This window comes from Podarcis erhardii, assembly GCF_964252035.2.
Source record: "Podarcis erhardii genome assembly, chromosome: 7".
NCBI lineage: Eukaryota > Metazoa > Chordata > Lepidosauria > Squamata > Lacertidae > Podarcis > Podarcis erhardii.
Genome location: NC_138511.1, coordinates 83,446,331 through 83,571,443, shown reverse-complemented (window position 1 = coordinate 83,571,443; position 125,113 = coordinate 83,446,331). Strand labels below are relative to the sequence as shown.

At 49.0% G+C, this 125,113-nt stretch overlaps 2 protein-coding genes and 1 long non-coding RNA gene across 5 annotated transcripts; 1 reads left to right on the top strand and 2 right to left on the bottom strand.

Annotated features, from left to right (window-relative positions):
• Positions 1 to 3,875: 3,875 nt before the first annotated feature.
• On the bottom strand, positions 3,876 to 18,531 carry TOMM40 (translocase of outer mitochondrial membrane 40). The gene is made up of 10 exons (XM_081869805.1): positions 18,480 to 18,531; positions 15,966 to 16,179; positions 12,566 to 12,633; positions 11,497 to 11,589; positions 10,091 to 10,192; positions 9,331 to 9,436; positions 9,072 to 9,194; positions 6,043 to 6,119; positions 5,819 to 5,921; positions 3,876 to 5,282 (listed from the first exon to the last, which is right to left on the bottom strand). Exons 2-10 carry the CDS (start codon positions 16,168 to 16,170, stop codon positions 5,143 to 5,145), a joined length of 1,017 nt encoding a protein of 338 aa, XP_081725931.1. The 5' UTR covers positions 16,171 to 16,179; positions 18,480 to 18,531; the 3' UTR covers positions 3,876 to 5,142.
• A 340-nt stretch (positions 18,532 to 18,871) lies between these two features.
• On the top strand, positions 18,872 to 19,833 carry LOC309346312. The gene is made up of 2 exons (XR_014158595.1): positions 18,872 to 18,966; positions 19,427 to 19,833. It is a non-coding gene; the product is annotated as an uncharacterized lncRNA (long non-coding RNA).
• NECTIN2 (nectin cell adhesion molecule 2) lies at positions 19,538 to 117,853 on the bottom strand. Of its 3 annotated transcripts, XM_081869185.1 has the most exons (9): positions 117,080 to 117,853; positions 68,536 to 68,889; positions 64,836 to 65,129; positions 63,077 to 63,194; positions 59,944 to 60,092; positions 27,683 to 27,827; positions 26,422 to 26,485; positions 24,714 to 24,818; positions 19,538 to 22,387 (listed from the first exon to the last, which is right to left on the bottom strand). In XM_081869185.1, the coding sequence occupies exons 1-9, from the start codon at positions 117,135 to 117,137 to the stop codon at positions 22,184 to 22,186; spliced, it is 1,491 nt and encodes a 496-aa protein (XP_081725311.1). In that variant the 5' UTR covers positions 117,138 to 117,853; the 3' UTR covers positions 19,538 to 22,183. The 3 variants fall into 3 exon arrangements, with proteins under 3 accessions (XP_081725311.1, XP_081725313.1, XP_081725312.1); XM_081869187.1 differs by lacking the exon at positions 24,714 to 24,818 and having other exon boundaries at positions 117,080 to 117,851; XM_081869186.1 differs by lacking the exons at positions 19,538 to 22,387; positions 24,714 to 24,818; positions 26,422 to 26,485; positions 27,683 to 27,827 and adding an exon at positions 57,088 to 58,794 and having other exon boundaries at positions 117,080 to 117,624.
• Positions 117,854 to 125,113: the final 7,260 nt, after the last annotated feature.

Here is a 125,113-nt window from a genome sequence, read left to right as displayed (position 1 = left end):
ATTCCCGCGCCTCCGGGCAGAGCTGGGAGAGTCCCTTGCCTGAACCCCCGGACAGTTGCCAGCAGTTGGTGCGGACAAGGCCGAACCAGGTGAATGGTATCAGTAGAAGGCAGCTTGCCACATTCGTGTTGTGACCAGATTGAGCATGCAGAGTTTTACCAGAGCAGAAGTAGGCCTAGTCCAGACTCTCTGGTGGTCCTTGTCTTCCCACCTTCGCGCACTGTCTTGCAGGTTTCAAATTTGCAAGATGACACAAGGGAAGGCATTAGGATGGAGCATCACTCCATCAATCTCAGTGTGGCCTCACCTGGTTAAAAGGTAAAGGTACCCCCTGACCATTAGGTCCAGTCGCGGACGACTCTGGGGTTACGGTGCTCATCTCACTTTATTGGCCGAGGGAGCCGGCGTACAGCTTCCGGGTCATGTGGCCAGCATGACGAAGCCGCTTCTGGCGAACCAGAGCAGCGCACGGAAACGCCGTTTACCTTCCCGCCAGAGCGGTACCTATTTATCTACTTGCACTTTGACGTGCTTTCGAACTGCTAAGATGGGCTGGACCCCATCGCGGGGATTTGAACCGCCCACCTTCTGATCAGCAAGCTCTGGGCTCTGTGGTTTAAACCACAGCACCACCTGCATCCCTGGTTACCTCCCTACATAAGCACCAGCCCAGGGCCTGTCGAATTCCTCCTCCTCCATCTCCTTGTTGCCCTTCCTTAGGGAAAAAGGAATTCCAGAAAACATGATTATTCCTTTAACATTTTATCACTGCCACCTTCTCTGAGGCTTCAAAGTATCATGTGGTCTAGCACTTGGCTTGCATCCCATGGCTCACAAAGGTGTTTTTTTAAATATAAAAATGTGATCAGTTGTCAGCCCAGATTTAGACTGCACGCCCCCCCCCCCCTTACCAAACTCTCCACCTGGAGTGGCCTCTGCCAGGAGCACACAAGGTCAGCTGCCTCGCCCACTTTTAACCATCCACGGTTGGCCACCTTTGAGCGGATCAATTCTTGCGTCAGGTGGGAAAGGGGTGCTCAGGCACCTCTGCCGAGCCAGCGGGGAGATGAGTGAGCAAAGGAGAGGGCCCCAAGCAGCCCATATTTTCAGGGGAGGAGGTGAAAGGCAGGAGGGCTGTCTAGACAGAGAGGTCTTGGCTCTCCACAATCAGCTGTTTGGCTGCATCCCTCTTCCAACAGCTACTCCTCTTGCAAATCAGTCTTCATGTGCAAGGAGCGCAAGAGTCAGGCTCACTCTCAGCCACCAGCATCTGGGTCACCCCGAGTGACTTGCTAGCTCAATTACTTTGGAAATGGAGCTTGCCTTTTTAAAAGTTCGTCCCCCACCAAATCGCTGGGGAATCTGCATGTGAGCCTTAGCAAGGCAGCATGCCGGAACCTCAGCGTTCTAATGAAATCTCCATTTGACAGATTTTACAGTTGGGAAGTGCAGGGGTACTTCTATTGGTCATGGAGGTTGGCCCAAATGCCCAGAGTGGCTGGGGCAACCCAGTCTGATGGGCGGGGTAGAAATAATAAAATTATCATTGCTGTATTATGGAAAGACCCAGCACAGTCCTTTGACCCTCCCAAATTCTGCACAATGCATTTTTTGCTGCTTGGGAAGCAGCCTTGCCAAATTGTTAATCATATTCAGCTCCTTGCTTCCAAGGTTTCATTGTGTATTATCCATCTTTCAAAACATCAGAGCTGGAAAATTGCTTATGATTTTTAAATTGGGAGCGCTCTCTCTCTGTATATATAAATGCTGAATTCTCTACTCTGTCCCTGCAGAATATTCTGTCCTGTACAACAGGCAGAGCTTTTTAATAATCTGTCCTTTTTCAAGCTGCCCTTTAAGCGCCATAGTTTTACAGATGAAGCACCAATTCCAAGAATGGAGGAAACTATGAAGCTACTGGACACGCCACTAAGCGTCAATTAAAACTTGTTATATAGTGGCCCTGATTGCTTTCAGGTGAAATGGCTGCATTTCACATACAGGTGAGTCCCAGACCACCTGGGGACGGAGGCTCTGTGCTTTGGATTGCAAAGGTATACTTGCCCTGCAATAAACCACCACAATTTTCATGTTCTGCCTTTCGAGTAATCCAAACTGCTTCACACTGCTCATCTCAGCAGCCTTTCATGAGCTACTTATGAAGGTTGGAATCAAGGCCGTAGTGCAAATAGAAGACCAACACTGGCCTGGGTCTCACATCACTTTAAATCAGGGGTGGGGAACCTGTGACCCTGCAGATGTTGGGGAGCCAAAAACTGGCATCAGCTGAGGACAGCACGTCCAACAGCCTGGGGGCATGCACGTCCAGCAACAGCTGCGGGTCCAGCAACAGCTGGACACTATGTTGGCAATACCTGAATTAAACTTAAAGGGACCCCTGACCATTAGGTCCAGTTGTGGCCGACTTGAGGTTGCGGTGCTCATCTCGCTTTATTGGCCGAGGGAGTTGGCATACAGCTTCCGGGTCATGTGGCCAGCATGACTAAGCCACTTCTGGCGAACCAGAGCAGCACACAGAAACGCCATTTACCTTCCCGCCGGAGCGGTACCTATTTATCTACTTGCACTTTGACATGCTTTCGAACTGCTAGGTTGGCAGGAGCAGGGACCGAGCAACAGGAGCTCACCCCGTTGCGGGGATTCTAACCACCGACCTTCTGATTGGCAAGTCCTAGGCTGTGGTTTAACCCACAGCGCCACCCGCATCCCTTCATTAAACTTAGAATAAACTAAATGAATACACTTTGCTGCTCAGCACACCGGCAAGGAAACAGAGCAGAGACTGGCTTCAGTGATACTTACAAAGCAGCACACATATTCTGTTTTCTCAAAACAAACAACAAGTTTCTTCTTGGCTCCATTGGTTTGGAAGAAACAATCCACCAATGTTAGTTCACATGTATCATGGAATCAGTCTTTGGTTTGTCTCTTCTCTGGTGTGGTGCAGGAAGGAGCAGCAAACTAAACCAAGTTATTTTATATGGTTAAAGAGCGACATGCAAACAAGGCCACAGAAAGGAGCTCGCGGAGTTCCCATCACCTCTTTAGTTTTCGTTCTCATGACCAGCCTGCAAGGTAGGTTGGCTCAGCTTAAGGGCAAGCAGCGAGTTTTGATGGCCGAGTTGGTATGTGTGCCCAAGTCGCCCGGGACAAAGTTTATTTATCTGTCCACTGCACTAACTCTCACCAATTGACTTCCTGGCAGAGATGCACACTGACTGGGGACTTGCTAGAGCCCAGCTCAGGCCGTGGTCACTGGACTCCACCAGTGCCAATTCACAGGACTTATCACACTCCTGGGACCACACCAAGCGTGCACCAAAAGACCTCAGTCGTGGATCTCCAATGGCTCCCTCCTCTATAATAATAATAATTTATTATTTATACCCCGCCCATCTGGCTGGGTTTCCCCAGCCACTCTGGCCGGCTTCCAACAGAACACTAAAATACAATATCCTGCTAAACATTAAAAGCTTCCCTAAACAGGGCTGCCTTCAGATGTCTTCTAAAAGTGTGGTAATAGTTTTTCTCTGACATCTGGTGGGAGGGCGTTCCACAGGGCGGGTGCCACTACCGAGAAGGCCCTCTGCTTGGTTCCCTGTAACTTGGCTTCTCGCGGTGAGGGAACTGCCAGAAGGCCCTTGGCACTGGACCTCAGTGTCAGGGCAGAACGATGGGGGTGGAGACGCTCCTTCAGGTATACTGGACTGAGGCCATTTAGGGCTTTAAAGGTCAGCACCAACACTTTGAATTGTGCTCGGAAACGTACTGGGAGCCAATGTAGGTCTTTCAAGACCAGTGTTATGTGGTCTATGAGATCGGAGGAAAAGGAAGACAAGCAGGAAGAGTGGCTGTTGTTGGTTTTTTTGTTTTAATAGGAACCAGATATTCCCAACTTTGAAGTGGAGGGAGGCAGCTTTTGCCTTGCAGATTCTTCTTCTTCTGTAAAAGATCCTCTCATTCCCATTAACTTATAAACATGATTTACACTCAGTCTCTGGCGGCAGGAGGGGAGGAGGGCATGCAGAGATTTCCCCCGCCACCTCCGCAGGAGGGCAGCAGCGGGAGGCAAGCAGGGCAGGCGTCTTTTTCTCTCTCTTGCTATGGTCCCGTGGAGCTTCTCCGCGCAGAGGAGGCGAGGTTTGGGATGGCGAGGGGCGAGCGGCGCCGTGACATCCAGCAGACGCAGAAGCCATCAGAGGGCATTCTTCTTGCAAAACCCTTGACGACAGGTGGAGAGGTGGAGGTGTAGGGAGGGAGGGAGGGAGGGGAGACTGAATGAAAAGCAGAAGGCAGCAGAACAAAAATGAAATCCTGGACTTTTAGGAGACTCGATTTGGGGGGTGGAATAATGTTAATAATAATAATAAAAAAGGGGGGCAGCTTATGAGTTCCCAAACATTCCCCAGACACACTGCAGAAAGGTTCGAGGGAGTCCTGGCGGTGGGTTTTTAAAAGCCCTGAAGGCTAAAGATTAGGATACACTGACATTTTTTATATATAAAAAAATCTTCAAGTCCTGCCTCTGCTCTTCCAGGCTTGGGGGGGGGGGGGTCAGGAAGTATTCTCGGAATAGAAAGGAAAAGCAGGGAAGGCAAAGGGGGAGAGAACCATCGCAAAGCACCCCGTCCTGGGTGCAGGAATCGTGCACCCCCCCCATGCCAAGCCCAAACCGTTGTGCCCCCCTCTTGCCGCGCCGGCAGCCGCAGATCCCCTTAGAAAGAAGAAGAGGCCTTTCCCCCCATCCCCGAAGCAGCACCCCCCTCTAGTGGCAGCAGGCAGGCAGAGCAGCGATTGCAGCTGCTTATGTCACGGGCGCCTTTGGCTCTTGCAAAAAAACCGTACCTTGGGGGCAGAAGCCCAGAGGGGGAACCAGGAAGTAGCCCCCCAAGCCCCACGCAGACCCCTGCCCCCAAGTTCCCTGAGAACCAGCTAGCTGCACCCTGACGCGTCCTGCTCCATCCCCTCGCGCCCATGCTCCTAGGCCCCCCACGCCCACCCCACGGAGGCGACCCCTAGCCGAAGGAGGATGCAGGTGGTGGGGCAAAGTGGGTGCGAGCTGCACTGAATCGGTGGGGGTTGGAGGAGGAGGAGGAGGAGGAGGAGGAAGGGCTGGCGGGCTTAGCCAATGGTCAGGCCGAAACCACACTGGAATTTGTTCTTGCGGTGGTTGAGGAAGGCGCCCATCGCCAGCGTGAGGGGCAGGGGGAGGAGCTTCTTTTCCAGGGCTGCTCCTACGATCCAGTTGCTGTCGACGGAGCCTAAAGGGAGAAAGCCGTGGTCAGAAGTGGTGGAGGCTGGCCGGCGGAACGAGGCGGGCCTAAACTGTATTTTGTCTGCCTGGAATCGTGTGTCCCTCTCTCTCTGGCATCGTGTTCATACATTAATTTGCATTCAGAGGCCGCCTGGGGTCCTTTCTGCCCAGAGCTGTGCCATAATTAATTATTATTATTATTATTATTATTATTATTATTATTATTATTTATACCCCGCCCATCTGGCTAGTTTTCCCAAGCCACTCTGGGCAGATCCCTACAGAATATGATAAAACGTCAAATATTAAAAACCTCCCTAAACAGGGCTGCCTTCAGAAGTCTTCTAAAAGTCGTATAATTGTTTATCTCCTTGACATCCGATGGGAGGGCGTTCCACACGGCGGGTGCCATCTAGCCAGGAATCAGCATATTCAAAACTGAAGCAAAAAGGGAAACTCTCAAGAGGCAGGTCTCCCCACCACGCCTCATTATCCATGGGTAGAAACATGCGGTCTTAACTGGGATGGAGACGGATGCCGTACCTCTGAAAAGTAGGTTGGCTTTGGGGAGGTCCAGCTGGTAGCCAAACGTCACGCTTGTGTCCTGCATGCGGGTGCTGGCTTCAAACTCCACCCCCACTTGCAACTGGAAGGACACAGAAAGGGAGGAGAGTGAGGAGGTGGTTCAAAGAAGGAACACTTCGCAACAACAGTTATTTCCTTGCTTTACTCTTGGCTCCACAAACCATCTCCAAGCAGCCACTAACCTGATCGCTGGCTTTGTGGTAATATGTGGCGTGTGCTCCGGCCTGCCCTAGCGTCAGAGTCCCAATCCAGTTAGGTGCTGAGGGGGGGAAAGAGAGAAAGAATCGCTGAGAACCCAGGAACCCAGCCTCTCCTTTGGAAAATATTAGGCCTGTTCCTCCATGGATCTGTCACTGGTCCTTAGCAGTTGGAAAAGCAGGAGTGAGGAGTGGCAGGCCTGTGACCTCGTAGGTCATGGGTTGGCAAACTAAGGCCCGCGGGCCAAAACAGGCCCAATTGCCTTCTGGATCTGGCCTGTGGACGGTCTGGGAATTGCCGCATGGATCGCCAGTGCGCGCGTTCTTTCCCTCTCCCTCACACAGCGGCACCGGCGCCTCCTCCCTCCTCCTGGCTTCTCTTTGCCCTGCCTAGAGGAGGAAGGAGGCTGGGCTGTGTTGGTGCCAGCAGCAGCAGCGCTCGAGCAGCCACCATTTTAAGCAACCCCTCTCCAGAACCCTTTCGCGTGCCGCTCATCATCCCGCCGCCGCCAGCCCCTGCTGCTTACAAGACACAGGTTAGCAGCCACCGGGGCTCCTGGTCCTCTTGCATCATATATATTTTTTTTCAAAATATAGTCTGGCCCCACACAAGGTCTGAGGGACAGTGGACCGGCCCCCTGCTGAAAAAGTTTGCTGACCCCTGTTGTAGGTGCTGCTGGGACTCCAACACCAACCGGCCCCCAGCAGCATGGCCAACGGTCAAGAACGGGCATCTGGGTTGTGGTCTAGCAACACCTGAAGGGCCAGAGGTTCCCCACCCCCAAGCTGCAGGGAGCCACCATAGAATTGTAGAGTTAGAGGGGGCCACTAGGTGGCGCATCGGAAGATGGCTGACAATAACATCTCTCCGACCCACACGAGGTAATTTGGAGGTAATGGGGGTAATTGATGGGGGTAATTAGCCTCCTTAACCCCCCCCAGGATTATGGGGGGGACGGCCCTTGCCTGCTGTGCCCTATACCACCCCCGAATTTGTGGGGGTGGGGGCACTAGGCACAAAGCCCTCCTGTGGGATTTTCGGCCGTCCCCGATTCGCGCCGCTGGTTGCAATGATCTTTAAAAGGAACAAATTTGGACGTGATTAATTGCACATACATCAAGGAAAAAGGGGAGTAAATACTGCTGACAGAAGAGATCTCTGATAACAAGACAACAATAAAATACGAGAAGAACGTCAAGATACGGTAATGACTGAGGGGGGAGGGGGGGGAAAACCTGCCTCTACCTTTTTATGTGACCTAACAAGAATCCCCCTCCCCTAATGAGTCAGAAATTAAGGACTTAAGCTGTGGATTTAAGGCTGTGTGGAGATAAACTTTCGATCCAAAGCAATGTTTCAAGATGAAGCTGGAAAGCTAAGAGTTTTGGAGTGACGCAGTCAGGAAAAAATGCCGTTCGCCATTTTGTGAGGCATTGTGGGAGCTCTTGGGTCTGGGAGGAGAAAGAGAGAAATAGAGCTGTTTACATATCGTGAATCAACTCCTCGGTGGGACTTAAGAGCGACAAATGCCAAAATTTACGATGGAAAAAGTGATGTTATCTACGAAGGAGATATATGGAAACCATCTGGACTTAGTGGAGGAATGGGAAATCCACACAGGAATATAACACTTGCTATCGGCTTAAGGAGACTAACAGAAGAGATCGTAAAGGAAAAAGAGAAATTATACGAACAAGATATGATGTGGCAACACCAAGACAAGACTGGATAGAATTATGAACTTTGTTTGGACTGATTGGGACTGATTTGGACATTAACGCAGTAATAAGAAGATGATCTGAATTCCCCTTTGGATCTTGAAGTATGGGTTCCCCCAACAAAATTTAAAAATTTGGCTTTGTAATTCGGAATTTAAATGATGTGATTTAATTTGATGTGATTGGCCAGTTAATAAAAATTATTAAAAAAAAAAATAGAATTGTAGAGTTAGAAGGGACCCCATGGATCTTCTAGTCCACTGCTTCCCAAACTTGGGTCTCCGGCGGCTGTTTTCGGACTACAACTCCCATCATCCCTAGCTAGCAAGACCAGTCGTCAGGGATGATGGGAATTGTAGTCCAAAAAACAGCTAGTGACCCAAGTCTGGGAAACACTGATCTAGTCCAACCCCCCTGCAATGCAGGAATACGCAGCTGTCCCATGCGGGGATTGAACCTGCAAACATTGGCATTATCAGCACCAAACTCTAACCAGAAAATAATGAGAAGCCCTCTTGCCTTTGCACCCTGCTTATGGGCTTCCTGGCAGCGTTTGGTTTGCCACTGTTGGAAATGGGCAAGCAGAGGTCGACTGCCCTGACCCACAGCAAGATTAAAGGCTTTGAGCATTAGGGGCCCAACAAGGCAGAAAGGTGGCATTTCAAATACATGATGCAGCATATATATATATATATATATATTTAAGCAACTGCATCAAGGCCACAGAGAGCACCATTTTCCTGCATTTGACTTCTTGGCATCATTCATGTAATAAGTCCAAGGAAAAGCGTGGTGGACATAGTTTGATTTTTATTTTCTAGTGCCCAGAATGTCAAAGGCTGAGGTCCTATGAGCTTTCCAGGTATAGGGCGGTATATAAATTAGATAAATGAGTAAAATATTTTTTTTTAAAGCTCTACAAAAATCAAACGTGGCTTATCTCTTTAAGTAAACCTCCAAAGGCCTAGGTCTTCAAGCTAGCACTGGTCACACACACCCCACCACATATTGAGAATCAGGCATGTTATCTTTTTTCTTTAAAGGAGTTGAAAATTGCAGCCTAATCCTTCCTGCCTCTGTTTTTGAGAGACAACCCTAATCCCCTATGCCTACATTGGTGCCAAGGAGAGCCAAGCAGTGAGATACGCAGAACACAGTTCAAATCGGCCCTAAATTCTGTATACCATTCCGCATCTGTGCTGCTTTTATGTATGAAACTGTTTTTACTGTGAAATTGCTTCGAGATGCTTTGCGGGAACTGTTTTGTGGGTGGATCTGGCAGGCTGTGTCGGTACCTGTATACTTCCCAGCAAGCGACATGACGGTTCCCTCCTCTCCCGGGCGGCGATGGTAGACCAGCTCCCCACCCAGCGCCAGGCAAGGTGTGATGCTCTGAAGGTAATGCGCTACCAGGATCCCTGTGGGGCCGAGAGGAGAGGGGATTGGTCAGGACCTGACAGGTAGAAATACAGCCATGTAGATCACACCCTCAAGACAGAGGGACCCACGCCAAAGGCCAGTCTAATGAGGAGAGGAGAATGGGAGCTTTCTCACCTGAACCCACTAAGATATCGGGGTTCCCTAGCGTGACGGCTGCAGTGAAGTCTGTGCCCCGGTATTCCCCATCCACCTGCCAGTTCACGAATTTTGATTGCTGCGTCTGGGTTGCCGGAGGAGAGAGAATTTTATTTGGCACAAGGAATTTGACACGCAAGGGCCACACTGAACCACCACGTGCTGGGAGACACATGGGACAAGAAGTCAGCTGCCAGTAGCCACTGTCAAGGCATTAAGAGATCTCAAGTACACAGCCTGGCCTTGCATGCAGATACACCTTCTCCGAGGAGATGCAAAGAGGCTGAATCGCTATCAAGTCATACAACAGGGAATCCCAGGGCCAATCCCTTTCCCCACCCTTGCAAATCCCCAAATCAAAGAGGGACCGTGGAGAGAGCAGACTAAGAGGGGGAAACGCTGCAATTAAAATATAAAAATAAAGTAAGAAAGTCTCCTCAACCAATCCTAAGCAATGGACAGGGATTATTAGTCCATTAGTCAGTTGGTAGTCGTAAATTAAATGGGAATCTAGTTTTGCAGTGCAGGGTACCTCCCTGGTCACCTGAAGGCAATTCTGCTCGCCGTAGGTGATCAGGAAAAGAGGGATATTTACAAGCCTCAATCACAGGCCAGCAACATACCCCGTGACCCAAAGGGCCCAGGGCATACTGCAAGGCCTGGATCTGCAAGATGATGGCAGCAGCAGGAGGACCTGTGGGAAGGGAGAAGAGGAGGAGCTCAGCCAACAACTCAGTACCTGGAAGGCCACCTTGGAGCGAACTTTGTTTGTGAGCTGGTGAATGATCTGTGCATTGAGGCTGCCGCTGTTGTCCATGTCCCCCACCAGAACGGGGAAGGCCTGAGGCAGAGATAGGAACAAAGGCACATTCAAAGGGTAACCAATAAGTAACTTGTTTAGGCAGAGCATTTATGCTCCGTCTTTCCACAATACAGTCGTACCTTGGAAGTCAAATGGAAATCCATTTGACTTCCAAAATGTTCAAAAGCCAAAGCACGGCTTCTGATTGGCTGCAGGAAACTCCGTTGGACGTTTGGCTTCCAAAAATAGTCCGCAAACCAGAAAACTTACTTCCGGGTTTGTGGCGTTCGGGAGCCAAAACGTTAGGAAACTAAGCTGTTTGAATTCTGTTCCAAGGTACGGTCTACAGGGAGGCTATCATAATTACATGAAATACAACTCCGAGAACAAAGTAAAGTAGTAAGAATAAGAATAACAGACACAAATTGCAGGGGGTTGGACAAGATCCCTCCAACAGTTCTATATGATCAAGAACCCTCAAATTATCAGTCAACGAGTACCCAAGTTATACATTTTGTTTGATTTCATTTTGTTTCAACTTTATTTTATTTATTAAAATATTTATAGCCCATGCTGGTGCTGACCTTTAAAGCCCTAAACGGCCTCAAAGGCCCAGTATACCTGAAGGAGCATCTCCACCCCCATCATTCTGCCTGGACGCTGAGGTCCAGCGCCGAGGGCCTTCTGGCGGTTCCCTCATTGCGAGAAGCAAAGCTACAGGGAACCAAGCAGAGGGCCTTCTTGGTAGTGGCGCCCGCCCTGTGGAACGCCCTCCCATCAGATGTCAAAGAGATAACAACTACCTGACATTCAGAAGACATCTTAAGGCAGCCCTGTTCAGGGAAGTTTTAAATGTATGATATTTTAGTGTATTTCGATTTCTATGGAAGCCGCCCAGAGTGGCTGGGGAAACCCAGCCAGATGGGCGGGGTACAAATAATTAATAATAATAATAATAATAATAATAATAATAATAATAATAATTCTCCTCTAACCAAAGATTTCAAGGCAGGGCACATAACTCATTAGAGCAAACTACAAATCAGGCATGGATTAAAAAACAAAGTAATAAATAATCTTAATGTGATCAGTGGCCATGACAAAAGTTATGGCCAGAAGGATCTCAAGATTCGTGTTTCTATGTCGTGTAAAAGTTGTTCGTGCTTTTGCACGCCATCCCAGAACCTTTTGCTGCGGGTGATTAAATGGTATTTTAGATAAATAAAATGGGAGAAAGTGATCCTGACTGACAGAGGCGAGAGAATGACCCAATTATTCAGATGCCCAAGATCCGCAGAAACAGCACCTATTGTTTCTCCCCACCACAATGCGTGCAAACTTACCTCTGTGGGGCTCAGCTGCTTTGTCCCGACATACGTCACCCCAAAGTGGTAATTGGAGTCGCCAACCGTACTGAGAGCCACCGTGTGATTGACCTGAAGAAGGCAACAAATGTGCGAAACAGCAACGTGAAACTAAGATGTAGGAACACAACAAGCCAACGTATACCAAGTAAGTCCATCTAGCCCAACATTGACTACACTGACTGGCAGAAGCTCTCAAGTATTTCAGACTAGGGTCTCTCTCTAGTCGTGTGGGTGCCAAGAAATGAACCTGTGCCCTTCTGCATCCAAAGCAGATACTCTATCACTGAGCCACAGCCCTTGGCAACCGCTTGCCAGATCGCCTGAGGTGAGCGACGACTGCTTCCAGGTGACCACACTTTGAAGCCTTTGTCAGTTCAGAGAGTTTCTCTCTCTCTCTCTCTCTCTTATATTTTAGGCTGATGCACCACAAATACCAAGAACAGATGGGACTGGACAGGCAGTTAAATCAACATTTGCACAGGTTAATGCAAAATATTACTTGCAAAAATTACTAAGGGCTAAAAACAGGCTTGTGTGCTGCAAAGCATGGTTTACTGTTAAGGTAAAGGTAAGGGGACCCCTGACCATTAGGTCCAGTCGTGACCAACTCTGGGGTTGTGGCGCTCATCTCGCTTTATTGGCTGAGGGAGCCGGCGTACAGCTTCCGGGTCATGTGGCCAGCATGACTAAGCCGCTTCTGGCAAACCAGAGCAGCGCACGGAAACGCTGTTTACCTTCCCGCTGGAGCGGTACCTATTTATCTACTTGCACTTTGTCATGCTTTCGAACTGCTAGGTTGGCGGGAGCAGGGACCGAGCAACGGGAGCTCACCCCGTCACGGGGATTCGAACCGCCAACCTTCTGATCGGCAAGTCCTAGGCTCTGTGCTTTAACCCACAGCGCCACCCGCGTCCCTGGTTTACTGTTACAATAGTTTTTATCCAACTCATTCGCTGAGTAATCCCATTGAAATCAAGACTTAGTTAGATGCAACCCAAAATCTCTAGGGTGAGATTGCCTGCAAATTCAAAGGAGTCACCCTTACCTGGAAGTGGTTACTGAGACCTTTGTTCACAGTCAATTTCACGCCCTCCATCTGGATGGGGAATAATTCTGAAACAGTGAGAAAAGAGGGTGTCAGATCATCATGTGGTCACGTTCTGTCCTTTCTGTTACGATATGGATGCAATGCAGCTGCAAAGTGCTAGCTTGAAAAGTAAACATGATGGGAATGTTGGGACTGCCCATGGGAAACAGAGGGACAGTGCGAAGCACCAGAATTAGCTCAGAGTGTAATATGAGCTCTTCCGTTTGTTCCTGTCCAGGAAGTGTTTGTCTCTAGAGTGCTGGAGTCTGAAGAGAGCAGTCATGTTTTTTGTAATGCTGCAAAGACAGAAATAAAGGCATGTAAATACGTTTCTGTCTATCTCTTTCCCCTGCCAGGGGGCAGGAAAGAGGGGTGTGTTCTTCTCACACTGAGAAGGATCGCCTATTGCGACCTAGCCTGGATCTTGCTGGGGAATGCAGCCAGGGAGGTCAACAGGAGATCAAGCCGGGTGCCTGGGAGAGTTGCCAGTTTCTCCTGATATGGGCTTGATTTCCGACACTTTCAAGCTTCCCTTGCTCAAAACAAGAGCTATTAGGGCCTCTCCCAGAGATGCCCAGTGTCTGATTACAGGGAATGTGTTCAAATTCCCACTTGGCTGCACTCTGGGCCTAGCCTACCTCCCATTGCAAGGCTAATGAGAGAGAACCCAGCACCTGCAATCCTGAGCTGCTTGAATGAAAGGCAGGACATGCTACAGGCAATCGAGAGAGAGTGTGGAAGTGTTTTCCATATTGGGTGTCAGCACGAACAAGCAGGTAAAAACAAAAAAAGGGTAAGCAGGCAGAGCCATGAGATCCAACCTTCAGGCTCTGGCAAGAAACCTAAGAGAGCAAACAGCTTTTGGAAAACAGAAGGTCTGATCTGCACCAGCTGAAGTCTGATCTAGTGTACACAGGCAGCTGAATGAATTGGTAGAATAGGATGCTCCACTTCAGCATGTGTGTCTCTGCGGAAACTGCTATTTTTGAATGCTTTCCTTGCATTAAGGTGGGGGGGAAATCTCCTGCAAATTGAATAATGGAATTGTGGTCGCCAATGTGATGACCTCCAGGTGTTATTGGACTGCAACTCCCATCATCCCTGACAACTGGCTATACTGGCTAGGCCTGATGGGAGTTGGAGGATACTACATTGGCTGTCCCTGAACTAAATTATCATGGCAGGGATAAAGGTTCCAAGATAGCCTCACTCCCGGAATGTGCTCGTTTCTCGCTTGCAAGTTTTCCATGCAGGGGTACACACACACAAAGTGATTCCCACCGACCCTCTAGCCCAGTCCGTGTTGATCTAACCACCTTGTCCCACAGCATGGGTGAGACCAGGCCTTAGACTGTTTAAATGAAGAGTTGGCACTTGGCATGGAAGGAAGCAAAGGGGACCATCAACGTTCACACTACATAAATGAATGAAACTAGTCCTGATACATTGTGCCTACTGTTAGCCCTTTTCACATAAGAAACAAGAAATCAAAAGGAAACAGTCTCCCTAACTCTGGACTACAATCATTTTTTTTAAAAGCGCATATGAAGATGGGAAGCGGATTCGGAAAAGTGACAGCCCCTCTGAAACCTTTTGCCTAAGGAATGGAATTTTATGGCCAAACTATCCTTGGCCATATCGCAAGCAATATACATCCTGGGCTAGGGAAGAGGAACCAAAGGTGCAGGGGCCCCTGGAACAGTGATGCCCTCTCAAAATGTGTCTGCAAGGGTTTTGGAATAATTATATAATAGCTATTTCTATAAATACTCTGCACAGCCCGAGGACATGACAAATTACAGGTGGCGGCCATTTAGGCGTGTCCAACTGATGTGCAACTGATGACGCGCTGGTCTTTTTGACCTGGAAGAGGGCAGAACAGGGGCAGGACATGCTTATGCATGCTCCATTGATGCGCACGGGGGCTGGGAACGGAACCCTTGCATGAAACGGTCACTGCCTGTACAGAACCACGCTCCAGTGTCTGGTGTGACACCATAGCATATAGCAGCCTTGCTGCAGCCAAGCCTAGGCCAGGTCAGTGGCTGGATGGGAGATCAGATGGGAAAGACACAGAAAGCCTCTACAATGCTCCATCATGAAAGAAAAGCAAGCAGGAAGTCTAATAAAAAGAATTGAGCATTTAACACAAAATCAAGGATTGTTAAAAAGTGAAAGAGAAGGGCATTATACATTACCTTCACACTTATACGTATGTCACTTTAAGCTGCTCAAGCATAGAGGGTTTCTCTCCCCACGCAATTATATCCTCACAAAGACAATACACGGTAGATTAGGATGGCACTGTAACTAGCCCAAGATCACCCAGCAAGCCTCACAGCTGAGTGGGGATTTGAACCCTGGTCTCCCAGGTCTCAGTCCCACACACTAAACACTCCACTGCACAGATGTAAAACTAAAAACCAGCAAGGAATTTTCAGTTCTTCTTGGTAGTTTACAAATAATGCCAGGGCTGATATCCCCATATTGCACGTCGAAATAAGGCAGGCATGGCTAAGGTCACGTGGTAAGTTCATGGCCAGGAGTCAGCAAACTTTTTCAGCAGGGGGCCGGTCCACTGTCCCTCAGACCTTGTGGGGGGGCCGGACTATATTTGAGGTGGGGGTTAATGAATTCCTATGCCCCACAAATAACCCAGAGATGCATTTTAAATAAAAGGACACATTCTACTCATGTAAAAACATGCTGATTCCCGGACCGCCCACGGGCCGGATTTAGAAGGCGTTTGGGCCGGTTCCAGCACCCGGGCCTTAGTTTGCCTACCCATGTTAATGGCCATGGGGAGATTTGAACTGGCATCTGCCTTGGCAGCTCCCTCTTAGCCACTGAGAAGAGATAACACATCAGGGTCTCTGCCCACCTTCTGGCTAACCAAGTCTTTAGCACACATCGCTGCTAGGTTATCGTGAAAACGTAGCAATGCAGCTTTTGCTTTCAGAAAAAAACTGGGATTCTCACTAATTTCATGGGAGCACTCTCAGAACATGCCTTACTTCCATGCTCCCAGGATCCAATCCGGAGGTGCATGTCTGCTCAGCGCCTGGATGAAACACCATGACCACCTAGGAAACCCCAAAGATGCAGCTTTCAATTTACATGATGGAACATGCAATATGCATGAAATAAATAAAATCCAAGAGAGGATCGCAGAGTCTGTGCACAGACCAGACACACCAGAGACATGCTCTAAACAGGCAATTTGCATGGCAAAATATGAACTCAATAAGCTGGAAATCTGACAACACGGAGAAACATGAGCTTCTTTTGTTTTAGGAGTACAAGAGTCCCGTGAGGTAGATGCTGCCTTCCTTTGCCATGTGCTGGTGGAGCATTTTACCTTTGCATTTGCGGTGACACTCCTCGAAGGTGCCTGGGTTGGGAAGCTGGTCACACTTGTCTTCTGTGGCACGATCTGCTGCTGGGGGAACCAGCCCGCTGACAGGGGGCATGGAGAATCCTGGTGGAACCGATACGAGGCCAGAACCCGGCCCTGGCACGGCAGCAGGGGGAGCTGGGGAGCTGGCAGCCAGGACATTACCCATGGCGAGGAGCTAGGGAGAAGGAAAGAACTGCTCAAGCGGAAGATTTTGTTCAGGGCCTTCAGAAATGGCCATTCTTCAATGTGACAGCCTATGCTTTGCAATGAGCAAAGGTTGGAATATGGCCACCAATTCCTAGTATCAGGTTCAAAGACACAGACCGATGGCCTGGGTCAATCTGCTTCCACTGGTTGCTGACCAGTGGCAGGACTCACCACTGGTTTCATATAGGACCCTGGCTTAATATAGGACAGGGTTGTAGCTCAGTGGTAAGCTACATGCTCTGCATCAAAGAGTCCCCAGCCATCTCCAGAAAGCGGTGGGGGAAAACGCCTGCTTAAAACCCTGGCAGATCTGATGTGTTTAGACCACTCTAAAAGACACACCAACATCACACTCAGAACAAGTCTAGAAACAAGCTTCTCCATGCTTCCCCACTCCAGGCTATGGGGCTGCAGTTCAACATCTAGGAACCTACAGTTGGGGGAAGGGTGGTCTAGGAGTGAATGGAGATAGATCAGCAGAACAGTATAAATCTCTTATAACAGTGGCCTAAAAGCCTGAGACTATTTAGCTCAATACTGTATACACTGACTCACAAAAGCTCTCCAGGGTTTCAGGCAGGGGGCATTGACAGCCCTACCAGGAAATGAAGAGGACTGAAACTGGGACGTCTGCCCTACCACTGAGCCCCCTTCTCCTAAAATGGGAGCACTTCTGAAGTATCAGGGTATACATGCCAAGAACCATCTGGCCTGAGATGCTTATACAGTACAGTAAGAGCAAAAGAAGGGGAAGCTTGCGATATTCAAGACTGCCATCCTATGCAAGTGTCTGAGCTAACATTCCCAGGACTTGCAGTTAGGCTGCAGTCGTAGGAAGCTGCCTTATACCACGTCTGACCACGGGGATCCACCCAGTTCAGTCCAGTTCATACTGGCTGACAGTGGCTCTCCAGGGTTTCAGAAGTGTGTGTGTTTCCCCCCTGCAGTTGCCAGGAGACTGAACCTGTCCCCTTCCACATTCAGAGCAGATACTCTAGCCACTGAGTAATCGCTCACCGGGTCACCTGTGGTGAGTGGTGAGCACTTCCAGGCAACCACGCAATGAAACATTTGTAAATTCAGAGCCCTCCCTTCTATCATATTCCAGGCTGATGCACCACAAAGCTGGCAACAGCTCTCCAAGTTTTCAGCCAGGGAGTGCAGGAATCTCTCCCGGTCCTACCTAGAGTTTCCGGGAGACTGAATCTGTGCCCTTCGCCATCCAAAGCAGATACTCTATTACGTAGTAAGCGCTCGCCAGATCACCATTGGTGCTCAGGGGGCACTTCCAGGTGGCCCTGCAATGAGGCTTTGGCCAATTCAGAATTCTCCCCAGCATCTCCAGGAAGATCTGGCAGATCTGATGTGTGTCTAGCTGTAAAGGGACCCCTGACCATTAGGTCCAGTCGTGGCCGACTCTGGGGTTGCGGCGCTCATCTCGCTTTACTGGCAGCTTCCAGGTCATGTGGCCAGCATGACTAAGCCGCTTCTGGCGAACCAGAGCAGCACATGGAAACGCCGTTTACCTTCCCGCTGGAGCGGTACCTATTTATCTACTTGCACTTTGACGTGCTTTCGAACTGCTAGGTTGGCAGGAGCAGCGACCGAGCAACGGGAGCTCACTCCGTGGCAGGGATTCGAACCGCCGACCTTCTGATCGGCAAGCCCTGCGAGTAGCTGTAGACCACTCTAAAAGACACACCAACATCACACTCAGAACATGTCTAGAAACAAGCTTCTCCATGATTCCCCACTTTAGGCTATGGGGCTACAGGCTGATGCACCACCAGGGGCTGTCCGGAGTTTGAGGCAGGAGTTTTATACCTGGGGGGAGCGGGGGAGGGGATGCTGCAGCTTGAACCCGGGACCTCCTGAGCGGAAGCCACATGCTCTGCCGACGAGCTGCGGCCATTCCCTTGAAAGCGGGAACCGGTGGCTTGGGCCGAGGGAGATCCTCTCGCAGCAGGCAGTGGGGTGCGAGGGATTCCCACCCCCCTGGGCCCACCCCACCCCCACCAGCACCCCTGGGCCCTCCCCTCCCCCACCCTTGGGCCCACCCTCTCCCAGAGCTCCTCCCTCCCACTCCCCTCACTGCAGAGTCCATTTTGGTTCCCCTCCTTCCCCCCCTCGCGTGCCGGCCTCCCTCCCTCCCTGCCTGCCTAGCTGCCCTCCCTGCCCTGCCCTGCTTCTCCGCCCCGCGCGGCCTCCCATCCGCTCCCGCCCCGCCGCCCTCCTGCCCCGGACTCTCCTGCCCCGCTCCCAACTCACGCGGTGGCGGCGGCAGGAAGAACACCAGCAGCAGCAGAGAGAGCCGGAGCCGGGGGACACCCGAACCCGCCTGCCCACAAGCCCCGCCCCCCCGACGCCGCCATTGGCCAGCGCCCGCCCGTGCTCGCCCTCCGCCGCGGCGCGACTGGCTGCTGCTCACGCAAGCCTCGCCCTCTCAGGCAACCCCCCCCCCCTCGTGGCTCGCAGGCATGGCCGTGTCCCGTCGCTTCCGCTCCAAGGAAGGGTTCGCTATTGGTTGGGCTCGCCGTGCCGTCCGCCCCGATTGGGCCGGTTATGGGAATGAATCCGGGCTCCTCTCGGCCATTGGTCTCCCATTCCGCGGGGCCGCCGCGTCCCCATTGGTTGTTTTTCGAAAGGCGCTGGGGATAGGGTTCCCTGCCGCCTTGTCACTGGCTGCTTTTCTTAATGGAGAGGCGGAGCGACCCCCGCTAAGCCAGCAAGGTCAGCTGCGGAGAACAGGAGCAAGGTCAGGTGGCCACCGAGCTGAAGGGGCAAGAGTGGCCCCCAAAAAACCATAGAGTTTGATAGGTGGGAGGAAGTAAAGGGAAAAACCCCACGGGCGGCGCCATCTTTGTGAGCACCGTTGAGTTCCGCGCGCCAAAGGTTTCCATAGTTACCCACATGGGAGGCTTGTAGGATCCTCGTCTTTCCTCAAAGTCACGCCAACGCCCAGAATGTTGATATATTCCATATATATATTCCATATATATAATTTCTATCTCCATATATATATATATATATATATATGGAGATAGAAATTGCTTCTTCCTCCCAATATATATATTCATGGGAACTGTAGTCTACCCTGCGCCGAGCTACAATTCCCAGCACCCTGAGCAAACTGCACTTCCCAAGAGTCTTTGTGAGGAAGCTTCATGCTTTCTATGTATGTTGTGGGTGTGATCCAAGGCTCCTTATTTATCTAGGCGTCAAATCAGTGGACGCCTCCAAACCCTCCCCGGAACACCTAGCCCACTGCAAGATACCAAATCAGATACTGTTCGGGCCCTCCTCACCCACAAAGCACGATGCTGTCATTACGAGGGTTTGAAAAACATTTATTTTTAAGAAACAACATCAGTAAAAAGTTTATTTAAAAAAGAAGAAAGTCCATCTGTGTTCCCACTGAGATCTGTCCATTCAGCGTCAAGCAAAGGCACGAAAAGGGCATTGAGGGGAAAAGGGATCTTGTGTTTCAATCATTCCTTCCCTCAGACCCTGAGATTCATGGCATTAGTGTTAAGATCAGTGAAGTCAAGAGGAACAGGTAGTAAAAAAACAATCGTAATCACAATAAAAAATCCCGCAGCGCCAATCTGTACCTGCGCCCAGGGGAAACAGCAGCAGTGGCAAAAAGGCAACAACTAAAAACAGCAAACCTACAAAACAACCCTTCACATTTTCAGATCAGGAGCCCGGAAACCCGGGCGGTTCCTGAGCTCTTGGGGAACAGATTCACAATTCAAGTAGCAACCGGAGCCTGAGCTATAGGAAAATCATGCCAGTGGGAGTTTGTGGCACCAACCTCCCCACTCAAAAGTGGAAACTCTGAAACATGGAAAGATCTCCGTGTATCCTCTTATGTGAGGCTGGGAGACCAGGGGACCGCCAGGCGTTGCCAGACTACAACTCCCATCACCACCCCTAAGAGCTAGCAATGCTGGTAGAAGCTGCTGGGAGGCCAACAACTAAAGGTCCATAGGTTCCCCACCAAACTTCTGGACAGTGACTAAATCTAGATGGGAGGTTGATTGACTGACTGACTGACTGACTGATTGCCAGATGTGCTGCAGACACCTGAAGGCTTCACAGTGATGTCGTACTGCAACAGTCCCTGCCAGCCTAACTGGTCCTTGTTGGGATAACAGGCGAGATCAGGCATAGCACTCCAAACTTGGGCTTGTGGACGAAAGTGGCCTCTTGCCAGAAACACAGCAACAGTAACCTGCGCCTGGCAGCTTTTATAGGGAGCTGCCACACGACCTACTTTGCCCAACTGATGTAAAGATCCTTCCTTGCTGTTCTCCCTGCAGTCCCCTCCTTTGGCCAGAGCCGAGTGGGGCAGCACAAGCTGCCTTGCCACCCTTCAGGTTCCAGGATTTGGCACGGGGTCGAGTCCTGATGACGTGCCGCAGACCCAACGAGAGATTGTTATGCACAGATACCTGCGCAAGTCCTTCCTGTTCCAACCCCCTTGCTAAAAAGGCTGTCACAGCTCATGTCCCTGGTCCTAGTGCTAAATTGGCATCTTCAACACTGCAGTTGGGAGGCAGTCCAAGCAGGGATGTCCTAGCCCCTTTTTAAAAAGCAGTCATTGCAGAGACCTTCCCAGCCACCCCTTGAATACGGCCACTTGCCCTTGGCTCTCTGCAGGAAGGCGACGAGGCGTATTCTATTGCAGCTGAAACCTCCTGGGGTGTGTGCATATGGTTGCTTGGGGAGGAAAGCTCAGCTTTCAACAGCAAGAGACCCTATCTTTTGCACTCATTCACATGGGGAACCCCCAACTCCCTGGGGCTGGCAGTGTATTAGGGCAAGGAGGAAGCAATACTCTCGGGTGCTTGGTGGGAGACGCCATGCGCAGTCAGGAGCGCATGCCAAGATTGTTTCGAGGACACAATGAGAAGCGGAGTACCCGCGACTAGTTGCCCACCCCGTGGCCAAGGCATCTAGCACGTCAAACCCCAAAGATGGCTAACACTGTGGTGGTGGTGGTTGCCAGGCACCTGGCAGGCATTTCTTGTGCCTTCTGGAAGGAGCCTAAACATTCACCAAGGCGTGATCATGTCATGTGAAGATAGATCCAATCGTATCTCGGAGTCTGGTCTAGAGAGAAAAAGCTCTCGTCTGGTGGTGTTCCGTTCCAGAGTGCAGACGGAACTGCGCAACTGAATCTCCCCCACCCTGACACACATGGAAAACTCTCCACCTGGAGAAAACTAGATGCTGGGGGAGTCTAACCAAGACTTCTTCCCAACATGCCCATTTTCTATGTGTAGGATTCTTTTCCCTTTTGGGGGTGGCGGGGAGCAATCGGGCAAGCTCCATCTGCAATACGAAGTGGCAAAGCCCAGGAGTCGTCGTTTTACCAGGTGCCAGGCATCCTCTAGGCAGGAGAGGTTAATACAGGGGCACCAAGAGAAGGGGGGGTACCTAAGAAGGTATTAAATCCACCTCCCCCCCCAAACTGGCTTTGGCAGGAGTCAATAGCTAGCTCCAAGGGGGGAGAAGCTGCAAGAGGTACTTGGCGCCTGCATCCACGCATGGGAAGTGGTTCTGAGGACTCTGGATTCTACTGTAAACGTAGCATTTGTCTGACAGCCAGATGGCTCAGGGTCAGGGAAATTTGGCTCAGGAAGGCCCACTAGACTTTAGGGGAGGCTGGAGGGTATAAGCCGCCACCAGGCCCATTTCAAAAGACAAAAGATGAAGGCACTACGTATGTTTGGCATGGTGGGACAGCTCTGGCCTGGCTGGAGAAGGAACAGAAGGAATGAGAAGGCCTGCTTGGAGCAGGACGTACTCCTGCCCATCTAAGGCACACGAGAAACCCGGGATTTTCAAGGGAACCGCGCTGGGCATCTAACGGGATATAGCGTCAACAGAAGCAGCATCTCTCCAGGACCAGCGCGAGATACAGCATCCTCATCTCTGGGCCTCGGGTGGAAATCCAGCCTCAGGGCTCAGACATACATAGCCCTGGACATGATAAAGGCCTTGTCGGTGGACATGGGAGCCATGGCGGCCTCTTCCTCCGTGGCTGCGAAGGAGAGCGCGTCATAAATGGGGTTGATCTGGTCCAGATATTCGTCCTCCATGCTGGGGCCAGCGTCTGCCGCCGCCTCTCGCTCCTCCAGTGTCGGCAGCTCGTGGTATCGCGGGGCCTCCTGCAGAGGGAAGGAATGAATTGGTGGTTTGGAGGGAGGGATATTTACTTAACTGCTGTCCCCCCCCCCATATCCCTTGTTGCTGCGTTTACACTGAGGTGGGTGGGAGGCTGTAATGGTGGACCCGGGTTCCTGAATTTGGTTCCCGGAGCTGGAGGCTTAGCTTGGAGACAGGAGCAACCAAATCTGGACTGAAGTGGAGACCAAGCTGCTCTGATGACCAAGCCAGGGCCTGATGACCATGTCATGACTTCCCCCATGGAATTCTGGGAGCTGTAGTTTGCTAAGGGTGCTGAGCATTGCTAGGAGACCCCCTATTCCCCTCCCAGAGCTGCAGTTCCCAGGGTGATTTGGCAATCAATCCCTCTGCAAAGGGAACTCTGGTTAGTGCCTATATGTGACAGGAATAGGTGTCTCCTAACTACTCTCAGGACCCTTAACAAACTACAGCTCCCAGAATTCCATGGGGGAAGCCATGACAGTTTAAAGTGGTATCATAGCTCTTTAAATGTATGGTGTGATGGTGGCCAGGCCAGGCCAATCCAGAGGCATCATCCTGGCCGCCAGTCACAGGGGTCAACATTGCATGCTCTCTCTGTGCTGAGCTCAGCTAACGTGGCCAGGCCCGAGCCCCAGACGAGGAGGGCCCTAGCTAAAGCTGTGGGGGCTGGATAAACACGCCCCCTAAGGAGCCGGGCCACAAGGGACTTGTGTCCCAGACTATGTGGCACCTATTTCTTGTTCTTTCTTGTAATCAGGGCTGGCCCAAGACATTTTGCTGCCTGAGGCAGAGCAACAAATGCTGCCCCTCCCTCACAAGTCAAGGCCTCCAAAGCTCACCAAGATATTTTGGGACTTAATACAATAATAAAATAAATAACAGTTAATGGCCCCTTCAAAGCACCACAATTCAGCTGTCTGAAGTGGACATTTGACATTGCCCAATGGTTGGGCTGGCCCTCGGTGTTGCCTGTTGGTGTGCACAGAATTAGTCTATTGATTCTGAAGGTAAAGTAAAGGTACCCGACCAGTAGGTCCAGTTGCGGATAACTCTGGGGTTGCAGCACTCATCTCACTCTATAGGCCGAGGGAGCCGGCGTTTGTCCGCAGACAGCTTCCTGGTCATGTGGCCAGCATGTCTAAGCCGCTTCTGGCGAACCAGAGCAGCGCACGGAAACGCCGTTTACCTCCCCACCAGAGCGGTACCTAATTATCTACTTGCGCTTGACATGCTTTTGAACTGCTAGGTGGGCAGGAGCTGGGACCAAACAACGGGAGCTCACCCCGTCGCGGGGATTCGAACCTCCGACCTTCTGATCGGCAAGCCCTAGGCTCTGTGGTTTAGATCCCAGCACCACCCACGTCCCTCTTGATTCTGAAGAGTACCTGGCAAACATATCTGCAGCTCGCCCAATTGTGTTGGAAACACAGGTCCCCGTTTGTGGGAGCAGCTAGTTTGAAGGCAGATCTGTTTTGACCAGCACTATGAAGCACCATGCAATCCAAGAGGCAAACGCCAGGATCCTAAGCAATGCTGCTGAGAATCCAGCCTCAGATTATAGGCAGTGTAATGCTTTTGTGTCTGCAAAAGTGTGTAGCAAAGGAGGGGTGCTGAAGCAGCCTCCTGCCCTCTGCTCCCTACTCATCTTGCTTGGTCCCCCTTTCTATATTGTAGAAAACTCACCAAGCCTTGCTCACAAGTTTGCAAATTAATTGCTACGTTTTGCAGCCATAAGGACTAGAAACTTTGAGGACTTTAAAAACAAAAAGGAAGCCATGAGTCTCAGGATTCTCTGATGTGCACTCGACAACCAAATCCCACGCTCTGAGAGGCGCGATCGCAGGTGGACAGGATACATCCTGGGAGTTGTGTGTGTTTGTTATACTGATCTTCCTCATGGGGCCCTGGGGTCAGCATGGGCTATGTTATGTACTGAAGTTCTCACCCTGGGCCAGCAGGGGGATACTGTAGATAGTTATGCAAATAAGGGATCGAAAGTGACATTCAGTGATTGGATAGTTTTAGAAAATTGTTACAGTTACGTTGTACTGGAGCTCTATATAAGCAGGCTGACTGAACCCTTCAGTTCAGTTCTGTTCTGGCCTCTGAATAAACAAGAGCTGTTTGAAGAATCGCTGTGTCGTCTGATATGTTCACCCACAACTTAACAGGCTAGGTTTTCTCTCCAAGGCAAACCCAAGAAGCTGAATCTCAGGGTGTCAGAGCGGATCCAGTTTCAGAGGGCTCAGTCTCCTTGATTGCACCCCTTGTGCTCAACGCGGGCCCTTCCCTAGAGAAAACTCCTTGGCATGGGCTCCCCCTCACCTCCATTGCAGTGGTAGCGACCCCGCCAAAGAGATCGTCTGTGGTGCTGGGTTCATAAAAGGGTGCTTTGAGCGGGATACTCTCAGCCTCACTGGGAGTGGGAACCTGGAATAAACCAGAGATGTGGGATGAAGACGGGAGGGGGCAGCCTGAACTGCCGGAGGAAGCCAAGAGAGAGAAAAAGCTCCCTTCCCAGAGTCAGAATAAATTCCAGGATACTCTCAGCCAGAGAGGGAGAGAGCCGCCAGCACACCCAGAATTGCAGGTAGTTCCTTCCCCATCCATCCCTGGTCGCCTTTGCCTGTCTGAAGGGCTTCTTAAGACTCAGCCAGCCACCTCCTAATCAGCTGCAGGAAGAAACTGCTGCAAGCAACCCTGCCCAAAAGCTTCACCAAAGCCTCCGGCGTCTCTTCGTCCTCAGCCAGCCATGGCAGGGCCATGCGTATCCTGCCATTTCATGCAAGCACCGCACAGATTTCTGCTCTGGGAGCCAACGTTCATTGGAGACTCCCAGCGTTCTGGTTTTTATTTTCTAAAAAGCAAGTTGCTAGGCCTTATGGTTTGCAAAGAGAGCTTTGCCCGAGAGTGGGCAACGCCTGCTGAAATCACAGCCTAAGAAGCCCTGCTGGGTTAGGTCAGAGGCCCACTGAATCCAACATCCTGCTCCCACCGTGGCCAGTCAGGTGGGAAGCCCAGAAGCAGGATCTGAGCACAAGAGCAGCCAGAGGGAGTAAATAAGGCTTGCAGCAACAGAGAGAACATGCATTGCCCCACTGAGCTCTTGGCCTGGCCCCAGGAAGAGCAGAAACAGAAGGGAATAAGCAAAAAGCGACAGATATTGCACACACTTCAACAGTGAACAGGTACATTAAAACCCAGCTTTTCTCACTTCAAGGATTATTATTATTATTCTAACCCAGTCAGATGGGAGATGATGATGATGATGATGATTAACAGCATCCTCTTTCAGCACAGAGTACAAACAGCCCTGGAAATTAGCAGGCCGATGATTGCTAAGCATGCGAGGGACAGGTCTTGCCTGTGCAGGGGTTGCTTGGCCAGCGCCAAGGATGACATTGCCAGGTAGCTGCTGCTGAACCCTGCAAGGTCTGCTCCCTGCATTCTCTGGCCATTTCCCACCACACCTGGGAGGGACGTTGGCCAACTCCAGCTACAAAGGCAGCTTCTGTGGCTCAGGATGCCTAGAGGCCATCGAGGTAGGTAGGACATCGTTTTGGGCAGTCTTCAACAACCGGGCACCCTCCAGAGGTTCTGTGCTGCAATTCCTATCAGTCCCAGGCAGCACACCCCACTTCGCCCTGAAGCTCTTTGGGGGCAGGAGGGGGGCGGTCTATGTTGGACCAGCCAGTGTCTATTAGCCTAAAGTACCTCATGCAGTTGGCAGGTAGGGCCGGGGGTGGAGAAGGACCATTTGTAGATACAGGGAAATGTGAGCCATCATTAACACCAGGGTCAAATAGACAGAGCCTTCCTTGCCCAATGGCACCCAGTGAGTTTTATAGCTGATTTGAATCCATCTCCCTTTGGTACAGGTCCTACCCAAGTCCCGGGCCCCAGCTCTACCCTGGGATCTGCAATTCGCATGGGGACACTGTTATAATTTTGTTCCCCCAAAGTCCAAGAGACTGAAAAAATAACCCCGTGTTTCAGGAGCATATCCTGGCTACTTCAAGCCACAGATACTTACCGGTTCTGTTTCGTCAGACAACTGGCAGGGTGGGGGCGGCTTGTAAGCAGGAGGTCCTTCCTGGCTGCAAAGACGGCAGGAAGGAAGACGGTCAGTTAAGGATGTAAGCTGCCAAACCACTGACTACCAGGGCTGGCTGGCTGGAGATAATGTGCTTTAATGTGCTTTAGGTGGGTCAAGGGAGCCATGGACTCCGAAAGGTTGAATACCACTGCTCTAGGTAGTGGATGTTAATCTGAGTTCAGATTTGCACCCCAATGGGTAAAGAGATGCCAGCGAAAAGGGCCACCTACTCAAAAGATGGCAGGCCAGATTTAAAGGGTTTGTTGACACCCAGCCTCTGGTCCTCCATATGTTGTTGACCTGCATTTCCCAAAAAAGCTCACTCAGTACTGGACAACAGTCAATGGCTGGTGGCAGCTGTGGTCCAACAACATCTGGCAGGCCAGAGAGCCCCTGCGATAGAGAATCAAAACTGTGAGCCTATGATAAAGGAATAGCAAAGGACCTAGGCAAACAATGCAGACGGGAAAAGTGCAGAAATAATTACATCCATCGCCAACCTGGTGGCTTCCAGGTGTTTTGGACCACAAAACATCTGGAAGCCACCAGGTTGGCAAAGGCTGAGCCAATCCCCTAGAAATTTGGATCGCTGTTCCTGCATTGTAGACCCACCATATTGATTCTCTGTTGGGGCCTTCTGGCGGTTCCCTCACTGCGAGAAGCCAAGTTACAGGGAACCAGGCAGAGGGCCTTCTCGGTAGTGGCTCCCACCCTGTGGAACGCCCTCCCACCAGATGTCAAAGAGAACAACAACCACCAGACTTTTAGAAGACATCTGAAGGCAGCCCTCTTTAGGGAAGCTTTTAATGTTTGATGGATTACTGTATTTTAATATTTTGTTGGAAGCTGCCAAGAGTGGTCGGGGAAGCCCAGCCAGATGGGTGGGGTATGAATGAATGAATGAATGAATGAATGAATGAATGAATAAATAAATAAATAAATAAATAAATATTTAGTAGTAGTAGTAGTAGTAGTGAACTAAACCGCTTTCATTTGTTTCAGTTAGACTTTTGTGTGAGCCTGCGTTGTTTGTTGCCAGCGACACTTTACCCACCCAATCTGAACCCAGACCAACCGTGGCAGGAGGATGAGGAGGAGAGGTTATCCCTTTCTTGCCGTGCCCCGTTGCCCATCTCCCAGGCCCCCTGCGCTCTATCTGGATCCTGGCCCTCAGCCCCGAGCAAACTGAGCCACTCACTCGTCCTCCTCGCGATCCATCCGGTTCTTCTGCTGCTGGCGGCAGATCAGGATGCCGGTGGCCACCACGGCCAGGGCCACGATGGCCGCAATGAGGCCACCAATGATCCCCCCTGTGGTGCCTGCCCCTTCCATGTTGGGCTTATCTGGACAAAAGAAAGAAAGAAAGAAAGAAAGAAAGAAAGAAAGAAAGAAAGAAAGAAAGAAAGAAAGAAAGAAAGCAACGCTGTGAATCAGAGGCCCATGTGAACATGTGTTGCGCATCAGGCTGCTTCAGGAGTGGGGGCGCTTCGATCCTGTAGGTGTTGTTGGGTGGCATGGCCAAGATCAGGGGTGATGTCTGGAGCCAGAGTCAGTCGTATGTCAGGAAAAAAAATACCCTGTGTCATTGAAGTTATCTCTTTATTCAAAGAAACCAAAACAGTGCAGGGTCATGTTGTGTGGATGCCTGATGATCCCAAAGCAGCTACTCTACTCCGAACTTAAAAATGGAAAGCATAATGCTGGAGAACAACAAAAGAGGTTTAAAGACTCTCTCAAGGCAAATCTAAAAAAAAGTAGGATAAACACAGACAACTGGGAAACACTGGCCTGCGAGTGCTCCAATTGGAGAACAGCCTTTACCAAAGGTGTCGTGGGTTTTGAAGACGCTCGAACTCAGGACGGAAGGGAGAAACGAGCTAAGGGGAAGGCATGCTTGGCAAATCCACACTGTGATCAAATTCTGCCCGGAAACTTATGTCCCCACTGTGGAAGGACATGTGGATCCAGAATTGGTCTCCATAGTCACTTACGGACTCACTGTTTTAACTGTGTTTATGGAAGACAACCTTACTCGGTTACGAGAGAACACCAAAGAAGAAGAAGAATGATCCCAGCAACTCTTCCCAGTAGGTCTTTCCCCAATGAGGCAGCTGCGAGGACTCAAGGTTCCCACCTTCCCACTCCTCTCCAAGGTTCCTTTCCCTGGTTCCTTCCCCAACAGCCTAAGGCTCCATCGTCTTGTCTCTCTTTGCTCTGCCCTCTTCTTTTCTCTGCATGTTCTGGGAAATCAGGCGGGAGGCGGGCTGGTTGCAGCAGGATGGAGGGACTCCCTGGATTCTCCAGCAGCTGGCCTCAACTCAGTCTCTTAGCCCTCTTCCTCTCCCGCCTCGGATTCTGCACTGCTCTCTGCCCCAGCCTCTTCCTTCTCACAAAACCCTGTTGCCTTTTCAGCTTCGGACAGCTCCTCCTCCCAATCTGCACCCTTTGACCAGACACCGCTGTCCCGCCATCAATAACTGGCTCTGGGCCTTCTTCCCCTGAGGGTTTCTTCCCCTCTGGGCTCTGGGCCTTCTTCCCCTGAGGGTTTCTTTGGGGGTTCCCCAGCTGGTGCCTCCCACCATTCCTTTGCATCCAGCCATGACAGGTGAAGGAAGTTGTAGTTCCGCAAAATGTGGCAGGCTACAAGTTCCCCATCAAGACATCAAAACCCTCCTCAAACATTCAGAAAACCCACCGCTGTGGCACCCAGGAGCAGAGAAGCTGTAGCTCTCCAGATTCCGTCAGGCCACCGGTCTGATCCAGCAGGGATCTTCTCATGTTCTTAGGAATGATGGGAGTTGTAGTCCAACAACATCAAGAGGGCTGCAGCTTCCCCCCTCCTGGGCTCCTTCCCAGGTCAAAGGATAAGTCTGCGTGGAGCTGGCACCAAAACGCAATTTTAAAAGCAGGCCTGAGGGTGATGGCCACACAACTGTCATCTGTACCTGGAGTCACCCAATTCCACCAAGCAGATCTCACAGATGAAAATCATTCTTTAAAAAAAATAAATCCTGCACCAAGGTAATCCAAACTGTGCAACAGATAAAGGTGAATTCAGCTACCTGTATAACTTACGCAAAAAAAACGGAGAGAGAGAGAGCGTTTGCATGGTTTTCTTTTTTTTATTATTCAAAATTAAAACAAGACATATTATCCAAAAACATATCATCTTTGTCCCCCCCCCCATTTTTCCTCCCTCCCCCCTCCCACAGAGAACCCACCCGCCCCCACACCCCCCGACTTCCCTCAGTTCCAGTCTTTGGTTTCTCTGAGACTGCTGTTTTCTGCATGTTACAAAGTTGTATAGATCCTCAAACTATTTAGCCCAGTTTCATTTGTTGCGTCTTCAGATACTTTGTAAAGGGTTCCCATTCATCCTTAAAGTCACAGTTATCCTTGTCCCGTAGCTTGTATGTCAGTTTTGCCAGTTCTGCATAGTCCATCACTTTTTCTTGCCATGATTCTTTAGTTGGAGTTTCTTCAGTCTTCCATCCTTGTGCTACCAGAACTCTCGCGGCCTTTGTCGCATACATGAAGATGTTTTTCAGCTTTTTTGGCAGGTCTTTCCCTACAATCCCCAACAAAAATGCCTCGGGTTTTTAAACAAATGTTAAATGGAACATTTTCTTCAAGCATGGTTTTCTTTCCTTTTCACAATTTCCTACAAACATGGGGATGAGGCAAGGCTTCTGGTTATTGGAAGTCTCTTTCAGCAACTGCTGCTCTGAGATTTCAGCTGGCCAAGTGGGGCTCACCTGTTTTCAAGCCTCCCCTCTGAACAACTGTGGCTAGAAAAGGAACTCTGAGGTTTTCAGAGAGCTGGGTTTGGCAGACACACAGCTCAAGCCTGTTTGGGTGTGAACGGACACAATGGTTTTCTACTTCCACTACAGGGAGCAAATCTACTCAACAAATGCCAGGATGAATGTGTGGTCTCCAATTACTGATGCTGCAAATGGTCACCGTGCTGATTTTGCACAGGTTTTAAGCCATAATTTAGTTCCTGGCCTGTAATTTTTTCATTTAATGGCATTTCATAACCCTCTCATCATTCCTGGCCATGGGCTACGCTAAACTGAGCCTGCGTGGAAGCTGGAGCTCTGCAACATCTGAAAAGCCAGAGGATCCCCACCTCTGCCCATGTGCCTATACAGTGGTACCTCGGGTTACATACGCTTCAGGTTACATACACTTCAGGTTACATACGTTTCAGGTTACAGACTCCGCTAACCCAGAAATAGTACCTTGGGTTAAAAACTTTGCTTCAGGATGAGAACAGAAATCATGCTCCAGCGGGGCGGCGGCAGCAGGAGGCCTCATTAGCTAAAGTGGTGCTTCAGGTTAAGAACAGTTTCAGGTTAAGAACAGGCCTCCAGAACGAAGTTCTTAACCCAAGGTATATATTCCTCTCATCCAAAGATAGCAATTCATGCAATACAGTCATACCTCGGGATGAATACACTTCAGGTTGAGCGTTTTCAAGTTATACTCCGTGGCGACCCAGAAGTAACGGAATGCGTTACTTCTGGGATTCGCTGCTTGCACATGCGCAGACGCTCAAAATGACGTCACGTGCATGCGCAGAAGCGGTGAAACGCAACACGCAGGTGCACAGTTGCGTGTTACGTTCGCTTCAGGATACGAACGGGGCTCCAGAACGGATCCCGTTCGCATCCAGAGGTACCACTGTAGACGATGTGCATTCTAGTCCGCAAAGCACCATGCCCCCAATACATGTCTAAATCTTTAAGGTGCCGCAAGACCCGTTATTGTTTCTGCTGAATTGTGATCGTAGAATTGTAGAGTTGGAAGAAAGCATGAGAGTCATTTGGTCCAACCCTCTGCAGTGCAGGGATCATTCTGGCCAACGTGGGCCTTGAACATGCAGCCCTGAGATTAAGAGTATCATGGCTCTTATAAACACACAGCCCTGCATCTCATAGAGGAGAGGGCTCTCAGTGGCTGCCGGCCACAATGGCTGTGCTCTGCTTCCACAGCCAGAGGAAGCAAAGCTTCCGAATACCAGTGGAAATCGCAGGAGGGAAGCGTCTCTCTTGGGCTCAGGTCAAGCTTGCAGATTTTCCTGGGTGATCCCACGTGAAAATAGGATGCTGGATTATATGGGCTGCAGGCCTGATGCATCAGGCTCTTTTTATGTTTTCGTGTAAACCCAGAACAGGGCTTTAACTGGCCAGGATTCTACATCGTGTTTTTTATTATTATTATTATTTCTCTTACTCTCCAATCTTCAACCACTAGGTGGCACCTTAATTCTACGCTGCAGATTAGCAATTGCAGGGGGTTTGTACTGGCAGATAGGAAGGTTGAATGGACTGTGATTCACACCACAGAGGGAAAGCAAGCAGCCGGGTTTCTGCTCTCCCCTGGTGCCCCCACCGCACCCATCCTGCTGCAGTTTCAGGGAATGGACTTTTGGGGAAGGATGAGGGCAAAGCATTCTTCCAAGTTGGAATTCCTGGCCACGGGAAAAGAGCAGGGAGGGAACAGATAAGAGGCTCCCCCATGACCCAAGTCTAGTTCTAGGGATGGCAATCTATTGATTAGAGAGGGCTCTACTGTTATTTATTATTCTATTACTTATTAGATTTATGCACCGTCCTCACTGCAAGATCTCAGGGTGGCTCACGAGATAAAACACCAAGTAAAAGCACAAACCAAACAACTAAAGCTAAAACGTTCAGACTGACGTCATCCACTGCACAGCTGCCCTGTGCAAAATCAGGCACATCGGGCACCAGGAGAATCTCAGCTATCATAGTTTTCAACAAATATATATCTGCCACTCCCGTCCTGAATTGTCTGCGACGCAACAAATGGCTGCAAGCAATCAATATTTATCCGCCAAGTTTCTAGCCCTGAACACTCGGAAGTGTAGGGGTGAACCGCCACCAAAATCTCGGAAGGTGCAGATCAGGATTCCCGCTAGCCAGGTTGCCTTCCTTTCGCCGCGGTTAGCAAGGAGCGATATAAATTATGCAAAATAGAGATGTATGGAGGCGAATGAGCTCAGCGTGCATAATTCATACGGCCTGTAATGCGCAGCTTTTCTTCGGCACACAATTGATGTTTTAAGCATAAGGGTGAAGGCAGCCCTGAGAGGGGATGAATGCCGTGATTTTGCCTTTCATCTCTCCTCAGCGCTTTGAAGAGAGCGAGGCCTGATGGCTACAGTGTGTGAGTGTGAGTCTCTCTCTCTCTCTCTCTCTCTCTCTCTCTCTCTGTGTGTGTGTGTGTGTGTGTGTGTGCAGAGGTGCATGGGAAGTTTCTGGGTTACAGGCCCCTGTTATGAAAAAAAAATAAAGAATGAGGTCCAGCGGTTAAGCTAAGGTCACTGACCTTTTTGGCCAGTAGGCGCATTTACGATTTCAAGAGAGTGTTCAAACAACCCTTTGAGTTGTTCTCCCGCCCGCCCAACCGCACATGCGTACACAAACACACTTGGCTTTTCTACAGAGTCTGGGTAAAAAGCATACTCTCCAACTTTTCTCTGATGAAAATAGGGGTGTCCATGCCTGTGGTGCTGTGGGTTAAACCACAGAGCCTAGGGCTTGCCAATCAGAAGGTCGGCGGTTCGAATCCCTGCAACTGGGTGAGCTCCCATTGCTCAGTCCCAGCTCCTGCCAACCTAGCAGTTCAAAAGCACCTCAAAGTGCAAGTAGATAAATAGGTACCGCTCCGGCGGGAAGGTAAACGGCGTTTCCGTGCGCTGCTCTGGTTCGCCAGAAGCGGCTTAGTCATGCTGGCCACATGACCTGGAAGCTGTACGCTGGCTCCTTGGCCAATAAAGCGAGATGAGTGCCGCAACCCCAGAGTCGGCCATGACTGGACCTAATGGTCTGGGGTCCCTTTAACTTTACCTTTATGCCTGAAAGCATGGACAGTCACTGCCAGTTAGGGCAGGCAATACTGACTGAGATGGGTAAAAAAAGTAAAGGACCCCTGGACGGTTAAGTCCAGTCAAAGGTGACTATGGGGTTGCGGCGCTCATCTCGCTTTCAGGCCGAGGGAACCGGCGTTTGTCCACAGACAGCATTTCCGGGTCATGTGGCCAGCAGGACTAAATCGCTTCTGGCACAACTAAACACTGTGATGGAATCCAGAGCACACGGAAACGCTGTTCACCTTCCTGCCGCAGTGGTACCTATTTATCTACTTGCACTGGCATGTTTTCAGACTGCTAGGTTGCCAGGAGCTGGGACAGAGCAATGAGAGCTCACCCCATCTTGGAGATTCGAACCACCGACCTTCCAATCATCAAGTCCAAGAGGCTTGGTGGTTTAGACCGCAGCGCCACCCGCGTCTGAAATGGGGCATTGGCCTGACTCACCATAGGTTATGTTCTTATGTGTTGGTCTCTGCGACTGCACCTTTTTACTGGCCTGCCAGGGAGAAATGAAGCAAATGAAGGCATGTGTGTTTGTGTGTGCTTGCCTCACTTTTCCTTGCCCGGCAAAGCGCCCACTGCTCAATTTCCTCCTGCTTAAGAAGGCGACAACCCATGTCGTTCGTCACTGCTGTCAGACGCTCTGGGGCTTTTCATGGCACAGGGCATCCCCACCCTGCCCATCACATGCCAGAAGCTTGCACAAAGCCCATCAGGAAAGGAAGCAAAACACACACACACACACCCTCAACCCACAGAGAAAGTGTGCTCCTGTCCCCTCCCTTGCAGTGGAAACTTCATCAGGACTAGAACCCTTGTCCTGGCTACCTGGGGCTCAATTTTTATGTATGTTTCTCTCCTTCTGGTTCAGACTTCGTGCATTCTCTCACTGGGAAGCCTTGCACAAAATCGGCGTCGGCTCCCTTCTGCATTATGGGGATAATAACTACTACTTCACAGAACTGTTAGAATAATGTACATAGGGATAATGAGGCAACACATGAGGAGCACTTTTAAATGAAATTAGAGTCGACAGCAGGCTTAAAAAAAAAAAAAGCCCTGACCCATCTTGCTGCTGTGCCTTTAATAGCATCCCAAAGTGCAGAAACCTGAAAGCAAAGCTTTTCACGGCAGGGCGATCAGCAGAATCACTTCAAAAGCCAGCAGATCAAGTGGCACTCACAGGCGCAGGAGCAGAGGCAAGGGGGAAAAGTTGGCAATCTTCAGCACTAATTAAAGGAGGGGTGAGGAACCTTAGGTGTATTGGTGAAATATGGCCCTGCAAACCTCTCTGCTTGGCTCTCAAAATACAGTGGTACAGTGGTGCCTCGCAAGACGAAATTAATTCGTTCCGTGAGTTTTTTCGTCTTCGAAGCACGGACTTTGGAAAAGGTTCAAAAATCACCAAAGTCTTCAAAAACCTCAAAAAAGGCTACCACACCGCGTGCTATGAGTTGCTCCTCGAAGTGAATGCACGGTTTTAAGAAAAAGGAAACAAACTTGCAAGACAAAGGAAACAAACTGGCAAGACGTTTTCGTCTTGCAAAGCAAGCCCATAGGGAAATCCGTCTTGCGAAGCAACTCAAAAAACGAAAAACTTTCGTCTTACGAGGCATTCGTCTTGCGAGGTACCACTGTACCTCAGGTTAAGAACGTAATTCGTTCTGGAGGTCCGTTCTTAACATGAAACTGTTCTTAACCTGAGGTACCACTTTAGCTAATGGGGCCTCCTGCTGCTGCCACGCGATTTCTGTTCTCATCCTGAAGCAAAGTTCTTAACCCGAGGTACTATTTCTGGGTTAGCGGAGTCTGTAACCTGAAGCGTCTGTAACCCGAGGTACCACTGTACTCCCTAGGCCAGGCATGTCCAAAGTCCGTTTTGGGGGCCTAATCCGGCCCCTGTGGCAGTATCTGTCCTGGGGTAAAATCCTTAAAAAAAGCACAACAACCTTGGTTGGCCCTCACGCATGTTTACTTCATCAAATCTGGCCCTCTTTGAAAAAAGTTTGGGCATCCCCAGGCCAAACTCCTCAGGGCCCTGCCCCACATTTCCCTCCAGTGCTTTTGTCTGCTTGGGATGTATAGAATCACAGAATCGTAGAATTGTAGAGTTGGAAGGGACCCTGAGGGTCATCTAGTCCAACCCCCTGCAATGCAGGAATTTGCAGCTGTCCCATGTGGGGATCGAACCTGCAGTCTTGGCATTATTAGAGTTATTAGCGCCATGCTCTAACCAACTGAGCTATCCAAGTATCTTTGGATGGCGATAAATACGCTTCATTGCCTGGGTGGAGAGAGGAATGCACTGTTGCATGCAGAAACCTCTTGTCTTCAGGTCAAGACTCTTCTATCTGGCTTCCTTCAGAAGGAAGGGTAGGATATAAATGGACGAAATAGCAATGATAATCTTCTGGAATGTGGCCCCCAGGAGGCTAATGTGGCCCCCAGGCAGAAGAGGCTTCCCCACCCTTGATACTGTATATTATTGTTATTATATATTTATTTCTACCCCGCCATTTTCCCTGCCAGGAACATAAGGCAGCTTGCAGATTTTTTTTAAAAAAAAATCTCATTCCTTCTAGACGTGGGCTGGGGAACCTTTGCCCTTCCAGGCACTGCTGGACTCCAACTCCCATCAGCTCCCACCGACAGCTGAGGCTTATGGGAGTTGTAGTTCCGCAACAGCTGGAGAGTCACAGGCTTCTCTGCCCCCGCCGTCCCCGATCCAGGGCAACTGCGGCCAACTCCTTCCTTCCCAGCCAAGGCCATCTGTCGCCTTCCCTTCGTGTTGGGAGGCAAAAGCACCGGAGGTGCGAGATTGAGAGGTGAAAGGCAGACCTCCGCGTGCCATCTTTTGGCTGCCAGCTTGGCGTGTTCATCCACTAACTGATCCCCTCCTCGGCTCTCCTGGGAGGACCCATAATTACCCACAGCCCCATCCATTATGCATGGGCCAGCTTGGAGCAAGTGGCGGCACGTGGATTTCTCTCGCGGCAGCTCGAAATTACTATTTTCAAGCAGAGGAGCAGGTTTCCAAAGGAATCCTTTCAATGCCGGCCCTGCTGCCAAGGAGCTGGGCGCAGCCAAGGATGCCCAAATCCAGGAGGGGAAGGAGAGAATCTGCAACTTCCTGGCACGAGTACAAAGAAGAGGAAGCGAGGCTGCAAGATTTGGGTTGCCCTCCCTCCCTTGGAGCAGGCTTGGGCAACCTGGCGCCCTGCTGATGTTTTGGAGGGCAGCTTCGAAACATCTGGGGGGCACTGGGTTTGCCAAGGCTGTGTTTTAAGAGCGTGGGGAGGAAGCAAGAAAACGAAGGAGAAGAGAAGACGTGGGAAGATGGTGAAAAGGAGGAAACGTTTTCTCTTACTCGGGGAGGCTTAAAGGATTAGACTGTTCCGAGCTTAGAAATGCCTATGACTGCGGGGGAATATGACAGCCACACATCCGGAATATGAAATCAGAGGATCACAAAAAGCAGGGAGAGAGAGAAGATGCAATTTGATCAAGCCCACTCATCCACTCCCACCCAGCCGAAAGAATCTGGCACAGACGTCTTGGCCACAGCCCGGCTGTGCAGTGATAACAACAACAACAATTTATTATTTACACCCCGTCCATCTGGCTGGGTTTCCCCACTCACTCTGGGCGGCTTCCAACAAAATATTAAAAATACAATAAAACATCAGACATTAAAAACTTCCCCAAACAGGACTGCCTTTAGATGTCTTCTAAAAGTCAGATGCAGTGGTACCTCTGGTTGCAAACAGGATCCGTTCCAGAGCCCCGTTCGCAACATGAGTAGAACGCAACCCGCGTCTGCACGTGTGCGGGTTGCGATTCGCCGCTTCTGCGCATGCGTTTGATGTCATTTTGAGCGTCTGTGCATGCTCGAGCGGCGAAACCCTGAAATAACCCTTTCCAGTACAGTGGTACCTCAGGTTACAGACGCTTCAGGTTACAGACGCTTCAGGTTACAGACTCCACTAACCCAGAAATAGTACCTCGGGTTAAGAACTTTGCTTCAGGATGAGAACAGAAATCATGCGGCGGCAACGGGAGGCCCCATTAGCTAAAGTAGTACCTCAGGTTAACAATGGTTTCAGGTTAAGAATGGACCTCCAGAACGAATTAAATTCTTAACCCAAGGTACTTCCAGGTCACTGCAGGATGCAACCTGGAAAGACGTAACCTGAACCGAACATAACAAGAGGTATGACTGTAGTTGTTTATCTCCTTGACATCTGACGGGAGGGCGTTCCACAGGGCGGGTGCCACTACCGAGAAGGCCCTCTGCCTGGTTCCCTGTAGCCTCACTTCTCTCAGTGAGGGAACTGCCAGAAGGCCCTCGGTGCTGATCTCAGTGAACGATGGGGGTTCACTGAACGATGGGGGTGGAGACACTCCTTCAGAGAGCAGGGCTGAGGTTTTCAAGGAACCACGAGGAACCTGGCCTGGGGTCCCCTAAAATGTGCCCAATCGATGAAGGGCAGGTGGAGAGGAGCCTTGCCCCGCCTCTGCCCAGCCAGGCCAGAGATGGTTCGTCTTCTGTTGTTGGCAGAACAGGAGGCCTGCAAGTTGTATGTCCACAGTAACTTGGAATATGAACAGCAGTAGAAAATTGGTAACATTTGAAACAGAAGAATATTTGAAATTAGAAGAATTTTGATTTATTAGAATGCAGTATATAAATGGGATTGGATGGGGTTAGGAACAGCAGGAAAGGGCAGGAAGATAAAGAGAAATGTCTAAGAAATCTGGAATCTGGAATTCATATGTAAAGATTAAGTTTAACGGGGGGAAATTGACTTGCAAAAATAAATTTTAAAAATGGCGTGTCCACAGGAAGTGCCCACAAGTGAAACTATCACCTGCCCTGGCCAATGTGAAAGTGCGAAATTTTGGTGAACAACTGTGCAGTCATTTTTTAACCCTTTCTCCTCCTCATCGCTCATCGTTTTTCAGAGAGTGCCCCGCCTATCTGACTGGCATCGCAAGGCACTATTAAAACAGGAAGAGCTGCATTGGTTGCACAAGCTGTCAGTCTTGCGGCAGGCATGGCATGCTATTTCACCATCGTTTTCTGCCGGGCGATTCCCCTCGGTGTCCCAGTCTGAAAAATGGGTCTGTGTCGTGGCGCTTGGTCAGCACAAAACCCTGGGACACTGGGCGTGCCCAAGTCATGCTGAGCACCTGTCAGGTATGAATCTGATGTCTGTGGGAAACCTGCTAGCAAGGACAACTCTTCCCACTCTGCCATTTTAGTAACTGATTCCAGCTGTGGAGGCAGAGCATGGCTAGCAGCCACTGATGGTCTTATCCTGCACAAATTTGTCCAAGCCTCCTTTAAAGCTACCCAAGTTGGTGGTCATCACTTCTTCCTGTGGCAGAGAGTTCCACAGTTTTCACTATGCGCCGCATGAAGGAGGACTTCCTTTTATCCGTCTGATATTTTCCACTGAACGTCCACGAGTTCTAGCATTATGACAGAGGGAGAAAAACTTTTCCCCAATGCCTGGCATACTTTAATAGCCCTTCTCTCATGCCACCTAACAACAACAACAATTTTTATTATTTATACCCTACCCTTCTTACTTGCCTTTTCTCTAAACCAAAAAGTCCCTTTCCTCATACAGAAGTTGCTCTACAGAGGTTTCCCAAACTTGGGTCTCCAGCTGTACTCGGACTACAATTCCCATCATCCATGGCCACTGGTCCTGATAGCTAGGGATGATGGGAGTTGTAGTCCAATAACAGCTGGAGAGTTTGGGAAACACTGCTCTATGATATTCAGAGGCAAAGTGAATACGTGGTACCTCGGGTTACAAATACCTCAGGTTACAAACACTTTGGGTTACAGACTCCGCTAACCCGGAAGTAGTACCTCAGGTTAAGAACTTTACCTCAGGATGAGAACAGAAATCGCGCACCGGCGGCAGTGGGAGGCCCCACTAGCTAAAGTGGTACCTCAGGTTAAGAACGGTTTCAGGTTAAGAACGGACCTCTGGAACGAATTAAGTTCATAACCAGAGGTACCACTGTACTTAAAACTGGTAATTTTTCAGCTACTCTGGGGAATCTTTGGTGTGGTGGAAGGGTTGCAGAACGAGATAAAGACCTCCAGATCTTCCTAGCGATTCAAGTAGCTGTCTCTGTTTGTGGACAATAGCTGGGCACAGATGCCAACCATTTTCACCACCCTGGGAGTGAGCCGCGAGGTTCAGGGATTTTATACATCTCCTATTGCATTGCAGGACGAAGTTCTGCGCAGCCAGTTCTTTCCAGGACAGATCCTTGGTAAGCTGCGGTTCAGACAGTCTTGCGTCGGAGCCGAAAGAAGGAGAGAAGGACCTAGTTTTACCAGCCAAGCAGGTACCGCTGGGGATGATCATCCCCCTTATCAGATATTGATATATACAAACAGAGGAAACAGATGCTGAAACTGTTCCAAAGGCACAGTCAGAAGGACCTGTTTGGGGAGCTTGCTCATTATGCGATGATGCAGGGCAGAGGCAAGGGAAAGGATGAGTGAGTCAGGGCTGAGCTGTGATTTTGAAATGGTCACCCAGGGAGGGTGGCCTGCATGAGAGTGAAACTTAGCCATTCAAGGAAGGAGAGTGGTTTTGAGAGAAGAGATGTGGGAGGGAGAACGCAGCCGATTTTTCTTTCTAGCTGAGCACGGGAGGTTTCAAATTCCAGAGGGATGACGGCACATCTGAGCCACTCGGTTCCTGCTCGTGCCCCCCCCACCACCACCCCGCCCACAAAGACCCGGGCATCAGCCCACACCTCACAAAAGACTGTTGGAAGAGTCACCCTCCCGCTCTCGCTCTCTGCTTGCCCCCACTTTCTCCCAGGCTCTCAAGAGCTGGGAACAAAAGTTTTATCTTATCTCTGTTCCACCCGCCTCCATGCAAAGTCCAGTTTCGCTCTCAGCCGCCCCTGCTCACTGCAGGGAAAGCCTAGTGCCATGTGCCCATCCCGATTGAAGGCCACAGTTTAGCCTCAGTGACCGGTGCCCTAGGGCAGCCACGTCCAACAGGTAGATTGTGATCTACTGGTAGATCACTGGACGTCTGTGGTAGATCACTAATAGGTAAAGGTAAAGGGACCCCTGACCATTAGGTCCAGTCGTGATCAACTCTGGGGTTGCGACGCTCATCTCGTTTTATTGGCCGAGGGAGCCGGCGTACAGCTTCTGGATCATGTATCCAGCATGACTAAGCCGCTTCTGGTGAACCAGAGCAGCATATGGAAACGCCGTTTACCTTCCCGCCGGAGCGGTACCTACTTATCTACTTGCACTTTGATGTGCTTTGGAACTGCTAGGTTGGCAGGAGCAGGGACAGAGCAACGGGAGCTCACCCCGTTGTGGGGATTCGAACCGCCGACCCACCCGCACCTGCTTGGTAGATCACTAGCTCCCCCCAAAAAGCTCAACAACTTTGACCTGAAGCCCCCCAAAACACGGCTTTCCTCCTCCCTAAAACAAGCTCAACAACTTTGACCCAACCCCCCCCAAGGGGGTATATCACTGCCAGTTTTTAACTCTGTGAGTAGATCGCAGTCTCTTGGGAGTTGGCCACCCCTGCCTTAGGGGAAGCCCACAGAGACCTGGCACCAGGAATCGCAGGCGCGAGTCCATTCCACCACGGTTAATTAAACTGCAGGGTGAATAAGCACCACCTTTTCGAATCTACATGCCAGTTTTGTTTTGCTTTCCCTGCCCAACCCCCCCCCCCCGGTAGGATCCCTGTGTCGTTGGCAGCTGCACAAGTGGAAATTCAACAGGGAAGGTTTTTGAGTCCCACAGGTGTAGCTGTTAGATTTCCGGCGGTTGAGGGGCCGTTAAGGCCACCTGCCCAACGCATGGCATTGCTCTTAGTGGTGGCCTTTTCCGGAGAAAAGCGCCGGGGCCACGGGAAAGGGATGTGTCAGAGATCTCCCAATGCAGATGGTGTCAAGAAAGGAGGAGAAGGTAGAGCAGTGGTTCTCAAAGGGTGCGGCATACCACGCTGTGGTGGGCCGGAGAGGATGGCAAGTGTGGCGGGGAGATTCAAGGACAATCAAGGGAATGGTTCTGCGAGTGATTCTTGTTCGTACGCAGCTGCTTTGTTTTATACTATCTGCACGCCCCATGATCATATTATGAAGTAGTTGTGTTCTATGTTCCAATTCAAGCACCGGAATCATAGAACTGTAAAGTTGGAAGGCACCACAAGGAACCGGAATCTTTCAACCAACGCGGCTCTCGAACCCACAACCCTGGGATTAAATGTCTCGTGCTCAACCAGCTGAGCTATCCAGCTTGTGGGGAGGGGAAATAAACTTGGCTGGATGCCACAAAGTAAGTGGTAACGCCTGTGATAGGAATTTTGAGGTCTCAGATATATGTTAAATGTTCCTAAGTGCACCAACCAAGCACGTACATAGATCAGCACAGGAAGACCGACCTGGAACCATTTTGATTCCCAAACTGACCAAATGTTTTCTCTGCAAGGTCAAAGGAAAATGGAAAAGCCTCCCCATTGTCTTTTCCTTCACAAATCCTGTCTTAAGGGCACATTTAAGATATGAATAGGGTGTGAGCCTGTGACCTGGCCCAGGAACTCAGTATTTATCATTACAAAAGACTGGCCAGGCTCCCCAGGGAATCCAATCAAGTAACCTGCCAGACAGGAGATAAACAACAACAGGAGAAAAACAACATTCAAATTTCTGTTTTAAGACCGCCTTTTCTGTGATGTAGGTATGATGTATCTGAGGGGTGGTCTTGATCTATAGGGTGGCAATTTCAAAAGTCTTTATAAGGCCTTGCACGCCATTTTTCTGGGTTCCTCCTCCTCTCCTGCGGGTGACGGGAGACCCTGTTGCAACAGTTCAATAAAGATCAGGCTTACGAGCCGCTTTGCTTCTCAATATTCTCTGGTTGGCCTCTGTTAGTTTCTCCTACCAATAGGGAACCTATATAAGGTCTCTATATGGGCTCTTGGATACCCCATAAGGGAAAAGGGCAAATTTTTGTTTATATCACGTCTTAACCATATGTGTGTTGTACAGGTCACTTGTACCTCTTCCATCTTTATCAAGGGGAGAGCTAACCTTCACACTTTTCTTTTTGTTTTCCAATGCATTCCTTACCAATAAAATTTTGGGGGGGAGTGGAGTGAGCAAATTTTCATTCCGAAAGTGTGGCCCAGAGGAAAAAAGTTTAAGAACCCCTGAGCTAGAGCCTAAGATGAGCGGTGCAGGATCAGGCCAACGGCCCATCTGGTGCAGAATCCTGTTCTCCCAGCGGCCAGCCAGATATCTGTGGGAAACACAGAGGACCTGGGCGTAAAAGCAACTCTCCACTGCTGTGGTTTCCAGAAACTGGTATTCAGGAGCAAACTGAGTCCAACCACCACAGAGGCACAGCACAGCAATAGTGGTTAGCAGCCACTGACAGCCTTAACCCTCCTGAATTTGTCCCAGACCCTTTTAAAGGCCTCAGAGTTGACCATCACTGCCACCTGGGGGAGCAAACTCCGCCGCTGCTCTATGTAAACACCCCTGCTGGCCTGCCTCTGTTTTCCCAGCTCTCCTTATTACGTTTTGCAAGCTCGTTTCCACTGGTGTAAACCAAAAAGAAGAAAAGAAAAAGAGAAGGGGGAAAGGCAAGAACCCAACACGAACAGAGGAGCTACCAGCTGGGCTGGGCTGTTGTTTGGGTCACCGGCCGCACCCTTTCTGGGTACACTTGCTCTTTAAATAAAATCCCTCTCAGCTGCATTTCCTTAACAGGAAGGGCTCCCTGAGTATCAACCCCACCCTTGGGAATCTCTTCGCTGGTGTTTACATGAAACTAGACAAAAGAGGAGACTTAGCCGCACTTTCAGTCTCAGAGGAGCAAGTTCATCTTACTTCCCCAGAGTCGGTGCCCGCATCCCTAGCAGGTTGGCTGAAGGGCACCGGAGTAGCATAATAGCTCAAGGGGAACCTGAATTTTGAGAGCTGGGAAGGCGAGGTTTAAAAGCCTTTGCCTGGCCTCAGGAAAAGCACTTTTGAAAGCCTCCGGCTGCTCATTTGCAATATGGTAATATGTACCGCCCTGCCCCACAAGCTACTGTATGGAGGACTGAGACAATATATATGCATACCGTTTCTCTCATTATTATGATTATCCCTGCATTCCTCCTCCTCCTCCTTGACTGAAGTCCTGTGCCTGTAATAGCTGTGCCACAAGCCAGGAGCGGGGCAGAGGTAAGAATAATAGAATCAGAGAATTGTGGAGTTGGAAGGGACCCCGAGGGTCATCTAGGCCAACCCCCTGCGATGCAGGAATATGCAGCTGTCCCGTACGGGAATCAAACCTGCAACCTTGACATTATCAGCATCATGCCCTAAGCAACGGAGCTATCCTGTGTTTTCTCCATCAGATGCCTGCAGGAAACCTGGAAACAGGACCCAGGCACAAGAGGGCTCTCCTCCTGCTTCCAGCCTCTGGTACAGTGGTACCTCGGGTTAAGTACTTAATTCATTCCAGAGGTCCATTCTTAACCTGAAACTGTTCTTAACCTGAAGCACCACTTTAGCTAATGGGGCCTCCTGCAGCCGCCGCGCCGCCAGAGCCCAATTTCTGTTCTTATCCTGAAGCAAAGTTCTTAACCTGAAGCAAAGTTCTTAACCTGAAGCACTATTTCTGGGTTAGCAGAGTGTGTAACATGAAGTGTATGTAACCCAAGGTACCACTGTACTCAGAAATATATCTATGCAGAGCAGGAGATGACACTGACATCACACATAGCAGGATTTATCGATGGAACAAGCTGCAAAGGATCTTGATCTGAAGCCAAGGCATCCATGGAAACTTTTCCGCGAAATATGTAATCTGCGGCCTTCTGGATGTTGCCGCAGATAAGGTTTCCATCACCCTAAACCTTCAGCCATGCTGGCTGTGGGTGAGGGGAGCAGACAGCCAACAACATCTCAAAGGTCAGCTACCCCGGTGTGGAATAGGAGGGTATGCTGACTGGCCAGAAAAATAATAACTGCCTAGGCCACAGCAGTGTTCAGAAAACGGGCGGAGCTTTTTATAACAAGGAGATAAAGCATTGGCACTGCTTATGGCTTCATGCGGGGACGCGGGTAGCGCTGTGGGTTAAACCACAGAGCCTAGGACTTGCTGATCGGAAGGTCGGTGGTTCGAATCCCTGCGACGGGGTGAGCTCCCGTTGCTCGGTCCCTGCTCCTGCCTACCTAGCAGTTCGAAAGCACGTCAAGTGCAAGAGGATAAATAGGTACCGCTCCAGCAGGAAGGTAAATGGCGTTTCCGTGCGCTGCTCTGGTTCGCCAGAAGCGGCTTAGTCATGCTGGCCACATGACCTGGAAGCTGTACGCCGGCTCCCTAGGCCAATAAAGCGAGATGAGCGTCGCAACCCCAGAGTCGGCCACGACTGGACCTAATGGTCAGGGGTCCCTTTACCTTTACCTTATGGCTTCATGCACAGTTGCCATCAAAGGCACAGCAGCAGCGGCTGCTGCGAAAGTTGGCAATGCTAGGTCTTCATCTTCCCTCCTCTGCTGGCGACTTTTCTCAGTATAGTGGTACCTCAGGTTAAGTACTTAATTCGTTCTGGAGGTCTGTTCTTAACCTGAAACTGTTCTTGACCTGAGGTACCACTTTAGCTAATGGGGCCTCCTGCTGCTGCCGTGCCACCACTGCACGATTTCTGTTCTCATCCTGAAGCAAAGTTCTTAACCCAAGGGACTATTTCTGGGTTAGCAGAGTCTATAACCTGAAATGTCTGTAACCTAAAGTGTCTGTAACCTGAGGTACCACTGTACTGTTCCCAGCCAGGAGGGAACAAAGGTTGGGAACAGAAACTCTGCCAACACTGGGAGACCCCAACCCAAAGGAACCTAACCTATCCTCCAGCTGAGTTTTATTGCAATGGGAGAAGAAGCAATTATGTCGCTGATCATCTCTGACTGCTAGCTCTGCTGGCTGGGTGTTGATGGGAGCCCAGCAGAACCCAGAGAGCCACTGGATTTCCAACCCCTGTTTTAGAGACTGTGGAAAAAGGCTACCACCAACTATAACACCATTATTATTATTATTATTATTATTATTATTATTATTATTATTATTTAAACACTAGTCCCAGAACTTATTTTAGATTCCGATGCACGGCCCCCTCAGGCAGCAATAAAACCGATAGCACATTTGCAAAGCTAAGCAGGGTCTGGTTTCAAATTGGATGGGGGACTGTGTGTTCCTGCATTGCAGGGGGCTGGCGCTCATGACCCCTTCCAACTTTACAATTCTATGATAGGCCTAACCAGGTTTTTTAAAAATCTTAACTCCGCACTCGCAGCCTGCTTCATGGGAGTGTCTCTGAGCATGTGCAGAGAGCCTTTTTACCAAGTAACCACCTGCTAGGTTCTGGGCTTCTAGGTACCTCTCATTCTTACAGATGAAATACTGGTTCCAGTACGTTTCATTTCGTAACCAAAGCCCGGCCACCATCTCCTCTTGTGTCAACTGAGCCCTTTGTTTGTACATTCTTCTCAGGTGAAGGAAGTAAAACTTTAACTTCAAGCTGTCCTTTCTGCCACTTGCACAAATGTTCTGTCACTTATCTCTCCATGCCAGAAAACATCCAAGGCAGCTGAATGTTGTAATATTCAGAAGAGACAAAGTATTTTTTTCACACTGTGCATAGTTGGGCTGTGGAACTCACTCCCACAAGAGGTAGCACTGCCTGATAACATGGGTGTTTTTTTTAAAAAAGGGTTTGTCAAATCTGTAGGGGCTAAAGGCTCTCAATAGCTACCACCAAAGTTTAGTGTCACCGACTGGAATTAATGGCAGGGGAGCTGGCCCTGTTTGCTTCTTTTAACATGCAGGTGAAATCTGCACCCAGCTGTGGGGTATTCAGTCCCAAAAAAGACAAGCAGCCCAGACATACAACGGGTCAGTTTCAGTTCCCTGTGTGGAATTTTTCCTACAATATCTGATAAGTTGCCAGGTTCTGTGACCGCACAAGGTTAATTATACCCTGCTATCTTGAGCCGTCTATTAATATCCCAAAACACAGCTATAAGGAAAACTGCCTGATTTCTCGTAAGAGGGCTGAGCATTAACAGCAAATCGGAGCTGTACAAAGTTAGGCACGCCCTCAAATTCCAATGGGTCTACTCAGAACATTGGATACAATGCCCTGCGCCTCTGCATGTTTTTAAACTTCCCATAGAAGATAGATCTAGGTAGTTGAGATTCCTGCATTGCAGGGGGTCCCTTCCAACTCTATGATTCTATGATAGATCTATTTGGATCAACTGATATCAGGCAGCTGCCATCACTGTACTCTTTTTTTACACCTGTTTAAAACATACATTATTTGCTTAGGTAAGCTCATCCAAACATGTAGAAGTTATGTGTGTGTTATTTCTTTTTCAGATGCTGTTGATTTTAGTCATCTTTTGAAAAGTTGCAACTACCTGTTTTAAATCAACCATTTCAGTGTTTTATTTCATATTTTTGTAAACCACTTTGCTGTTTCCTTTCCTTTTTTTCCCTTGGAAAGAAAATATTAAACTGGTTTTGTGAATAGGCTTAGAGGTTTTCCTAGAAACAATTTGCGTATACATTTTGTTAAATAAATAAAAATAAGTAGTTCCCGGGAAGCAGGGTTGGGCAAAGAGAAAACAGAGCATTTCATTAATTTTGATTCAGGTAATATCAGGACAGAGGTTTTACTGGCATATACTTTTCCAGGTACGTATATTAGTACAAATTAAGCAACTTTAACTGACACTCCCACCTGCATTTTAGGAATTGTAATCTAGCAAGTGTGCGGCAAATTCTTCTTTGAAGGCTGTGGCTGTGGAACCTGAGGTCCACTCACTATTTTGTTTTGGATTATTATTTATATTGGTTTTTATACTTTCGAGGCAAAAAATCCCCACAAAGCGGCTTACAATATAGCTAAAGCTAGTCTGATTACAAATTTAAACACAGCTAAAATTTGATTTTTAACAAAACAAACCCAAACAATCCCACGAGCCTCTTTCAGCTCAATGATTAAGGGTTTGGGTAAACAAACAGACATGTTAGACAAGTTTAGGAGAGGTGGAATCCTGATTTACAACTGGGCTCCAACTCCCACCAGCCCCAGCCAGTGTGACCAATGGCCAACGCTGATGGGAATTGGAGTCACTGTCTAGATCAGGCACAGGGGGACCACTGGCCATCCAGATGTTCTCAAGCTACAAGTGGCCAATTGGCCAAAGATGCTGTTCAGCAACATCTGGAGGGCCAAAGGATCCCCCCACATGGTTTGGACTCTAAAGGACCATGGGCAACTCATAGTACTGTATGGTGACTGTTTTATCTGCAGCTGCCGATTTGCATAGATCAGCCTTCGCCAAGCTGGTGCCCTCCGTACCATTTGGACTACAACTCCAATGGGAGTGCTGGTCCAAAGCAAGTATAGAGATACGTGCCCTAAGCTGGAGGCTTTCAGAACGTGGTCGAAGGAAACTCCAGCATCCTATGGAAGTTTATCAACAGTTTACCCACGATCCTAAAAAAGCATCCCTGGATCTTCCTTTGAAATGCAGATCTGGAGGAGAGCAATGGGTATAATCTAGAGCAGTGGTTTCCAATTGGTGGTCCACGGACCTCAGAAGGTCCACGTAACTCACCCAGGAGGTCCGTGGCTCCATTCACATAACAAAAACTACCATAGATATATAAAAATCTTCAAAAGTAGGGGATCCATGGCTTGGCTTTTGAAAAACAGAGGGTCTGCGGTACTTAGCTAATTGGAAACTAATGACCTCTAGAGCATTTCTCAAGTTCAACATGGAGTGATGGTTAGGTCCCATAGCAACTCAGCCGTAGACATCTGAAAGCAGCCCTGTACCGGGAAGGTTTTAATGTATGATGATCTGTTGTGTTTTTGTATATTTTGTTGGAATAATAATAATAATAATAATAATAATAATAATAATAATAATTTATTTGTACCCCGCCCATCTGGCTGGGTTTCCCCAGCCACTCTGGGCGGCTTCCAACAGAGATAAAAAATACACTAAAATGTCACATATTAAAAACTTCCCTGAACAGGGCTGCCTTCAGATGTCTTCTGAATGTCAGGTAGTTGTCCATCGCCTTGACATCCGATGGGAGGGCATTCCACAGGGCGGGCGCCACCACCGAGAAGGCCCTCTGCCTGGTTCCCTGCAACTTGGCCTCTCGCAGTGAGGGAACCGCCAGAAGGCCCTCGGAGCTGGACCTCAGTGTCCGGGCAGAACGATGGGGGAGGAGACGCTCCTTCAGATATACTGGACCGAGGCCATTTAGGGCTTTAAAGGTCAGCACCAACACTTTGAATTGTGCTCGGAAACGTACTGGGAGCCAATGTAGGTCTTTCAAGACCGGTGTTATATGGTCTCGGCGGCCGCTCCCAGTCACCAGTCTAGCTGCCGCATTCTGGATTAGTTGTAGTTTCCGGGTCACCTTCAAAGGTAGCCCCACGTAGAGCGCATTGCAGTAGTCCAAGCGGGAGATAACCAGAGCATGTACCACTCTGGCGAGACAGTCCGCAGGCAGATAGGGTCTCAGCCTACGTACCAGATGGAGCTGGTAAACAGCTGCCCTGGATACAGATTTGACCTGTGCCTCCATGGACAGCTGTGAGTCCAAAATGACTCCCAGGCTGCGCACCTGGTCCTTCAGGGGCACAGTTACCCCATTCAGGACCAGGGAATCCTCCACACCTGCCCGCCTCTTGTCCCCCAAAAACAGTACTTCTGTCTTGTCAGGATTCAGCCTCAATCTGTTAGCCGCCATCCATCCTCCAACCGCTTCCAGACACTCACACAGGACCTTTACCGCCTTCACTGGTTCTGATTTAAAAGAGAGGTAGAGCTGGGTATCATCTGCATACTGATGAACACCCAGCCCAAACCTCCTGATGATCCCTCCCAGCGGCTGCATGTAGATGTTGAAAAGCATGGGGGAGAGGACAGAACCCTGAGGCACCCCACAAGTGAGCGGCCAGGGGTCTGAACACTCATCCCCCACCACCACTTTCTGAACACGGCCCAGGAGGAAGGAGCGGAACCACTGTATGACAGTGGAAGCTGCTCAAAGTAGCTGGGGCAACCCAGTCAGATGGGCCCCCAAAATAAATTATTAGTACAGTGGTACTTAACTCGGGTTAAGAACTTAATTTGTTCTGGAGGTCCGTTCTTAACCTGAAAGTGTTGTTAACCTGAAGCACCACTTCAGCTAATGGGGCCTCCCACTGCTGCCGCACGATTTCTGTTCTCATCCTGAAGCAAAGTTCTTAACCCGAGGTACTAATTCTGGGTTAGCGGAGTCTGTAACCTGAAGTGTCTGTAACCTAAAGCGTCTGTAACCCGAGGTACCACCGTACTGTATTCCCAAAATCCTTCTCATCATCTAGAGCAGTGCTTCCTAAATTTGGGTCTCCAGCTGTTTTTAGACTACAGTTCCCATCATCCCTGACCACTGGTGCTGCCAGCCAGGGATGGTGGGAGTTGTAGTCCAGAAACAGCTGGAGACCCAAGTTTGGGAAATCCTGATCTAGAGGTTCCTCACCAGCAGGGCAAGGAAATCTGAAAGCCAGCGCCTGACACGGCTTAAACCTCTCAAATTCATAAACAGGGCCTTGCTGACAGCACACACCCGTTCCGAGACTCGAATTACGCTATTTCTTTCATTTTTTAAAGGTCTTTGGGGGTTTCGTGTTCCCAGCGGTGGCCACACCCCAAAGCAGCCAGGGATCAGGAGCCATCTGCAAGTGGCCTTCCTTTGACCTTTCTCCAGAGTCCGACACTTGAGCACTTTTTATTGCCTAAGCAAAAACAGCTGCCGCCTCCTTCTTTCCCAGGCTGCAGCCTGGGTGGCGAAGAACCAGGAGAATCTGTCACGGGCTTCGGCGGCAGGCCCTGTCGGTGTGGAAGGACTTAGCCCGATATTCACGCTAGGCTTTAAGTGGATCAGGCCCCACGGCGATCCGAAAGTGGGTTGGGGCAACCAGTGGGCGAGAGATGAAAGCTGAAACTTAGAGCAGGGCCTTGCCAGCGGGCAAGAGATTAAAACATAATCTGGAGAAGACTTCGGCCACGCTTTTGGCAGCTACCTCAGCGCTGCTACTGACACTTGGGAAACATGAATACGTTCTGTTTGCTAACATTCAAGCTGCATTTCGCAGCTTGCTTTGAAACAGCTGTTTGAGGATGGTTCTGAACAAGTGCAAATTAATAATATTATTACTGCATGTGGAGTAACTGCTAGGGACCCCCTTTCCCACGCAATGTGGGCTAACCAAAAAGATTACACGGCAGAATACCTATAGTACTTCAGACAATGTGGCCACCGTTTAGGGGTAATGGGAGTTGGGAATCCACCAACCTCTGGAGGGCTGGAGGTTGCCCACCCCTAAACTAGCACCTCCCATTCGAACCCCAACATTTCATTTCTATCGCACATTAAGCATTTGCCCCTAAGTGCTTCAACGAGCCTTTATGGTGGTTCCAGCAATGTGTTACAGACAAGGCCAAGAAGACAGTTTGCACCTTTGCAAAAGCCTGTGAACGTGTGGCGAAACTCATCTGTTTGAAACCAAGGGCTCATAGCTCGCGCTCATAACCACCGTGCAAGCCGCTTGCAGATGAAGCGCTGAGCTTGCAGGAGAGCGAAAATGAGGCCGATGGCAGGTGTCCAACAGCCATGCTCCGCTGAAGGGTGAAATAAAGATTTATAGGAAAGTGACAGGGAAGCGAAATTTCAGAAACCTTCCCCAGCCTCTCCTTTTTCTAAGTGTCAGGGCTCTCCCTGAGTGTGTCAATCATACACATCCTGGTGTTACGAGATTGGCAGAACCACACCAGGGGTGGGGAATCCTAGGCAATTGAGTCAAATGCGGCCTTCTAGTCTTCTCTGTGCGGCCCTCAAGATTCTCCCCAGGCAACATCCCTCCCTGGCTGTGATTCACCCCCCCCCCCTTGAGTGTTTCTGCTTGGCAAACAGATTTTTAAAAAACTAAATCACTGACATCCCTCACAAATACAGTGGTACCTCGGGTTAAGTACATTGGTGCCCCGCAAGACGAACGCCTCGCAAGACGGAAAACCCGCTAGACGAAAGGGTTTTCTGTTTTGGAGGCGCTTCGCAAAACGAATTTCCCTATGGGCTTGCTTCGCAAGACGAAATGTCTTGCGAGTTCCTGCGGGTTCCCCCCCTTTCCCCCCCCTTTTCCTAAGCCGCTAAGCCGCTTATCAGCTGATCAGCTAAAAGCCGCTAAACCGCTAATAGGGCTAATCCTCTAAGCTGTCAATGGGCTTGCTTCGCAAGACAAAAAAACCGCTAGACAAAGAGCCTCACGGAACGGATTAATTTCGTCTTGCGAGGCACCACTGTACTTAATTTGTTCCAGAGGTCCATACTTAACCTGAAACTGTTCTTAACCTGAAGCACCATTTTAGCTAATGGGGCCTCCTGCTCCCGCCGCGCCAATGGAGCACGATTTCTGTTCTCATCCTGAAGCACTATTTCTGGGTTAGTGGAGTCTGTAACCTGAAGCGTATGTAACCTGAAGCGTATGTAACCTGAGGTACCACTGTATCAGACTGAGAACGAAGTATGCTATATGAGCATTTAGGCAAAGTAAGAAAGTTTGCACCTATCGGGATGCATACATTAAAAGCCCAGTGCTTTGATTTCTTTTTTAAATGCAGAGCGGCGAACAGCCCTGCTGCTTTTGAACAAGGTATCCAGAGAGAGATCAGAGTGACAAGTTCAAGGAGGTGGCTTGGAGGGAAATAAAGATGCCAGAATCCTAGGAAGTCCAAGTAGTTGGGCTGTCAAACCTATGAGAAGTTCAGGGGCCCAACTTGCTAAAAGCCACAATTTCCCACTGTGCTATATGTGAGAGACCCTCCCATTGGTTCTGGATAGACAAAAGTACTTCAGTCAGAACACATAATATGAGATTTGCTGCCAGAATGTGATGCAATGGTACCTTCTACCTCCGTTTTTTTTTTAAGAATGGGGTTGAGAAAGGGTTAGGCCCCAGGATGGGAACCTATGGCCCTCCAGATGTTTCTTGAGTTCAACTGCCATCAGCCCCAGACAGCAGGACCAAGTTGTCAGGGATGATGGGAATTGTAGTCCAGCAATATCTAAGTCATAGGTTAGGCCAGTGTTTCCAGCAGATTTTGGACTACAATTCCCATCATCCCCAACCAGTGGTCTTGCTAGCTAGGGATGATGGGAGTTGTAGTCCAAAAAAAACACATCTGGAGACCCAAGTTTGGGAAACACTCGAGGTAGACCAACCTTTGCCAACCTGGAGCCTTCCAGACTTGGTTGGACTTCAAGTCCCATCAGCACCTACTGGCTGGGGGTTGATGGGAGTTGTAGTCCAACAACCAGGTTCATAAAGGCTAGGTTCGACAATGGTGTGCCATGTCGTGCAAACCAGGCCCGAAATCAGGAAAGACAGGCCTGTCAACACACCACTAGGCCTGCCAGATAAACAGGACCTCTGTGGTTCAGAGGCAGAAGACAACAAGAGGGGTGTTGGTTGCTTTCATGACTTGCTTGTGAGCTCTGCCTGGGCGCTAAGGCTGGGTGGGGCTTTAAATCCAATCCGCCAAGGCTCTTCCTTTTGAGCTTGAGACCTCCCTTGCCAAGAGGATTAACCTGGGGTGGAGTTGGGGATGTCATGCACCCCTCAGCCCTGCTTGCATCATAGGCGCTGTGAATGTGCACATGGAGAAGGAAGCAGGGTTAAGCACTCACTCCACAAGGCCATGCCTCGTTCCCGTGCTGTTCATACACGCTTTATGTAGACAACCACAGGGACGCGGGTGGCGCTGTAGGTTAAACCACAGAGCCTAGGATTTGCCGATCAGAAGGTCAGCGGATCGAATCCCCGTGACGGGGTGAGCTCCCGTTGCTCGGTCCCTGCTCCTGCCAACCTAGCAGTTCGAAAGCACGTCAAAGTGCAAGTAGATAAATAGGTACCACTCCGGCGGGAAGATAAACGGCGTTTCCGTGCGCTGCTCTGGTTCGCCAGAAGCGGCTTAGTCATGCTGGCCACATGACCCGGAAGCTGTACGCAGGCTCCCTCGGCCAGTAAAGCAAGATGAGCGCCGCAACCCCAGTCGGTCATGACTGGACCTAATGGGCAGGGGGGTCCCTTTACCTTTTTAGACAACCACAACAAAATGTTGCAGCAGGGAGCACTCCTGATAAGGATTTTTGGCTGGTCAGCCATGCCTATTTTCAGGATACTCCATTTTAACACCTTCGTAATCTAACACCCTTATCAAGCTGTCGTTTCAGTGCGTTTCCCTCCCCACATCCATAACATTTTTGTACTTCTGCAAACCTTGGGATTACCGGAGCCTGCCGCTACTTTTTTCTTTTGCAAAGACCCTGATGCTGTTATTTATAGGATCCACACTTGGGAGAATGAGTTTCCTCTTAGTAGAGATATTGCTTGATGCTGCCCCTGTGGAACGCCCTCCCACCAGATGTCAAAGAGAAAAACAACTACCAGACTTTTAGAAGACATCTGAAGGCAGCCCTCTTTAGGTAAAGGTAAAGGTACCCCTGCCCGTACGGGCCCGTCTTGACAGACTCTAGGGTTGTGTGCTCATCTCACTCTAGAGGCCGGGAGCCAGCGCTGTCCGCAGACACTTCCGGGTCACGTGACCAGCGTGACCAGCTGCATCTGGCGAGCCAGCGCAGCACACGGAAACGCCGTTTACCTTCCCGCTATAAAGCGGTACCTATTTATCTACTTGCACTTAAGGGTGCTTTTGAACTGCTAGGTGGGCAGGAGCTGGGACTGAACGACGGGAGCTCACCCCGCCGCGGGGATTCGAACCGCCGACCATGCGATCGGCAAGTCCTAGGTGCTGAGGTTTTACCCACAGCGCCACCCATTATTTTATTTATTTATTTATTTATTTATTTATTTATTTATTATTATTATTATTATTATTATTATTATTATTATTATTATTATTATTATTACAAAAAGAAACCATGCAACCAGTCAAGGAGAAGATTTACTCCTACTTTCATCTGGCTTCCAACTCATTTTCTCCCTGAAATAAGAGTCAAAGCTGTGTCGGTCTTTATTGGCATTTTAGCTCCCACTGAAATATTTAACCTGAGAAAAGCACCCTTTCCCCCCCCCCTCCTTTAAAAGAAAAAGAATAAATTACTTCAGTGGCGGTGCTTGTATCAAAATGGTCCTTAAACTGAACTCTCTGTGGGGGGGGGGGAACCCCCAAGCTGCTTACAAAGATAAAATTTTAGCTCACTTCCCTACAGAACTGGAGAAAAGCATTAGATCAATAGGTAGTGTGTGTGTTTTTTATTCATTGGCACAGCCTCCTGTTCTTCTATTAGCAGCCACAGATGTTTAACTGGTGAGGCTTTTTTCCTGGCATGAGGATAAAGTGACCGAGAAAAATTCACAGCTCATATTTCAATGCATCAGGCTGCTGTGGGAAAAACATTGGCAGGGTCTTTTTTTCAATTTTATTTTTTTTTAACATAGAAATCCTGCCCCAGAAGCGAATGCTACCATCGCTGTGGCCTGTATTCAAAACAGTCTTTTCACTGCCTGCACCTGCAGTCACAGATGCCTGTATACAGTGCAAGGCACCGTAAACTGCCCTCCGTTTCTCCAAAACAGCACCTGGGCCATACCTGCTGTTCCTGCTTTGAAGGAAACCCGATCTCCCTCCTGGGGCAGACAGGTGGTCATGGAGACGTGCAAAAAAAGCCGACAGATCAGACCGGTTCTAAACAGCAGGCGCCTGCTGCCAAAGGAACACTCTCGCCCCATCCAAAACAATGGGGAGGTATTTGGGAGGCCGGTTTTAACAGTGCAATAAGAGGAGGTGCAAAACCCATACACATTAACCAAACCAAACTATTTTTTTTATTTATCGCACCGTAACGTACCTTTCCTAGCTGAAGGAGCATAAAGGTAAAGGTAAAGTGCTCCCTGCTGCAACATTTTGTTGCGGTTGTCTAAAAAGGTAAAGTCGTGGCCGACTCGGGGGTTACGGCACTCATCTCACTTTATTGGCGTACAACTTCCGTGCCATGTGGCCAGCATGACTAAGCCACTTCTGGCGAACCAGAGCAAGCGCATGGAAACAGCGTTTACCTTCTCGCTGGAGCGGTACCTATTTATCTACTTGCACTTTGACGTGCTTTCGAACTGCTAGGTTGGCAGGAGCAGGGACCGAGCAACAGGAGCTCACCCCCTCGCGGGGATTCGAACCGCCGACCTCCTGATCGGCAAGCTCTAGGCTCTGTGGTTTAACCCACAGCGCCAGCTGTTTACAAAAGAGCAACAAGCAGAGCTACTGATGCACTTCTTTTTTCTCCTCAGAGCCGTGAGGCCTAGGCAGTGAGATTTTTTGACCCAATTCAGAGAGGAAGAGGGGGAAAGTGTTGATTAATGGGAGGCCGAAATAGGCCACCAATTCCGGCACCTTTGCCAACCATATTGACATTCAACGTTATTAAGGAGTATTATTATTGATAATAACAACAGGCAGGCAGACACACCGCCAGGACCTATTCCAGTCAGACTGTGCCATCGCATAGGGCCAACAGACAGCATTCTGCCCTGTGATAAAGAAGAGGGGCTGGCAGACAACTGTTATTTGGGTGGGAGAACTCAGAAACTGGAAACCGTCTTGGTGAAATGGCAATAAATAAATCCAGTAAATAGGAAAACATATATATATTCATCTGCAAGAACCATTTAGAGCAGGGACACCCCTCCCTCCAACCTAGACTACAACTCCTATCATTCCTGACCAAAGGCCATGCTCGCTAGGGATGATGGGAGTTGGAGTCCGACAGCATCCAGAGAGGCTAGGGACCTGAACCACTTTTTATGGCTGTATTTGGGAAGTTGCTCACAATACGACAAGCAATTAGTGCCTCCCACTCTGCTCTTCCTTTGAAAATACAGTGGTACCTCAGGTTAAGTACTTAATTCGTTCCAGAGGTCGGTTCTTAACCTGAAACTGTTCTTAACCTGAAGCACCACTTTAGCTAATGGGGCCTCTCGCTGCCGCCGCGCCGCCAGAGCCCGATTTCTGTTCTCATCCTGAAGCAAAGTTCTTAACCTGAAGCACTATTTCTGGAGTAGCGAAGTGTGTAACCTGAAGCGAATGTAACCTGAGGTACCACTGTATATCAGTTAGTACCTTTTGCCTCTGTAGCAACGTTTTTTTAAAAAAATCGCAAGAGACAGCACTTCACAATAAGGAAGAATCCACAATAAGGAAGAATCCACAATAAGGAAGAATCCACCCTCCAGGACTGGGGTGGAGAAGGCCAACATTGCTCTTTCTTCTGCGGATCAAATTTGGCTACAGAAACTTTCTTTCCCCAGTGTGCACTTCCTACTCAGAGGAGACAGCCCAGTCACTCAGCCCGAGCCTCTAGGACATTTCGCTTGCAATTAATTTTATACCAAGCAAGGTGGCTTTAAATATTCATGCGGCCGCAAGAAGGTGAGGGATTTGGTGTCACCGTGGCAAGGATCCCTTCTGCTTCAGCAACTTAAGGGGTTCCTCGCCGCCATCAACCCCCAACCCCCCCATGTCAGATAAACCCCAAAACAGGAAGGCAAGGAGAGTTCGGTTTCGATACATCTTTTAATTACACTCAAATGCGGAGACAGAGCCCACCGGGGACACAAAAAACAAACAAACCAAAAGTACGAAAATAACTCTGTGCCTTTTTCACAAAGGCGGGGGGTATTTACAGACATTTGTGGGTATGTATGAAGGAGGGGGAAACCTGCTGGTCCTCATTAAGGCACAGCATGGGGGTAGTGCAGAAGAGAGAGGAAGAGGGACCCATCTCCTGACCCTCCAAACAATTCCACAGGAACCCCCCCCACCCCACCGAAAACAACGCACACAATGATGGTGAACGATCCAGGGGAGTTTATGGGGAGGGGACGTGGGTCAGGCCGAACCAGGGGACGGACAGACCCCCGGCAAACAGATAAGCAAGTCTTTTGGAATAAAGCAAGGCCCGGGGGCTGGCAATACGAGTGGTGCTGTGCCCCCTCTCTCCTTCCCCCAAGCCTGACCTTGTTCCCTGATGAAAGGGGGGGGGGGCGATCCGAAGAGCAGGCAGGCCCTGTTTACCTGTTGAGACAGGCAGGGTGGAGGTTGTGCAGAGAAGGGCAAAGAAGAGAGAGCACTTTTAGACAGGAGCCTGTTCTTTTCCTCCCAAGCACCAGGCTGGGGGGTGGGATTCAGCACCAGCCAAGACCACCCGGTTAAGAGCACCAAAAAGAAACCAGAGAGCGCCATTCGGAGGGGGAGAGAGAGATTAAAGATTGCCAGAACCTGGGGGGTGTCACGCAAGGCATGCTGAGCCCAAAGGTCCTTTTCGCCAGCGCCAGGAGAAGCTAGCTGCGTTTCCTTCCCGAGCTGCCCCATGCCCAGTTTTTACAGTCAGTTCTGCATCTCCTCTAACACGTACTACAAAAAAAGGAAGAAGTTGAATCCTCTTAAGGCAGCAGCACGCAAAATGTCTCCTGGTGGTCGAAGAAGAGGGAAATCTTCAGGGTAAAGAGTGTCCCGTCCCCTGTCCCCCCCCCCTTGTTAAAAAAAGAAAGCAAAAATGAGTTTCCCCTTTTCGGCAACCCCAAACTTCATAGGGTTCCGACAAAACTCCCCCTGGGATGTCTCTTGCGGCTTCCTCGCCTCTCGAAGTCGAGGGAGGCTTCGCTGCCCCACCAACAGAGTCTGGCCACGCAGGGCCCATAAATTAAAACAAAAACCAGAACTTCATAGAGTCTCTCTTAAGTGTGTCTTTTGCGAAGGCCAAAGTTCTCTTCCCGGCATGTAGGGATGCCGCCAAGGCTGGGCTCACACGTAGACAGCTGTCTTGGATATGATGGAGCCGTCGTGCTGGGACTCCATGTCGTCGAAGTCGTAGCCGTGGTGGGGAGAGCTGAGCCGCAACATGGGGCCCAACTGGTCGTACTGCTCCTCGTTGCCCTCCAGGCGGTGGGAGGGGTAGCCGTAGGGCGGGAGGCGCTCCTCGCATTCATCTTCCTCGTCGTACTCGTCATCGTCCTCCGGCCCCCTCCCCGGGGCGGCTTTGAGGGGCCGGTCGAGTTCGGTGAAGTCGCGGGCTGGGGGAGGAGCTGTCCCGTTGCCAAAGACCCGGGTCTTGGGGTCGTAAGAGCCTTTGGTGCCCCGGTGACGGTGCCGACGCACAGCAAAGAAGACTATGGCTCCCAGGAGAGCCAGGGCTAGGATCCCCCCCACGATGGACCCGGCCAAAGCTCCAGCGCTGCTGCTCTGCCTCTTCGCCGGCTGGTCTGAGTAAAAAAAGGAAGACGAGGGGTGTCACTCAGAGAAAAGTGCATCACTAGGCTTTGCCAGCGCTGGGGAAGGGGCAGAGCTGCAGGTGGAGCCATGGAAGAGCACACGGGCGGGGTCTCAGGGACCCCCCGCCTCCCCTAGCCATCTGGAAGGGTCCTCCTGCAAAGGAGCCCCCTTGCTGTCAGAGGAGAATTGGGACATTAGAGGGTCCAGGGAGGGCCTCTTCCATGCAGGCCTGCCCAAGCATGATGCGGCCTAGCATGTCGCCTCTGTACCTAAAACACACCCAGCCGGAGGAACAGCCTGTGCCACAACTTACACCCACAATATGCCCAGCCGATTAGCCCCCGTGGCGCTCCTTGCTTTCCCATTTCCACAATGCATTCGGCTTTCGGGACATGCACAGTAAGCCCGCAACTTACACAGGAGTTAACGTTCCGCGCCTAAAGCCAAAATCGCGTGGGCTCAACTCTGGGTGGGATTGCCAAAGTCGTTTTCCCTGGAACCCTGACTCCTCTTTCCAGCCTCTGTTTTTTGGCGGAATGCACACGGTTTAAATGCACGCAAGTTGCGGGCTTGCTGCATTCCCAAGATGTGAACATTTACAATACCAGGAGAAGGACGTCATATGGTGTGGAGGCCCAGATTTGGGAAGTCCGGTTCTGTTCAGCTCCACCCAGCATGGCCATGATAGGAGTTGCAGTCCAACAATATCTCAAATTTCAGCAAATCTGGTGTCCCCCTGTCTCTTGCGCTCCACTAAATGCATCTCTGGAGGGAGATTCAGGTTCCCCACCCCGAGTCTAAAGATTTCTCCCTGACATGTTAGTATCATGTATACAAGGATTGGGGGTGGGGGGGAGAACAGAAGCACTCTAAATATCGCATCCTCCATCTCAAACTGAAAATGCTGCAGCCCAGTAATCAAGTTCTAAAGAGTTTCAGCTCTCAGCCCAGAGAAGGAAGCACATATTATATACAAACAGCCAGCCCCCAAAGCAGTTTTGTTTTTTGTTTGTTTTTTTTTTTTAAAAAAAAGGCAGCAAGATTCCCCATATGTGCAAAACACCAGGCCACCAGATCCAAGTTCTTTCACCCAAAAGCTCCACGCACACTCAAAACCATCGACTCCCCACGATTCTCACCTCGGACAAAGATGACTTGGTCTGTTGAAACCTGTCCCACGCGATTGGTGGCCTGGCATCTAAAAGTGGTGTTCACTGAAGCATCCACGTTGCGCACCAAGAGTATGTCGCCCTGGACCTCCACAGTCTTTGGGAGAGGCCCATTGGCCCTGAATAGGGGCAATTGAGAGAGAGAGAGAGAGAGAGAGAGAGAGAGAGAGAGAGAGAGAAGACTTAGCTAGGAAACAGAATCTGGGAGACTCCAACAGTCCCTTGTAAGAACCCACTACACATGGCGTGTCTTTTTCATTGAAGGATGCAAAACATCTGTGCGTATACAGCAGTATACAAATTTAATACGTGATAATGATAATGATAATGATAATAAATGCATTCCGCTGCTGTGTGAGCTTTTCTCCACAAGCCCCGACAATCAGAAACTTTTCTTTTTTAAAAAAAGAAAGAAGAGAATGCTACGAATTTCATACTATACATACCATAGATTCCGGCGTATAAGACGACTTTTTAACCCCGGAAAAGAGGTAAAAAAAAGTCGGGGGTCGTCTTATACGCCGGGTATGGCTGCAGTGGGTGGTGGGCTCCGCTCTGCGCTGGGAGGAAGCCACCCAGCGAAGCCGGCTTAGCATCACTGGGCAGCTTCCTCCCAGCGTGGAGCCCGCCGCCCACTGCCCAGCGAAGCTGCCGAAGCGTATAAGACCCCTCCCCAAAGTGGCAGCACCGTCTTATATGCGTAATTGCCTAATATGCCGGAATCTACGGTAAGTGTTTCTTAACCTTGGGTCTCCGGCTGTCATTGGACTACAACTCCCATCAACCCTAGCTAGCAGAACCAGCGGTCTAGGATGATGGGAGTTGTAGTCCAACAACAGCTGGACACCCAAGGCAGAGAAACCAGTCTAGGACAGTCTGAATGCATGGTATAGGGAAGGAGAAAAAGGGCCTACCAATGAAACTTAAATAGGAAATCACCCCAGAGAAGATAGATGAGGACCCTGCAGAGCCCCAGATATGACTGGACTACAACTCCCATCAGCCTTGACCAATGGCTGCACTGCCCTGGGGCTTGTGGGAGTGCAAAAACGTTGATAATACCTGATCCCTGCTATATAGGTTTATATCATTTTATATTAGGACTGCATGTAAGCTGAAGACATGGAGTAGCAACACCTGAGCAAACTTTTTCCTGGTGCCACTCTGAGCTTAATTTGGCACTCACTGTTTACAGTATCTTATCAGTACAAAACAGGATACCCTTTTTTCCAGTGCATGCCATGCCATGTGTACAGCCCTGAGCTAAACCACAAACTTAAGCCCCCTCCTCTTTGCAACGCTTCCCTGCTTTTCTCCCCTCGTCCCAAGGTGCTCTACAGAAGGTCATGCAGAACTTGGGAGCCCTGTTTTCCTGGCCCTCCCCTGCCCATAGCCAGAGTCATCTGGGGAGGATGTTTTTCCTTTGGTGAGCCAGAAGAACCGGCTCAGCCTCATTCTGTGCCGAAAGGGGAAGCCGTCTCCCGCAGGCTGGAGGAAGAGGCTTAACACAGCCTACGAGTTCTTTGGAGCAGACTGTGCAACATTCAACCCACTGAGCTGAAGGCAAGCCACCAATCCCACACGTTTTGAAAATGTTTTTGTCTTCTTGCAGCCCGGGGCAGGCAGAAAACCCCTGGTGGTTTTTCAAATTAATAATAATAATAAGTTTCCTAGGGGCAGATGAGGCTGGTCAACCTGGGAAGGTAAGCTCATCTAGAAGGAAAACTCTGATCCTAAAACTCCGGCTGAGGAGTAAACCCTACACAAATCTGGAGTGGAGTCCCTAAGATGGTTTGATGGCGCCTTGCACACCTCCTTCCGGCAACTCTTGCACCCAAGCCAGTGCCAAATGTATTGCTCTGCCTTCCTTTGGACCACATCAAAAAGGCCAAGAGTGGGGTCTTGTCATCTAGGCAGCCCAGGACCTCCAGACACACTGCCTAGGCTTGCACCCCGGGGAGGTCACTTTGGCACTGCAAATGCAGCAGTTAGACTTTACCCCCGGAGGCACACTCCGTTGTCTCTCAAGGCCAACGATAGGTTTCCATTCATGGCTGCGTTTTGCTTAGTGGGTCACAAGCTATTCAGCCCTATCATAAAATACAGTGGTACCTTGGTTCTCAAACGCCTTGGTCCTCAAACATCATGGAACCCAAACACTGCAAACCCGGAAGGAAGTGTTCCGGTTTGCGAACTTATTTTGAAAACCGAACGTGCTCCGTTTTGAGTGTTACACTAAGGTCTGTCTGTTTTCGCCATTTATCTTGCATTTTTGTTTTTGCGGCTCTTTTTGTTTTGTTTTTGTGACTGTGTGGAACTCAGTTCAGCTACTGGTTGATTGATAATGTGACTGCAGTACATTTTTTATTGCTTTCATTGTATGCATCAGTGGTCTCGTTAGAGAGTAAAATTCATGTTAAATTGCTGTTTTAGCGGTTGTTTTCAAAAGTCTGGACCGGATTAATCCATTTTGCATTACTTTCTATGGGAAAGCGTGCCTTGGTTTTGGAACGCTTTGGTTTTGGAACAGACTTCCGGAACGGATTAGGTTTGAGAACCAAGGTACCACTGTAGATGTAATTGCCAGGAGCAGCTTGCACTGAAAAACAAAAAGCGGCAAGTTTCTAGTTCTCGTGGACACAGAAGTGAAGCCTGGCGGGAGGGCGGGAAGCCAACACTCACTGGGCATCTTCTAAAGAAGCCTTCTCCAGCTTTGGATCACAATTCCCTTCGTCCCCTTAACCTGCTGGTGGTTGTGCTGGGTGGGGCTCAAAACATGTGGTTCAAAACATCTGGGGAGCTGAGACGACCCTCCCGGGCAGACTTTCAAATTCTGAACGTCCCAAACAGTGCAGAGAGAACGTAAGGTCACACAGTGCAGATCCTCCCTCTTGAAATCAGGAACTGCGGCACATGCAAAAGCCTTTCATCAGCACCACTCCTGAGAAAGTGCAGGGATGCACTTCAAAGCTCATCAAAGTGCAGAAGTCCTAATTGGCCAGCTTCAGGTGAATGCCTCCGCGGAAGGGCACCCTCAAGGGCCGGGCCGTGTGTACTGGCTGGCGGTGGGAGGGAGAGAGAGAGAAAGAGGTTTCGGACTCACGTGCTCCAGGTGAACTCGGTGGGCGGAGGGTTCCCCTTGGCGGTGCACTTGAGCGTGGCCTCGTTGCGGCTCAAATACCAGTTGTCGTCATATCCCTCTATGGTGACCTCAGGAGGATCTGCAAGAAGAAACCAGATAGGATACTCCCGTCTTTCTTGGCGGCGGGCACTGAGAAGATGCACAAATCCCTGCTTCTTCTTTCTCCCCCAGCCAAGATTGCCTTCCTGCAAATATCCCCACAAGCTCTGCCTGGAACAGCATCTGCTATCTCCCCAGGTCCTTTTCTCAGTTTTTTTACCACCCGAAGAGCCTTTTATTAGCTATAGTTCTTTCCCGGTCTGTTTCTGCATCAGAATTGCCTTTGGGTGTTTTAAATGGTTGCATCGCCCGCGGGTTTGCCGCTCTGGGCAGCTTGGGGAGAAAAGGTGGGATACGTTCTCTTGGGTATGGTTAGCCATGTGGTGTTAAAGAAGGATAGAACTTTGTTTATGTATGCCACAACAGCAGCAAGGATCCTTATTGCAAAGTATTGGAAGACACCAGATCTACCCACCTTGGAAGAATGGCAGATGAAAATGACAGACTACATGGGACTGGCAGAGATGACGGGCAGAATCCGAGACCAGGAGAAAGAGACAGTGGAAGAAGAGTGGAAGAAATTTAAAGATTATCTTAACAAATATTATAAAATTAATGAAGGCTAGAATGACATGGGTTGAAAAATAATATGGTGTTCAGAGATGTTGATTAAGAAAAGGAATGGAATTGATCAAAAAACTTTGGGAAATAAGGGAATGGATTTATTGATTGGATAATGAAAATAGAATACAGAACGGGGAGGTATGAGGAAGTCGGGGAAAATAGGTTGAGAAAATAAGGCTCGAAATTATACTTGTTGTTTTTTGTTTATGTATGTTTTTGTTGTTGTTGTTTGTATTTACATGTTGTTATTGGAAATTTTAATAAATATCATTTAAAAAAAAGAAAAAGAAAAGGTGGGATACGAAACACAACCTCCAGGTATCATTCCCCTACCCCCTTCAACGTGCCTCCAAACTTGTGCTCCAACCACTAGGCGCCACTCCGCTACCCAAAGCTAGGGATGGAACCCAGGCATCCTAGTTTCCCACAGCTTGCAAACCGATGCCTTACTTCAACAGCTCTCCATCCCCCCTCAGGGTGGTAGCGAATATTAACAAAAATAAGTTACGAGATTGTTCAAATCAGCATTCAAAGACCAATCCTCATTTACCTTCCTTTCCACATTCCAGGCCACTAAAAGCAGGCATAGGCAAACTCCAGCCCTCCAGATGTTTGGGACTACAATTCCCACCATCCCTGACCACTGGTCCTGTTAGCTAAGGATGATGGGAATTGTAGTCTCAAACATCTGGAGGGCTGGGAGTTTGCCTATGCCTGACTAAAAGTATAGGATTGTAAGTTTTTTCCAGGGTCAGGAAATAAGAGCACAGAAGCGAAGGCTGTGTACAAACCAAACATTTAAAACACATTCTGCACCCCCTCCAGAAAAAAAAGAACCCTGGGAACTATAGGTTACTCCTCACAAGAGCTACAATTCCCAGAGCCCTTAAACTGCAGTTCCCAGGGGTCTGGATGGAAGGGGACGGAGAACGGCCTTTAAATGAAAGGGGTGTGTGTACAGTCAACGATTCCTGGGCTCTCTGAGCGTTTTCCTCCACAGAAGCCCACCTCGAGACCCTAGCCACCTCCATCCCTAAAGCCAGGCCGCACCACTCACACAATATCGAAAGCAGCACCGGAAGAGCCTCTGGCTGTGGTTGCGTCTTGTGCTCCACAATGCAGGTGATGCGCTGCCCGTTGGCTTCCTTGGTGGGCACCATGCGGTAGTAGCTGGTGACGGTGACCGTGCCGTCCGCGTTGGTCACCTCCGAGACGGTGGCGTTGCCGTTCAGCCCCGACTGCCACGTGATGCGGGCCGGCGGCTTCCCCCGGTCGGAGATGCAGACAGCCACAGGGAGTTCGAGGTTGCTAGCCTTGACCTCCTGGGCTTCGGCTGTGTTTGTGGGCTTGGCTGGAAGAGAGGCAGAGGTTGGGGGTGAAACAGAGCGGAGGGCTGGACTGTGCTACTTTTGAATTGCGGGGAGAAAGAAATCTGAGTGCATGTGTTTGAAACTCCCTGGTGGAGGAAAAAAAACTCCCCTCCACATAGAAAGCTAGCATGTCAGGGATCAAATATTCTCCGCCAACTGGTTTATTTTTTGGGGGGGAGGGGGGCTCTCCTCAGTCAAGGAAGGTTGAAACATGCACTCCTTCCCCCCACAGCTGAAGAAAACGGTGGCGTAATGGTTAGAGTGATGGACTAGGACCTGGGAGAGCAGGGTTTGAATCCCCGCTCAGCCCTGAAGCTCACTGGGTGACCTCGGAGTTGTAGACAATGGTAGTAGACAATGGTAACACAATAAAACTGATAAATGATAAAAAATATAAGCTCTCCTTGTTTATTTGACTGTACGAACTGGCGTAATGCAGTAAACAGGGTTAATAAAAGGAGTGACTCCGAAGTTAATTGTTCTCCATCTGGACCCCTGCTTGCATGCAAGGGAGACAGAATTGAAGTGCCCTTTGCCTGTGCCTGGAAACGCAATGAGCTGCCTAATAATAGGACGGCTCTGTCAAGGCTTCTGCTATTCATACGGGAGAAAGGGATTTGAAAGAGTCTTTTCCCACGTCCTGATTGGCGCAGATGAACGGGAGGAGCTGCTGTTGCTGGCTCTTGTGACCCTTTGCTCAGTTCAAAAGCGTGCCCTCTATTAAGGCCTATTTGCATCGAGTAAACATGAAACCTCAGTCCCGGCCACATTTCGAACCTTAGCTATTGCATCGGAAGAACTGCTGCTACCTGTAGATTCCCTGCAATTGAGGGTCATTTCCTCAGTGTTCGCCAGCTACTCCACTGCAACAATTTCAAGCTGTTATTGCTGCCACTCCTGGCTCTAAAGTGATTAAATTAGTTTGGATTTCTCTTCTTCCGGTAAAGATAATGCTGGCAGGAGAAATCTGTGCGAGCGGGGAAAGTTATGCAGATCTACCCATGGCCTGATTGGTGCAAGTTTCCAAGGTTTCCCCATAATCACAGGGACTAGAATCTCCGTAATCTTTAAAGGCTGAAAAAAAATGGACTCTTCAGTGCTCCAGGCAGAAAGCATGCAGGCCTGGTTTATAGCTGTGCAGATTCCTGCACTAGAACATTAGAATTATGACGCCTTTATGCAGTCGTACCTTGGAAGTCGAACAGCTTAGTTCTTGGACATTTTGGCTCCTGAACACCACAAACCTGGAAGTGAGTGCTCTGGTTTGTGAACTATTTTTGGAAGCTGAACATCCAACGGGGCTTCCGCAGCTTCTGGTTGGCTGCAGGAACTTCCTGCTATGCTTTGGCTTCTGAACATTTTGGAAGTCGAAATGTACTTCCGGAATGGATTCCATTCGACTTCCAAAGTACAACTGTATATACTCTAATTGGCGTAACTTATTCTGGTCTTGCTACTCACGAGGAGGGGCAAGGCAATAAAGCCCCCACAACCCCCCCCCCCCAAATCCCATTACAGTGGTACCTCGGGTTAAAGAACTTAATTCATTCTGGAGGTCCGTTATTAACCTGAGGTACCACTTTAGCCAATGGGGCCTCCCGCTGCCGCCGCCGCACAATTTCTGTTCTCATCCTAAAGCAAAGTTCTTAACCTGAGGTACTATTTCTGGGTTAGCGTTGTCTGTAACCTGAAGCGTCTGTAACCTGAGGTACCACTGTATTCTGCCACCTCGAACCACCGTCAGCTTTATGCCTCCACGTAGATTTTGAGGCTGCAGCATCTACAAAAACGTGCCCCCACCCCACCCCGGTCTTTTAAAAATGCAAACCAAGAGCTTTTGTAAGCAGGATTTGTCACCCAGCTCCACACTGCGCTGCTGCAGAAATCACAGAACACACAGCCCTTGCTTTTTAAACGGAGAAACCCCTCAGAGATAGGTCATCCAAGGAACTCTCAATCTAATGAGACCTCAAGGTAGAAAATATGGGGGGGGGGGAGTGGGAATCCCCCACCCCCAGGAGGTCCATCCATGCTCACATTAAAAGCGAAGAGAGTCCTAAATGACAGTCCAGCGACTTTATTGCTGAGCCATGCAAGAAAACTGCAGTAATTTGAGCACGAAGCCCTGTTGGGTCTCCGTTGCCCAAAGCCCTTTTGGGTTTGTTTGTTTTCTTTTTCCCTGCTGCAAAGCAGCCTATTAGGTAGGGACTTATTACCGCTGTTATTACGCTCCCTGGTTGCGGAACATTACAATGAATTGCCCATAATTAATTCGAGGAATCGGGACACGGCGCTACCTCGCAACACGGGGGCGCGCGAGCCGGGGAAAGCGTTTAAGAGGCTCGGTTCAGAAATGGCCCCGAGGAAGCAATTTAAAAATGTGCAGATTCTCCTCCCATCAGAATACTGCCAGATGCAGACAATTTGCATCTCCAAAAATAACAGGCAGAATCAGCCAGAGTCCTACTTCCCAGTTCTGGGAAGGACAGATTGGGGCGGGGGGGGGCAGCACGACTCCACAGGCCTAACCAGCACCCTGCACAACATCACCCAGAATATTCTTCAGTGTGGTGGTTAGAGGGTTGGGCTAAGAGCCTAAAGAAGGGGGAGGCTCTGGGCTGGATCCCTGCTTAGGTCACAAAGCTCGCTGACTGACCCCTGTCCAGGACTAAACTGCCTTACAGGGGAAAAGGCATGGAGAAAGAAGCAGCCCATTTCAAACTCTGAACTCACCAAACATCCCATATATAATCGTAACTTGGAAGTCGAACGGAATCTGTTCCAGAAGTCCGTTCGACTTCCAAAACGTTCAGAAACCAAGGCCCAGCTTCCGATTGGCTGCAGGAAGCTCCAATTGGCTGCAGGAAGTTTCTGCAGCCAATCAGAAGCCGCGTCGGACGTTCGGGTTCCAAAGAGCATTCACAAACCGGAACACTCATTTCCGGGTTTGTGGCGTTCAGGAGCCCAAACATTCGACTCTCAAGTCGTTCACGAACCAAGGTACGACTGTAGATGCGAAGTAAGATGAGGTTAAGTTCTTTCTACCATTTAAGACATTTTTATACCATCTTCCCACTGAACATTTCCAGGGCAGCGTAGAATTGGGCTGTTTGCCAAGGGTGGGGAATCTGTGGCTGCTCCAATGTTGCCGGACTGCAACCCCCATCATCCCTCACTGCTGACCCTGTTGGCTGGGGCTGATGGGAGTTGGAGTCCAGCACCCCAAGGACTTAACCTCCAGCTTAAACAGGCATGGAAGCTCCTCTGGTGGGATGTGCTCTCTCTCACCCCAGGGTAGCCTGAGCAGCTGCAGGGGTCTGCAGCCTCACCAAGTGTTCGTAACAGGGGGTCCCACATTCGCCTTTCCACAGAAGGGTTTGCCCTTACCCAGTATGACCAGGTTGGTGATGCCACCTTCGTTGCCCGAGGGGTACGCAGCGAACTCGCAGGCGTAGGTGCCCTCGTCGGCCATGCGCAGGGGGCCGATGATCAGCGTAGCGTCCTCCAGGGTCTGGGTCTTGAAGCGCATCCGCCCACGCTCCGTCTCCAACGGGTAGCTGGGCCCGTGGTCCGGGTGGAAGACGGCCACATTCTGCTTCCTGCCCGCTGCTTCCTTCATCCAGGTGACCTGGCTGACCTTGATCTCGTTGCCCGTCGACACAAAGGTGCACGGCAGGGTGACTTCCTGCCCCAGGTAGCCCGTGACCTCATCCAGGACTTTCACCCTCTGGGCGATGGCAGCTGAAAGAAGGGAAACGGCTAGTTAAGTAACGGGCCCAGCCACAGTTTTAAAGCAGGCTGGCGAACATCCCCTTGCCTTGATAGTCTCTTTGCTCCTCCCTCTTCACACCTCTTTGAGTTCTGGGAGACCAGTGGGGAAGGGAGCTGGTTGTAGCAGGAGGACTCATCTATGCTTCTTGGCCCCTACTCCTTTCCAGCCTCCTCTTCTGCCTCTAATTCTGGACTGCTCTCTGCCACAGACTCTTCCTGCTCACTAAACCCTGTTACCTCTTCAGCTGCCGACACCACCTCCTCCCATTCTTCTCCCTCTGACCACTCAGCGTCGTCCCACCACCACTCCCCGGACTCTGAGCCTTCTTCCCTTGGGGGGGGGGCTAGCTGGTGCCTCCCACCGCTCTCTTGCCTCCTGCCAATCCATGAGACCTTAGGGTATAGGGTGGTATAGAAATAATTATTAAATAAAAATATCGTGGTAATGAATGAGAACCAAAGAAGCTGAAGCCCAGTGCATATGAGACAGAAATTCTGTTAGTAAGAGGCTCTTGAACTCAGATAAAGTGTGTCCGGCCAGCTGTGGAAGGAGCTGCAATCACCCCCCCCCCCAAAAAAATGAATCAAGTTTGCAGCTTGGAGCAGGGGGAGTTTCTCTTGGATCCAGTTCTATGACTGGAAGCCCAAGTGGCCATCTAGCTGCCCAGCTACACCCCTATCTGGACACAGATAACCTGGCTTGCATACCTTTCAGACGTTTAAAGTGTCTGCTCACATGCATTGTCTAGTTACAGTTTTGTTAGGGAGGGATGGGGAACCAGATATTGCTGGGAGTCCAACTTAGGGTTACCAGACACCCCCCAGGATCCTGGGAACAGTCCCCGGATTTGCAAATCTGTCCCCGGACAAATTCCATCCCCAGAATGTCCCCAGATTTGCAAATCTGTTCCCGGGAAACGTGGCCGCGGCAGTGTCAACCGTCCGGAGCCAGCCTGGTAGCGCAGTTGGCTCTGGTTGGCTTCAGGAGCTGCTCACTGCCGTGGCACCTGCCATTTTTCCTGTGCCACGGCAGCAGGCAGCGAGCAGCTCCTGAAGCCAGCCAGAGCCAACTGCACTACCAGGCTGGCCCCTCCTGGGCAACGGCCGCCTGCCCGTGACTCCCAAGCCTCCCCTGATCTGTCAAAACAAAGGGGGAAGGGGGAAGGAGGTCAGGGAAGGCTTGGGAGTCATGGGCGGGCGTTGCGCCGTTTCCCAGTTTAAAAAAAACCTCTGCGCTTTTATGTTTCACAGGGTGCGAACGAAGGGCTTTTCCCCTTTATACAACATGCATGTGTGCTTGGGCCCAGGGTCTTTTGCCTCACCATCCCCACTACTGACTCTCTGTTGCTACTCAGCTTCAACAACAACAAAAACAAAAGTGTCCCCGGATTCACTGAAAAAATCTGCTAACCATAGTCCAACTCCCATCAGCACCTGCCAGCATGGTCCATGGTGAGGAAGGATTGGAGTTGGGAGCCCAGCAACTCCTGTAGACTCACAGGTTTCCCCGTCTTTGCACTGTTATTCCCTCTGCTGCAGAGAGTGGGAACTCAGGCTAAGAGTCTCGCCTAACGCCTCCTTGGTGAGTGACTAGCGGAGACGAGATTCGAACCGGGGACGAGATTCGAACCGGGGGTTTCCTCACCGCCTGGGAAGCATGTGAAAATTGACAATGCAATAAAGGATGCCCAACGCCTTCCTGCCATTATCTAGAGGGGAAGGAGAAGCGGTGATGCAGATTTCAGGCGGTCCCCGGGAAGGGGGAGCAGCAAGCTGATGGGCAAACAGATGGAGGAGAAGCTTCGGCATCTGCAGACTGGCTTGTGGTTCTGCCTACAGTGAAATACTGCTGCATAATGCAGAACAAGCGGAGCTCGGTGGCAAAGAGAGGGAGAAAAAGAGCAAATCTGGTATCAGGTGCAGGATTCAGCTCCAAGGATTTCAAGCCTTAGTTTGAAGTGATAAGAGGGGCCTCACAGCCTGGGAGCATGTAGGTCGTGCCTGTGCAAAAGCCCCAGAAGGGAGTGGGGCTGTGCATAATTTTGGGGGAAAGGAATTGGATTTTAGTTCCTTTCCCCTTTCCACAAAGTAAAATTATGCAAGGGAAAAATTCCAAGTTTGGCCGGTTCATATACAGTGGACACTGTGAATGTAATCCGTGCGGGATGCACGCTCGCAACCCGCAGCGTTCGCAACCCACAGCAGCACATCTGCGTGCACACAGGTTGCAATTCGACGCTTCTGCGCATGCGCAACTGCCGAAACCCGGAAGTAACCTGTTCCGGTTCTTCCGGGTTTCGGCTGTCCGTAACCCGAAAAAACACAACCTGAAGTGTCTGTACCCTGAGGTATGGCTGTACTTTCGACCAGCTTCCCCCAACGTGGTGCCCTTCTGGTTTTTTGGGACTGCAACTCCCATCAGTGAGGTATAATTGCTTTTTTAAAAAAGATACAGCAAAACAGAACAAAAAAAATTCTGCTCCAAGAAAATCTGGATTCTGCAATCTGTCTCAAGTAGCCTATCCCAACCTGATGCCCTCCTTGCGTTTTGGACTAAAACTCCCATCAGCCCCAGCTGGAGAAGAGGGGAGGCAGGAGACAGATGAGGCTGGCTGCTGAAGAATCCAGGGAGTCTCCCCCTTCTGCTGCAACCAGCTCCCCTCCCTCTGGTCTCCCAGGACACACAGAGAAATGAAAAGAGCAGAGGAGAGATTGGTGGCACACAGACACAGTCTCAGATTGCTTGGGGGGGAACCCTGGAGAGGAGGAGACAGGCAGCTGTGGGAAGGCAAGGAACTTCAGTCCTCACAACTGCCTCATTGGGGCGAGACCTCCTGAGAAGAGCTCTAGGCCTGTGCTGTTTTGGTTTCTCTGAAGAAAGAGTTAAACTTCGCTGACACGGGATTCCTACTTCTGACACTAACTCCAGGTTTGTCCTCATCATCAGGGGAGGCAAAGTGTTCAAAAGGGCATGGAGGATCTGTTCCCGGCTGAAAGTTTTGCCATTATATCGCCTCTGGTCATTATGTGGCCACAGGAACGGCCACATTCGATGCCACGGCAACGGATGCCAGAGCATGGCTTAGCATCTCAGGCCATGTGGCCAAACAGCTGCCACATCCACCCAACCAACCCAAAAGCACGTTGCGCACTGCATAAAATAATCTGTGAGTAATATCTGACAGCCACCTCTTAATCATGGGGTGGCAATGGAAAGCCAGACAAGTCGGGCGGACTTGGCTTCGCCCTTCCAGAACAAGGTGGTGCTGTAGCAGCTGCCTCTGGCAGAACCACACGCACCGAACCCACATGTGCAGGAAATGTGCCAACATTTTGCCCAGCTTCAGAGTTCTTTGCACTCAAAAAGGCTCATTTCCCGACCGCAAATCCAGAGGTAGCGTTATTATCAATCTACAATGGGGTTGAAGGTTCGCAGCCTATGAAGGGCTTGCTCACAAATTTATTGACAGCTGCACAAATTATGATAGCTAGGAAGTGGAAATGGCAAGGTGACTATAAAAGGGAAGAATGGTATAAAGAGGTGTGGCGTATAAGCAATTAACGATAATTTAACATGTGTCGTTAAGGTAAGATGAGGAATACGCAGGAGAAATGATTTTGAGGAGATATGGAGGGTGTTTGTAGAACTTGTACTGTTAAAACGGAAACCATCGCAAGAGGTGTTGAAATTTGGGGAGGTTGGATAGTTACAATAGAATGGTCTCGGTGGAGGGTGGCACATTTTTTTATTATTATTTATGATTATTATTTTGTCAAAAAAAGAGGCTCATTTCACAACAGTCTAGGTTTGCATGCCAAATTCACAGATTCCTTTACATGAAAACTAATGTTATAAAGAGAGGAGGGAGGAGGACGGAACTGTGCTGATAACATCACTACAAGCATTAGACACTGAAGAGATAATCGCAACAAACACTCTTAAAAGCACCGTTGTTCTTTCCAGGAGTGGAAATATCCTAACCTTGCCAAGAATCCTGTCCCATCCTCCTTTAAAATGGGGTTGCTCAAGTCTCCAAGAGGCTAATTTATTAAGCAGCAGCCCGACTCCTGGCAGAGGAAGGATGGGATAGAGATTTTATTTTTATTTTTTTAAAAGTCTCTCAAACTTTTTCCAACACAGCCGGGGAGGTTAAAAATAAATAAATAAATAAATAAGATAAAACAAGTTTGACAACAGTATCTAAACACATACAATATTCCTGCTGTTATATACGTACAACCTTTAAGTCAGGGATGCTGAACCTGAGACCCTCCAGACCAGGGGTCAGCAACCTTTTTCAGCCGTGGGCCGGTCCACTGTCCTCAGGCCATGTGGTGGGCTGGACTATATTTTGGTGAAAAAAATCAACGAATTCCTATGCCCCACAAATAACCCAGAGGTGCATTTTAAATAAAAGCACACATTCTACTCATGTAAAAACACCAGGCAGGCCCCACAAATAACCCAGAGATGCATTTTAAATAAAAGCACACATTCTACTCAAGTAAAAACACGCTGATTCCTGGACCGTCCGCGGGCTGGATTGAGAAGGTGACTGGGCCGCATCCAGCCCACAGACCTTAGGTTGCCTACCCCTGCTCCAGATCCTGCCATATATGGGAACAGAGCCTTTTCTGTGGTGGCTCCCTATTTGTGGAATGCTCTCCAGAGAGACTCGCCTGGCGCCATCACTACATCTTTAGGCACCAGGCAAAAACATTCCTATTTGCCCGGGACTTTGGCCATTAAACAATCTATGACTGTTGGTATGGTCCATTCCCCCTCTCCCCCAGGTTGTTTTATTGCATTTTATTATCATACTATGCAAATTATGTTTTTAATGTTAAGATCTTGGGCTAAGGAGTGGTATATAAATCAAGTTAACAGCAACAACTTCGGGCAGCATGCATGTGGTTGGGAAGATTTAAAAAACTTGAACAGATCTGGTCCCCCCACCCACCCACTGAACATTTTCAAGGAACGTTCATAAAAATCCCAATTTGTACTGTTGTTGGCATCCGTCTGTCTCAACAGACAATGGAGTGCAACTCCAAGGGTGAGGACAAATTGCTGCATTAGTAGAACAGGAGTGACGTCCCTGGGGCGAAAGTCTGGGCAGTGTGTATGGAGGTCCTGCCCTGCCCTGATGACAAGACCACCACCCTTGGCCCTGCTGATGAGGTCACAAATAATTCACTAACAGAGAAAGTTAGGGAAGCTTTTAATGTTTGACGGACTATTGTATTTTATTGTACAGTGGTACCTCGGGTTAAGTACTTAATTCGTTCCGGAGGTCCGTTCTTAACCTGAAACTGTTCTTAACCTGAAGCACCACTTTAGCTAATGGGGCCTCCCACTGCCGCCGCACCGCCGGAGCACAATTTCAGTTCTCATCCCTGAAGCAAAGTTCTTAACCTGAGGTACTATTTCTGGGTTAGCGGAGTCTGTAACCTGAAGCGTATGTAACCTGAAGCATATGTAACCCAAGGTACCACTGTATACTGTTGTAAGCTGCCCAGAGTGGCTGGGGAAACCCAGCCAGATGGGCAGGGTGTAAATAATTAACTATTATTAAGAAGAAGAAGAAGAAGAAGAAGAAGAAGAGTTTGGATTTGATATCCCGCCTTTCACTCCCTTTAAGGAGTCTCAAAGCGGCTAACATTCTCCTTTCCCTTCCTCCCCCACAACAAACACTCTGTGAGGTGTGTGGGGCTGAGAGACTTCAAAGAAGTGTGACTAGCCCAAGGTCACCCAGCAGCTGCATGTGGAGAAGCGGGGACGCGAACCTGGTTCCCCAGGAATACGAGACTACCGCTCTTAACCACTACACCACACTGGCTCTCTTTATTATTACTATTACTATTATTATTATTATTATTATTACTATTATTACTATTATTATTACAGGGAGTGGAACACTTTGATCATGTATATACAGCCCAGCTGTAAGGCCCAAGCTTGTGTGGCTGCACCACAGTCCCTCAATGCACATCTATGATTGGACAAAATGGAATCCTCCCACAATACACTGCTCCAATACAGGTTCAAAAAGCAGGAACACTGCAGACCAGGGGTCAGGAACCAAGCCCCTTCGGACATGGTTGATTACAACTTCTGTTTTGTTTTTTTTAAAATAATTTTTATTAACTGGCCAATCACATCAAATTAAATCACATCACATAAATTCCAAATTACAAAGCCAAATTTTTAAATTTTGTTGGGGGAACCCATACTTCAAGATCCAAAGGGGGATTCAAATCATCTTCTTATTACTGCGTTAATGTCCAAATCAGTCCCAATCAGTCCAGACAAAGTTCACAATTCTATCCAGTCTTATCTTGGTGTTTCCACATCATATCTTGTTCATATAAATTCTCTTTTTCTTTTACGATCTCTTCTGATAGTCTCCTTAAACCGATAAACACAAATATAATAATCCTGTGTGAATTTCCCGTTCTTGCAATCCAAGTCCAGATGGTTTCCAAGCCCCTTCGGACATGGTTGATTACAACTTCTGCAATCCTTGACCAATGGAGAGTTGGTGGTTCCCCATCCCGACTCCAGGAAGGATGCAAAACGGGGATTAAGCATGGAGAAAGGATGCTTCTGCAAGAAGGGGCAACTCTAAACCACTGCAAAACTAGCAAAAAGGGGCTTGCTTCTGTTCTCTGTGCCAAAGCGGCGCTGCTGAATCACTGACTGTCAGATTCAGGTTAGCAGGAACCTTTTGAGAATCCCAGGCTGTCCAAGCACCACTCAGCAGACGAGGATCTCTTCCGACGGGCAGGCCATGAATAAGTAAAAGGAGGAGAGTGTGCAGTTTGCAAAGTGCTGCCACACTCTGCCCCTGGAGGGTGAAGCACACTCAAACGACACACACAGGCCAAGCAAGCCGCAGATGCACGCAGAGAGGGGACTCTTAGCACCAGCATTTGGGCTGCCTGGGTTACAATAGCAAATCGAGACATGCTCCATTTAACACACACTCCTGCGCCCATTTTGTTCAATGCACTCACTGGCTAAATGGCGAAAATGGATGCTTCCCCCAGGATGCAGTCACCAGAGAGAGAGAGAAATATAAGCAAACTTATAGACCCTTAAGGTAGCAATGTGTGCTTCGGCCCTCTGCACCCCGGGAGGGCTGCGTAGATGTGTACGAATGTGAACTTTGCACTAATTCACCCAAAAAGCTAAACATCTGCATGAAGAGCACCTGTTGCAAAGGACCTAACTCCAGCGCTCTTCTCACCGAAAGCCATGCACAACCAAATGAAGTCTGCATCTTGCTGTTCATGTTTTGATTCTGCTTCTGGAGCGAAAAAGCTATACAGTGGTACCTTGGTTCTCGAACTTAATCCGTCCCAGGAGTCCGTTCGACTCCTGAAACCATTCAAAAACCAAGACGTAGCTTCCGATCAGCTGCAGGAGCTTCCTGCACTCAAGCGGAAGCACGTCAGATGTTCAGCTTCCGAAAAACGTTTGCAAACCGGAACACTTACTTCTAGGTTTGCGGCGTTCGGGAGCTGCTTTGTTTGGGAGCCAAGCCATTCAAGTACCAAGGTACCACTGTACAAGGCTCCGAATCCCTGTAAAAACACACGTACCACACAAAATCACGAAATGTCCCAACCGTAGGGCTGGGCAATATCTGGTTTTCAACACTGCAACATATCACCAGCTAAACATCACAATATACGGATATATCGCAATGCCTGAAATAAGGATGGAGCTATGTAGAAGCATTGGCTGACTTCACGGTTTTCCCCACATTGTGATTTTTGCATAGCACGCACACGCACATCATAATTCGCAATACATTGCCGGATCGAAAAATTAGGAAACTGATATTGCGATACGGATTTCAAACCGGTTTTTCGACAACCTATCAATACATCGCCCAGACCTTCCCAACACAAGTGACAAGTAGATTCCACCGGATGGTGTCCACACACTTTCACAACTCAGCACACACACACACACACATTCACACACCACAGCCACAGGGACTAGAAACTTAAAAAAATAATAATGAAGCAGAGTCAAAGAAGACCAAGTTCATCATCAGGTGCCAAAACCCAGCTCTGGCAGGTGACATGGGATCAACACAGCCCTGCTCATTCCCTTTCGAGGCACACAGCTCTCCCAAACTAAAATTAATCCCATAAAACTGGCTACCCTTGAATTACTCAGCACAACCTTTTGTCTCAAAAGAGTGAGATGAGCTATTCCAGGGAAGCTAGGGAGGAGAGACCCAGGCTGCATTCGCAGTAATAATAGAAGCACTTAGTATTTACATTGCTCAAAGCACTTTGCATATATTATTATCTCCATAATCCTCACAATAAGCCTGTAGATAATACTGACCTATCATCCCCATATTGCAGTGGGGAGGGAGTGGGGGGGGGGGAGGACACCAAGGACCAGAAATGGCAGCTTCCCTATGGTTACCCAGAGAGAGTTCATGGCCAGGCTGAGATTTCAACCAGGGACTTCCAGCTCATAACCATTATGGCTCCAACTAATGCTTAGCTTAGGTGTGCTTCGCGTTATTGTTTATGAAAGGATTTGACCGGGACGCTTTATGTGTTTCCTTAATAATACACTGGCAGGAACAAAGCGCAACTCAACAGTTTGCATCTGCTGCCCACAAATGCTAAAATGCCCATTTTTATAAGCTTCACCTGCCGCCACGGCCACTCCCCCCCCCCGACATGCCCAGCAGCGGACATGACACTTCTTTCTCTGCCCCCCACAAAAGACCCTAAGCAGCGACAGGCCAGATGGAGAGTGTCTGGCTACAGCCTTACCACAAGAACAGCATGGCACGCATTGCAGAATAAAGGTGGAGGGGGGTGGGAAGAGTTAAGGTGACCCAGTTTTAGGGCAATCTAAAACAGGGATGGGGCCTGCGCCACATAATGGCCATATTCACATCAGGGCAGCAGATATGGGAGGGACCGTTTCAGAGCGGCAAACTGTTTGGCATGTTATGTTTGCTACCTCAAGACGCCAAAATGTCTTAAGCTATCGCACACTGGCAGGATTAAGCAAGGGTATCGGCTGGATACTTCAAACCAGTGTTAGAAACTCACAGCGCTATTTTTTTCCCCCTAGAAAAAGAGATACTGGAACTCACTACGAATGGCTTCCCTGTTCTCTTATAATGGCAGTAGTGCCCACCTGAGAGGTGTCGGAACAGAGTTCCGTCGACTTCCGGCTGAAAATAAGCCCTGGAAACTCATATAGAAGGTAATCGCTAAAGGGCACCATAACTGCTGAACATGGCACCCTAAATGTAGGTTATGGTGCTTACACATTTCCCCCCAGCAAGGTTTATTCTTATTCTTATTAATTTCATTTCTATACCACTAAATATTTGAAAGGGAAAAAATCTCAAAGCGGCTCACAACACATTAAAACATCAAATAAAACAATCCAGAATAAAACAAATTCAAGCTTCAATGAAAATATTTCAGATCCTTCTCTAAGTGCCATGTTGTTTTCTCCCTATTTATTTAACTACTTAGTTTATAGAGCTGGCTCACAGCAAAAGGATTCTAGGAAGGCAGTGTGGGCTAGTGGTTAGAGTGTCGGACGCGGACCTGGGAGATCAGGGTTCAAATCCCCACTCAGTCCTGACGCTCACGGGGTGACCTTGGAGTCAGTCACAGCCTCTTAGCCAACCTCACAGGGTCGCTGTGGGGATTAACCGAGGAAGGGGGCCTGAATCATGTGCTTCTTGGGAGACAAAGGTGGGATACGGATGCAATAAATGAGCTCTTCTGCTGACCTGCTTAAGAAAGCTGGAGGGGCAGCCAGATGGAGATGTCCATCACTAGCCTGGAACACCCAGAGTTCTCCACGTGGTCGCAATTGGACCTGCGCCAGTCACAAAATGCGCCTGGCTAATTTCTAACACTGCTCCCAATACCTAATAGAGCAGCATAGAGAAGGACAACAAAGCCATCCCCTCCCTCTCCGAATCGGTGTTGTGTGTTCTTGAAATCCAAGCCTTCCAGGGGTGCCAGGACTCTGCCTGCCTCGCAGGCTGCCTCCTGGGGAACTTTGCTTACATCTTGTACTACAACGTCCCACGTGGCTCAGGTATGTTGCAACACACATCCTGTTTTTGACCGGGGGGGAACGGGACGACAAGCAACAAGGAAGTGTTCACCCCAGAGGCGGCACACCATGCGTGTGTTGGAAAAAGGGAGTTTGGTATGGAACATTTCAACTAATAAGCTCTTCACACTTCACAGCCCAGCAGAAACAGGTTAGGGAAGCCATTTCCCAGTCGTGCAGCTGTTATTAATCCCCCATTGCTTCCCTTCTAAATGCAGACTGCAACCGGAACCCCGCAGTCCTGGGTCCAAAAGCCATCCATCTCCCCACAGGCTGCCAGCCAAAAGATTTCAGCTCCATTTTGTGCCAGGGGGTGGGGAGGCGCATAGAGCCCCTGTTGACAAAAGCTGCCGGCGCGGTACATTTACCAGGGTCATATTTTATCAGTTTAGAACAATGGTTCGCATTATGGAGCTTTGTTACAAAGCAGTCTGGATGGAGGGAGAGGCAAGAGGAAAGGCAGGCGATGGAACAGTTCACAGTCACACAGACCAGGGCGGGGGTCAGGGGACGGGTTACCGCATCAGAACCTGCCGGCCGGAACCTGAGCATCAGCAAAAAAAAAAATAAGGCACATATTAGGAGGAAGCAAGAGAACCTGGTTTTTCCATTTTAGCTGAAAGATAGTGGCTGGAATCCAGAGAGCTACTTGAAAAAAATCACCAAGTTTCAAAAACAGATGACAGCAGCTACTCTGCTAAAAAAGGAGCGAGAGAAAGTTTTGAAAGTCCTTCATCGAGTGCACAAACCTGCAACAGTTCCTTCTCTCCACCTCCACCAAATTCACCTTATTCACACATCACTTCAAAGGGAAAACCAAGGTTTAAATTGTGAACACGCAGCACTGAAATCGCAGGCGATTATTGCTCCTCCCCCAGTCCTGCCATGCTGCAAGCCCAGCCACAGTCTAGCTTAGTATTGCCTCCAAACCTGGGCTCTCCTGCTTGGTTTCCTTCGAACAAACCATGAGGAGTAAGCCGGGAACTAACCTTGGCTCCTCCTTATGGTTTGTTCAGAGGGAAAGAAACCATGAGCTTGGGGTTCTGGGCGTAATACTAAAGGCAGACAGCGGCTTTGCTCCCAGCAGTGTGGCAGCACCTGAGATTTCGCAAACAAGCACCTGGCAAGCTGAACGTTCACATTTAAGCCATAATTTGGTTTCAGGGTGGTTTAAAAAATGATGTGCAAACCAGGCTCTGGCTGCCCCACAGAATATAATGCAAGGGGAGATGTGGAAATGGGAGAGCAATGGGGATTGAGGAAAGATAAAGGATATTCAGGGGCAAGTCAGAACATACTGATCCCATCACCTCCTGGCAAATAGAAGGGGAAGAAATGGAGGCAGTGAGAGATTTTACTTTCTTGGGCTCCATGATCACTGCAGGTGGTGACAGCAGCCACGAAATTAAAAGATGCCTGCTTCTTGGGAGAAAAGCAATGGCAAACCTAGATAGCATCTTAAAAAGAAGACATCACTTTGCCGACAAAGGTCCGTATAGTTAAAGCTATGGTTTTCCCAGTAGTGATGTATGGAAGTGAGAGCTGGACCATAAAGAAGGCTGATCACCGAAGAATTGATGCTTTTGAATTATGATGCTGGAGGAGACTCTTGAGAGTCCCATGGACTGCAAGAAGATCAAACGTATCCATTCTTAAGGAAATCAGCCCTGAGTGCTCACTGGAAGGACAGATTGTGAAGCTGAGGCTCCAATACTTTGGCCACCTCATGAGAAGAGAAGACTCCCTGGAAAAGACCCTGATGTTGGGAAAGATGGAGGGCACAAGGAGAAGGGGACGACAGAGGACGAGATGGTTGGACAGTGTTCTCGAAGCTACCAGCATGAGTTTGACTGAATTGCGGGAGGCAGTGGAAGACAGGAGTGCCTGGCGTGCTCTGGTCCATGGGGTCATGAAGAGTCAGACACGATTAAACGACGAAAGAACAACAGAACATACTGTAGTTACTTGTAGACTCAATTATCAGCTTTTGCACCTGCAAAAGAACAGCCTGGGTGAGGGGTGGCTTTTTTTGGAGGGGGAGGCATAGAAGCGAAAGATAAAAGTTCAAGGCCTCATGGAATGAGGGAGGGATGTGGCAGAAAAATAGAAGTACCACAAGACCCACCCACCCCAGTTTTGAAGTTCCTTTTTCCTGCATGCACATTCAGACACAGAAATTCAGGAAGCCCCGTCAATCAGCGACAAGAGACAATGAGTTCAGGGTCTGAAAACACCTGTACCAGAGAACAGATAAGCTCAGAGGTTAACTTGCCGAGGTTCCCACAGTCTGTCTGCCCCCACCATTCAGACTGTCCTTTCTTCTTTTCTTTCTTTCTTTTTTTTATAAAAAACACACACACATTTATTGTTCTTCTCCCTGCTACCCACAAACCATATCAGATGGCTTCCTGTTTGGCTTAGAAGATGCTTTTCAAAGCAGAGGGAAAGAGAGAAGAGGGAGGGAGGGAGCGAGGGAGCACACAATGTGAAAAGCAAAGGCTTTTTTTATTAACAAAAAAAAAAAAAAAAGGGGGAGCAGGCAGGGAGAAATCAGAAACACATCAAGGACAGCTCCTCTGGTGCAGCACCAGCCTCCATCATTTTGAGATGGGGGACAAACGAAAAAGGGAGGCCAATGCTGACCTATGAACTGTGTCGTGATGTATCCTATTGAGATTGTTCTTTCTGAGAACTCACATAAACCCTGCTGGTCGGAGGGTGGGGTTCTGTGCAGGGGGAAAATATAAAAATCAGTTTGCATATTCAGTGCTTTGGCTGCATCTCCCAATCCAGGAAGAGTGACAACATTCAGAAGATAAACATTTGGCAGCACCCTTAAAAAGAAAGAAAGAAAGAAATCCCACCATCGTTTAAATTAGGGTAGCCTTGAATGTGCAAGACAAAATCCCTGGTTCCAGTCTCACCTCTGTCGCAAACTGCATTACTTGCGGGCCTTGAGATAAGCCACAGTGTTCTCACTTCCATCGCCTCATCTGCATTATGCAGATGGTGGTCTTGCACGCAGGATTTTGTAAGGATTACCGAAATAGTGCATGTTAAAGCACTTTGAACAGTTAAAAAGATGGGGGGAGCAAGTCGGTACCATGGTCAACTCAAACCTTTTTGAACGAAATCGAATCCACTCGGGTTTTACATGCAGAGGCCTTGGGAGCTAAGCATGTCCACCATTCCCATAGGACATGGCAACCCAACCAGATGGCAAGCAGGGCTGCTGCAGCTGCTGCTGGGCAGATGTGTGGTTGGCAGTTTGCAGGTTTCAGCCCCCAGCCCAAGCAGCTAAGAGAGACTGGAGCAAGACGAGATAACATCACAAAGAGGTGGTTGCAGGAGGAAGTGTGTTAAGTGTGTGTGTGTAAAAAAGCATGCACGTGCAAAGTAATATGGATTCATAACCTTGTCAAAGATGCCCCCACGGCTAACAGTTGGCCTTAAGAATAAATAACCTTTTAAAGTTTTATACAAATCCACATCAGAAACATGATGGCAGATTGCACCAAGGGGAGAGAAGGATACCAGTTTTGCTCACAGCACTGCGATAAAGCCAGGGGGGTGGGGGTGGGGAGTTGCAAAATGAAGTATTTCACACTGTTCAGACTTCCTTAGACCATATTCCCTGAACATATGTGCAGGGAGACACGAGACGAAACCCAAATTATTGGACTCCCTATCCGGCCTCGCACGCCCATGCAAGCCAATGCCAGTTTCGCTACTGCTTCTTTAAAGGTTGTTTGCCCAGCATTAAAAAAAAAAAGTTCCCAAGGCCTTTTGGATTAATGAGATGGTTGTGTAATTGCGTGACAGTTCCTCTCGAACCTGACCTGCCTTTAGGATGCTGTGGCGCTAACAAGCGGTTGCAGAAGCTCACAGACGGCAAAGCGGAAAAAAGGAAGGATTGGAAGAATCGGCATGGGGTAGGTTCTGCAGAGGTGGGTCCTTCTGAACCCGGGACCTGCAAGGAAATCAACGTTGCCAGTGGTGTTAGAAATTAGCCAGGCGCCAGGAGCGTTTTCCGACTGGCATGGGTCCAATCACAACCACATGGAGAGCTCTGGATGCTGGCCTGGCGACTGGGGAAAGCAAAACGTCACTTAGAGAAAGATCTGAAATATTTTTCCTTAAAGCTTGAAATTTGTTTTGTTCTGGATTGCTTCATTTGATGTTTTGATGCGCTGTAAACCGCATTGAGATTTGTTCTTTGAAATACAGTGGTACCTCAGGTTAAGTACTTAATTCGTTCTGGAGGTCCGTACTTAACCTGAAACTGTTCTTAACCTGAAGCACCACTTTAGCTAATGGGGCCTCCTGCTGCTGCTGCGCCGCCGGAGCATGATTTCTGTTCTCATCCTGAAGCAAAGTTCTTAACCCGAGGTACTATTTCTGGGTTAGTGGAGTCTGTAACCTGAAGCGTATGTAACCTGAAGCGTATGTAACCCGAGGTACAAAGCAGTATACAAATGAAATGAAAAAACAAAATAAATTCCACTGGGGAGAAAAGCAGTGCCTAGCCATTCCATTGTGGCAACCGTAACCTAGGTTTGGCAACTGGATTATATATCTGAGTTTCTAACGCAGTGGTCGTCTTTCCTGGCCCACTGAGAGAGAGAAGGTGGGTAGCCATCGTTAGTTTTGCAATTCTTCATGTAAGGAAAGGAAAGGCAGTCGGCGAAGGAAGGAGTTGGGAACGCCTAGGGCTCGATGAGGTATAGCGGATGAGAGCGCAATGCCCTAGGAGACAGGACGTCCTGGGTTCGAATCCCCGCTCAACCACAAAGCCTGCTGTGTGACCTTTGGCCGGCCACCATTTCTCAGCCTAACCTACCACACACATTCGGGGTGAGAAACGTGGGGTGAGAGGTTCTGGGTGGCCGCCACCACCGCTAAATGCTATGACTAAAGGCTTTTACCATACAGAAAAGGCAGGGAGGAAAAATAAATATATATCAAAACAGGATTTTAGCTTAGTCACCACCACCTCTACTGCCATCTGCCTGGCTCTTTCACTCTCATCTTTCCATCCACACTGTCTTGCCTAGCCAAGCAAGTTAAGCAGAAGGGAAGGAAGCTCTAAAAAGAGAAAGGAGGACGAACGAGAGAAAGAAAAGGGAGGCAAGAGGTCACACGCAGCACACACAGCTGCCCGACAACAGGCCTCCAATTCCCAGAATCCCCGCAGAACAGCATTGTCTGCTAAACTGAGCCTTGCCTCAATTTGGAGGGGCCTGTGCTGCAATTCCCCCCCTGGCTGGCCAAGAAAGCCTCTTTACTGCCTCAGTTTTGATGGGCAGTCACTCATTTAGGGTGGGGAAAATTCGTGGCAGTGCAGTGGTTAGAGCACCGGACACTGGCTGACCTGTGAGGGTTCAAATCTCCACTTGGCTGCAAAGCTCATGAGGCAAGCCGTGTTAGAATTGAGCCCGGCGCGTTTTGCGACTGGCGTGGGTCCACAATTGCGACCACAGTGTGGAGATCTCTGGGTGTGGGGCTAGCCACGGGCATCTCCATCAGGCTGGCCCCTCTGGCAGAAGAGCTCGTTTATATTCCACCTTTATTTCCAGGAAGTACAGGATTAAGGCCCCCTTCCTCAGTTAACCCCCACAACGGCCCTGTGAGGTAGCTTCAGAGGCTGTGACTGACTCCAAGACCACCCAGTGAGCGTCAGGACTGAGTTGGGGTTTGAACCCTGATCTCCCAGGTCTGAGCTAACCACTTTAACCACCACCCCACACTGGCTCCCTAGAGTCCTTCTGCTATGGGGACGATATATAAGTTAAGTACCGTATTTTTTGCCCTATAGGACACACTTTTCCCCCTCCAAAAATGAAGGGAAAATGTGTGTGCATCCTATGGGGCAAATGCAGGCTTTCGCTGAAGCCTGGAGAGCGAGAGGGGTTGGTGCGCACCGACCCCTCTCGCTCTCCAGGCTTCAGGAAGCAATCCGCAAGCCTTGGGAGCCTGTGGGAGTTCCCGCCGGTCTCCCAAGGCTTCCGGAGAGCTGCCTGCATCCCGAAGCCTGGGGCGCGCAGCGGAGCGCCCCAGGCTTCGGGCAGCTCTCCGCAAGCCGTGGGAGCCCGGCTCAACTTCCCGCCAGGCTCCCACGGCTTGCGGAGAGCTGCCCGAAGCCCGGGGTGCGCAGCAGAGCACGCCCTGGGCTTCGGGCAGATATCCGCAAGCCTGGGGAGACCGGTGCAACTTCCCACCGGGCTCCCTAGGCTTGCGGATAGCAACTTCTAAAAAGAGGTCGGGGGAAGCTCAGGCTTCCCCCGCCCCTGCCCCGCTCCTGCAGGGGGGAATAATTTTTTTTTCTTTATTCCCCCCCCCAAAAAAAAACCTAGGTGTGCCCTATGGGGCGAAAAATACGGTAGGTAAATATACACCAGGAAGGCAAGATGTATTGTTTTATTTTATGCCTTAACGTGTTACAAACTGCTTTGAATTTTTTTATTTAAAATATAAAGCAGTATTATTTAAAAAACAATAACAACAACAACAATAATAGTAATTGCAGGAGGGCGGGGAGGCATGTAGACATTTCCCTGTGGCGACCATAACCTTTAAGGTGCCTTTTGTTGAATACAGTGGTACCTCGGGTTACAGACGCTTCAGGTTACAGACGTTTCAGATTACAGACTCCGCTAACCCAGAAATAGTACCTCGGGTTAAGGACTTTGCTTCAGGATGAGAACAGAAATCGCGCGGTGGTGGCGCGAGGCCCCATTAGCTAAAGTGTCGCTTAACAGTTTCAGGTTAAGAACAGACCTCCAGAACGAATTAAGTTCTTAACCTGATGTACCACTGTATCTGATATATGAGAGTTTCTAACACTGTGGGCAAATCACTGCCTCTCAGGGTTGCAGTGGGGATTAAATGAGTGGGAGAACCATGTACATACCACTTTGGGCTCCTGGGAGAAAAGGGGTGGGATATAAATTCAATAAATGAAATAAAATAAAACCTATGCAGCTCGGGACCAGGATACCTGAAAGATCGCCTCTCCCTTTATGTGCCCAGTCGATCACTCCTCTCTGCAGGCGATGGCCTCCTGCAAAGTCCATTTACCAGGAGGTCTGTTCTTGCACATCGCATGAATTCCAACCCTCTGGAATTCCTTCCCCTTGAATGTTTGACAGACTCCGTTGTCTTTTCAGCACCTGCCAAAACCTTCCTCTTTTAACAAGCCTTAGAAGCTGAGGTCTTTCGCAGTCTGCATTCTGTACTGGAAGTGTTTGTTTTTTTAAAAAAAGATGCTGTTACTCTTTCATCACTTGTTGTTTGATGCCATGGGCCACATTTGGACAGGTTGGGGTATAAATTCAACACATAAATCAAATCTTACCACCACTACACCCCAGTGCTCCGGCATGGCATAATTTGACACAATGGGTTTTCCGAACCCCAAATTGTGAAAAATGGGGTAGTTGCTGTCCTGCAAAAAAGGGGGCTCTGCCACCTGAATAATAATAATAATAATAATAATAATAATAATAATAATAATAATAATTTATTATTTGTAAACCCCCCCCATCTGGCTGGGTTTCCCCAGCCACTCTGGGCGGCTTCCACAGAGACCAGAAATACACTAAAATGTCACACATTAAAAACTTCCCTGAACAGGGCTGCCTTAAGATGTCTTTTGAATGTCAAGTAGTTGTTTTTCTCTTTGACATCTGGTGGGAGGGTGTTCCACAGGGTGGGCGCCACTACCAAGAAGGCCCTCTGCCTGGTTCCCTGTAGCTTTGCTTCTCGCAATGAGGGAACCGCCAGAAGGCCCTCGGAGCTGGACCTCAGCATCCGGGCAGAACGATGGGGGAGGAGACGCTCCCTCTCCTGAAGAGTTTGTTCCACCAGCTCCGGGGAGAAGTGGTGCTGACATGCGCCATTAATTGTACTTTGGGGTTGCTAAAACACCAGAGCCGTGTTAAAAATAAACATTAGCAACTTCCACAACGCTGAGGTAACTTTGGAAAAGGCCCTCTGTCAGGGTAGGTTTAAAATGGCTCCAATGGTTCAACTTGATCAATTCTATTACTCAGAATGCTGTACGATGAACACATTTCTGGCTTCAAACAGGAAAATTACAGGCAACCCCTAAACCTTGACCTCACCTTGGTCCCTAAGCAGGCTTTGCTCATATGCAACAGCCCTTCCAAAAGTCTGCACCTAATTAAGTCCAGATTTTAATCCAGCACCTGCGCCACACAAATTTGAATCCTAAAACCTTGAGTTAAATATTCAACTCTGCATTGAAGTGCAAAATTCATGCAAAAAATTCATGCAAAAATAAGTACTCCCCCCCCCCCCCAAAGTCACAGGCAGATCCAAGGTGCTACTGGGGTCCTTCACATCCTCCTAAGCCCTCCTTCTGGGTTTGAGTCCTTGTTTAAGCAGACTTTTAGAAAGGGAAAGCTTTCGTAAGCATTTCTGAACCACTCCTCTGTTTGTCGGCCCTTCAATGTAGCAAAATTTATATATACGCTGCAGCATGAAACAATAAAGAACAGAATGAATTAGTGAGCACAACACTTCACAAAGCAAACCTCAAGTGAAAATGAAGAGAGAGAGCCAGGAACAAACAAAAGTCAAAGCCAAAAGCCTGGCAGAATAACATAATTGTAACCGCACAGCGAAATAATAATAATAACCTAAGCCAGGGATGTCCAACCAGTTGATCGCGATCTACCGGTCGATCGCTGGGCGCTCCCAGTCGATCGTGTGATCCTGATGGATCGCCGAAAAAGAAGAAAAAAGCTCAACAACTTTGGTCAATCCAATGGATAGATCACTGCCAGTGTTTTTATAGTGGGAGTAGATCATTCTTGGAAGTTGGACACCCCTGACCTAAGCCACTGGGGTTCAACCAGACCTGGTATTGACAGTAGTGCTACCGCCATGCAAACACATGGGGAGAGAGCAGTGTTTGAAATTAGCCAGGCGCCAGGCGCATTTTGCACCTAGCTTTTGACCACTTGCAACCAAGTGAAGATGCCTGGGAGCCAGGATGGATGGTGCCTGACATGTCCACCATCTGGAGGATCATTGGATCTGGCCTTTTTTCACACACTAATACCCCATGCTGTAGAATTCTATCAGTTATATTTCATCTGCACAATCGGAATGAGTTTCTGGAACCAAAATGCCTTTCCTGAGCAGGAACGGTCACCTTTAAGAAAAGGAGGCCGAAAAAGGCCAATACAGTGGTGCCCCGCAAGACGAACGCCTCGGAAGACGAAAAACTCGCTAGACGAAGGAGTTTTTCGTTTTTGAGGTGCTTTGCAAGACGCATCTCCCTATGGGCTTGCTTCGCAAGACGAAGCTTGCCCCGCAAGCTCCAGGGATAGCGGGGAAGCGCAGCGCGTCTTCCCCGCTGTCCCCGGACCTCTTTTGAAGCAAGGGGCAGCGGGGAGAAGATCGCTTCTCCCCGTTGCCAGCCCCGCAATCTCCGGAGACAGAGGGGAAGGCGCGCACCTTCCCCTCTGTCCCCGGACCCCTTTTGAACCAAGGGGCGGCAACGGGGAGAAGCAATTCTCCCCGCTGCCCCTTCCCTTGCTTTAAAACAAGTCCGAGGACAGAGGGGAAGGCGTGCGTCTTCCCCTCTGTCCCCGGACGGTCTCCATAGGAACGCATTGATTGATTTTCAATGCACTCCTATGGGAAACTATGCTTCGCAAGACGAAAAACTTGCAAGAAGAACAAACTTGCGGAACGAATTAATTTCGTCTTACGAGGCACCACTGTATATATGTGGACTGTCCCTGGATCTAGTGACTTTTCTTCTTGAAGTTCCCAAAGTTCTTAAACTAGCTCAAGGTTGTCATCTGAACTAGCCAGATGCTTAACTGATAGTCAATCTACCATTTGAAAGATAAGACTTTAGAGCTGTCTTGCCCCAAAATGGCAACTAGAGATTCCGTTTCGGCCACTGTAACCCTGGTTTAAGGAGCCATTTGACACCTAGCTTATATATCTGAGTTTCTAACACTGGTTAAAGCCTGGCATCAACAGCAACGCCATCGCCACGCAAACACATGGTGAGTGAGTGAGAGAAGAGAGAGATGGGTTGCCAAGCATTTTTGGGTTAAAGCGAGGTTGTGGCCTGGAAATTGGGTATTGGTGCTGTAAGCCATACTGTGAATGCATTCCTGTTTCTGTGTCACCAACAACTGCACTTCTAATGTTGGAGTGACATGAAACCAAAACCTCTCTGCTAAATATCTTAACAAGCAGGCATGTTGTGTCTACTCTCCACACAAACACCCCAAAAATACCCCAAAGGGAACACGTTTTCAAGGCCACTGAAATTATACCTTTCGAAACCAAATTCCACATTTTTGCAAAACGTTGAAATACACACCTAGCCTATCAGTTCACATCTCTGCAAGCTTGGCTAGGTTTCTGAAGCGAAGCAACGATCTTCTAGAGGTCACACGCTGTGCCAAATCGTAAAAAAATCTCTGCTGTACATGGAACACAAACTTCTTTAAGAGACAGCTTTGATTTGTTGAGGTGGGTACACAATGCACTCACGTTCGAAGTGGACTTCTCAGGCTTCTTAGAGAGGGAAAGGGGTGGGGTGCAACTAAGGCTGAACCTAAACTCGTCATTATTTGGGAACTTTTCTGCAGTGTTGAAAAAAGGACATCTCCTTTCTGGCACCCCTCGCTAAAAGAAAATTCAAAAAGTGTTTCCCTATTAATTTTAAAGTTGACCCTATAGCCACACCTTACTGGATGTGGTGAACCACACAATTAAAAAAAATGAATTCTGGTCAAGCTGTCACATGAGCAGTGCCAAAGTATCATCTTAGAATCATAGTTAGAAGGGACCCCAAGGGTCATCTAGCCGAACCCCCTGCACTGTAGGAATCTTTTGCCCCACATGGGGCTCAAACCCACAACCCTGAGACTGAGAGTCTCGTGCTCTATTGACTGAGCTAGCTTGTTTGTGAAATGTGTGGCAAACTCATCAATTAAGCAGGATAGCCCACACAACCGATTCAAGAAGGAGAACGCAGCAGCTACAACAGCCCTGGGCAATACTGAACTAGGTGACTGTACACAACATACACGCACACACCAAACCTGGCAAATATTCCATGCAACACTACTACGTGCATCTTCTGGCAAATAGATAAAGTCATAATCAGATGCAGAATGGTAGGCAAGATGGACCAAAGCTTTGCCCCAATGTGGCAGCCCTTGTGTCCTTACTCGAAGGATAGTTTTAAAAATAGACCGTAATTATGTTCCTCTGTGTTCCAGTATAAAGCCAGAGAAGAAAGCTCCGGGCTGGTTTCGCCAGACAATTCCACTCTGAAAGAAAGATTTTGCTAAGGAAACAGACAAGCCACAGTTCGGCTTTTATAAAAATAGTCGCAGGGTAACAAAGCCCCCACTCCTCCGTGCTCTCCTCCCGGCTGGCAGCTTCCACATTCTGAAGGGGCTTTTCTTTTCTTTTCCGCTGTGTTTTGTTTTAAGAAGCCCATCCCACCCTAGGACAATTATCCCAGGGAGCCAAGCGCACAGGCCTGTGCCCCTAATGGGAAGCGACATTCCCGTCCGTAGCCCCACGCCGCAGTCAGGGCAATTCGGAGAGCGTGAATGAAGTTCCCCTTAATTTAATAAGAAAACAGATCGAGCGTAAGGCAGGAGCATTAAAAATTCAGCTTTCGCATGGGGGTGGGTGGGTTTTTAAAAAGAGGGCAAAAAGGGGAGATGCGGGAACAAGCAACCCTCAAGGATGTGGGTATATCGAAGAACGCACTTTTCGCGAGCAGCTATAAATAGACAGTCCTACATTTTAAGCCACAGATACTTTCGGTGCAGTTCAGGGCCGCAGGCCTCCCACAATTCTGCAGAAGCAGAGAATGGGGATATTGGCCGCAGAGTTCAAGTTTCAGCGACGAGAACCCTGCAAGCTTCTCGAACTCGTGCCTTATGCGAGTTGGCAACACGTGCTGCGATTCTCTGAAGACGAAGCAAGGGTTCAGCACTATGCATAGCCTTCTGCTGCTCCTCACTGGATGAATCAAACCGGAATAAGTTGTTCAGAGACAGATGTTGAAGAAACCTGTGCATAAATCTGCATGCATTTACCCAAGCTGCACAATATGGCTTTTTAAAACCAATTTTAAAGGTACAAAGTACACCCAGCCCAGCCCAAGCCATGCAGGAAAAGTACTACATTCAAAGTTGTGCAAAGTTTTCCAAGCCTCGTCCCTTCTCCCCATGCCCCACTGCCCACCACACACCCTGAATCGGCCAAACATTGCTCTGCAACAACTTTGAGACCAACCATTTGATGAATTTGGCAGGATTAACCACATAATATACTTGGGCATCTCAGCCCATATTTCTCAGTTTTGCTATTCAAATCATAGAATTGTAGAGTTGGAAGGGACCCTGGGGGTCATCTAATCCAACCCCCTGCTATGCAGGAATATGCAGCTGTCCCGTACAGGGATCGAACCTGCAACCTTGGCATCATCAGTGGCACGTTCTAATCAAATGAGCTATCCAAGCTTTGTTGTTGTTTAGTTGTTTAGTCGTGTCCGACTCTTCGTGACCCCATGGACCAGAGCACGCCAGGCACTCCTGTCTTCCACTGCCTCCCGCAGTTTGGTCAAACTCATGCTGGTAGCTTTGAGAACACTGTCCAACCATCTCGTCCTCTGTGGTCCCCTTCTCCTTGTGCCCTCCATCTTTCACAACATCAGGATCTTTTCCAAGGAGTCTTCTCTTCTCATGAGGTGGCCAAAGTATTGGAGTCTCAGCTTCAGGATCTGTCCTTCCAGTGACCACTCAGGGCTGATTTCCCTAAGAATGGATAGGTTTGATCTTCCTGCAGTCCATGGGACTCTCAAGAGTCTCCAAGCTACATTCCCTCAATTTCAGGAATCCAGATCAACAGCATGTTATCAGGCGTATGGAAGTGGGGTGAGAGTTATGATTCTGTCTTCCCATTCCCATCTTGCAGACTAACCTAATATCTGTCCCTGTGGGGTGAAGCCACAGCATGCCACGCTGGAAGTAGTAGGGGCACCCCAAAAGGTGAAGTTGCTTACAAGACTGGGCAATGCATATTCTGCAATTCAAAACACACACACACACACACACACACACACACACACACACACAGTGCTAGGTACACAATACGTCTTCCAGAGAATCCAAACCTTCATGTTAGAAATGCATCAGGTTTTAATCCTTAAGGCTACAAAAGATGGTCTTGAAAGTATTGCAGCTAACGTCTGATGCAATCTCAGAAACCAGATAAGACTGCCAGCGATTGGGGTGGGTGTGGAAAGGGCACAACACACACAGCATTTCCAAGCGTATCTTGCAAACTTAGCTCATATTCTCAGCGTGTGGAATTCTAGATGCGTTCTGCACTTGCACAGAACAGCAATGTGCTATGAAATGTCCTCTGCCTCTGGTCAACAGCTGCCTGTTCATCAGAGCCCAGAGAGCCCACTGAGACAGCATCTTCTGCAAAACCCAAGTCCCCACGGTGCTCAATCTGAATACAAATCCAGCATCACCCACCAGACTACCCTGGTTATCTTAACTCAAAGATCTAATCAGGCTGTTTAGAGGTATTCGAGACCAATACCTCTACTGTCAGAAATCATGCTCTTCTAAATGCCAGTTGCGGTGAATCACAAGCAGGGAGAATACTCATGAACTGCTTATTATGGGCTTCCCGAAGGCATCTGGTCGGCCACTGGACTGTGCGGACATTTAGTCTGATCTCGCACACTTCTCATGTCCTTAGGAGCTGCACAATATGTCAATGTATCAGCCGCACAAAATTTGCGCAGGGGCCAAATTTAATAGGCAGGTTTGTGTAACAGAGGAAGCTGCCTTATAACAAGTCAGGTCACTGGTGCATCTAACTCAGTACTGTCAACACAGACTGGCAGCAGCTCTCCAGCCTTCCCATGGGGATTCCTTCCCAGGGATTACACCTGGGGCATTTTGCATGCTAAGTACAGTCATACCTTAGTTCTTGAACACCTTGATACTCGTATGTTTTGGCTCCTGAACGCTACAAACCCGGAAAGAAGTGTTCCGGTTTGCGAACATTTTTCAAAAGCTGAACATTTTTCAAAAGCTTCTACTTGAGTGCAGGAAGCTCCTGAAGCTGATCGGAAGCCATGCCTTGGTTTTTGAACGGTTTCAGGAGTCGAACAGACTCCCGGAATGGTTTAAGCTTGACAACCAAGGTACCACTGTATATTGTTCTGCCATTGAGCTATGCACTTTCCTAATGAGAACATTCATTTATCTTTTGATGACATTTCATATGTCGTGCTATTGTAATAAGGAACGATAAAGAGAACTGAGGAAATGTTAAAGCTTATCTCTCTCCTAGAACGAACAGCAGGGTTTTATCTCAATTGTTTCCTCATTGTGTCCAGAAAAGGCGAATATATCGGTGATGTGCAAACCCATTTAAACTTGAAAGATAGAAAAATAAGATTCAGAAAGTAAAGAACTTCCAATTCTTCATCTGTCCGCTGTATAAAAACAATATTCACTTCGTCCAATTTAATATAACACCCCTCTTTTCTATTCTTTCTTTCTCTTTCCTTCTATTATTTTTCTCCCACCACCTTTTTTGTGTTTTTATGGTGTATATATATATAAAAGTCTTGGTTTGGTTTTAAAAAGGAAAGTTATTAAGTTTTTTATTTTTCTCTATAAACCTTACTAAAAAATTAAAATGCAAACCTATTTAAACTTAACGATTCTGATCAATTTGTTTTGCACGGCAAAACAATGAGTCAAGTGAAAATGAATAAATAGTGGGCCAATAGCGCCCACTCTGAGCACAATGCTGGCCCCCCCAAAAAATCTTAAGTGTTCCCACAAGTCTAGGACAAGCAGACACATCCAAGACTGCACAGAGATACCCAGGAACACGAAGCATCAAGCCTGCATCTCCCCCTCCCCAGAGGAGTCAGATCTTCCTGAGCTGACTGGAGAGGACAGGAGGCATGGCTGCAAAGTGAACAAGCCACTTCCAGCTGGGTTCCGCAGCGCTTCAGCAAGCCGGCAGTCAGCCGCCATGCTGCCCCCACCACCCACCCAAAGCCAGCATGTGGCAGCTGCCACGGGAGCGCGGCGGAGGGTGGCGAATGAGGGCAGCAGCCTGGCGGAGTCGCAAGCGTCGGGCAAGCAGACAGCGAGCGGCTCGCTTCGTGTCCCAGGGCAGGATGGAGACGAACGGCCGGTGCGAAGACAGGGCTGCAACTTGGTCCAGGATCAAGAGTTCAAGCAAGCCAGGGACAGACGAAGCTCTGGACTGAGCTAGGAAACAGGAGCCCTGCTTTAGCACAAGTCAAGATCATAGCTACTGGAAACAAGAGAGACGAAGAGTAGATGGGTGGCACAAAAAAACAACAGCGGTGGGAAGCTGTCAAAACCCAAGCGCTGCCTGACTTGTTTTTAGTTCTGCTCTGCACCCAGTCTCCAAAAATCCTTTGCCAATTCACCGCTTGACAGCAAGACGCAGCTCCTCCTCCCCGTCTCTTGACTCCACACCTCAGCATGACAAAAAGGCAAGGGAGGAAAGTGTTGTTTTTTTAAGAAAAAACCCAAATTATTCAGCATTTTTCTACATGCTGCGCAGCGCAGTCGTGCGATATCGCATTAAGTGGCTGTGCAAAACACTGTAAGGTCATCAAACTCACAAGATCGTTATTGCTTTAAATAGTTTCTAATTCTTTAAAACAACAACAGCCAGGAATTCCTGTAGTGGGTCACTCTTTCTGCAGATTGACCACAAAGCTTCAGTGTCCTTTAAGGCAATAGAAAAATATAAACCCATCTCTCCCAGGTGGGAAATGTTTTTGTCTCCAATCGGTGTAAATCGGTGTAAATCAGGAGTGGGGAATCTCTGCTCCCTGAGCCATTTCTGGCCTGTCCAATTTGGCCTGTAAGGCCATTTCCCCCAAATCATGTCCACTTGCCCATCAGCTGACATCACTGGTGGAAGGAGAGGGTTTAATCCTGCATTGGTTGCAAACGCTGTTCCCAGTAGGAGGGGCAGGGATTAAAGCCCCTTTGCAAAAGTGCTGTTTGAAGCAGCTGACGCTTCTCAAGTGCGCAGTGGCAGCAGCCGGCATGCCAACTCACTTAAAGGAGAAAAGCAAGCTGCTTCAAATTGCACTTTTGCAAAGCGCTTTGAGGCAGCCCCTGCACTCCCATTTCAGCCTCTAGAGGGCTCTCTTAAAACCTGCACTCCCCTTTTAAATCCCCAAGAATGAGAACTTGAAACAGAGGAGAGGGGGTGAGACTAGGAAAACCACACAAGGGATTTTGACAGATGGGCTCCTCTATCCATTTCCATTTGGTATTGTCTAGCTTTACAAAATGGGAATAAAAGAGAACAAGTTTGATGAAACTACCAGCTCACCATCCCATTTAGATTAGAACACAACACTTTTACCAACTCTAGCAGTTTCCCCAGCTTGAAGGAAAGCGGACATGGTATGTAAATGTCAAAAATGGAGCCAGCTCTTCTCCATCACTGCCATGCATTTCTTTGCCCAGAAGTTGGGGAAGGGAAAAGGAGCAGGGTGTGAAGCTACAAGTCAAATGAATAACAATTCTGAGTTATCCAAGAACAGTGTCCTAATCGCAAAAGACGTCACGGGGGTGGAAGACAGCAGCCTGACAACGCTGATCTACTCTGGCGTGCTAGCTGAAGCACCAAAGACTTGCACCGAAAGGTGAAAAGGAAAAGGCAAAGGGAAATTCCAAGAGTTGTTGTAGGGCAGGCATGTCCAAAATCCGTTTTGGAGGCCTAATCCGGCCCACCGTTCGGTTTCATCCGGCCCCTGTGGCAGTTTATTTCCTGAGGTAAAATCCTAAAAAAAAAAGCTCAATTACTTTGGACGGCCGTCACTTCATCAAACCTGGCCCTCTTTGAAAAAAGTTTGGACACCCCTGTTGTAGAGCATATACAGAGCCAGAAAAGGTCTTTATGTTAATTTCAGCCTGATCTCCCTCAAGGCCTTGTGCGTGAGAAGGTCCACTACCCCGATGGCAGTAAGTGTCCAAGCCAAATGTTCTCACCCAGCAAGCTACTGAAAGAGTCGTCTTCTGCAGAAGGGAACTGCTAACACATGCATGAAGGGCAAATATGCCAGCCCCTTCAGCTTCAACACATGCCTGCCCAGCTGCCAAGACAGAGGCAGCTGTCACTTCTGCCAGAAAGGAGAAAAGGACCCCCCAACTTGGTAGGTGCTGCCAAGACAAGATTCCTGCTGCTCCGAACATAAGCAGCGGTGTTGGCCCTCTCATAGAGAAGGAACAGCGTGGGCTTTGGGTTTCACCTACGTTGCACTAAACTCTCAAGGCAAGGCTTAACCCAGGGCTTGCTAAGTACCAAAAGCCTTCACAGGTGCCAAGATGTCAATGGGAACCAGCTTGGTGACCGCTAAACTTCAGTAAATGAAGGTACATTTCCTCACATTCATCCTGTTACCTGTGTCTTTCCTACCTCTCTACACCAACCTCCCAACCTGTCATCCTCCATATGTTGCTGGACTTCAATTCCCATCAGCCCCAGCCAGCACAGCCAATGGTCAGGGATGATGGGAGACGGAGTCCAACAACAACAACAAAATTTGAAGGGAATGATATTGTCTACCCCAACTTTATACTGTAAGCTCCTCAGGGCATAGGCCTAGTTCCACCTCCCCCCATCTTCCTTTTCAGATAGCTCCCCATTCCTGCTCCTGCTCCATCTTCTCTCTCTCTTCCAGCTTTTGTCTGTGGATTAAGAAATATTTCTTCAGCCACAAATCCCCTTCGCGGGGGAAGGCCTCGCAGACCACAGGTTTAATCAATTTGCATCCACACAAGAGCTGGAGATTTATCACCCCAAAGGTCAGTGCAAGTAGGAGCGCAACCACGGTCCTCGAAGCTCGGACCCCTGAAATTTGCAAGGTCATTCCGCCGGGGAAACAGCTCACCAGGCCTTTTGCTTACGGGAGAGAAACCGGGCGAGACGCTGCTGCTGCGAAGAAGAACACGGGCGTCAAGAGACGATCAATACGGCTTAGCCACAGACCAAGCGTCCCTTGAGGGGATGGATTTTTACATATCTTAATATACATGCAAATTATCTGGGAGAATTAACTAGGTCACCCTACCACCACTACCGTTGCAAGATGAAATAAAGAAAGACTTTGCGTGCACGTGTGTACAAACAACAGGAGACATATACAGGAGAAATCTGGAGCTGGGGGCAGGGAGGGAGGGAGGGAGGGAGGGAGCCAAGGGCAGAGCCTAAAGTGCTGTTTGATGTTCAGCAGCATGCAAACAAAGCGGTTAAATGGAGCAAGCTGCAGGGAGGGTATTTTAGAGGGCGGGAGCACAGAACAACCTCCCAGCTATCAAGCCCCACATCCAGGGAAAAAATGGTAAACAAGCCAAGCAAGGAGCAGCCAAGGCAGATCTTAAAATGACAACCAAAGAACTAGGCAGGTGAGAGAAAGAGTCTGACGGGGCAGGTGTCCTTCAGGGTCTGGGAAGGATTTTGCACAGAGCTCTCAAGCTTGTGCCTCTCTGTCTCCCCGCCTCCCTCAGCACCTCCAGTCCTCCTACCCATCCACCCAGACCCCCTGGAAAAGAGCAGAGGAAACCGATCAGATCAGATCGGAGGAAGAAAAGAGGCTTCGCAAGGTCACGCCTCCAGAACGCCCGAGTCAATCTTTCTGCAAATCGCAGCTGCCGTTTCTGGAAAACCTGAGGCCGTTTTGCTTTATTAAATGCCTTTTTAAGATTTAAAAGATGATAAGCCGGCGTACTGTTGCAAAAAGAACAGAGGCACCCGTTCGCCAGTGAGGGTGGGATCTGTAGCCCAACAATAGCTGAAGGGTCACAGGTCCGCCACCCCATACCTTTAGCTATGTGCCCCATCTTTACAGAGTTACAAATACAGAGAGAATGAGAATAAGTTTCCTTGTTTGCTTAGCAACTTCAGCTGCAGTCCACATGAGGCTCTTGTGTGGGGCAACCTTCCGAGAACACAATCCGAAACACCTTCTTTAAGCTTTTGAAAACGTATAGCAATACTCCTGAACTACCACTAACACCTTGCTCAGATCACAAACTGTGTATACAGTGGTACCTCAGGTTACATACGCTTCAGGTTACAGACTCCGCTAACCCAGAAATAGTACCTCGGGTTAAGAACTTTGCTTCAGGATGAGAACAGAAATTGTGCTCTGGCGGCGCGGCAGCAGCAGGAGGCTCCATTAGCTAAAGTGGTGCTTCAGGTTAAGAACAGTTTCAGGTTAAGAACGGACCTCCGGAACGAATTAAGTACTTAACCCGAGGTACCACTGCACATGAAAGGGAAGAAAATAAAGTAGGGTCACGTTAGCAGGGCCTCCCATACACATTTCTGCTTGCAACAAGCGCCGCCTCTGTTGCCTTTTGGGTGCCTCCCGAAGACTTTCCCCTTTGAACAACAAGCCTTTTAAGTTGAGGCCCTTCCCTGTCTGCATCTGCACCAGAATGGTTTTTAAGATGCTTCATTACTAGTTGTTTGCTGCCCTGGGCCCTTTCAGGGGGAAGGGAGGGATATAAATTTAATTAATAATCACCATGCCGTAATAACATGCTGGTGTTTAAAGCCCTAAATGACTCAGGCACCAAATACCTGAAAGAATGCCTCCCTCCCTAAAGACCCCCTTAGAATCATAGAGTTGGAAGAGACCACAAGGGCCATCGAGTCCAACCCCCTGCCAAGCAGGAAACACCATCCACTCCTGACATATGGTTCTCAAGCCTCTGCTTAAAGACCTCCAAAGAAGGAGACTCCACCACACTCCTGGGCAGCAAATTCCACTGTCGAACAGCTCTTACTGTCAGGAAGTTCTTCCTAATGTTTAGGTGGAATCTTCTTTCTTGTAGTTTGGAACCATTGCTCCGTGTCCGCTTCTCTGGAGCAGCAGAAAACAACCTTTCTCCCTCCTCTATGTGCCATGCTTTTATATATTTGAACATGGCTATCATATCACCCCTTAACCTCCTCTTCTCCAGGCTAAACATGCCCAGCTCCCTTAGCCGTTCCTCATAAGGCATCGTTTCCAGGCCTTTGACCATTTTGGTTGCCCTCCTCTGGACACGTTCCAGTTTGTCAGTGTCCTTCTTGAACTGTGGTGCCCAGAACTGGACACAATACTCCAGGTGAGGTCTGACCAGAGCAGAATACAGTGGCACTATTACTTCCCTTGATCTAGATGCTATACTCCTATTGATGCAGCCCAGAATTGCATTGGCTTTTTTAGCTGCCGCATCACACTGTTGCCTCATGTCAAGTTTGTGGTCAACCAAGACTCCTAGATCCTTTTCACAGGTACTGCTCTCAAGCCAGGTGTCACCCATCTTGTATTTGTGCCTCTCATTTTTTTTGCCCAAGTGCAATACTTTACATTTCTCCCTGTTAAAATTCACCTTGTTTGTTTTGGCCCAGTTCTCTAATCTGTCAAGGTCGTTTTGAAGTGTGATCCTGTCCTCTGGGGTGTTAGCCACCCCTTGGGTGCCACGATTGGTCAAGTGGTTCGGAGTGATGGTTGCCCAGGACAGGGGCATTGTCTGTGGCAGCCCATAAGCTGTGGAATTCCTTCGTCACTGAAGTGTACCTGACACCTTCTTTACACAGCTTTGGGCTGAATGCTGACGACACACCTCTTCATCCTGACTTTTAACAACTGAGGTGTATATTTCTGGAACCCACATCGCTTCTGTAGTTGCGAGTTGTTTCGGGCTGTTTTAACATTTGCTTTAATTGTTGTATGCTGCCCTGGTAACTTTAAAGGTAAAGGGACCCCTGACCATTAGGTCCAGTCGTGGCTGACTCTGGGGTTGTGGTGCTCATCTCGCTTTATTGGCCGAAGGAACCGGCGTACAACTTCCGGGTCATGTGGCCAGCCACTTCTGGCGAACCAGAGCAGTGCACGGAAACGCCGTTTACCTTCCCGCCAGAGCGGTACCTATTTATCTACTTGCACTTTGACATGCTTTCGAACTGCTCGGTTGGCAGGAGCAGGGACCGAGCAACGGGAGCTCACCCCGTCGCAGGGATTCGAACCGCCGACCTTCTGATCGGCAAGTCCTAGGCTCTGTGGTTTAACCCACAGCGCCACCTGCCTCCCCTCTGGTAACTTTAGGGGTAAATAATAACCACCATCCTGATGTAAACAGGGTTCAGGTCTTATGTCAGTGCCAAATATCGAACCATGCCAATTCACAGTGGCCTCTACAACTGGCACCAGTTGTGTTGGTTGGCGCCATTGCCCGTTGGTTTGGCACCAATATGGAAGCCCAAGCAAGTCTCCAAGAGGAACAAGCATTAGCTCAGTGCAGGGAGTGTGTGGAATGGAAAGGAAGCTTAGCTCATCCACGTCCATTAAGATTACTCTTCTCCTAATCCCACTGGGCCCAAGGCAATGCAGAGTCCACGGGGAGATTTCGACAAGCAGAGACAGCGCTTCACAGCTCATCTTTTCAGCTCTCGCTATTGAGCAGCCAGCTCCTTCTCTGTCCTTTGTGTTCTGCTCTTTCAACCACCCCTCCCCTCCTCTTCCACCCGGCAAAGTCTGAAAGTTGTGGGCAAGCAGAAGCAAAGCTTAGGAGGAATGAAGCAGCAGCATTTCCACCTTTTCCAGCAAGGAACTTGGAACACAATAACCTCTACTGAGAATAGAATACAGGAATAGGAAGCCCAGTTGCCCCATCAGCTAAGTCATCTGCTGTGTAGGGACTCAAGAAATTGCAAAGCAGTCATTTCGCCTCCACATGCTTTGCACGGGGGGGGGGGCGGGCTGGCTGCATAAACACAGAGACAACTGGGAAGGGGTGTGGAGAGGTCCATTTTCAACCATTCCCTTAGCATCTCAGTACAAAAGGATAACGGCAATGACATTCCTGGAGAGGAGAGTTCAGTTCCAGGCAAGAAGGCCTCCAAGCACAGAACCTTCCACAAACCTCTCAATGGCCTCATCATCTCAAACTGGACCTAGGTGAAAGGAAGCTCATACTGAATCTTACTTCCAAGACTGGTGATAGGATAGCATCCTCCATCGCACCTGAAGGCAAGAAAGAGGCCGGCTTAGCGGGTACAGGGCAGGCCATGTGACACAAACTACTCTGTCCTTACACATCTTGCTGCTCTTCTCCCCCTCCCTCACAGTGTCAAGCAGCCACTCTACTCTGCCTAATGGTAGAGCCGGCAATCCAGTTCACAGGAACTGAGCAGATAGGTGCTCAGATGACTTTCCCATTCCTTTTCATGCACCATAGCAACTTTCTCCTACACAAACACACAGGGCTCTGTAAGCCCCTCTTCTCCAGCATAAACAGAAACAGAGGCCTCCATCCCTATCTGCATTTGCTCATGCATACGAATGTGCAGCTCAGGTACATAGAGGGAGGATTCTTACAGGACCCCAATTGCTGGAGAAGGGAATCAGATGAGCCTCTGCTGAACTAGCAGCGAGGGCCAATGCTCCTGGCTTTTCAGCCCCTACTCAGCTCAAAACATGCTGTCCCATCTTAAAGATTAGTTGCACCTGACCCACTAATGGCAGTTTTATGCTTTTTAAGGTGTTGTTTTGCTGCATAAAGCATCTGTAAAAGTGCAAGTGATGTGAGGAAGTGGATATTTGGAGCCCACCCCCCAAGCTCTCTCTGCTTTATGGACTTTTTCAACCTTGCAAGGCAGCTTGCTGTGTAGAAGTGTGAGAGTCAAGTCCTGATTCCTAAACTAGGGCAGATGCAGATGGTTTTTTGTTTTCGGGCAGAGAAAACATGTTAACTAAACAAGAGTCTTTGGGCTACATAAAATCAACATATCAGTCTCATACAATAAATAAATTTATATCGAAAATCACTGTGTCATTTGTGCCCTTGCAGTATTTCAGTGGAAAATTAAAAAGGGCAGTGCCTGCATATAATCTCTCCATAAAAAAATCTGAGTCAGTGGTGGACGTATCAGGATTCCACCCCTAGTTATGGTCAACAGAAAAGTCCTCCATATGCTTTCACAATTGACTGTTTTAGCAGTTCCTCTAAGTACGGAATACAGTGGACACTTGAGTTGCGAATGTGATCCATGCGGGAGGCACCTTCGCAACCCACAGCACCACGTCTGCGCACACATGGGTTGTGATTCGGTGCTTCTGCGCATGTGCAAAGCGTGATTTAGCGCTTCTGCACATGCACTGAAGCACGTGAACGTAAGCAGGTACTCGCTTGGTGTTAAATAAGGATCACGCAGACTCAGCAATGGAGAATAAGAAGGTGAAGTTTATTGCCAGGCAATAAGGACCCAGTTTGGAATCTCTTCCAAAAGGAACTGGGACCCCGATTGACAGAAATCCAAAGGTCTTTATACCTGAGCAGATCACAGCAAATCATAGATCATGAGACAACCATGAGGCAGTCACGATATTGTCAGCGAAAATTAGCTAATTAGCAAGATTCTTGCCATGCTTCCAGCTCCTGGTCAAGCACTGGTCAAGCACAGAGTTCTAGTTCTGCTTTCCGCTGCTTGCAATGACGCTCTGTCTAACCTCTCCCCTAGTTATGACAGGACAGGGAGTTTGGAGATTTTGTGCTTTTCTCTTCCTGTTCTGTGGATTAATTTAGCCTGTATCTGAGGGGATTTTGTACCAGAATCTCTGATTCCCGTCTTCGCCTTGTCCAGGGTACATGGATATTTGTAGGAGAAAGGTCGGCTCCTAATTTTGCTGTTTCAAGCAGTATGCAGTTAGCTAAGGCACAGCTTCCCTTTGATTCAAAATCGATTATAAAATACTGTAAGCCTTGATTATGTGTGAGCATATATGAATATATTGATAACTGATTATATGGATAGCATAGGGGTAGCCCTTCTTCCTTGCCTCAGCACGACCACTGAAACCCGGAAGTAACCCGTTCCAGTACTTCCAGGTTTTGGTGGGTCCGTAACCCAAAAAAACCGCAAACTGAAGCATCTGTAACCCAAGGTATGATTGTACAGATAATGCTATAAACGTTCAGATAAAGCCACGTCCCATGTTTTGTCTAACTAGTCACTCACGGCGAGTCCTGGTGTTTCCCAACGGCCGGCCAATTCCAAACAGCACCGCCACAAGGAATGCAGAGACAAATTCCCCATAAATTAGGATGACACTGTGGTCTGGTTATCCAGAAGTCTCGAAACCACTCCTTGTCTCTACTGGAGCCTGGCTTCTGTAGTTGCAGCCAGAACAGTCGCTCCACGACTCAGCCAAAGCCTCCCCTCTTGCTTCTTTTCAGGCCTGACAACTGGAGCCGCACCTCTGTTTATATCTCAGAGCCCATCAAACAGAAATGGAAGACCGGCTCAGGAATGTTATCTGCAGTTGAGAGAAAGCCATGGCTTGAGCTGGGATTAAGCTTGGTTTGTGGAAAATCAAAACAGTGGCGAAGGGAAAGAGTTGAGGGGAAGGCCAGTGAAGGAGGAATAAGCACAAGTTCCATTAAGGTCTGTTAGTAATGGGGTAGACAGAGGAAAGAGAGGCCTCAGGTTTTGTTTAAACTGAAGAATACACATACAGGCATGCCAAACTGGTCACTCCAGATAGAGCACCAGGGCCGCCTTAAGCATATGTGGCGCTGGGGTGCAAAGATCCCCCCAGCGCCCCTCCCCCAGGTTGCCCAGAGTTGTTGACTTTTCTTTAGGGGGGAACCCCAAAGTTGTTGACTTTTTAAGGATGGGCCTGTGAGGTGCACATGGCAGAGCTGACCTGGCCGGCTACCTCAGCAGCCACAGAGGAGCCCGAGGCAGCGGCAGCAGAGCAAGGCCTGGGCCGGGCAACTGGAGGGGGGGGGCAAGCAGAGCCCAGTGCAACAACAGTCGAGCCTGAGCCAGCGGCTGAATGAAGCTGGGTGCCTCATGTGAGCAGCGTGCGCTGGACGGGCCTCTCGACAGCCCGCCAATCCCAGTTGCGCAGGAGGGCAGAGCCGGCAGGCAGCCTCAGCGCCTTGCTTGCCCACAGCAGAAGAGCTGCGGCGCTCTGATGGGCTCTGCTCCAATCAGAACTGGTTGTCAATTCTTCCCAATCCCTGGACTCCAAATCTCAGCCCTGGACTCTCGGCCTGGTGCCCCTGAGAGCCTGGCGCCCAGGTGCCCTGCACCCCTATGGGTAAGACGGCTCTGTGGAGCACAGATAATCTGAACCTCTGCATCAGAAAGAACTGAATACAGTGGTACCTCGGGTTACAGAAGCTTCAGGTTACAGACGTTTCAGGTTACAGACTCTGCTAACCCAGAAATAGTACCTCGGGTTAAGAACTTTGCTTCAGGATGAGAACAGAAATCGTGCGGCGGCAACGGAAGGCCCCATTAGCTAAAGTGGTACCTCAGGTTAAGAACAGTTTCAGGTTAAGTACGGACCTCCAGAACAAATTAAGTTCTTAACCCGAGGTACCATTATACACAGGTTGGGGGGGGGCCTCCCCCACATCTTTCGGGATGCCAGTTTACATTCAAGTCCAGGCTTGACACCACATATCCCCCCCCCCAATCACAGCTGGAAGAAAGAGGAAAGCCAATGGCAGTCTGGTTCTTAGCAAGGCCAAAGCATGCTAAATAAGCAAACAAAGACGTCAGGTGTACTGGCCCAAAATCTCAAGCACGTGAGAATCAATGGAAGGGTTGGCTAAGGACCCCCTAGCAAACACATCCCAGGGAGCTCACACATTTTTCCATATGTGGGAGAAGGGCCTGTTCAGGGAATTACAAAACCTGGAACAACAGAAAACCTCTGTACACTGCCTGGCTTCCAGATGGGTCAGCAAGCATAGCAACCCCCGAACCCCACTTTCCCAACTTCTTCCCAAGATTGCTAACCTGCAACAACTACCCTTGATCAGGGATGGGCCAATCAAGGATAAGCCAACCAGGGCTGCCCCTCCAGATAAATAGTGGACTACAACTCCCATCATTCCTGACCGTTTACCATGGTGACTGGGGGCTGATGGAAGTTGGAGCCCCCAAAAAACCCACCTGGAGATAATCTTCCTGGAAATTGCGGGGTTCCTTCATACGCAGCAAATTTATGTGTAGCTTGGTACTTCGCCCAATTCTGTGGAGGCTACACAATCACTTAGCACAGCACAAAAAGTAAAAATAAGTGTGGGGGGGAGAGAGAGAGAGAGAAGGAAGCAAGGTGAATCAATCAACAGCATCATATCTGTGTCAAGAATTGGCTTGGGGCTTTCTTCAGCATCCACTAATGCCATGAATGTAAAAAAACACACATTCTGGGGGTAATAGCTCTGGAACTGCCTAGCCTACCTGGCACGGTTGTTGTGAAGTTAAAATGAAGAGGGGGGCATAAATGCCACCTTGAGCTCCTTGTACGAAAGGTGGGATAGAACTGTAATAATAATAATGATGATGATGATGATGATGATGATAATACTTGCATCTTGTGTCCTTCATCCAAAACAGGGTCCGCCCCTGAAGACCTCACAGGGTGTTCAGATCCCCTGTAGGTCTGCTAGAAGAAGAAGAAAAGAGCTTGTCTCTGCCTCACAGAGAAGTATGGAAGGAGAAGGCAAAGAGGAAGCCTCCAGTTGCCATAGCAATAGGGAGCCGGACGCTGCCGGCTTGGCTCCTGGGACAAAATTGACACAACTCATTTGTCTATCTCCCAGCCTAACAAAGAGATGGGCTGGAACAAGGCTGACTGGGTTGGATCCCAGCCTGAACTCATCAACAGGCACCTGTCCTGGGAGTCCCGACATATTGAGGCTATGTGAACAAACAGAGAGGGTGCTCACAGGCGTGTACAGAGTGAATTGGTGGCCTCCTCTGCAACAACAGCAGCTGCAACATCTGCAGAATGGACACCAACAGGTGAAGACTCTCACCAAACCTGAAAAGGGGCTGCAGTTCAGCGGCAGAGGATCTGCTTTACCTAGGGCTGCCCTATTTCAAAAAGTAAAAACCAGGACACCCTGATAGTTGCTGAGGGTTTTTTTAGGAAACCCCCTAAATTGTTGAGCTATTTTTTTCAGTTGACAAAGTGGAAATTCCCCCCGGACGTCAATTCTGCCTTTGAAATTCCAGTAATGTCCCCCCCAAAATCCAGACATATGGCAGCCCTAGCTATACTTGCAAAATGTCCCAGATGTGTCCGCCCCCTGCCACACCCCCAAAGCAAGGTTCGGAAAACCAGGAAAATCACTGCTGGCATTCCTATGCGCAGGTTAAAAATCACTGAAGCCACATCTACAGAACAAAGTGTTACCTCGGGTTAAGTACTTAATTCATTCCGGAAGTCTGTTCTTAACCTGAAGCACCACTTTAGCTAACGGGGCCTCCTGCTGCTGCCACACCGCCGGAGCACGATTTCTGTTCTCATCCTGAAACAAAGTTCTTAACCCGAGGTACCATTCCTGGGTTAGTCGAGTCAGTAACATGAAGCGTATGTAACCCAAGGTAGCACTGTACATTCAAAGTATTCCCCACCAAAAAAAGGAACCTGGGAGCTGTAGTTTGTTAAGTGTGCTGTGTGAGGGATGAACTACAGTTCCCGCGAATCTTTGTGGGGAGGGGGAAGCCATGCCTGCTAAATTAGTGCTCCAAATGTGCTTTAAAGGAGGTTCCCGGCACGTTTATCCAAGGCAGCTGCATATCCAAAAAACCTCTGGGTAGGAACAGGGACACAGAAGACGAAGCTCTCTGGCTAAATTTCATGCACAAAGCTGCACAGCACAACACGCCAGCCACGTCCTGGCATACTGAGACTCTTGTGCATAGGGAGGGTTAGATACGTAAGGAAGCCTGCCAAGATATCGTAGCTCGTGGGGGCAAGGGTGAGTCAACAAGCAGGGGACAGCGGATTCAAGAAACACAGGGGTGCGGGGATTTTGAGGTGTGGGCAAGGGCAGAGAGGGGGCAGAATCACCCTGTGGATGCCAACTGGGCTTCTAAAATAAAAATCTTCCCCAAAGCCACCCCCCACCAGCACTCTCCCCAGGGTGAGCAAGCCTCAACTCAGCAGGGGCAGGAGAGGGTTAACCCCGTCCTTGCTGCAGTCGCCTCCTCAGGGGCATGGCTTGCAGAAGGCTTTTCTCATGCTAATGATGAGTTCTGGCTCTTGGGCAGACAAGGGAGGGAAGGAGAGGGAGAAAGAAATGGGTGGGGGATGGGAGCAAAGAGGGGAAATATTATTTTCAGACCTATCTGGGGGCGGGGAGGGGGGGGCGTTGTGAGTGAGCTCGCAGCACTGCGGGGGAAGAGAGACAGCAAAGAGAATTCTGCAAGGGGAAACGCATCAGTCATAGTTTTGAGTATTTATAGGAGGGTGCATGTATGTGATTAAAAGATGCTCTCTGCAACATGAGGAGGAGGAAGGCGAATGATGCCCATGGTTCAGAGTTTTAACTTAATTACAAGCAAAGCAGCGTCCCTGCCCAGCTTAAGAGGCACACAAGTCTAGTAAAGAGGTGCCATTAGTTTCATCATGCAAGTCTTTCCCTCCATTGTTGCGAAGGAACAAGATGGGTTAGAACAAACTAATCAGGAACTGGTCTGCTTGGGCCTCGCTATGGCCACTCTCACGCCATACTATGCCTCCAAAGAACCCTGAGAACTATAGTTTGTCAAAGGTGCTGAGAGGTGTCAGGAGGCCCCAGTTCCCCTCCCAGAGCTACAATTCCCAGACTTAAGAGGGACCCAATAGTTAAATACTCTGGGAACTGTAGCTCTGAGAGGGGAGTGGGGGGGGTCTCCTATCAACTCTCAGACCCTTTAACGAACTACAGCTCCCAGAATCCTCCAGGGGAAGCCACAAGTGGTATCATGGTGCTTTAAAAGAATGTGTGAATGTGGCCGCTGTATGGCATCATTGGAGAACTTGGGGAAGGGCTAGCACAGTGGAAGAGCATCCACTGTCTTACATGCAAAAAGTCCCAGGTTCAACGCTCCAATACTTCGGCCACCTCATGAGAAGAGAAGACTCCCTGGAAAAGACCCTGATGTTGGGAAAGATGGAGGGCACAAGGAGAAGGGGACGGCAGAGGACGAGATGGTTGCACAGTGTTCTCGAAGCTACAAACATGAATCTGACCAAACTGCGGGAGGCAGTGGAAGACAGGAGTGCCTTGTGTGCTCTGGTCCATGGGGTCACGAAGAGTCGGACACGATTAAACGACTAAACAACAACAACAACAACAATGGTCCATTTTCATCATGTAAGCAAAGTGATGCTTTTGGCTTAAAATGTCTCTGTTAGAAGCATGGCATCTCCACTGAATACTGCCACACAGGAATGACGTCTGGTGTGCAATGTGCAGGACACTATTTCTACATTTCAAGTCCAAATGCCAGGTCACCTCACCCACATACACATATGCCAGTTTGCAAGAGCAGGAAGAGGAAAAATGCAGGAACAAAGTGGAAAACACTGCACACAAAGCCTCTCCGAATAGCACTGTGCTTTGCGTGTGTGTGTGTGTGTGTGTGTGTGTGTGTGTGTGTGTGTATGAATGTGTGTGTGTGCGTGCACACACGTACACCCACCCACACCCCATTTGGGAAATCTACTTCTTCGTCACAGGTGAATTTTGCACACATACTTTTACTGCTGACCTCTCCCCGCCAAATAACAGGAACTACTAGATGCTATTTAGTCTGAAATATGTCGAAATACTCTGTGACACACAACTGCACTTCCTTAACGCGAACAGCAAACACAAAATATGGAGTACCGACTGGACTGTAGCCAAAATAGGAGAGTGATCGGGAGAGCTCTGAGATTTGAAGTAGCGCCCCCCCCCAACCCTGCAAAAAAAAAAAAAAAAAACCTTTCAAAAAAGAAAAACACAGAGGCAATAACACAGTCCACTGAAGATGGAGTATGCTCTGGCAGCTATGGCATGTTGACCATGAGTTGGGAAAATGAAACAGAAAAGGGCTGTGAGAAGCAAAATGCCCTACTTCAGTTCCTTACGGCTCAGTACCCTAGAGCAGTGTTTCCCAACCTTGGGCCTCCAGCTGTTTTCGGACTACAATTCCCATCATCCCTGACCACAGGTCTTGCTAGCTAAGGTTGATGGGAGTTGTAGTCCAAAAACAGCTGGAGGCCTAAGGTTGGGAAACACTGCCCTAGAGGAAGGCATGACTTGAGGGTACAGAAGCAACCTGGTTTGGGACGGGGATGCATGAGCATATGGCACCGATTTTGGCTGTAGCAGCTGTCCATTAGTTTCCGGGCCCAATTCAAAGAGCTGGTTTGGCTCTCTAAAGCCTTAAATGACTCAGGACCACAATACCTCCAGGACTGCCTCTCCCCATATGAACCAACCCAGGCCCTGCGATGATCATCTGAGGCCCTTCCTCGTGTGCCACCTCCACGAGAGGCCCAGAGGGTGGCAACACGAGAACGGGGCCTTTTCTGCAGTGGCTCCCTGTTTGCGGAATGCTCTCCCCAGAGAGGCCCCCCTGGTGCCTTCGTTATATATCCTTCTTCTTCAACCGGGCCTTTGGCTGACTAATATCTTATACATGCCCCCCCCCTTTTAAATGTGTTTGTGGGTTTGTTGTTGTTGTTAATCATGCACTTTGTGATTTTATGTTGCATTTTTATGTTGTGAACTGCCCCGAGATCTGCGGCTGAAGGGCTGTTAATGCAAATATAATAAATAAATAATAACCTGTTGCAAAGTCCCACCTGTCTCCTTTTGCTCTCAAATCCTTTCAGGTTGAAAGAATGGCCTTTTATCCAACAGAGGTTCATAGCCAAGTAGTAATTGAGACACTCCCCACCCCAGTTTCAAAAATCTGCACCCCTCCGGCAGCAAACTCAAGATACTGAGCGCAGACAGGACTGCAGTCAAAATGGAAGGCTGCGAATTCATGGGACATAAGGACCTTATCGTGCAGAATGAAGAGATAAGGTTCCTTCCTAGGGGGCCAGGCTTCTGTACACACTAGCAGAAGGTGCATGTCTTTTGATGCCTGGTGGCGCCTACTCCAAGCTACCAATATATACATGACACCCTAAGGGTGCTGGTGAAAACAGTTTTGAGCAGAGCCAGAAAAAGAAGTCCCAATTTCTATACCAGCAGCCTTGGACAGATGAAACAGTGTGCTGCTGCTACTTTGCAGGACTTGAGAGGTTTAAAACCCAAACTAGAACGGCTTGTGCCCTGTGTGCTCGCCCTGCATATTTTAAAAATTTAACCTAAACTGCATAAAGGGGTCTGCGGCACACTTGCAAGGACACAGACCCTGTAAAAAGTTGCCACAAACCGTTTTACTGCTGGGCCGGAGCAGTAGGGTGGGGAAGTGAGGAACAGGAAACATGCTTATGGTTTTATACACCCGTTAGATGACGGGCATTTGGAATTACCCCTCTATGTGAGCTAAGCACATTTGTGACGTTTTTATGTACACACACAACAGTTTTCGCACACGCACACACAAAGCCAGCTGGTAATGCTCAAGGAATAAGCATTTCCACTTGTTTGGTCTTACAGTTTTATAAGCTTGCCTCGTTGTGGAGGAGTCTCCTGGGATTAGAAGGGCTCTTGAAGATGCTATAGAAATACCTCTACAAAAGCACTATTTTTGTACAAAAGTTACTACTACAACTTGTGATTCCCCTTCGTGGAAGGAGACCACCAGTTTAAGCCTGCCCTTCCCCCTCAGTTTACGTTTTTGTACTTGTCAATAGGATTGCTATCATTTTACTGTTACAGCTTCTGTTAACTCAGACCCTCTGAGCATGCACAGAGTGCGTTCTCCTCTCCCGTAAAAAATCAGGCTCTTTGGGGGACAGGAACTGAGGGGAAAGTACCGAGCGCAGAGTGCCCCTTTTGGAAAGCTTTGAAATAGGCCTCAGTCCTCCCTCAGAAAGGCGCTCCTCCGTCAGAGACGCTGAAGCAAATTCACTTCAGAGCAGCTGAAGTGAGCAGGAGATAAAAAGCATGTGCATATGAGGCCTTCTCTGCACCGTACATTTAGAGCACTATTACACTGCTTTTACAGTCATAGCTTCCCTCAAGGAAACCTGGGAACTGTAGTTTGCTAAGGGCGCTTAGAGTTGTTAGGAGACCGCTATTCCTCACCCTGAGCTACAATTCCCAGAGCGTCTGAATGCCTCGCTCCAGGAACCTCGGGGAAACTGTAGCCCTGAGAGGAGAATAAGGTGTCCCACAACAACCCTTGGCACCCATAACGGCACCCCAGGATTCTCTGGGGGAAACCATGGCTGTTAAAGCGGTATCATACTGCTTTAAATGTATAGTGCAGATGCCCCCAGTCCAGAGTCAAAAAAATGGCATACAAGTGTAGGAGAAAAGTCTCCAGAGCGATGGTCACTGTTTGGTGCAGCACTGCTTGGCACTAAAACATAAAACAGAGTGATGACTATCAGACACGTCACTTTCTAAGGCGTAGGCAAAGGTAAATGTTTCCTCAAGGGGCCGGGCAGGTGAAATGAAGGCTGTTATTTACACGCAGCCGCATCAGGATCTTTTGTCAAGTTTTGCCAACTTAAAAACAACCAGAGGGTTTTCCTCCTGTGGAAATAGGATATTGTTTCGGGGGGGGGGTGGGGTGCCCACCGAAGGCCTTCTTCCCGGAAGGTTCCAGAAGAACCTGAGGAGACTCCTTCGCCTTTGGAAAGGGAAGGCAAATAATACCTCATGATTACCTCACCAATTACCTCATGATTACCACCCCAAGTTCAGCATCAAGGGAAGGCGTGTACAGACACACCGGATGTCCCACAACAAACAAAATTGCTGAATAACAACTGTGCTCTCAAACCAAGCGCATCTTGATGTGGAGAAAGAGCCTCAAGCTCAAGAAAGACTCCAAAAAATAACGCATACACCCCCCCAAAAAACCCAGTAGCCAAGCTTGCATTCATATGACACATGCTGGTTTGTGGGTAGATCCCACATAGTCCCAAAAGCACCTCATCCACAGATGATAGCGGGAAGTTGCTTGTCTCGAGCAGAAAATGTTCGCCGCCTCACAAAACAACATATTTGGGCACTTGGGAGAGATGAGAAAAGGGAAGTCTACATCACAGCCTGCAAATTTATTACTTTCCTCAGAGGTAGGAGAGCTGGTGCGGTTAAGAGAAGTCAGCTTAGAAGAACAGGGAAACGCAGATTCAAATCCCTACTTAAAACTGATTGAAGCCGGGTTTTAAAATTTCAAATCAGATTTCTGGAAAACAGAACGTCGGTTATGTTTCCATTAATATCTCTCTATCTGTCCCTGCGAGCGCTCCAGTTGGAAAAGAGCCTTTACCAAAGGCGTCGTGGGCTTTGAAGAAGCACAAACTCAGGGAGAAACGACCCAAAAGGAAGGCACGTTTGGCAAACCCCTCATCGTGATCAACTTCTGCCCAGAAACCTATGTCCCCACAGCGGAAGGACATGTGGACGCAGAATTGGCCTCCGCGGTCACTTATGGACACACCGTTAATACCACATTCATGGAAGACAATCTTATGAGGGATTGCCAAAGAAACAGAACAGGGGTCAGCAAACTTTTTCAGCAGGGGGCCCTCACTGTCCCTCAGACCTTGTGGAGGGCCGGACTATATTTTGGGAAAAATAATAATGAAAGAATTCCTATGCCCCACAAATAACCCAGAGATGCATTTTAAATAAAAGGGCACATTCTACTCATGTATAAACACACTGATTCCTGGACCGTCCGCAGGACAGATTTAGAAGGCAATCTGGGCCGGATCCAGTCCCTGGTATAAAATAACCCTGGCTGTTAACTCATGGAGCATCCATATCAACACAGGGTGCATCTTATTTATACTTTCCTGCAAGTAAATCCCATTGAATTCAATGAGGCTTACAAGCAGAACTACATAATCTACACGTTGAAACCATGACTCAACATACCGAGAGGAAAGCCTGCTTTTCTGTGGGAAACAAATCGGTGGGGAAAGCATGAAGTACTCTGAAATGATATATTGTGTTTATTTTTGTCCAAATTATGATTTGAGATTGCCAGCCAGAAATGAATGGACATTTAATTTCCATAGCCCGAAGATAAGCTGCACGATCTTCAAGGAAATGATGTCCCTTAGTATCCTTACATGCACACAGAAAACTCAAAGCAGATACTGTTAATTCACAACTGCACTTCTAAGCAAATGCACAGCACAAAAGACATGTGAGCTGTGTGACTCCAGGTTTTGGAATATGCCTCTGCATAAATATAAAAATTTCTTATGTGCTTCATAAGCACATAGGTTTGATTTGTTATAGCAACCAATTAATATGCATGCTTGCTCAGGGTATGCCTGAATTAGAAGATGAGAAAGCTAGATTAAATGAATGGTTTTGAACTGGGCCTTTTTCTGGGCAATTTAAGTTACCTGTTTTAAAAACCAACCCTCAAGGATGTATTTCTACCTAACAAAATGGTACAATGGTATTGTGGGCAAAGGAAAAGTTTTCCGCAGAGAAACACATTAAATACAGAATACACAATGGTTAGGGCATTAATCCTCAAAAAACCAACAACCAGAGGCTTGAAAGACTGGCATGGCCAACAGCCGAACAACAGTTCATCCCCCAAAATCTTACAATAATGCACCTACTGAAAGGGTTAATATTACCCAGCTATCACCCAGGCTTTTTAACTGTTTTATATCTGGATTGTGAACCATTTCACACTGCCTCTATGCAAACAACACTTTTCTATGGATTGTTGTCACTTTTGCATTATGGTTGCGTTATTTTATCTAATATTTCGTTCTGATCCACCCAAGGAATGTGGAAAGATGGACTTCTGTATAAATCCCCAAAAAAGAATGGTCAGCCATACTGGTAATAGATCGGGCCACAGAGTAACAAAGGGTAACTGAGGTCGCCCAGGAACTTAGAACATTTGAACATAAGAAGAGGCTACTGGATCAGGCCAATGGCCCATCTAGTCCAGCACTCTGTTCTCACACCCAGAATAGGAAACCAGCAAGCAGGACTGGAGCACATGAGCCCTCTCCCCTCCTGTAAAGGTAAAAGGACCCCTGACCATTAGGTCCAGTCGTGGCGGACTCTGGGGTTGCAGCGCTCATCTCGTTTTACTGGCCGAGGGAGCCGTTGTACAGCTTCCGAGTCATGTGGCAGCATGACTAAGCCGCTTCTGGCGAACCAGAGCAGCGCACGGAAATGCTGTTTACCTTTCCGCCGGAGCGGTACCTATTTATCTACTTGCACTTTAATTTGCGTTCGAACTGCTAGGATGGCAGGAGCAGGGGCTGAGCAACGGGAGCTCACCCAGTTGCGGGATTCGAACCGCTGACCTTCTGATCGGCAAGTCCTAGGCTCTGTTGTTTAACCCACAGCGCCTCCCGATTCCCCTTCTGTACTTTCCAGCAACTGGTCTTCAGAAGCAATCTTGAAGGCAGAGTATAGCCATTATGGTCCAGTCCTCTTTTGACGCCATTGAAATATTTGTTTAACTGGGCTTTTTAGGCCCATGAGGAAGTCCGGATTTTTGAGCAACTGCTGTATTTCACTTCTCTCCTCTCCTCCTCTGGCTGCTGCTCCCCAAGAGGGACAGAAAGAGCACGTTCACATACACATTCTCTGCTTTTCCAAGGGATAAAGATAAAAAGCTAGATTCAGTGAAACTAATCCAACTAGTCTTGAAAAAGCACATAGAGCTGAAAGAGGAAGTGGGGAAGAAATTCTCTCTTCCAGCTTCCTGCTCCAGAATGCTATGCATTTTCCAAGCCTTCCTTTTTCTTCAAGGTAGAAAAGGGTAACCCAGCTTGGCACCTCATCACAAGGCGGCAGAGGGAGGGGCGGTTCAGAGGCTTTGTGGGTGCCAGGAGAAGGTCTCAAGGGTACCACTGGACCCACGGGAACCATGATGGCAATAGCCACCTCCTGCCCTAAACATCTGACAGCAGCTCCTAACAAACGAATGCAGAAGTGTCCCATCGTCTTTTTCTCACGTTTTTTCAGACTGTGGTCATTCCATGGAACTTCCTACTCAATGAGAAGATGCGTCACGGCAGACAAAATTCCCTTAACAGTGATTTGTGCCCATCTTCCTCATTCAGCCACAGAAAAGCAACAGACTGTGTCCTGGTGTAATAAAAGAGGGCTTGTATTCTGCCCTTGCAAACCAATTGTGTACCTGAGGACATGCCTCAGAATCCTCAAGGACTCGGCAGTCGACAAGGTTTCCCAAATGAAACAGGGTTCAAAAACCCAATGGAACATCAGAAGGTGCCTTATGCCCACCCAGGCTGTCCACGGTCTCCTCGAGATTGGCAGAAGCTCCTCAGAGAAGGGCCTTCCTCCATCACTGGCCCTTGAACCCAATGCCTGCTGCATCCAAGGCACCACCTGAGGCACTTCTTTTCCATCAAGGGACTCTGGTCACAGCAGCTAGGAACTGGGGGACTGATGCTTCTGAATGCCAGCTGCTGGAAGCCATAAGAGAGAACAGCGCTCTTGTGCTCAGGTCCTGCTTAAGGGTTTGCCACCAGCATCTGCTGGGCCACTGGGATCACAGGATGCTGGGCAAGATGGGCTTGTGGCCTGATCCATCGGGGCTCATCTTATTCCTTATGACCTCTTTCGGAAGCGACATGTCTCTAATCACCAAGCGCCGAGGACCTACGACAAGCGATGGAACCCACCATCTTGCCCTGTCGCTGGCAAGCCCCTTGGCTGAATCCCTGCTAGATGTGGAGGTCTGAGTTAGGAAGATGGTACATTGCAGTTCTTAATTGTCTTTGCAAACGGGAGTCCTCTGTTCCTTCGCAAAGCTGCTTTCAAGAAGCAGCCTATGAAGGTGAGAAGGGAACGTCCCCCTAGCAACTACCTGCACAGATGCTCAGCTCAGCTACACCAAGCTGCGCAAGGCAGCCTTTCATCACGACCAGAGAACAGCAGGGAGCGCACAGCAAACCCTTCCAGGCATCACTGCTGGATACAAAATAATAAGCAACAGAGCTATGCTGGGGGGTGTGTGTGTGTGTGTGTGTGTGTGTTTGACAAATAGCACACTAGCCACAAGCAGATCCTACCAGAAACACATTACAGTCCAGGGTTGGGTGGAGATCTGGGCAACTGATCATTTCAGGGGTGAGATCTACAGGTTGCAGTGATGATCATGCAACCAGTTACATTATGCGTCCAAGTCCCCAAGGAGCTCATTCAGATCTGCCCATCAGAAACTCAGAAACGCTATTCCCACCCCAAGCATGAAAAGAAAACAAGCTAACAGAGCTAAATCAACCAAGATCACACCGAATACTAAGCGCCATGGATTCCTTGGGAGACTAAAGATTCCGGGGCGCTGCAGCTGTGGAATAGCTGGAGGAGAGCTTGGGAGAGAGCCTGGGGGCGCCGAAGGAAGCCTGGTCCTCGCTTTCCCCACCGCCCCTGAAATTCTCCGGATTCCTGCGGGGAGGGGGCGAGGGAGGATCCCCGAGGAAGGGGGAGTGGTGGGGCTGGCGGATCCTCAAGGCAGCGAGCCCTCCACCTTGCGGCCCCGCCTCGCCGGCTCCGGCCAGGTGAGGAAGTGTTCCGGGGCGTCTCCTCCCGCTCCGCCTTTCCCAGGGCGCCCAGCCAGAGAAACAGGTTCCCTGGGCCTCGCCATCTTGGGAGGGAGGGGGCGGAGAAAGAAACTTTCTCCGGCAACTGGGCTGCTGCGGGGGAAAGCGGCTTGGGAGAGCCATGGGGCGGAGGCGGGAGGGAGAAATCGACTTCGGAGCGAGGAGGGTCGCCAGCAGCCAGAATCGGGAGAAAGCAAAGGGTGCGCCGGCGGCGCCGGGAAGGAACCGGCGAAAGGGGAGTTCGCTCCGCGCTGGAGGAGGCGCAGACCTGCGCTTCTGGGGAGGAGGAATCCCCAAGGAACACCTGATCCTGGCACTCCGGATCCAGGGGAGCCGGAGGAGAGTCCAGCCGGGAGGAGAGCGAGGGAAGCGGGTGGGCATTGGGCGGCTGGAGACGGCGCCGGGCTTACCGGAGAGCAGGCAGAAGAGGAGGCTCGCGAAGGCGCACGAACTCCGAGGCGCGCCCATGGGGCGGTGGAGGGTCCGGGCAGCAGATCAAGCGCCGGCTGGGACTCCGCTCTGGCTCCTCGAGGCGTCCGTCCGTCGGTCGGGCGCTGGATCGGCTTCAGCCTTAGAATCAGTCCCGTCTCTTTCGGGGGAAGAAGCGGCTCCTCGCGCTCCGCGGCGACAACTGCTGCGTCTCCGCAGCTTGCGCGTTGCTACTGCTGCAATCGCCCGGTGCGCCTTTGGCGCCGCCCCTCGAGGGGAGGAGGGAAGGGGTGGCCCCGCCCAGTCGGGGCTTCGCCCCCGGGTTTACCGAACCCCCGCCTTCTCCCGTCCCACCTCAACCTGGTGCAAGCGCACCTGTCTGGCTGGCACCACCGAGTTTCCCGCGTTTAGAGCTCACGTTATATGGGGAACCTCACAGGGATGAATGGGTCGTGCCCTTTAAGGAAAGGTGTGTGCAGGATCTTGACCTCTCCGTGCCTTAGAAGTATTTATTGTTGGGGTTTTCTGTATCTTTATTACAGATCTCATTGTGATTGGTGTGGAAATAGTTCAGTTTGGTTGAGTAGTTGTTTAATTTCTCATGTATTGTGCATGGCTACTTTTGTTAAGTTGTAGTTCTGAATTTTTTTCATATTGTAAGCTGCCTTGAGCATGGTTTGAACTGTGGAAAGGCGGCATACAAATAAAATTGTGTATGTATGTGTGGAATCACATCTGGGCAAGAGGAGGGAAGATCATCCCATCGATTTCACATTTTGGGGAGATTCGGGCACGCAGCTTGTTTCCTCTTGGAAGGTTTAGGACAGGGTTCAGCAAACTTTTTCAGTAGGGGGCCAGTCCACTGTCCCTCAGACCTTGGGGGGGGGGGCTGGAATATATTTTGAAAGAAAAAAAATGAATGAATTCCTATGCCCCAAAAATAACCCAGAGATGCATTTTAAATAAAAGGACACATTATACTCATTTAGAAACACGCTGATTCCTGGACCGTCAGTGGGCCAGATTTAGAAGGTGATTGGGCCGCATCCGGCCCTCAGGCCTTAGTTTGCCTACCCATGGTTTAGGTCTTGCTGGTCGCCATTACAGTGGTACCTCTGGTTACGTACGGTAATTCGTTCCGGAGGTCCGTCCTTAACCTGAAACTGTTCTTAACCTGAAGCACCACTTTAGCTAATGGGGCCTCCTACTGCCGCCACGCTGCCGGAGCATGATTTCTGTTCTCATCCTGAAGCAAAGTTCTTAACCCGAGGTAATATTTCTGGGTTAGCGGAGTCTGTAACCTGAAGCGTATGTAACCTGAAGCATATGTAACCCGAGGTACCACTGTATTTTCTTAGGAAGGCTTGGTCCCCTACTCACGCATTTGGGTAGGATTTGTTTGATGTAGAGAGCACCCTGCGTTCACATGAATGCACAACCCACAGGAACTGATCCTGTGCAGGTTTAGGCAGTCCCGTTGGGGCTCAGCCCCTGGGTCCAAATTTATTTCTTCATCGAAGAAGATTTCTATGCCACTTGATTGTAGTAAAACCTCAGCGAGCAGTGTACAAAAAGAGTTAAAATTGTCTGTACAACTTTAAAGGATGGTCACAACCATGCCTGCTCTGAACCCTTCTGTGGCTCTGTTAACTTTTGTGTATATTTTATTGAGATCAGTAGCTCCGTGAAAGCAAATTTTGTCAGTTGATTGTGTGAGTTTTTAATCAAGGGATATCTCAGTCTGTACACAGCATGAGAGTCTTAATTTCAGGGTGGTGGGTTCCAGCCCACCTTGAACAAAAGATTCCTATACTGCAGGTGGTTGAACCTTGTGGTCCCTTCAAACTCTACACTTCTGTTATTCCAAGTTGTATATCTGGTGAAATAATATTTTTGAAGCAAGAAGCACCTGGGTTATTTTGGGGTTGGAAGTTGCCCGCCTGCATTTGTAGCTAATGGTAGCCTTTTAAAATGCCTCCTGTGTGTGACAAAACACAACAGCTAAGACCAGGTGCACTTTTCTAAACACTTGTATTAAAATACCGTACATTTAAGTTTCCTGCCCTGTTATTTGTGGGGCAAGTTTTTGGTCCACTGGATTTTTATTTTTTTTATAAACCGTGCAGTTCTTTTACATCTCTTTTTACTGAATTCACAGAAGCTTTCTCAGAGGAAAGTGGGTATATGATTGCAGCCTCCAGTGATTAATCTGATCAATTAATGCAATGTTGCCACCTTAATATCATTCTCTTGAATGCAAAGTGAATGTGATGGGCCTTGCTTACTAATAATTATCAGCTACTAATAAAAGTAGGTGGGGTTGTAGGCTAAATCCCTGTCCTGTCCCACGGTGTTTTGTTTTTTTAACTCTCCATGTTTTTAACTCTCCATAACCGTTGCCTGTCCTGTCTCTCCATGATACCTTAGAGAGGACAATCCTCTGATGTTTACTTGCAAGTAAAGCCTCATGCTGATACCTTACCCCCATTCCTGCCCCTTAGAAATCAAGCACTGCTTTTCTCTGAATTACCGTATTTTTTGCTCTATAAGACTCACTTTTTCCCTCCTAAAAAGTAAGGGGGGATGTGTGTGCGTCTTATGGAGTGAATGCAGGTTGCACAGCTATCCCAGAAGAAGAAGAAGAAGAGTTTGGATTTGATATCCCGCCTTTCACTCCCTTTAAGGAGTCTCAAAGCGGCTAACATTCTCCTTTCCCTTCCTCCCCCACATGGTGCATCTTATAGAGCGAAAAATGCTGTACTTCTTCTATGGCACAAGTGAGCAATCATTTCGAGGAATCACTTCTCACTGGGTGTACTTCCTTATCTGTGAGATGTTGCAGAGCAAATGGCTTTTCTTTGGAACAGCAGATTCTGTGGGCTACGCTTACTGCAATCTCATTTAGCTCCTTGGGATTGTGGTGGTGGTGGTGGAGGAGGAGGCACAACACCAACGAGCTATGGAGGAAAAAACCTGTGGCTCAGTGTTTCCCTGCAAATCTTCACAGCTCCCCCCCCCCAATAATCTCACCCCTTGTTGATTTCCTGGATGAGGTTGACCATGGGTGAGGTTTCTCTGAAACGTTAGCACAGGGGATTTCTAGAGGTATCTCAAGACAGTTAGGAATATCCCAGTGCGTTCCTGGTACTTTAAAAAGTCCCCACTTCTTACAGCATCTGTCTTCCTGTTCTCCTGGATAGCCTAAAAACGGCATCTATTCTCACGGTGTGAGATCAGTGGGGTGCTCACCAACCTAACACTGAAGGGGTTTTTCCACAGGCAACAGCTACGCGTTCAACAGCATTAAGTCGACAGAGAAGGCTGTGTGCCACTTATGTGGTGTGCTTCCCATGTGCGTATTTTAAAGAAAATCCTGCAAGTAGAAAGCTCTCCCAGCAGGAATGTGGCCTTTCTCCCTGATGAGCTAATTTTATACTTGCATGGAGGGATGCCGTTGTCTTACATGGGGACCATCTACCAGCCTGGAGTCTGGAGTGATAACGTCTGTTCTGTCGGCTCAGGAGAACTATTTCCTATTGCTGAATGTGCAGAAGCTCAGTTGCCTCTCTACCCGAACCTTGCTTGGTCTCCGTCTGACCGCTGCTATAAACAGACACACCTCCTCTTGACAATTTTTTGTGAGCGTCGCTCACCCCCTGGTGGTTGTTGTCGTGCAATCACACAAATAACTTGGGGGGTTCATCTCCATATTGCTGCATCTTACAGTACTACATCTAAAAATGAGCTCCAGATTATGTTTTTGTCTGTCAAGCCACGCTGTGGAAATTAATATAAATTAATTATCAGCTTCTGAAAGAGGTTTTTCTTTTCATCCATCACAAACCTATGATTTAATGCTGAGAGTAATGTAGCACCATTTCAGGTGTTCAAAGTGTTCCACGCACATTATAGCAGTTATACTTTTATTACAGGCCTGCAAATTAGGCCAGAACAATTTCCCCATATTATAGACTGGTGACGGGGGGGGGGGGGGGGAATACCAAAGCTAAAAGAACAGTGACTCAGCTAAGTTGGCCTAGTGAGTGTGCAGCAGAACTGAAATATTTGGTGGGGATTCCCCAGCTCCCAGTCATCGGCACCGTCAGTTTTCCGATCCACAAAAAACAGTCAACATTGCTATAGAGTTGAGGAAGAGCAAATAATAGTTCTCTCTTAAAAAATTGAGGCTTGCAGAATCGAAAAAAATGAAGGCTGCAATCCCCACTTACTTGGGAGTAAGGCCCACTGAAATCAATAGGACTTACTTATGAGTAGGCATATATATGTTGGAGGGGGGTCATTGCACTTAAGTCTATTACATTTATCATTTTTAACTATCTGAAAAGTGATTGATGCTGTTTAAGCATAACGATAATCATTTGGGGGGGGGGAATGCAGAAAAACAGTTGTTCACATTACATTGTGTGTGTTCTGATGTTTTCTCAGTCTCCCTAAAGTATATTTTATACTTAAGAGGAGCGGGTTGTAAAATTCTGAAAACTGGGATGGGTGGGAAATGAACTGTAAATTGAACTGGAAAGGAATTAGCTGCTTTTTAGAGTGAACGAACCTGAAGTGGATCCAGTTACTTTCCAAGCACTGATGTTCACTATGAAGAAGAGTGTCCAAGATTATACTGCGCCTCAGTCATGCACCCCTTGGTCATCTCTACTCAGACTTGAAAAACTTGAAATGTCGCCCTGCATTTCCTGAACCTTCTCCAGGTCCTGGTAGGAAGGCGGAATTAAAAAGGCAAGATTTATAGGGGGCATGAACATGAACCAGAGACCTTTGGAGTTTCAGGTTACACATTGGTGAAACCATGAGACCTCCCCAGGCTCCTTTGACCAAATGGATTTATAGCATTTTTCCCATGGAAGGTTGCGGTGGGTGGTCTATTGTATCCTTTACAAGCTGCCATTCTTTAAGAGGGCAACTCCCAAACCCTCCCACCTCTTATCAGTGCTTGCTGACCATTGTTCCTAGCGAGCACCAGGGGAGAAAACCATGAGGAAGAGAAACTAGTTGCTCATATTTTGCTCCAAAGAGAAGGAAGTTATAAAGACTAAATTCTGCTGCAGGGCGAGGCAGGGAAACTGCAGAGCATTCCAGGTCTGGCTGCGGTTGCTCAGAAGTACGTCCCACTCTCAGGTGCGAAGGGGATGCGGCTGAGTGGGACAGATTCTGCTCTGCATGCGGAAGAACACAGGTTTTCAATCCCTGGACTCTCCAAGGATGGCTGGAAATGTCCTCTGCCTGATACCAGGGAGACCCGCTGCCGGTATCCTCTTCCAGTCCCCACTAGCCTCCCTTCTTACTTGTACCCAGTCCTGGGGTGAGGAGACCAGTGGAGAAACTCGGGGCCTCAAATTTCAGTGGCATCCTTGCAACACCAAAATTTGGCGCGCGCACCCGCCTCTCACACTCCATTCTAAATAATATATCAAATTTATATACCGCTGCAAAATAAAATCAAAATAAGGTAAAAAGGTAAAGGACCCCTGGACGGTTAAAAAGGTAAAGGTACCCCTGACCATTAGGTCCAGTCGCGGATGACTCTTGGGTTGCGGCGCTCATCTCGCTCTATAGGCCGAGGGAGCCGGCGTTTGTCTGCAGACAGCTTCTGGCTCATGTGGCCAGCATGACTGAGCTGCTTCTGGTGAACCAGAACAGCGCACAGAAACGCCGTTTACCTTCCCACCGGAGTGGTACCTATTTATCTACTTGCACTTGATGTGCTTTCAAACTGCTAGGTGGGCAGGAGCAGGGACCGAGCAATGGGAGCTCACCCTGTCGCAGGGATTCAAACCACCAACCTTCTGATCGGCAAGCCCTAGGCTCTGTGGTTTAGACCACAGTGCCACCTGCGTCCCTGGACAGTTAAGTCCAGTCAAAGGCGACAATGGGGTTGCGGCGCTCATCTCGCTTTCAGGCTGAGGGAGCCAGCGTTTGTCTGCAAGCAGCTTTACAGGTCATGTGGCCAGCAGGACTAAACCGCTTCTGGCGCAACGGGACACCGCGACGGAAACCAGAGTGCACAGAAATGCTGTTCACCTTCCCGCCGGAGTGGTACCTATTTATCTACTTGCACTGGTGTGCTTTCAAACTGCTAGGTTGGCAGGAGCTGGGACAGAGCAACGGGAGCTCACCTTGTTGCGAGGATTTGAACCGCTGACCTTTTGATCGACAAGCCCAAGAGGCTCAGTGGTTTAGACCACAGCGCCACCCACGTCCCTTTACCAAAATCAATATATACAACCACAAATACACAATCAAAATAAAAGCAGCAGCAACCCAGTAACACCTCCCCTCCCCCCCCCAAAAAAACCCTCACCACCATATTTTAAAAGGGCATAGGATGTCAATCCAATCAGCCAAAGGTCTTAGTTGAAAAGGAACATTTTTGCCTGGCACCTAAAGGTGTATAACAAAGGCGCCAGGCAAACTAATACTTGGGGCATCTCTTGCAGTGCCGCCAAGTGTGACAGAGGGGTTGGATACAGAAGAACGGGGGGAGGAACCAGCTGGGAATCCCCAAGTGAAGAAGTCTCAGAGTCCAGGATTACTGTAGTGGTGGGTTGACTGATCAGAGGGAGAAGACTGGGAAAAGGATGTGTTGGACTTCAATTATTGGTTATCATTGTGGCATAGATTACCAAACCACTACCTTGTCCAATGCTTATGGCGAGATGAATTCTCTAGCTTTTGGACTAGTAGAATTCATGCCAAACTCCTGAGTTATGGAATCTCTCCTTCAGATTCCCTAAAACTAGACCAAATTACCGCTCGAAGACTGATCCGCCAAAGACTGGATGACATCGATCTACAGCGAAATTATATGCTGGGGGGAGGTGTTTGTTCGCCTCAGAACATTGGTATCACTTTAACTTACTGCGTTCCATCATACCTCTCCTCCCTTTCGACTGTTGCCCATAGACTGGCCTTCACCAAAGCGAGGTTCAACGTTTTCCCCTCCAACGTCCTGAGACATAGATTCTCAAAGGGCCAAGCCCCCGCCATGTGCGAATGTGATAAGGAGACACCGGAGTCGCTCCAGCACATTATGTTCACTTGCCCCCTGTTCAATGTGCCACGGGCAAATTTGTTGGGATCAATCATACAGAATCTAGAGGGTACCCCACCAAAATTCCACCTTGCCCAAATCTTGCAGGATAAGGATACTCATATGACCCTGAAAGTGGCAAGGTTCCTGGTCGCTGTCCTTACCCAAAAGCGACGCCAAGGAGCACTACAAGCTAACTAAGGCATAGTATGCCATTCTATCTTATAGTATTTTATTGTTATAGTGGTGTTTTAGCGGCTGTTTTCCCCACGTGCACAAGTTGTTATTTATGTGTCATTTTTACCTGTATGGGCCTATGGCCGTAAATAAAATTATATAATTATATATAGATGTGTTGGAAGCTGAAGTGGTAACCAGATCACTAGGCTCAGGAGAGTGATCAGCTGAGTCAGCAAGATCTCTGTAGGTTCATCTTCAGGAAAGGGTGGTGCGGTAGAGGAACATAAATCCTACTCTTTTCTGAGCCATACCAAGGCTGAAGATTCTTATAATTAACCTGAAAAGGACATGTAATTATTAAATAGATCAACCTATAATTATATTCTCTCCTAAGAGCAATAATATATGCCCATCGCCACCCTTGTGTGATTTGTCTTTCAGACTGTAAACTTCATGGAGGTTAAGCAGCTGTTGTTGTTTTTTGCAAAACTCTGTAAGATGCCCTGTATTGCTGGTTTGGTGCAAGTAATAATAGGCTGGATAATTATTAAATTCTCAGGAAAGAATTACAACAGTCCTAAAAAAGAGGGTTAATTGATACACATGACAATATATTTTTTATGCTGTGAAAGTTGCACGTTGTGGTGTTACGAGAAAGCTGTGTACGAAACACACTTAAGATAACATCTCACCACATTTTCTGAACGCTAAGAAGGTGGCGCTTGGGTTAAACCACAGAGCCTAGGGCTTGCCGATCAGGAGGTCGGTGGTT

What these genes read in the sequence shown, in the direction of transcription:
- NECTIN2 (XM_081869185.1), bottom strand. Translation starts at nt 117,137, where the DNA reads ATGGGCGCGCCTCGGAGTTCGTGCGCCTTCGCGAGCCTCCTCTTCTGC. An exon ending in CCTCTTCTGCCTGCTCTCCG is followed by an intron (nt 68,890 to 117,079) that starts GTAAGCCCGGCG and finishes CCCTTCTTTCAG; the next exon opens with CTGCCATCGCCCAGAGGGTG. An exon ending in ATGGATCGCGAGGAGGACGA is followed by an intron (nt 26,486 to 27,682) that starts GTGAGTGGCTCA and finishes CCGTCTTTGCAG; the next exon opens with CCAGGAAGGACCTCCTGCTT.
- TOMM40 (XM_081869805.1), bottom strand. Translation starts at nt 16,170, where the DNA reads ATGGGTAATGTCCTGGCTGCCAGCTCCCCAGCTCCCCCTGCTGCCGTG. An exon ending in GTCTCAGTAACCACTTCCAG is followed by an intron (nt 11,590 to 12,565) that starts GTAAGGGTGACT and finishes TGCCTTCTTCAG; the next exon opens with GTCAATCACACGGTGGCTCT. An exon ending in CGATATCTTAGTGGGTTCAG is followed by an intron (nt 9,195 to 9,330) that starts GTGAGAAAGCTC and finishes TCGGCCCCACAG; the next exon opens with GGATCCTGGTAGCGCATTAC.